At 41.9% G+C, this 144,179-nt stretch overlaps 1 protein-coding gene across 3 annotated transcripts; it reads left to right on the top strand.

Annotated features, from left to right (window-relative positions):
• Positions 1 to 23,479: 23,479 nt before the first annotated feature.
• On the top strand, positions 23,480 to 126,941 carry LOC124606620 (sialin-like). 3 transcript variants are annotated; one of them, XM_047138607.1, is made up of 11 exons: positions 23,480 to 23,559; positions 55,743 to 55,954; positions 61,840 to 62,073; positions 63,947 to 64,031; positions 72,386 to 72,600; positions 76,866 to 77,015; positions 91,457 to 91,589; positions 104,362 to 104,603; positions 109,692 to 109,812; positions 118,306 to 118,457; positions 126,577 to 126,941. In XM_047138607.1, the coding sequence occupies exons 1-10, from the start codon at positions 23,520 to 23,522 to the stop codon at positions 118,425 to 118,427; spliced, it is 1,554 nt and encodes a 517-aa protein (XP_046994563.1). In that variant the 5' UTR covers positions 23,480 to 23,519; the 3' UTR covers positions 118,428 to 118,457; positions 126,577 to 126,941. The 3 variants fall into 3 exon arrangements, with proteins under 3 accessions (XP_046994563.1, XP_046994562.1, XP_046994564.1); XM_047138606.1 differs by lacking the exon at positions 23,480 to 23,559 and adding an exon at positions 33,889 to 33,992; XM_047138608.1 differs by lacking the exon at positions 23,480 to 23,559 and adding an exon at positions 33,908 to 34,009.
• The last annotated feature ends 17,238 nt before the right edge of the window (positions 126,942 to 144,179 follow it).

The raw sequence follows: 144,179 nt of genomic DNA, 5'->3' as shown, positions 1-144,179 counted from the left end.
TCCGTGAATATGATGTTTACCACTTTCCTCATGATACTGAAGTAGAAATGCGCCTATCCACAAGAAAGATACACCAGAGACATTAAAGAGATATTTTGACGTGTCGCGGTGACGTGAAATTTCAGAAATTGCTAAGGCATCTTTATTGCATCAAAGCCCTCCAGGCAGTTCTTTGACCAACGCCAGGGTGCATTCCTCTTAAATAAGCTTAATATTGCATTACTGTTTAAAAGATGATCAAGCCCAAAAGTCGAAAAAATAAACATAATCCTAAGAATGCCTGCAGCTGTTTTCAAGCTCTTGGACCAAGAAAATTCTTTATTGTCGTAATTGCAGGATCCAGGGTTGCTTCTGTAGAGGAAGTCACATGATCCAGATATTTGATTTCTCTCTCCCAAACATTGGTTTCCGGAGATTTTGAATAACTCCTCCACTTGAAAATTCTGTAATGTCCTCTCTAATAAATCAGTATGTTTTTCACATGTTGGGATAGTTGTTTTTAAGTCATCGACATGTAAGGTTAATTCATCCAATAGGTGAGGCCTTAATATGGTGTCTAATGCAGTGATAAAGATACTTGATCTCACATTCACTCCAAAATGTAACGCAAAATCATAGCTTCTTGCTGCAAATACGAATGCTGCATATTTTTCTAGATTCTTCTGAGAGAAGCAGCTGCCAGTACAAATCTCTCAGATCAGTCATCGCAAGGAACTTACCACCATGTAATATTTGTAGCTGATCATCTAGATTTTTCACTCTAGTATGAACCATAGCAATGGTTTGATTACTAGCCCATGCGTCTAGTACAAAGTGACATTAACTCTGTGTTTAGCCACGGCTAATACTGGGTTGCAATAAGCTGACAGTGATGGTTCTATAATCTACAATCTTTGGTAACCACTGCTCATTTTGTCCATTTGATAGAGTATGAGTTTTAGCGTTAAACTTTGTGTGGAAGTTCTTCCATGTGATATAGATAAGCATGTATGATAAATGGCTTTTTCTTAACAAATCTTTTAGTTCAGCATTCTGCTGGGATTTAATAGTTGATGATTCTGCCTTCTTGTCGTTTTTGTGATCCTTGTTATTCTTCAGTAAACTACAGTGAGCAGGTTGGTTACCTATTTTGTCTTAATATACCTAAATTTGGAGCCTTGGAAGTATTTACCATCTTTGGCTCTTGTTTTTAGAAAATCTACAGCAATTTTTTCATCACTATTATTCAAATAGAAGGAATAGCTCTGCTTTTGTGTCATTCACCCCCAAAAAATCAACGCCAAAATAATTTGACTATCCATTTAAAACTAGCAGACAGTGGCTACATTTCCTACGACCAGCTAACCCAAGTCTGCACATGTAGCGGCTTGATACCGACCACTACAATTATCCTACAGTTTTGTACTGGATGTGTGAGCACCTTCATAAATTTATTAATCTTACTAAATAAACTCGATGTCCTCACATTCACAGTGACCCCTGTGTAAGTATGTTGCAAACTGCATTTCTGTGGGCCACATACTTCGATGATAAAGTCAAGAATTGTTCCACAGAGACTAACCAAGAGAGCCCGGAAACATTGCCACCTCGTCTGAACGAGACAGCAGCGCAAGACGGCCTTGCGGCACCTGGCGACAAGCGGGGAAGGGTACACTCTTGTACACTCTTGACTACGTGGCTGACCGATGACCAAAGTCAACAGCAGGACAGAGCTGCAAGACCTAACCAGATATGGTAATGGAAGAGCACTGTGAACGTGACCAGTGGCTCCGAAAGTTCGGGAAGCAGACACACGAGCCATATGAATAGGGGCTCGTCAGAACCCAAGGGCAGTAGGGCACCACAGACACCAGTAAACACCATCTCCAAGTCGCAGGACGCCGGAAACCGAACATTATTTTCCACTAGCCTCGGTGTCAGTCGTCGCTATCAAGATGTCTTCTTAGAGCTGCAAATGGACCATTAATAAGTAGTGTTAGAGAAACCACGTGGATGAAAGCTACATGAGAGAAAAATCAACAAGCCTCATAGTTCTTTCCAGACCACTAGAGGCGCTATGGGTCAAACGATGCTGGAATTGACTAATGAGAGCTGTGCAATGGCAGTTGTTGTTATTCTATCGTCTTGCTGTGTGCTGAAGTCTACGGTTACAATTGTCTTTGTATTTGATTCATATTTACGTGCTACTGATCTTCATTATAAACAGATTATTTACTTTTAATTTGATGAAGTTCATCCTGGAGTTGAAGAGATTTCTTGCTTAAAAATGTCCACAGTTAATCCTAAGGTAAGACATTTAATTTTCAGTAAACAATCTCGTAGCCTACAAATGAAACGTATTCTCTTCTGTCGTTAATTAAGCTGTGTGGTTTCCATTTGTTTATTTAAATAATTTTGATATGTCAGTAGTAGTTTTATTTAATGAAGAATTTTATGTTTTTTTAGAATATTCAACAAAACAAATTGACGTTGAAACACTCCTGTAAATACTCCAGCTGTTCATCTGGACATCACATGGGTTCAACGTAGAAAGTTAGCAACAAGCATTTCCACAGGTTTCCAAAACAACATCAAGCGTTACTTCTGAAGTGGAAATGTGTAAACTGTCACGTGATGTGAAAAGTGCTACTTATTTTGTTTGTGAAGATCATTCTTTCGAAGAAGATTGTATTAATAAAACTAGATATAGGCTAAACAGGGGTGTGTTTCCAAAACATGTGGCAGGTGTTCCTTGCGAAATTGCTAATATCAGTGTTGAATCAGGTGAAACAGTTGTTAATAATGAATTAGGCCTACCGAGCACTAGTGGTGCTATGGCAAGTGTTTATTAAATTTTTATTGCGTGGTTGAGAAATAAAAAGTAATCTTTGTTTTCATTTCACTGCTTTATCCACCTTTCCTGTTTTTGCTGCTTATTATTGATATCTTATTTTTTGTGTTGAAGCATTTACAATCATAAGGTCATAAGATCTATGAACGTTTTTTTTAAGAAATTAATGGATAGTAGTGCAAGTTTTCTGGCAATTACTCAGAAACATAGTTGTAACAGATTTTAGAATTCTTCATTAATTAACACTGTGATAAAGATTTTTTAATTAAACCTCTTTAACTGATGATTATTCTCTTAATAACAAGTTTTTTCTCTCCATTGACCCTGCATCTTGTAAGACGCCAAAGTATGACATTATTCAGGAATATTTGTAGTCCAATTTAGCTGCCACAGTTTTTATTTAGCTTGTGACAGTTACTTAGGCTACAAGCTTTTCTCGACTTACCATTTGTTTGAAGTGTTGCGTCTAGTTCTTATGACGCACAAAACGTACTGCAGTTTTTGTATGTTGATAGAAATCAATATAAGTGTATCAGTTTACAAGTCTATTTTTGACGTTTGCGTCTGTCTGCTCCTATGATGTTTTCTTGAGCAGCGACTGTCAGATGCAAACGTCAAAAATAGACTTGTAAACTGACACACTTATATTGATTTCTATCAACATATAAAAGCTGCAGTACGTTTTGTGCGTCATAAGAACTAGACGCAACAATTGAAACTGACAGTAAGTCGAGACAAGCTTGTAGTGTAAATAACTGAAGCTAAATAAAATTCGTAGCAGCTACATTGGACTACAAATATTCCTGAATAATAGGTTTGTCACTGCTGTATTGAAGTGTGCTATAGCTGTGTTTAAATTATTTTATTATGATGCTAGCCAAAATAATTACATAGCATGCTCAGAATACTGAGATAAGAAAAATAAAAGCAAAAAATTAATAAAAATATCTACAACTTACATAAACTAGAAGGGATGCAACCCGAAATGTTATCCTTTTTTAGTTCATGTCTATACCACTAGAGGCGCTGATATCGGTCTCTGTTTCCCTCTTTTAACATGGGAGCTGCACTTCTCTTTTCTTGCTGTTTGTAAGATAAACCTTCTGAAGCTGTACAATAGAGGGGACTTCTAGAGATTTCTACCCTGTTTCCTGACTGTATTCTGTACTCTGTACCACTTATAGCTGGGACCTCACTGTATCAGAAGCCAGACAGTGAGTAAGTTAACGCATGAAGTAGTTCATCCACTACAGAAGGCCAGTGGACAAAATGTAAAACGCCGCTGATTCAGTACAGTGACCTGCGACTAGTGCAAACAGTCGATATCCTAGTTATAGTGAAGCCACGAAATTACAGCCTAGGAAGCTGGATGGTTACAGGGAACAGCTCTCAGAATTTCTGGACAACTGTGACAGCACCTGTGAGTTAGCTGAGCCAAAGACCAAACGAAGTATTTCTTAAGTACTTTATAGGACAAATGGGGGTTTGCCCACGGCAAACTACTCATAAGAGATCATACTGAGACTTGGTCAGCGGTACTTCAAAATTACGAGAACAATCGGATCCTCGATTACTATGTGTGTAATACAAGTGCGGTTCAGCGGGGCTCCGATGTGGGTACGTTACAATTTCGTTTCCATGAAACTATGAAGAGGATATTTACGGCTGATGGAGTTTCCGGTAGCACACTGGTACACTGGGCAGAGCTGCAGTTATTCAGGGATTGTTCGATGACAGGATAAAAATGGTAATGCGTGCTCAAGGGGAGCGGCTAACTCTGTCAGTGGCAGTGGATCTAGTGTTCACTGAAGAATGTGCTATTGCATCAAATCGAGAAAAATACATTCCCAAAACATGCCCGCCAAATAACAGCACGTGACTGTAGACAAAGTGTTCAAGAAAAAAAGTTAACCAATCGCAGACAACACAACCACACCCAGAACGTATTACATTATCTGTTACCGAGATCGGTGCTCGCCAGTTCAGAGGGAATGGGCCACCATCCGAGTTTCCGCTTCCAGTCAGATGTATGCAATGCAATCTAACAGGGCACACACCCCGTGTACACGAGCAAAATCAGTCACCGCACCGGGCATTACGCAAGAGATTTCAACGAGAGGCGGTGGGCTAACATCCGTAGGAAAAGCCCATCGCGAAACAAACCGCACGTTTAGTGCAGCAGTCCCAGTATTGTGTACCAGGGATAATTCACACAGTAGACTCTGCGGGAAAGAACAACTGTGTGTCATACAATTGAAAAGTGCTAACATCAGCTGGACGTATGTGAATTTATTAACAGATAGCGAGGCCCATTTGAGTTTGATTAAAGCCATCGCCTTAAGGGGAAAAGATGTGGACATAAGGAAGGCAGTAACAATCAGGAGTGTAGCCAGTGAAGATATCCGTACTGAGGAACAGGTTAAGTTGCACTTGCACATAAGATGGGCGTTGAATACGATCAGGAATACCAAATTGTAAATGACAACATCGAGTTACCATTTGTTGGATTATTAGTGTTGTGGCTGTCCCCTCCTGTAATGTTTTGTGGTTCCTAGCTGGATGAGGAGAGGACGGAATGGTAGGTGGGTGGCCGGTTTCCTCTCACTACAACACAAAATGCACACGTGGTTGAAATACACTTTATTACAGGAACCAACTGAACACTTAACTTCAATAATTTCCAATCTGAACAATATATACAATGACTAACGGTCCCTCACAGCTAGCTAAGGTGTGAGGCGACGACTATCACTGTGGAATATTAAGGCATAGTGCAACGTACGGACGTGCAATGCCAACTGAGTCCCGATGCTGCGTATTGAGGAACTGAGATTGAGAGATGGAGCGATTGAGATAGCTCGGTCAGCGGCGGTGGCCTATAATCACGCTGCCCAGGGGGCGTTATCGGCGCGTAGCCTGGAGGCGTGTCTCGATCTTCTCTTGTCATAGACGCGCCTAGTTCAGCGTCTACTATACAGTGTTTTCAGGTGCCAACCGGTGTGCTGGCGAAGGCGTAGGCCAGCACAATAAGGACGGGACTTCTTGAGGAAACGTAAGGTAGTACTCGATCACGCACACTGGAGAATTAAGTTGCAAGACGAATGGATAAAGCTGAAAGAAGCAGTAGAAGGGGTAAGGATATCAAAACTGGCCAGGACTACAAACACTACCGCTGTTACCAGGCGAGCGAGTTACGCATTTGTAGTCAAACACAGAAGCATAAGGGACATGGTGCAAATAGACAGAGGCAGGGAAAGCAAACAGCCTGGGGCACAATAACAGCGTCGCTAGCCGCCACGGGCAACACGAGCCAAGGGTTAGGTAAGAAGATGCTTATGGCGCCGTTATATGATCCGTCTCCTTATACGTCATCACCAGTCGTCCACAGCGAATCACTGAGAGAACGGTCACTAGAGAACACATGTCCGGGCAATGGTGACAAACCCGAAACAACGAATCCAACCAAGGGCGCTCGCCAGCACGTAAGCGTAAAGGAGAAATTGTAATTGGTCTCCAGAAGGAACGTTTCGTGAAAGTTCACATAACCCGAGTGAGAGAAACAGAAATTCTGGTCTCCAGGCAAGAAGTCCCTCCGGACGTGTATATCCTGGAAGCACTAGGCACTATGCGGGAGGGAACCTGCATCACTAGTATGCGCAACACTAGGGATGAAGAGAGTCACTTAGAGACCCTGGAAGTACTCGCAGCCCCTAGTAGCTTCAAAGTTCGAGAAATAGCAACCAAACCGGAGGTAGTGGCAAAGTCGAGAAGCAGTTACCCCCAGGAAAAAATGCGAACCAATCATTTGAATAGTGAGGAAGGGCAGGCTCTCGAGAGAATATGCACTGAATATAGTGATGTATTTCACTTACCTAGTAAAGTGTTAACGCAGACCACATTAGTGAAGCATCATATACCTCTGATACCGGAGGCAGAAGGCATGATTATAAACCAATGGCCTTATCGGATATCGCAAGCTCAGCAAGAAGCCGTAGAGGACGAAATACAGGGAATTCTAGCAGATGGGATAATATTCCATACTAACAGTTCCTGGAAGTTCCCCTTCCTAATGTTGCCAAAGAAACTAGACGCCAATGTTGAGAGAAGTGGCGGATAATAGCTGATTATAGAAAGCTCAACGGTATTTTACTCAACATAGCGTTTCCAGTCCCACGAATCGATGAGGTCCTAGACACCCTGGGTGAAGTGTTTCTCAACGCCAGATTTAGCAAACGGATATTACCAATTATTAATAGATGGGAAATCTGGAAAAGACCACCTTCAGTATGCCCAAAGGACATTACGAATATAACAAGATGGTCATGGGACTAAAAACCGCACCTTCGACATTTCAGCGATTGATGGATGATAAGGGAGTCGAGTATTTATATATCTAGACGACGTAGCTGTAGTAGGCGCATCGTTAGATGAACACAAAGCCCGTTTGGAAGAGGTATTCTAGTGTCTGAGACAAGTCAATTTGAAACTACACGTCCGTAAGTGCGAATTCCTGAGGAAGGAGGTCACCTTCTTGGGCCATGTACTAGCGGCTTTTGGACAGAAACCTGTCCCTGCTAAAATAGAGACCATCAAACATTACCCTCAACCAAAGAATACAACGCAGTGGAAGGTTTTTATCGGCCTCGTCGGATATTATCTTTGCTTCATAAGAAACTTCAGTAAAATAGCAAAGCCACTGCACAATTTATTGAAGAAAGGACTCCCTTATGACTGTGGATTGCACCAGGAGGAAGCCTTCCAATAGCTAAAGGACAAATTGATCTCCCTGACCTGATTTCGAACCAGAATTTACAGTTACGATGGACGCTAGTAGTTTTGCGCTCGGGACACGTCTCGCCCAAGGACCAATGGGGAAGGATTTACCAATAGCGCTTATATCACGAACACTAAATAAGGTTGAGCAGAATTGTAGTACAGTAGAGCGAGAAATGCTCGCAATTGTATGAGCTGTAAAATACAATAGGCCGAAAATATTCAGCAGAAAATTCAAAATAGTGACTGACCACAAGCTGAGCAATATATTGGATCCGTCGTCACGTCTAATGAAGATTCGGTTAAATTACAAAATTATATACAAAGAAGGAAGGCATACCCGAGTGGCAGATGCGTTATCCCACATTAGGAACGTGCGTGATGTAACAGAGGAATCAACACTCAGCTTGGGAGAGAGCGTAGTACATGACGCAGATGCCTTGGCCATGGAGGAGTAAGGCAAGACAGGTGTAACAGAGATAACGGGCGCGACAGATGACGCGGAGTCGCAAACACTTGATGAGAATGTAGAACGGCCATATGAGTCAAGAAGAGAAGCCAGCCATCCTCACTCAAATGCATGTGTCACCAATAAGCAGGGGGGGGGGGGGGGAGGGGCAAGGGACCAGTGCTCATGGCATGAATGAAAAATATAACACTTTTGGTAATAAAGTGCTTACCTTATTCGAACACTGTTTTCCCCCAAAACTTACCAAGGTTAGAGCAAAGTCTACAAAAAAGCCATGGATTACTCGAGGAATAGGGGTATCTTGTAAAACAAAAAGGAAACTGTATCTGTCAATCCGAGACAGTTCTGATATTGATGCTATAGCACATTACAAGAAATACTGCAAAATATTAAAGACCATAATACGGATGTCACAGCAAATATACCTTACAAGGAAAAGATAGTCATATCAGATAACAAAATAAAGACAATATGGGACATAGTGAAGGAGGAGACCGGTAGAACCAGACATGAAGAGGAACAAATAGCATTAAGAGTAAATGATACATTGGTGACAGATGTATATAGTGTTGCAGAACTTTTTAATAAACATTTTATAACTGTTACCGAAAAGATGAGGTTGTCAGGTTCGGTAGATGCTGCTATGGAATACCTCAGACCAGAAATTTCAAGCAACTTCCATAATATGAATTTGACCATCACTACCCCAACAGAAATAATGTCCATCATAAAATCTTTAAAATCAAAAACATCTAGTGGGTATGATGAAATATCAACAAAGATAATTAAATAATGTGATTCTGAGCTAAGTAACATATTAAGCTATCTGTGTAACCAGTCATTTATCAGTGGAATATTTCCTGAATGGCTGAAATATGCTGAAGTTAAGCCATTGTTTAAGATGGGAGATAAAGAAATAGCATCAAATTTCCGTCCAATTTCACTCTTGCCAGCATTCTCAAAAATATTCGAAAAAGTAATGTGCAGTCGGCTTTATAACCATCTTATCTCAAATAACATACTGTCAAAGTCACAGTTTGGATTTCTAAAAGGTTTCTTATATTGAGAAGGCTATCTACACTTACAGTGAAAATGTGACCTGTCAAAGGCATTTGACTGTGTAAATCACAATATCCTTTTAAGTAAAATAGAGTATTATAGTGTAACAGGAAATGCTGCAAAATGGTTCAAGCCTTATATCTCTGGCAGGAAACAAAGGGTGTTATTAGGAAAGAGACATGTATCAAACTATCAGGCATCATCCAACTGGGAACTAATTACATGTGGGGTCCCATAAGGTTCCAGTTTGAGGCCCTTACTTTTTCTTGTGAATATCAATGACCTTTCATCAGTAACATTACCAGATACCAAGTTCGTTTTGTTTGCCGATGATACAAACATTGCAATAAATAGCAAATCAAGCGTAGTCTTAGAAAGATCAGCTAATAAAATACATGTGGACATTAATCACTGGTTCCTAGCCAATTCTTTGTCACTAAACTTTGAAAAAACACACTACATGCAGTTCAGAACTTGTAAGGGGTGTCCCACGAGTATATGTCTAACATACGATGACAAGAAGATAGAAGAAGTGGACAGTGTTAAATTCTTGGGATTACAGCTTGATAATAAATTCAACTGGGAGGAGCACACCACAGAACTGCTGAAGCGTCTTAACAAATCTCTGTTTGCAATGCGAATTTTGTCAGACATAGGGGATATAAAAGTGATAAAGCTGGCATACTATGCTTACTTTCATTCCATAATGTCATATGGGATTATTTTTTGGGGTAATTCATCAAGCCAAGCTAAAGTTTTCTGGGCACAAAAACGTGCAGTAAGAGTTATATGTGATGTGAATTCAAGAACATCCTGCAGAAGCCTGTTTAGGGAATTAGGGATACTAACTACTGCTTCCCAATATATTTATTCCTTAATGAAATTTGTCATTAAAAATATATCACTTTTCCAAACCAACAGCTCAATTCATGGAATCAATACTACACTCCTGGAAATTGAAATAAGAACACCGTGAATTCATTGTCCCAGGAAGGGGAAACTTTATTGACACATTCCTGGGGTCAGATACATCACATGATCACACTGACAGAACCACAGGCACATAGACACAGGCAACAGAGCATGCACAATGTCGGCACTAGTACAGTGTATATCCACCTTCCGCAGCAATGCAGGCTGCTATTCTCCCATGGAGACGATCGTAGAGATGCTGGATGTAGTCCTGTGGAACGGCTTGCCATGCCATTTCCACCTGGCGCCTCAGTTGGACCAGCGTTCGTGCTGGACGTGCAGACCGCGTGAGACGACGCTTCATCCAGTCCCAAACATGCTCAATGGGGGACAGATCCGGAGATCTTGCTGGCCAGGGAAGTTGACTTACACCTTCTAGAGCACGTTGGGTGGCACGGGATACATGCGGACGTGCATTGTCCTGTTGGAACAGCAAGTTCCCTTGCCGGTCTAGGAATGGTAGAACGATGGGTTCGATGACGGTTTGGATGTACCGTGCACTATTCAGTGTCCCCTCGACGATCACCAGTGGTGTACGGCCAGTGTAGGAGATCGCTCCCCACACCATGATGCCGGGTGTTGGCCCTGTGTGCCTCGGTCGTATGCAGTCCTGATTGTGGCGCTCACCTGCACGGCGCCAAACACGCATACGACCATCATTGGCACCAAGGCAGAAGCGACTCTCATCGCTGAAGACGACACGTCTCCATCCGTCCCTCCATTCACGCCTGTCGCTACACCACTGGAGGCGGGCTGCACGATGTTGGGGCGTGAGCGGAAGACGGCCTAACGGTGTGCGGGACCGTAGCCCAGCTTCATGGAGGCGGTTGCGAATGGTCCTCGCCGATACCCCAGGAGCAACAGTGTCCCTAATTTGCTGGGAAGTGGCGGTGCGGTCCCCTACGGCACTGCGTAGGATCCTACGGTCTTGGCGTGCATCCGTGCGTCGCTGCGGTCCGGTCCCAGGTCGACGGGCACGTGCACCTTCCGCCGACCACTGGCGACAACATCGATGTACTGTGGAGGCCTCACGCCCCACGTGTTGAGCAATTCGGCGGTACGTCCACCCAGCCTCCCGCAAGCCCACTATACGCCCTCGCTCATAGTCCGTCAACTGCACATACGGTTCACGTCCACGCTGTCGCGGCATGCTACCAGTGTTAAAGACTGCGATGGAGCTCCGTATGCCACGGCAAACTGGCTGACACTGACGGCGGCGGTGCACAAATGCTGTGCAGCTAGCGCCATTCGACGGCCAACACCGCGGTTCCTGGTGTGTCCGCTGTGCCGTGCGTGTGATCATTGCTTGTACAGCCCTCTCGCAGTGTCCGGAGCAAGTATGGTGGGTCTGACACACCGGTGTCAATGTGTTCTTTTTTCCATTTCCAGGAGTGTAGAAATAAGAATAATCTTCACAAGGATTTAAAGTCACTTAGTCTTGTACAAAAAGGTGTGCATTATTCAGGAACACACATTTTCAATAACTTGCCAGCAGTCATAAAAAGCTTAACAACCAATGAAACTCAGTTTAAGAGAAGCCTAAAGCATTTATTGGTGGCCAACTCCTTCTACTCCATTGATGAATTTCTCAGTAAAACCAACTGATTTAACTTCTGCACAATTTCAGTGCAGTAATGTGTTCATTGTAAATGTGTTGTGTTTGTGTGTGTGTGTGTGTGTGTGTGTGTGTGTGTGTGTGTGTGTGTGTGTGTGTGTACACTCTAACTTCTGCACCATTTCAGTGCAGTAATGTGTTCATTGTAAATAAGTGTTATCATAGTTTAATACATATTTATTACCTTATAAATAAATAAAAAACTTTTTTATTTTAAATTCAGTGCATTAATATTTGTAAAATGACTTTCATATAGTGTTCATTAAAAAATGACGATCATTCCACTTGGGACATGTGGAATGGTACATTAGCTTATTTGTTTTAGTTGTAAATATTTGTCATGTATTGTTGTTTTTCTGACATGTTCCACATCCTGGAGGACCTCCTCACTACGGATCAATTGGAATCAAAGTAAATCTAATCTAACCTAAAAACATACGAACAAGTGAAGCAGTACTCCACTTGGTTTGAGATGAAACTCGATATTGAAAAGTTCACTAAGACATGCCAGAGCTGCCAGAAGAATAAAATCACGCAAGCAAACACAAACCGACCTCTAGAGTTGACGCCTTCCATGGAATTCATATCTGAACGCTGTGATACTGACATTGTCGGTTCCTTAACACAGTCAGACACAGGGCAGATACATATTAACATTCCAAGACTCATTAACTAAATTAATCATAGACAAACCAAATGAACGGCAAGATGCGGATTAGGTGGCAAGGAAGCTAGTAGAAGACGTTATCCTAAAATTGGGAATTCCGACATCCTTAATTAAGCGATGTGGGTAGCAAATGGGTAGCAATTCCATCAGCGAAACACTGAAATGTGTGTGAAAAAATCTAAAGTCTCATAAGGTACAAATAATTAGCCATCAACCACTGGCGAATGCCCCACTGGAACGCACGCATCGGACGCTAACCAAAACGCTAAGGCATTGCATTAACAACGAACAAACAAATTGGGACGAATGGGTACTACATGTCACATTCGCGTACCGTACCACGCCACAAGTACGACGGGTACATGCCATTAGAACTTTTATTTGGGAGAAAGTATAACATATCAGCCCTGATGCAAAAGAAACTTGCGAATGTAATCTATAATTATGACTACTACTCAACCAAAGAACGCCAGAGGATGCAGATACTGTATTAAGAGGTAAGGGCAGCTACTCAAGAGCAGAAAGAACGAAGTAAGGCACATTATAATAAAACGCAGAACCCTAAGACTTTCCGGAAAAATGATAGTTTGCTATTATTTAATGAGAGTGAGGGAAGGGGTTCCTGAAAGAAATTCGACAGCCAGTGGAGAGGAGCATACACTGTCATTGACGCAAAAGGGACCTAATGTAGTGATTAGGATAAAGAGGCAGAAATGTATGAAAGTCCATGTAAACTGACTGAAAGAATTCCTCTGTTTGCAGACGGCGGAATGCAGGCAGTGTTGACAATGATAGTTGTCGGAATCACGATGATGGGCCATATATCGCACCAATGGATGCCACCACAGGAAATACAAGTGCAGCGTTTCCAGTCAACCTGAGGAGTTTATTACGGCAACCAAGCTACAGTTAGCTGGCGAATAGTAAGTTACTTTAACTTGAGGGAACTGTATGATAAGTTTGAGAATACGCAACAAGTAGCGACAAGGGCGATAGCACATTGCAAAGACGAGATTAAACCAAATGAAATTGAATACTGCTGAGTGTGAGCACACAAAAAAGGCCGTGAAAGGGCAAGAGGGAAAAATAGCTAAGGGACTGACAGGGAACTGGCCAGACACAAACTGGAACATTCGAAAAGAGGGATCCTAAATTTTATTGGGAAACGAGTAAGATATTATTCGGTACTCGCGATGAAGAACACGCATCGTTAATCAGAGCCAAAATAGATGCTCTAGAGGATCAACAACGGGAACTTTCGAGGATATCTAAGGAACGGATAACAATTTTAAGAGCATCATTAATGGAGTTCAATCAGACGAAAGATGCAGTAACAAAGAATGATCAAATCATAGCAGGCTATATCCGGAAATTAAGAGTTCACTTTGAAGAGTTTGAGAATAGCACTAGAAGAAAATACAGCTGGCGAGGATATTGATAACGATCACGGAACAAATAGTGCAGTTGATCGCGATGTTTAACAAACTGGAAAGGGAATGTTCCTTGTTAATTACCACCATTGCAAACACACAGACAGGTCTATTGGAACCACCATTTATCAGTCCGGTACAGGTGGTGAAATATTTAGACTCAATTAAAGACGAATTAAAGTGTAAAAAGTTTCCAATTGAAACTACCGAGGACCAAGCATATCAGTTATTACGTATAATAGACCTAGACGTATTCTTAGCCGGCAATACTTTATGTGTTAAATGTACCCTTAGTTTATAATAATGAGTATACTCTGTACAGAATATGGCTATTACCCGCAGAATTTGACAAAACGAAGCATTTGTTTACCTGCATCGCACCAGAGAAAGAGTCCCTGATGCGCAGCTCTCTCGTCACCAATTGTCCTATACAAGCGTAAACGCGAAACATCAGATATATAGACAAAATTTCATGCTCATGCCTACGTACGACCATGAGAGACGTGAAGCACGGATATTTCAGCCGGTACGAGAAATACCCCAAAATTACAATCTAAAATACACTCCTGGAAATGGAAAAAACAACACATTGACACCGGTGTGTCAGACCCACCATACTTGCTCCGGACACTGCGAGAGGGCTGTACAAGCAATGATCACACGCACGGCACAGCGGACACACCAGGAACCGCGGTGTTGGGCGTCGAATGGCGCTAGCTGCGCAGCATTTGTGCACCGCCGCCGTCAGTGTCAGCCAGTTTGCCGTGGCATACGGAGCTCCATCGCAGTCTTTAACACTGGTAGCATGCCGCGACAGCGTGGACGTGAACCGTATGTGCAGTTGACGGACTATGAGCGAGGCCGTATAGTGGGCATGCGGGAGGCCGGGTGGACGTACCGCCGAATTGCTCAACACGTGGGGCGTGAGGTCTCCACAGTACATCGATGTTGTCGCCAGTGGTCGGCGGAAGGTGCACGTGCCCGTCGACCTGGGACCGGACCGCAGCGACGCGCGGATGCACGCCAAGACCGTAGGATCCTACGCAGTGCCGTAGGGGACCGCACCGCCACTTCCCAGCAAATTAGGGACACTGTTGCTCCTGGGGTATCGGCGAGGACCATTCGCAACCGCCTCCATGAAGCTGGGCTACGGTCCCGCACACCGTTAGGCCGTCTTCCGCTCACGCCCCAACATCGTGCAGCCCGCCTCCAGTGGTGTAGCGACAGGCGTGAATGGAGGGACGGATGGAGACGTGTCGTCTTCAGCGATGAGAGTCGCTTCTGCCTTGGTGCCAATGATGGTCGTATGCGTGTTTGGCGCCGTGCAGGTGAGCGCCACAATCAGGACTGCATACGACCGAGGCACACAGGGCCAACACCCGGCATCATGGTGTGGGGAGCGATCTCCTACACTGGCCGTACACCACTGGTGATCGTCGAGGGGACACTGAATAGTGCACGGTACATCCAAACCGTCATCGAACCCATCGTTCTACCATTCCTAGACCGGCAAGGGAACTTGCTGTTCCAACAGGACAATGCACGTCCGCATGTACTCCGTGCCACCCAACGTGCTCTAGAAGGTGTAAGTCAACTACCCTGGCCAGCAAGATCTCCGGATCTGTCCCCCATTGAGCATGTTTGGGACTGGATGAAGCGTCGTCTCACGCGGTCTGCACGTCCAGCACGAACGCTGGTCCAACTGAGGCGCCAGGTGGAAATGGCATGGCAAGCCGTTCCACAGGACTACATCCAGCATCTCTACGATCGTCTCCATGGGAGAATAGCAGCCTGCATTGCTGCGAAAGGTGGATATACACTGTACTAGTGCCGACATTGTGCATGCTCTGTTGCCTGTGTCTATGTGCCTGTGGTTCTGTCAGTGTGATCATGTGATGTATCTGACCCCAGGAATGTGTCAATAAAGTTTCCCCTTCCTGGGACAATGAATTCACGGTGTTCTTATTTCAATTTCCAGGAGTGTATATAGCACTAAACGAAAGTATCTGGACGCAGATAGATACGGGGCAACGGTTGGTTATTCGTTGTCCCAAAGGACGAAGGCTTAATGGTATGTGCAGCGTCTCACCTCCTGCTGATCTCATTCTAAGCGGACAGGAAAACTGAAATTTATAAGTAAATGTGAGGAGTATGGGGCACAAATCATTCTACAGTCCAGTCATGTAATCCGTAGTAATATCAGTAAGAAGAATATTGTACCTACTTTAGATATTGATTGTTGCGTAATAGAGGATGAAAAGAGGAAAGTTTCAGAGATACCTGTAATTCTGTCGCTCTAGCATGTCGTACAGCATTTAGACTATTTAAAAGCCGCAGGACACAAAATTGAGGATCTACAAAACGAAATCGAGTACCAACAAAGCACTACTCTCCGAGGATGGTCGATGAGTGATTATTCCATGTGGAGATACTTAGGATCTGTAATGTTACTAGTAAGTCTAGCTTGCTGTTTATTTATATATACCAAAACCCGTAGAAGGTGCGCTAAACGTGTGTGTGAGATTAGTGGGAAATGCTGTGCAACAATGTGTGTGACTAATAATGTCGTAACTAGAAGCACATCCAGGGAGCTGGCCAGATATATTTCCACCCATCACTCCAAAATGGCCGGCCGAAGTGGCCGTGCGGTTAACGGCGCTGCAGTCTGGAACCGCAAGACCGCTACGGTCGCAGGTTCGAATCCTGCCTCGGGCATGGATGTTTGTGATGTCCTTAGGTTAGTTAGGTTTAACTAGTTCTAAGTTCTAGGGGACTAATAACCTCAGCAGTTGAGTCCCATAGTGCTCAGAGCCATTTTGAACTCCAAAATGAGTAATGAGGCGGAAGAGAAAGAAAGGGCTGTAGACTTTCTCCCTTTCCAGACAAAGTAGCGTGTAGAGAGTGGAGTCAGTCACCGCGGTTCCCAAGAACGACAGGAACAGAGACACAAATGATAGAGTCCCCAACACTACGTACAGACAAAAGATAATACCTTTTTCTTGCTATAAGGATGACGATAATGATGATATTTGGTTTGTGGTGTGATCAACTGAGTGGTTACCAGTACCCGTACAAATTCCCAATCTTTGCACTGTCCAATCTCGCCACTTTCCCGATTGATGATGAAATGATGAAGGTAATACAAATACCCAGTCCCCAGGCCGAGAAAATCCCCGATCCGGCTTGGTATTGAACCCGGAATCCCGTGACCCAGAGGCAGTAACGCTAGCCACTAGCCCACGAGCCGTAGACAACGATAAAGAGAAAAGCTAGTAATGATTATGACTAGGCTTAATGTAACTGCATACGAATAGTCGAAAAATAACAGCAGCAGTAAAACAGACTCCCAGATATTAGTGAAATGTGATAATTGTAAAAGTGTAAGTGATTAATAAAACACGAAAGTAAACGGTGAGCGAAATGGAACTCACCGAATGATGATGTAAGATAATACATACTTTAAACAGTATCACAATAAATGTAATAAATGCATATCTATTCAGTGACAAAACAAATTTTCAAATGGTGAGCAAAATAATGTACCGCATATGACAAGTAGTGATGAGAAAAGTGCAATAAATGTACATACTTAGTACACCTATGTAATAAATGAATAGAATTCTGAGCAAACTCAAAATATGAATATCGAGTGTCAACGTCATTTAAAAAGTGCCCATGTAAACAATTCTGTATATTGTTATACCGCTAGATGAATCTACCATACCGGTAGAGTTATATAATGTATTCCAATGTACATGTTATATATGTAAACAATAAAACGCAGTTGATATCCGTTTGACCTATGGCAGCGCCATCTAGCTGGCTTTCCCCTTCAAGCTAGACAAGTTTCGTTCTTTGTAGTTTTCTCGTTTGACGCTTATTTCGTGAGATATTTGGCCCGGTCACGATCAATGGACCACCCTGTATATATATGAAGATGGCCCGAAAGAACAGATATATATAGTTAAGGCTCACCGACCATTTGACCATCTTCTTCTGTGCGGATGCACAAACAGTGCCCGAACTCTTACGGGAATCGGAAAAAAGCCGCGAGTAATGAGTATAATGGACATGGGCACTATGAATATAGTGTGGGACAATAGGTTGGGAATGTGGGTCTCACGGGAGGCATGCCAGAGATAAGTCCCTGCAGTGGCACTGTGCTCTGTGTCCTCGGTGGCTCAGATGGATAGAGCGTCTGCCACGTAAGCAGGATATCCTGGATTCGAGTCCCGGTCAAGTCGCACATTTGCAACTGTCCCAGTTGGCTTATATCAACGCATGTATGCAGCTAGGAGTATTCATTCCATTGTAATTTCAATAAAACCTATGTTGTTGAACCGATGGTTCCAGTGGCATGAACAATAGGAACAGAAATGTTATTACCTCTGAGAGCAGAGCTTATAAAATTTCCCCGGGGGAAAGGAGGTGTTGCAAACCGCACTTCCGGGGGCCATATGCTTAAATGAAAAAGTTTGGAATTGTTCCACCGAGGCCGGCCAAGGGAGCCTGGAAACATTGCCACAATGTTTGAAAGAGACAGCAAAGCAAGGCGGCCTCGCATCATCTGGTGACAAACAGGGGAGAGTACAATCTTGACTACGTGACTGGGTGAATGCCAAAACCGGCAGCGGGACAGAGCCGCAAGACATGACCAGATATGGTAGTGGAAGAGCACTGCGTATGTGACCAGTGACACTGAAAGTTCGGGAAGCAGGTTGGTTCAAATGGCTCTGAGCACTATGGGACTTAACTGGCGAGGTCATCAGTCCCCTAGAACTTAGAACTACTTAAACCTAACTAACCTAAGGACATCACACACATCCATACCCGAGGCAGGATTCGAACCTGCGACCGTAGCGGTCGCGCGGTTCCAGACTGTAGCGCCTAGAACCGCTCGGCCACTCCGGCCGGCTCGGGAAGCAGGCACACAAGCCATATAAATAGAGGGTCGTCAGGACCCAAGAGGGGAGGAGGGGTGGGGGCAGGGCGACCACCAGTAGATACTGCGTCCACGCCGCAGGGTGCCGGAAGCCGAACTTCGTTATTTTCGACTACTCTCTGTGCCAGCCGTTGCTACCGAGATGTCTTCTTAAAAGTGAGATGGGCCATTAATGAGTAGCTGGGTCAAGAGTTAGTGTGAGAGGAGTCTTCTGAAGCTATACAATAGGGGGGACTTCTAGAGATTTCTACCTTAATCCCTTAATCGGCCTCACCAAGTTCCGTACTCTGTACCACTTACAGCTTGCAGGACAGCAGTAGTTGGAAGTCTACAGGCAGTTCACGCTACCTTTCACTCAGGAAATAGTCTACTGAGGCAAGTCCCCTGTTACCATAGCTACGTGTCCTTCACACTCTCTCTTGGGATACAAGTAACAACTGTAGTCGGAACTTTTTCCACAATAGCATTAATAGTGGTCTGAACTATATGTTTACATTCTTTATGGCGTTTATAGTGGTCAGTACCTACTTCATCTCTAATGTCCATGTCCTCATTATATCTCAACAGGTTCATTCTTTGCCCCTATTTCATTCCACGACTGTCACTGCAGGGTGAAATGCGACTGGATCTAGTTTGATAAATTGGTCATAGTTGAATGGGAGTCTTCAGTCACCTCAGTAATATTTACTGTTGGATTTTGCGTTCGCCAACTCATGTCACCAGCACAGTTTTGTACTGGAAAATTTTCTGGTGAGTATCATTTATTTTTAATTGATGGTGGCCTCCAGTGCAGGGATTACACTGATTATTATTGTTGTGGTATTGTCGTTGACCTACTCCATTACTAAAATACCTTGGGTGGTATCTATTATTGGTTCTTCTTCTTTCATTAGAATTCAGCAGACCTCAGTTCACAGGCTCAGCATCATCAGCGGAGGGGCCGCTGGCTGTGTCGCAAAGTGAATGTGACAGTCTTTTCATCTGTTGTGACTGTAGAAATGTGTGTGTGCTGGAGTGGGCAGACCCAAGCCACCATTATTATTATTTTTATTACTAACCTTAGAATCTTTATGTATTAAATCAACAGAATCTGGTATCGACATCAAGTGTTCTGGCTTTGTCTCTGGAATGTGGACAAACGGTTTCTCTTGTGTGCAGGCGGAACTCCGTTTTTAGTATTCACGACATGTGTCTATGCAGAATAGGTTCTCCCAATATCTAGTCTTATTTAAATACTATTCCAAATATTTTTGAAGGGTACCTTGCTTACTGTGCAACGGCTTTAGGCTAAACACTTCCTTGCGGAGTCTTCCCTGTATGCAATTTGACCAATACTTTGACAGCAAATATTTCTCCAACTGTTCGTATCTTCGACAGTTTTCAGCCATTTCAGCTGGCCAAATGGGAGCATCCCCTTGAACAAAACCTGTAATGAAATGTATTTTTTGTTTATCTGACAAAGATACAGGCAACACTTCCTTAAAAGATTTTATGAACACAACAGAATGTCGTATGTAAACATCTGAACTGTCAGTGTTTTAATAAAATTTCTTCTAACAAAACGAATTACTAAGAAGATGCTGCCCCTACCCCATACAACATATGGTTAGGTGGCAGACCGGCATGACCTATTTCATCTCTACACATTCTGTCATTTTGCGCAAGACTATTATAGTCACCACTTTCCCTAGTAGTAGAAGGTGGCGTATTATCTAATATTTGTTTGACAGTGGACAGTTCTTGCTGCATACTACTAATCTACAATGCCATACAGACTTACTCAAAGCAAATTTGATTTAATTCTTTTTTAACTGACTCTTCTGAAGTGCTTCTCTGAGATAACACTTCAGTAAAAGACAGCAATCTTTTCAGTGTAACTGCATAATTATTACACATTATCAACAAAACTTAAAAATGACCAAATTTCGAATTAAATGGGCCCTGACTGATTAACCCATGACAGTTATGATATGCACAAGTAAAGGAAAATAAGTAATGTTGTCCTTACTTTATACGTTGCATCATAATGGAGATCATTAACATTTATTCTCAAAGTCGGCCGGAGTGGCCGAGTGGTTCTAGACGCTACAGTCTGGAACCGCGCGACCGCTACGGTCGCAGGTTCGAATCCTGCTTCGGGCATGGGTGTGTGTGATGTCCTTAGGTTAGTCAGGTTTAAGTAGTTCTAAGTTCGAGGGGACTGATGACCTCAGAAGTTAAGTCCCATAGTGCTCAGAGCCATTTGAATCATTTACTCCCAAAGATTTTCTTTCAGTTATTTTTCGTCAATTTTCTGTAATTCGCTCTGTTGACATTTTGTTCTTCAGTATCTCTTATTTTTCTTCACCTTCAAACAGTTTTGTGTCAGTAGAGTGGATGAATCAGAAAAAAGCAGTATCTAGTAATGCAATGCTAATAAAATTTTATACGCAGAATATTTGTAAAACCATGCTATAAGATTTTTGTGATTTAAAATTTAAATAAGAAGGTAAAATGTTGCCGACGGAAGGACAAATCATGTTCCCAGCAAGAACGGAAAATGTTTAGTTACAAAATTTAGAGAGAAAACATGGAGTCTTTCTTTACTCATACTAGTTTAGCTATAGGCCCAGGTGTCGTTGTCGAAAATTAGCAAATTTGGTGACACAAGACCGTGTTATTGGTAATTGTAATTGCAGAAAAGCAATATCCATAATAGTAATTATTATTACAGTCGGACTTCTTTAAAAACATAAACGGGACGTTCGACTTGCAAATGTTGAAATATGAAAACGATAGCGCGTTCATTGTGTGCGATCATTGCATCACCAGATTGATTACATCCAACTGATATAAAAGATTAAAAAGATATATAGAATATTTCATCTTGCAGGAACCATAAGATAATACACTCAACTAGAAAAATGAAGTTGTAAGTGACTTAAAAATATTATTATTTCGCAACAAAATTCCTTGTACAACAGTTGATAAAACCCTCTAGCAGCGAGTTTAGGAGAAGGAAGATTGACTATCAGTTCTCTTATTTCTGAACAACCGAAGATTGAAAATTTCGTAGATAATTATGAGATAGAAATAAAATTCATACTTTGAGATATAATCTTATCGTTAGTATCGTTCAAATACAGTGATCTGTTACACTAGTCCCTTGAAGTGTGGAGACAATGTTTGTTAATGAAGGGCCTACACGGACGCGCCATACGACGTCACTTTGCTCACTTCACTCATGGATCGGAACAGTCAACATACAATATTAGTAATCACGTGAACACTTCTAAAGGAACATGAAGTAGTTTTTGTTAAACTAATCGTCTCGTTATAGACTGACAACGGCTTCTTGAAACAGTTCAGTAAAGAGAACATTGGAGAAATTTTAAGGGCTCTGATGACAAGTCTTTACCCAGTAAAGAAGGGAAGCTGAAAGGTGGAAGGAATGTACATAATGGCTATACAAAGGAAACAAACTTGAGGACAATATTAAGTGAAGGTGAGAAATAGGAGATGCAGATGAGGTGGGACGTAAGATACTGCGAGATGGGCACCGAAATACTAAGTCCAAAAAAGGCACTTGGTTTGCATGATACATGAGACAAGCTATTACCCACAGACTTCAAGAAGAATGTAATAATCTCAGTTCCAATAACTACACGTGCTTTTGGGAGTAAGTATTATCGAACAAACAGTTTAAATCATGGTCGTAAAATAGGAGTACTTGCACGAATTATTTGCAGAAGATTGGAAAACCTGGTAAAAGCTGACCTCGGGGAAATTTCGTTTTGGGCTCCAGAGAAATATAGGAACATGTGAGGCAATACTAACCATACAGTTTATCTTACCAGATTGTAAATGAACGTTTATAGAATTTGTAGATATAGAGAAACTTTTTGAAATGTTTACTGAAAATCAGTCTTTGAAATTCAAAGGTAGCAGTGAAGAAAGCTTTGATATTTGCACTGGCTAATGACGAAAACATTGTGAAAGATCGCTTTCCTGCCCTCTGTGGGATACTACAAACATTTAGGCCCGTGATGTTTAGTGAGAGATTCGCCCTGTACTGTGTCATTGTGTGAACGGAGATATTTGCGCATGCATTTGTTGCAACTCACGCTGTGATATTTGTAGGCTGCATCAGACAAAACATGAAATACTATAGCTTATTTTTCCTTCAGCTGATGTTTTGCTAGAACGCAGTTACCGAGTTTGTCATTAAATAATAATGGAATCCTTACCAACTTCATAAACGCTCAAGTTCGGCAGTACCTTTTTCTAACAGATAACTTGTTGCTGTCCTGTATAAAGCTTCATTTAGATTTGTGCCTTTTATTATTGATTAATTCCATTTCTGTCGAGATGAAATCTTAAACCCGCAAGTAGAGGCTCTTGGATCGACATGTGCACTCCTTCCTTGCAACAAGCAAACAACCTACTATATTATGTTGCCTCGTGCTTAGTTTTGCCATGGAAAGAACGCAGGATCTTCGGCCTAGCCACGAAGCAAGTGTCAGATGAAAATGACGCAAAGTGAGTTACATGGGTCCTGGCAGCGATAAGGGAATCAAGTGATAACTTGAGCGTCTCAGCTCATGATGAAACACATAGCACAATGTGGAAACACACCTCTCGCGCTTCCCCACCGCCCCTCTCCCAATTTGCGACTGCAGTCTACAAAACTTATATAACGAGTCGACACATAAGAGGTGCAGTCAGGGGCAGGGCAGGAGACGAAGAGGTACTCAGCTGGCCAGTGGTTTACTTGAGGAACGCAATGTCGACAGATGTAACGAAGCGGCCAAAGGACAGCAAAAGTGAGCCATTGTTTACATTATGGTTAGATCATACATTTTTGTATCATTCTTTCTTCGTTTTGACTATTGAAACACTCCGTTTTAGATTGATACTCGGTCTCAGGATTTCTGATTTCTTATCAATCCAAACCTTTTTCACGGGAATATTGCAATATTTCTTGCATTTTTCTCGTCATGTAAAGACAGTTTTCTTTCTAAGTTTCACTTTGAATTTCTGCTACACTACCCGTGTTTCAAAAGCTAAGCGATTTCTTATAATGTACTTACTCAATCCTTCATTCATCCATAAATCATTTACACAATGATCTCTGGCGAGTCATCTTAATGAAAAAGGGAACAATTTCTAGAAATAACAATATATGCTTGCAATAATATTATCTTACGAAAGGAATACTTTCGCGCTCTTCGTTTTCATCATATCACTCTTCACTGCCCCCACGCTACACCAATTGCAAACACACACACACCCACCCATTCACCCACCCATCCACACACACACACACACACACACACACACAAAACTTTAGATTGGTTTTACGGTTTCGACGATACTTTTACATCCGCCATTCTACCGAATTCTTCATGCTGAACCACATGAAAAAGCTCAAGAAAATGGAGAGAAGTTAGAATTTTCTATCAAAGATCCTGGGCAAGAGATAATATCAGTAATCAAACTGTCACATTTTACTGTAGAATGACAATTGTTTATTATTAAATGATGGTTATTCTTACCATTTCCTATTCTCGTTGTCTAAATAATCCTTGACTTAACGATGGAGGGCGATCTGTCGGCCAGACTGGATGTGGTTTTTAAACGATTTTCCACATCCCACTAGGTGAATATGAGACTGGTACGCACGTCCTGCCTCAGATACACGCTATACAAACACTTAGAACACTTTCTCACACTTGCACACAGAATTTACTCTAGACACAGACGGGCAGATAGATGGGGTAACTGATTCAGTCTTGGGGGAGGGGGTTAACAGGAGACTAATGACCTTATGTACTTAGTGTCCTTGAACTCATAATCAGCAGTCAGAAAACCCAAATGTTTCGAAACAGTTTTACAAGGTGCTCTGTTGCTACTTTTAGCAATTATTCTAATACCTTTATTCTCTTACTAGAAGACTATGTCCATGTTTTGCTTGCCAAAATATGGTTCCACAGCAAGAGACAGATTGCATGTAGGAATACTGCATACTCATAATTACGCTTTCTGTAATATTCGTTGCTTGTAAACCTTCCTTAATTTCTTTTAGCCAGTTAATCTGATATTTGAACTGATGATACAGGCTTCTGGTGAATCATTTGATATTCGTTCTATAAGTATGTCCACACTATGAGACCGAATGAAACCCCGCTCTAGTTACTTTGTTAAGTTCACACGACTGGTTTTGGACTTTATATTACGCCATTATGATATGCACCTGAACCTGAGAAATATTATTACAAAATATGATGCGCGTATAGATATTTTTGTTTTTTATGATGGGAAATGAGAGACAGCGCTTCTGTATGATCGGTGCAAGTGCAGAAATAATATACAACTTACCATTCTACTGTCCAAACATACACTGCGCGTAAGGACCACGAAGATAAGATACGGGAAGTTCGGACCCCTACGGAAGCATATAAATATTCTTTTTTTCCTCTCTCTCTGCGAGTAGGACAGGAAAGGAAATGACACATTGTGGTACAGAGTACCCTCCGCCACGCACCATACGGTGGCTTGCGGTGTATCTTTGTAGATGTAGATGTAGAACTTACGTTATGTTGCAAAAGAAGCAACGCCAAATGGTAAAAACGGTGGAAGTCAAGTGGATTTAAAGAAGTTTCGCGCCCAGTAAAGTCATGAGAAAATTTAACTATGTTTACCTTAAAATGATTTTCTGATATGTTTCAAAATTATAATGCACTTTTTCACATAAAATACTCAAATAAACGATAAAACAAAAAGAGTTTCTCTCCCAATGACCTCATGAGAAAATGGGCATGTCATAATTATAGAAACGTACTAACCAAAAAACTGGTAACATGTTTTACCTTAAAAGTGCTATATTCAGACGCGTTTCAGAATTACAATTGCATATTTCTAAAAATAAAAGCGGAAATTGATTATTTCGAATTAATGAAAGTGTAGAATATTTGCAATGGATGAAGTGTCCAAGTCGAGTGTGAAGATACGACCCATAAAGTAAAATTAAAACCACCGGGAACAGTTGAGGGCTCTCGCAAAGATTCACAAGTACGACACACCCATTTCTCTCACGACGTCATTGGGCGCGACTATACGAGAGTTGGAACTTTAATAGTGGCAACTGTTTATTTACAGCTCGTACAAAACAGATACGTGTTTCAAAGTTTTACTGGCCTTCAAAGTAATCACCAGCTTTGTGTATAACCCGTTGCCAGCTTTGTGGAAGTCTTAGGATACTCTTAGCAGTACCAGTTGGGTTGACAGTTCAAGCGGCGCGGTCTATTGCCCGACGAATTTGTAGCGTTTCTGAAGCGAATCACGTGAAGTGTTTCCTTCAATTTAGAAATCGAGTTGAACTCACGAGGGCTTAAGTCAGGGGAGTGCAGTAGGTGGTATAGCACAGCAGCCCCATCGGTCAAACAAATCAGTAACAGCTTGCACTGAACGTGCTTGAGCATTGTCCTGCAAAATGGTGGTCAAGTCCTGCAGAAAGTGTCATCACTTCTGTCTCTGTGCTGTTCATTTTTGTAACACAACCTACGACCAGCTTAGATGTTCAAAATGTTCAAATGTGTGTGAAATCTTATGGGACTTAACTGCTAAGGTCATCAGTCCCTAAGCTTACACACTACTTAACCTAAATTATCCTAAGGTCAAACACACACACCCATGCCCGAGGGAGGACTCGAACCTCCGCCGGGACCAGCCGCACAGTCCGTGACTGCAGCGCCTAAGACCGCTCGGCTAATCCCGAGCGGTGACCACCTTAGAGACAGAAGAGATGACACTTTCTGCAGGACCTGATCACCATTTTGCAGGACCATGCTCAAGCTGTTACTGATTTGTTTCACCGATGGGGCTGCTAAGTGCTACACTACCTACTACACTCCTCTGACTTAAGTCCTCTTAAGTTCAACTCGGTTTCTAAACTGAAGGAAACACTTCACGGCATTCGCTTCAGAACTGCTACAAATTCGTCGGGCAGTAGACCGCGCCGCTCAAACTGTCAACACAACTGGCACTGCTAAGTGTATCCTACGACTTCCACACAATGCTGGTGACTACTTTGAAGGTCAGTAAAACTTTGAAACACGTATCTATTTTGTACGAGCCGTAAGTAAATAGTTGTCACTATTAAAGTTCCAACCCTCGAATTTTGTGGTTTTTATCATTTGAAATTGCTTCTTTACAGCATAATGTACATTGTATATTATTTCTGCAATTGTATTGTAAATAAATCAGAACTGTCGCTCATCTTCTATTACAAAAAACAAAGATATTTACATGCCCATCATATTATGTATTAACATGTCGCAGTTCCCGGTACAACTGATAATGGCCTAATACAGAGGCCGAAACCGGTCGTGTGAACTTAATGAAGTTCCAGAAAAAAGCAACTAGAATGGCGTTTCATTAGTATTAACAACAGTTGCAGTATCAACAGTGTCAACTAGACGTGAAGTAACAGTACTATGACACTTATCTATGCGATGTAGTGTCATCAGCCCTCCTCTTCATTCAAATTCTATTGGTGTGTGTGGAGTCATATATTTTACTAATAGTTTTACGATCTTTCATTTCAATTTCTTCAAATTTAGCGTAATTCTAATGCAGTACTCGTCTTTATTGTTTTTGTGGATAAAGAACTCCCAGCAAAGTCACAATTTTGATATGATTGGTGCTACTTCTGTGATACATTATTTGTTTTGAAACGATTTATTAGTTTTAATCATTCTTTCTAACCTGGTTCACTGTCCATTTGTTAGCGGTATGGTGTCACCAAAGCATTTGTCCCAGGACGTCTGTAAAATAGTTCCCTATTCCACGTTTACTTTAAGTTTTCTGCAGTATGGACAGTATATACTGTCAGTTCCCATTGGATATCTACAGCTTTGCCTTAGTGGCTAATATCGGTTGTTTTTCTACGTCAGGCAGTGTATTTCACAACGAACATCTGGATGAACGTACCTTTAATGTCTTTTTACCTATTATTCATCTTTGCTGTACTCATATATATGTATGTTTCTAAAGAGTCAGAGATTTCAACTCAGCCGGCCGCTGTGAGCGAGCGGTTCTAGGCGCTTCAGTCCGGAACCACGCTGCTGCTACGGTCGCAGGTTCGAATCCTGCCTCGTGCAAGGATGAGTGTGGTGTCCTTAGGTTAGTTAGGTTTAGGTAGTTCTAAGTCTGGGGGACTGATGACCTCAGATGTTTGGTAGTGTATTTGTAAGATTGGCCGATTATTTCTGTAGTATTCAGTGGCCTTTATAGAAACATGCTGTCTTTACCACAGCTGAGAACTTACCGAATGCTTTCTGTTAGTATCGCACAGGTCTCGTTCGTGCTGGGTCTCTAATGTCTCCTTTGCTCAACAGAAACGTGTTCAAAAGTATCCGAGCGACCAGAATTTTGCGTAAATAGGCGCCATGAAGGGAAAAAACTCCAAAAGATATGGTACGTTGACAATTCGTATGAACGTGTTTTGTCTTCAGTCTTGCTTCCATTGTCAACAGCAACGTCAGAACTGCCTCTCTGGTGCCTGTTTCTTTTCTTTCTTGTTTTGTGAGTCATCAGTCTTCTGACCGGTTTGATGCGGCCCGCCACGAATTCCTCTCCTGTGCTAACCTCTTCATCTCAGAATGGCACTTGCAGCCTACGTTCTCAATTATCTGCTGGATGTATTCTAATCTCTGTCTTTCTCTAAAGTTTATGCCTTCTGCAGCTCCCTCTAGTACCATGGCAGTCATTCTCTGGTGTCTTAGCAAATGTTCTATCATCCTGTCCCTTCTCTTTGTCAGTGTTTTCCAAGTATTCATTTCCTCTCTGATTCTGCGCAGAACCTCTTCATTCCTTATCTTATCAGTCCACCTAATTTTCATCATTCGTCTGTAGCACCACATCTCAAATATTTCGATTTTCTTCTGTTCCGGTTTTTCCACAATCCATGTTTCACCATCATACGATGCTGTGCTCCAAACGTACATTCTCAGAAATTTCTTCCTCATATAAAGGCCAATCTTTGGTACTAGTATACTTCTCTTGGCGAGGAATAACCTTTTGGTAGTGCTAGTCTGCTTTTGACGTCCCCCTCGCTCCATCCGTCGTCGGTTGTTTTCTTGCCTAGGTAGTAGAATTTCTTAACTTCATCTACTTTGTGACCATTAATCCGGATGTTAAGTTTCTCGTTGTTCTCATTTCTGATACTTCTCATTACTTTCGTCTTTCTTCGATCTACTCTCACTCCATATTCTGTACTCATTAGATTGTAAATTCCGTTCACCACTTCCTGTAATTATTCTTCACTTTCACTCAAGATAGAGATGTCGCCATTGATATCCTTTCATATAGAATTTTAATTCCACTCCTGAACATTTCTTTTATTTCCATCACTGCTTCTTCGATATGCAGATTGAACAATAGGGGCGAAAGACTTCATCTCTGTCTTACACCCTTTTCAATCCGAACTTTCGTTCTTGGTCGTCCACTCATATTATTCCCTCTTGGTTCTTGTACATACTTTATATCACTCGTCTCCTATTTTACCCAGAATTTCGAACATCTTGCACCATTTTAGAATGTCGAATGTTTTTTGCATGTCGACAGATCCTATGAACATGTCTTGATTTTTTTGAGCGCTGCTTCCATTATCAACCACAGCGTCAGCATTGACTCTCTGGTGTCCTAACCTTGCCTAAAGCCAAACTGATCGTCATCTAAAACATCCTGAATTTTCTTTTCCATTCTTCTGTACATTGTTCTTTAAGCAACTTGGATCCATGGCCTGTTAAGCTGATTGTGCGATAATTTTCGCGCTTGTCAGCTCCTGCAGTCTTCGGAATTTTGCGGATGATATGTTTCCTAAAGTCAGATGGTATGTCGCCAGACTCATACATTCTACACACCAACGATAACAGTCGTTTTTATGTCACTTCGCCCAATGCTTTTAGGGATTCTGTTTGAATATTATCTATCCCTTCTGCCTTATTCGATCTTAAAAGTCTTCCAAAGCTCTCTTAAATTCTGATTCTAATACTGAATCCCGTATCTCTTCTAAATCGACTCCTGTTTCTTCTTCTATCAAATCAGGCAAATCTTCCCCGTCATAGAGGGCTTCAGTGTACTCTCTCTACCTATCCGCTCTCTCCTCTACATTTAACAGAGGAATTAGTCCTCCACTTTTAATGTTACCACTCTTGCTTTTAATTTCACGGAAGGTTGCTTTGAATTTCTTTCCGACAGTCATTTCTATTTCGATTTCTTCACGTTTTTCATGCGGCCATTTCGTCTAAGCTTCCCTGCGGTTCCTGTTTACTTCACACCTCAGCGGCTTCTATTTCTGTATTCTTGACTTTCCCTGAGCATTTTCCTTCTTTAATTGATCAGCTGAAGTTTTTCTTCTGTTACCCGTGGTTTCTCCGCAGCTACCATCTTTGTACCTATTCTTTTATTTCCAACTTCTATGATTGTCCTTTTTAGAGATGTCTATTCCTCTTCAATTGTTTCTTATTGCTGTTTCTGTAACCTTAGAGAACTTCAAGCGTATCTTGTCCTTATTTAGTACTTCCGTATCCCACTTCTCTGCGTAGTGATTCTTTCTGACTAATCCTACTCTTCATAACTACTGAATCGTGACCTGAGTCTATTTCTGCTCCTGCGTACGCCTTACAATCCAGTATCTGATGTCGGAATCTCTGTCTGACCATGATGTAATCTAACTGAAATCTTCCCGTATCACCCGGCCTTTTCCGAGTATACCTCCTCATCTTGTGATTCTTGAACAGAGTATTTGCTATTTTTAGCTGAAGTTTATTGCAGAACTCAATTATTCTACGTCCTGTCTCATTCCTTGTCCCAAGCCCATATTTTCCTGTAACCTTTTCTTCTACTCCTTCCCCTGCAATTGCATTCCAGTCCCCCATGGTTTCCATCTACCTTTACGTACTGAATTACCCTTTCAGTATCCTCAAATACTTTCTTGATATTCACATTTCGACGTCGGCATGCATACCTGAATTATCGTTATCGTTGTCAGTGTTGGTTTGCTGTCGATTCTGATAAGAACAACCATATCTCTGAACTGCTCATAGTAACACGCTCTCTGCTCTACCTTCGTATTCATAACGAATCCCAGTCCCGTTATACCATTTTCAGCTGTTGTTGATATTACCCTACACTCATCTGACGAGAAATCCTTGTCTTCTTTCCATTTCACTGGTGCTTTTACCTTTCATATGGTATATGAATATGTATATGTATGTGTATATAATCACGTCGGAAATTTTTTCACATGAATCACGTAAGTACAAAAGACGGAACTGTCACTGCACTGTCCTTTTATAACTTGTGTACTCGACACTATCGCCATCTGTATATGTTCATATCGCTATCCCGCGGCTTTTGTCACCTCAGCGGATATTATTGTTATCAGCAGCATTGTTGCATGAGACATGAAGTATATTGTGCTAATTGTGGTATAGTTTTCGCACTTATCTGACTTTACTGTCTTCGGAATTGCGTAGGTTATATTTTTTTCAGAAAGTCTAATTGTACGTATCCAATTTCATAGATTCTACAAACCAATTTCAATAGTTGTTTGGTTGCCACTTTTCTTATTGGTTTCATAAATTTCGAAGGAATGTTAAGTGCCACTTCTGCCTTATTTGTTTGTAAGTCTTCTTTCCTTCAATTTCTAAACGAGAGAAATTTGTTAACATCGAATATAAATTTTAGGAGTGTAGCCGTGTACGGAAGTGAGACATTGAAGACAGACAGTTCTGACAAAAAGAGAGCAGAAGCATTTGAAAAGTGGTGCTAAAGGAAAATGCTGTATATAAGAATGGTAGATCGTGTTATTAAAGACAATGTACTGAATGTAATACACAAAAAATAATTTTGTGCCACAACTTGAAGAATAGGAAATGTGCGGAGATGGGCGGGAGAGGTACAAAGTATGGAGGGAAAATTGGTCACGAATACAGTAAACAGGTTCAAAAGGATGCAAGTTGCATTAGCTATGCAGAGACAAAGAGGCTTTCGTAAGATAAACTAGTGCGGAGAGATGCATCTGTCTTCGGACTGAAGACAACAACAGCAACAACAACAACCTGCAATCTTCAGAAAGATGACCTCTCAGACGATTTATCGAAACAGCAGTACATCGGTATTCCAAAAAACAAAGCTTTCTCTGGTGAAGTGCTACTTAGATAAATTGTCCTAGCGGCGCAAGCTCCAGCTGTCCGGCCAACGAACTGCCGCTGTGTTAATGCAAGGTCGAAATAATTACCGGTGCGCTGTAACTGCTAGCCGTTCGCAGCACCGCCACGCAGACAAACACGTCTTTGGTGAACTGCAAATGGAGCTGTTTGCCATATGTTCACATGTAAACTCTGCTGGGTTTCGGCGACGTAGCGATAGCGAATTTAAGCAACATGAGACGTATGAGAACACTGAAGGTAATTTTCTGCCTAATTAGTAATTGTATCAGTTTTGAAAATGATGACCCTACCATTATGGGAATGTGATTTACTATTTTTAATTAATTCTCCAAAGATTACGTCTAATTTAAGTCTTTTCGTTATCCAGATGTAAAGCTATAAATCTGAAGCTCGGATGCTAAATATGAAAATATGTAGGAATCTTAATGTAAAATGAGAAGGTAAACTTTGTGAAGATATAGAACATCTGAATGCATTGGACTAGTAAGCTTCTGGTGTTCTAAGTCCCAAATCTTGGCACAAGCAAACCTTACGAACCGGGTCACTTCGTTCGTTCCATGTATTTCTAATCGTATATTCCAACGGGACAGTAATTTACAATACATTGTGAAGCATCTTCCAGGCTTCGTAAAGTGTATCATTTTCCGCTGATTCACTTACCTGCCACTTTTTTTGTATAGCCTATAGCAAAGAGAAAGAACCAGATATACCCATTTACAAAGTTAGTAGTAAACGTTTTGAGCATGTTTCGCCAAATAAGTACACAGCATGATTCCGTGATGAAGTCACAAACCTTCAGGGATGGTGGTTAAGGGTAAGTGTACCAAGAAGTCCAGTAAACATGAGCTCTAAAATGCATACCGTAAGAAATGTGAGCACCTGACCACTAGAAGAGCTGTGTTTCGCAGCAACGAAGATGAACAAACGCTCGTAGATCTTAAGATATGCATTTTGGAGCCCATGATTACTGGACATTTTTTCTTATTTTTATCCACACTACCATTTAGTATTGCGTAATCGGAAGGGTACTTAGATGTCTTGGAAGTATTCTGGGAAAGTAAGTTGCTCTTTAAAGGAAATCGAATAGAAGACATCTGCGTAATGTTCCAATACTTGAAGTCATTCTCAAACAGTCATGAAAATTGACATCGAAGCAGAGGCGCTCCACGAAGATTGTAGAATGTCAGTGTAACCCATACGAATGTAAGAAAATGTGGCACTGAATGGGAATCTTTGGAAGAAAACGATCTAGTTCTCGCGAAAACATGTTGGATAAATTTAGAGAACAACTGTTCGAAGAAGACTGTGCGCCCATTAGGCTGCCACCATCGCATATCTAGTGTAGGAATCACGAGACAAGATAAGGCATTTAGGGTGCATAGAGAGGAGTATAGAGAATTGTTCTTCCCTTGTTCAAAATGTAAATGGTGTAGGACAAAAAGCAACAATACTGATATTAAGCACCCTCCCCCATGAGCTGTACAGTGGTTTGCAGAGTATACATGTACGTGTAGTCGGTATATATATTGTTCGTGTAAACCTACAACTTCGTCCCGTATTTCGCTTCTTTTGCGAACGAAAACAGGAACCTGCGAGCAGCGTTTGTGTCCAGATCACGTTCCTCTCTTCTGACGCGTGTGCCGCCCGACGAGAGAGATGTTTGCGCTGTGTTCAGTACGTATTCACCTTTAACTGAACGGGAGATTCATATGTTCTAACAAGGAGTCGAAGTAAAATAATGTAACGGGGCTGTTTGGCGACACACGGTAGCGACAGGCGACTCGGAGGCTTCTTGAGTATCTCAGCATCTGTTGAAATACACGTCTCCTCTTTACCCTTCGCCACTCTTCGTGTTTTATTTTCGAAGCGCCGAAGAGTATAAAAAGAGATACGCTAGCGCCGAGCCGTACAGACGGTGGCAGCAGCGCTTCTTGCGAAAGATGCGTTCAGCAGACGAGCGATTTATTTCAGGAACAGAATGACAACAGCTGTGGCGACGGCGGCGCAGGATGGAGCGGGTGAGCCATTGGTTAGGGTGTGTTTACATCACTGATCTCTTCTTATCTCTTTCTTTTTTCCTCACTCGTTTCTACGTTTAAACAGCTCGTTTAAATTTGTTACCGGGCCTAACTGTTGTTACTTTCTTAACGTGGCACAATTTTTTCATTACCATGGTGTGTTATTTCTTTTCTTCTGACCATTTTATTCCCAATTGTCACTTTACGATTACATGACATTTACTTAGTATTATTTCAAGAGCACATGACATAGTTTGTTGTCTTTGCTGATTATTTGTTTGTAAATCAGCAGTAATCGGTTGGTATTGCCTTCTTGTAATTGATAATGCTAAGTGCTATTAAATTTTCATGATTCTCAGTACTGGTGTCCACAGACAGTATACAATATTGTGACATCGCTTACTTTCATTAGAATTTAATTATTAATCCGAAGTCGAAACATCTAACACAGCCAGCTGATGTATGCAGACTGTCGCCAGTTTCAGTTGATTTGCAAGGACAGATAACTCTAAGTTGCTACTTGATTGATTTATCGTTCTGTCGTTTCTGTCGTGTGTTTACTGAAACTGAACCAGCAGCATCGTGCACATCTCACTGTATAATTAACAATGAGGCGTTTTAACGTTATTCTTAGTATTCATGGAATAAACACTGCTCTTCGTTTTGAGTGGGTCATTATTCTCTAATTTCAGTAACATAATATATGTGCCAGATAGTGGTGCTAGAATTTCTAGGATCTTGAACAGTTTTCCATGCGACTTTGGTAAAGCAATTCAGTAGTGTTTCCAATAGATCTTATTGTGGCGAAGAACATTGTTCATGAAAGCGAGATTTTTTTGGATATTGCGTCGTAGGTAGCATTAGATCGAAAATAAGCAAAGTAAACAAACCTTCTTGCTAGAGGGTCCGCCACTATCGTATTCAAAAGAGAACTTTGATCGCTGCGCTGAGGCGAGAGGTGTGGCTGCGAAAATCCTATGTCCGTCGTAAAGGATTGGCAGGCTATATCCTTGAGCTTCGTGTCTATGGAAAGAGAACTGACACGTAATGAAGGTGATCGCTGATTCTTCTTGGGGTCATGAGAGTCACACTCGAATCCTGTAATGGACCAGGAGTATCCCTTCACTCATTTCGAAATAACAAAAAAAGAAAGAGAAAATACAATGAGCAATGCTCAAAACAAAATGAGTGTAGACAACCCATTCGGTTACAACTATCATAATTGCTTCCTGAGGTATCCAGTTATCCCATACCTTCACAGGAACAGACGTGTTAATTATTAGTTTTGGCAGTGTTGGTTGTAGAGGGTAGCCAGTTGCCCCTCCTATCGGGGACCCCTTCCCATCCCCTCCGTCACGGGACAAAATTAGTATACCTCTTCTGCCTGCATCTACTGTTATCCCGTGTGAAAGTATGAGAATTGTTGCTAAATATTAGCTGTGATGGAATATAGATACCAGCCCAGTATTCCCCCAAATAGATGTGGGAAACTGCCAAGAAACATATCCAGGCTTGCCAATACAATGGCCAGCACTTGGGTCCACTCCACTCCGTCTACAGGCCACAAGTGGCCCATCGGGACCATCCGACCGTCGTGTCATCCTCAGAGGGAGGGTCACCATTTTTAATCTGCTGTGCGGATATTATCTGAGGTCAGGGTACCATGCCCAACCTCACGACGTCTGAACGCGGTTGCACCATGGTTTCGCCACATATTGGAGACACTCACCACAGCACTCCTCAAACACTTGACAAGGCATGCAGTTTCCAAAATGCTATTGCGGAGCCTCTAGGCCATTACAATCTGTCCTCAGTCAACCTCAGATACATCGTTCGCCTTCCCTATTATACACATAGACAACACGCTGATACTATGTGCACCATGTGTGTCTCTGACTAGTAGTCGTTCCTCGCCTGGACGGGTTTATATCGGTAGTAGATCAGTGATCATAATGTTCTGGCTGATCAATGCACGTCGCCATTTTATATTGTTACAGATAAGCATTGAACAACTGGCTCCAATGAAATTACAACAAATTGTCGCAGACTTAATTATCTTACTGATTTTATAAAGTGTCTCTAACACGCATTTATCAGATACATTTATGTATTCCTTGGATGAAGAACATGCTGTTATCTATAAACTATATGGATACTGTTAACACAGATTCCAACAAGGACAATGTTAGTGTTACATTAAATATGGGAAACATGCTTTTCCTCAATCCAGGACATTTTCTCCACAACACTATCAAAAATAGAATTAGGAATAACGTTATTCTGAAGGACTTACGAAAAACAGCAATGTATAAGACGGATGTAAGCCATTCCCTATAACCGATATTTCTCATTTAAGTGAAATTAATGTGTTAATGGTAAGCAAAAGGATACTGAAATTGGAAGGATAATACGTAAAGAATACAAACTAAAGTACAACGAACCACTCCAAGTTGCAAATTTAACTTTTTTTGCTCACGCAATGACTAGTTTTCGGGCCAAGGGTCATTTTCAACTCATCGTAACATAGTCAAAAATAGTATTTCCGAAGATATGAAAACCATTTCGAAAATGTGCACCGAACAGCTACAGCGCTATAACTGTTCGTTGCACATTTTTTGACACGGGTTTCACATCCCCTGAAATACCATTTTTGAAGATGTTACGATGGTTTAAAAATCGGTCTCAGCCCGAAAACTAGTCACCGAGTGACCAAAAAAAGTTAGATTTGCAACTTTAGACTAGTTTTTCGTTGTACTGATTAACAGAAGTTGCTGAGCCACAGCTACTTCAGCGTGCTGGAAGTTCGTAAAAACTAAAGTATTTGGCGAAAACAATTGAGATGGATGAATATAATCTGCTGTTGGAAGAGGATGCACAGCGAAGACTTACAAATCACTTTAACCACAGTATACGGAAAAAACAAGATATGTGTGGGAGGGATAGACGATACCAGTGTTTGCTGTAAATACCATCGGCGTACTCACAGCAAATAATGGATCCAGAGGTAGTAAGGGATAGACAAAGAAATTCTGTTTATAAACATTCATTCCGTTTGCATCACCTTAAAAGAATCGTTACATTGTACCTAATTTTAGTAGTCTTGACACTGCGCATCTATCAATCAACAGAAAACCCATTTCCAGAGTTTATTTCTGACGTAATAAGTACAATTAACGATCATTTGTTTGCTAAAGTCTGCTAGAACAGCGGGGCGGGAGCGGAGAGAGGAGGGAAGTTTAATTTGTAGGAAACAGAGGGTGAAATTAAAATTCCCAAATGATCTCAGCTAGAAGAAATGTTGTACAGGAAATGTACAGGTGTTACCTCCAGTCATTCAGTGTTGTATGGATTTCAGGCATAACATTATTACTTTGGTACCTAGCAGCAGCAGCACTCCGTCTTCAGGCCACAAGTGGCCCAACGGGACCATTCGACCGCCGTGTCTTCCTCAGCTGAGGATGCAGATAGGAGGGGCGTGTGGTCAGCACAGCACTCTCCCGGTCGTTATGATGGCTTTCTTTGACAGGAGCCGCTAGTATTCGGTCGAGTAGCTCCTCAATTGGCATCACGAGGCTGAGTGCACCCCGAAAAATGGCAACAACGCGTGGCGGCCCAGATGGTCACCCAACGAAGTGCTGGCCACGCCCAACAGCGCTTAACTTCTGTGCCCTGACGGGAACTGGTGTACCCACTGCGCCAAGGCCATTGCCACATTGGTACATATGTCGAACTATTTTTATCACTACGCGTATCTTAACCTGTAAATTACAACAGTAGTCACAATGAGCTAGCTACATGTGTTTTGTGATGTTATATAAGATTCTGTACTTATTTTGAAAAATAAGAGACAATTTTTGGTTCCTTTAAAACATGGTACAAAATGGAGTATTGCTGTTGACAAGTCCATTTTAGCTCGTAAGTTATGTCAGTAGCACCAGTAAGCGATTCAGGTGTGTTTTGTACTGTTATAGAAGAAACACCACGTATTTTGATAAATAAATGGTTCAAATGGCTCTGAGCACTATGGGACTTAACATCTGTGGTCATCAGTCCCCTAGAACTTAGAACTACTTAAACCTAACTAACCTAAGGACATCACACACATCCATGCCCGAGGCAGGATTCGAACCTGCGACCGAAGCAGTCGCGCTGTTCCGGACTGAGCGCCTAGAACCGCTAGACCACCGCGGCCGGCTTTTGATAAATAAGAGTGACAATTTGACGTTTCTGTAAGAAGTGATACAGAGATGGAAATACTTTTATGAAAAAGTACACATTTATCTGTAAGTTAGATTGGTAATACCCAATAAGCGAGCTACATGTGTTTTGTGCTGGTATAGAAGAAATATTTGATAAACAGTACAGAAATTTTAAGTGCTATTTTATTTTGATACAAAGACCAAATTTTTTTTATCAAAATGAGAGATCGACTTCTCCTCTGTGTGGAAGCTTGTCAATCGTCGTCTTTGACATAAGCAGACTGCACAGCCACCATAAGAGTCTAAACAAAGCTTACCTCTCAAAAGCACATAACTTTTAGTATCGCTTGTTGTGCTTAAATATCAGCTGTTACTGCGTAGCCTTCTTACTATATTATTTTAGGCAACAATTTTGTTTGTACAATTGTAAAACTATTTTGGTGAGGAAACATTTAAATTGGGGGGGGGGGGGGGAGTCCATTGTTTCTTGCACCACGTTTGGTACAAAGATCAAACGTATATTATGCCTTGCACATAGTGCGGTAGAAAGATCGAACTTTGTTCCTTGCCTCGTGGGAGGCACACTTCATAAAGTTGTGCATGGTCTACTGACAAAGCTTTTTCACTTTTCTGTTAGACAATGGCTCCGGGATATCTACTGATTGGATGTCTTATTCTGATGGATGGCAAGTTCTGAACTGTGGTTGGAGGTGAGTTAAAGATGTGTATTTTGGCTTAGAAGATCGCTGACTAACTAAGGGAAGAAGATGAAAAATGTTGAAAAGTGGGATTTATAGTAGAATATTGAAAGTCTGTTTCGTTTTAATGGCTGGAATAATACTGGGCTGTGGTTGGAGAACAGCAAAAGATGTGTATCTCGGCTTAAATAGGTCTAGGGGCTCGGCTTAAGATGGAATTTAAAAATAACACGAAGTGTGGTGTATATGAATTTGCTGTTTCGTTTTAAAATCTGGTAAAATACTGAGATGAGATTGGCAGTTTCGTTTTATTCGCTGATAAAATAGTGGGTTGTGGATGGAGGACAGGGATGAGGGAAATGGACATCATGCGTTTAAGGTCAAAGATCATTGAGCTGCCCCAGCATGTAATCAACCTTCAAGTTCATTTTTGCCATAATGAATTCTAGGACAATGATTATGTCCAAAGTCGAACTGTATCCGGAAAGTAGGTAGCTATCCTACTTAAGTACTGACCAACATAATCCTTCTGTACAACATAACAACAACAGTGTAATAAGTTGATATGAAAGTTTTTTATAATATTTTCAGAGACACAGTGTTATGGCATGGTTCAATCACGATACTATTCCACATACGATAATTCAGACATCAAAGTAATACACTATAAGTAAAAGATCATCACACCTGATAACAAAATAAAACAGTATGGGATACAGTATGGAAGGAGATGGTTTGAATCAGGCATGTAGAGGAGCAGATGGCATGAAGTGTGATACATTGATAAGAGCATTGCAAAACTGTTTTCAAGCATTTTGCAACTGCTACTGATAAGATGGATTTCTCAGGTTCAGTAAATGCTGCCATGGAATATTTCAGACTAGACATGACAAATAACTACAGTAATATAAATATGACCTTCACGAGAATAGTAGAACTAATGTCCATCATAAAAATCTTTAAAATCGAGAAATTCTAGTGGTTACGATAAAATATCGACAGAGTCAACTAAATAGTGTGCTTCTGGGTTCAGCAACATATTAAATTATCTGCGTAACCAGTCATTTATCAGTGGAATCTTTCTTAAACGTTAGAAATGGAAAATATAATCGTCTTTTTTAAATATATGCCATAGAAAATATATTGTCAAAATCCCAGTTAGGATTTCTTAAAGTTACCAATATTGGCAAGACTACCAACATATACAGGGAGAATATATAAACTACAGGCTAGTGTTACATTTTGCGATCTGCCAGAGGCATCTGACTGTGTAAATCACAATATCGTTTTCATTAAACAAGAATGTTAGACTGTAACAGGAAATTCTATGGAATGATTGAATTCCTATATCTTTGACAGGAAACAAAGGGTGTCAGTAGGAAAGAGGTATCCTTCCACCTGCTTCCTGACACACACTATCTTCCAACTCATACCTGCTCTCTCTTCCATCTGCTTTCTCAGACCCTCTTCATTTTTCACCTGCTGACTGCCCCTCTCCAGTTTCTACATGCATCTTACAGCTCTTGCTCCTCTTCATTCTTTCTGTCCATCTTCACCTCACAACGATCTGCTCATATTCTGTTTCCTACTTGACCACCTCCTCACCTTTCACTCTACCCATCATCTCCTCCCCCACTCTCTGTGCATCTCCTCCTGCTCCTGCTACTCTGTCTGTCTCTGCTACTCATCTTCTCTGCCCATTTCTCCTCCTCCTTTGTCTACTGCTTCCTTCTCTGTCTCTCTGACCACCTTATCCTCCCACCACTATCGTCCCATCTCTTTCTCCCTATTTTCCCTATCTCTCCATCTTCTCCATCTCTTTGTATATCTCCTGTGTCTTCTCTCTACAACCACATCTTCCTCTCTGACCATCTTATCCACTGAGCAAGGTGGCTCAGTGGTTAGCACACTGCATTCGCATTCAGGAGGACGACAGTTAAATCCCAAATACGGCCATCCTGATTTAGGTTTTCCTTGATATTCCTAAATCGCCTCAGGCAAATGGCTGACTTCCTTCCCCATCCTTCCCTAATCCGATAAGACTGATGACCCCACTGTTTAGTCTCCTCACCCAAATCATCCTCAATCCTATCTTCTCCTCTCCCTCTCTCTGTCCATTGCCTCCTCCCCATCTCCGTTTTACACCTTCCCATTACATTCCACACCTTCCCTCTTGCTCCTTCATCTTCCCCTCAACCCATTACTTTCTCTGCCAATCCCCTCCTCCTTCATCTCTCCCTGTTCATTACCTCCTCCACCTGTGTGCCCAACTTCCTTTCTATTCTCTCTATTTGTCTATTTCCTCCTGTGGATCTCTCCCTATTATCTTCCTCTCTCCCTATCCATCTCCTCCTCACTATCCATCTCCTCATCCCCTTTTTTCTATCCCTCCCCTCTTCCCAATTTATGTCCATTCCCTACAGTCCCCTCACTCCCTATCCAGATCCTTCCTACCCCCTTCACCCTGTCCATTCCCTCCTGTATCTGCGCCAATGTTCCCTCAGCCATGCAAGTGTAGCCAGTGTGAAACAATTCAATAAAGCTGGCTAATACTACTGCCACAACATGCCTTTTTTGTCGTGTAGCCTATCCAACAGAGGCTTGAAAAATCGTTTTTTGCCCTTGACATGTTGTCTGCTATGCAAATCAAGTTGATAAAGCAATCTGCTACTAGACCAATGCTATATGCCTGTCTTACAGGGTAGCTTAAAACAGTTCGTCATCCCTGGCGTGTAGGCTACCTACAAAACTGGTTGATAAAACAGACCAACATTATTCCCATACATGTATCTGTGATGGACAGCCTGTACTGCTGGGACAGGAAAAGCACAGTTTTGCCTACAACTGCACTCCTATTGGAGAAAGTAGATTACAAACCCCACAGTGCTGATACTCATAAAATTTCCCATGGCTTTGACTGTATATATTTCTTTTCGAATACAATGTGCACATCTCTTGTTTCATCTCCTCCCTCCTCCCCTTCTCTGACCATCAGTTCTTCACCTCCTTGTCAGTCCACCTATTCTGTCCTTCCTTTCAGTCTATATCCCAGCATGAGTGTCTCTTTTTTCCAATGATGTGTAGGCTGCCATTAAGGCTGATAAAGCAGGGTCATGCTAATCCAACACAACATGCATGTTGTGACAGGCAGCCTACACTTTGGATGCTGGAAAACCGTTTCTTTCTCCTGACCAGTAGGTTGCCCTGCAAAGCAGGTCGATAAGGCAGGTCGATACTATTCCCAAACACACTTGATGCACACTGCAGCTATACAACAGGGGCTTAAAAACAAGCATGTCTGGATCCCCATAAATATTAGAGCTGGGGTGTTATAAACCCGCCATGTTGGTTCTTTCAGGGTAAGGAGTTTGTGTGTCAGATTTTGTGCACCTCCTGCCCAGGGATCCAGGCAAAGTTTTACGCATACATACGTAGTACTAGCACCTTCTTCACAACTTCACATGTGTATGTGTATGTCACATATAATACGCACTTGCTGTGGTTCATCTCCTCCTCACTTCTCTCTGCTCATCAGATCTTTGCATCCCTATCTGTCAATTTCCCCCTCCACTTGTGAATAACTCAGCTCCACTTGTGTGATGGTGCTCGAACCCAGCCATCCTCATGTCCCAAGCTCCAGCAACTGAAAGAAATCGATATTGGGACGCAATGCATACAGAACAGATGGTTTTTAAGGATACATTTATTCGTGGTAGTACCAACTTATACAGACTACAATAGTAAGTGCACTATTCCTAGGTAACATGATGTATAAATTTCTGGATGAAATCACTGTTACATGCCACCTACAGCTGGACATGTGATAAACAGGATGTCATAAAATTGAAGCCACATACCTCCCTGCGTTACCCCTGTGCTTTATTGTGATGGCGAACTTCAGTTGTGAGGTGATCTGCATTCTATGAGATGGTGCCAGGATGTTGTATGGAATTAGGGGTATGTGAGGTATGTATACTTATCACTGGCACACCTACCTGTTAAGATAGTTGTTTCAGTCTCATTAAGTAACATCTTTGCCATGCACAGTTGTGTTCGACTGCACAGGTTTGGTGCATTCACGTTTCATAGTAACATAATCCATGTTCCAGTTTTCAGCATCAAATAGTGTGACATTGTGCGAGGTGATGTCAGTGACTACTGGGATTCCAACATGAATAATACCGAATTGTCATCATCGACCATGATGTTGACAGACATGCAAAGGTTACATCAGCAACTAGCATTCCCATGATTTCACTATGGATCATGGATATCATGTCGTTTCTGAGTGCAAGGACGTCCTTCGCATGCAACCAATCCTCTTTCAGATAATTGGAAAGTGTATCGGAATACACCATGATAAGAGCTCAGTAGGTGTTGATATAACATTACATAGCTCAGATGACAGTATTATCCTTCCCTAAGGTAGCTAGGTAGACGCCCCTCACCAAATGCTAGCAGGTGTGAAGATGTGTGCAGAGTTGTCTCATTAGTTCATTCCCATGCTTTTCTATAATGATAGTGTGAGCACATGTGTCGACATTGGTGTGTATTTTAAGCAGACAAACATCACATCTGCAGGTCTTCCCTGGCAGTCACAGGCAAGGTCTGGTGGAAGTCCACATATTTTAGTACCACTGTGCCACCCATGACAGTATTGTTACTATGGATGTCTTGCAGCTTTCTGTTGAGTGTCATGCCTGGCTATTTGTGTGCCACAGTGCACTCATCCCAGACTATTAACGAACACACATGTAGCACTTGAGTCTGCCCACAGGACTTGCTTATATTGTACAATGGAGTGTCATGGTGTGACATATTTAATGGTATACATAACGTGTAATGTGTTGTCATTCTTCCATTCAGGAATGTAACGCCAATAGCAGAGCTAGCGACGTGTCCTTACAATCATACTTCCACTGGTAGTATAGTTACTAGTAAGTTTTTTGCTGTAGCACGGGATGTGTCTAGAAGGAACAGACCACCACGTTTAATCCTATGCACCCCATTAGCTCGTTGCCGCTCGTTGGTCACCATTCAGAAGAGGTCTACGTGAATCTACATAGACTTAGTAGGTAGTCAACATCGTAACTTATTTTGCGACTGACCTCCGTGAGAGTGTGGTGCACTTGCTAGCTTTTAGGCTCCATCAAACCAATATCTACTAATCGTTTGTCGCACAAGCCTATACATAGATTCTCTACACCAGTTAATGCATGGTTCAACACATAGTCACTCAATTGTACAACCGTTGTCAGAGATTCATAGTGGCACATTGGAGGCAACTTTAACCTATTGAGTATAGACTGGGACGTCTATGGATTCATTGCAAGGGGGACAGACAGGAAGTCTCGTGAAGTGCTTGTGAACACTTATCAAAAAACTGTCTTGAGCATCTAGTTCAGCAGTCCATACACAGTGGAAATATCTTAGACCTTGTAGCTACAAACAAGCCATACCTTATCAACAGCTTCATAATAGAGATGGCAATTAGTGATCATGATGTCATTACAGCAACTAAGGGTAATAAAGTTAATAAATCAGTCAACAAGGCTAGAAGGATGTTCCTGATAGAGTGAGGATAAGCATTTCTTAGGATCTCAGACTATGAACTGACATCATTTGGTTCCATTAAGAGGACATTGTATGTCCTATACCGCCAATGTTAAATTGTCGAATTTTGTGACCCATTATGCTGGAAACTTTTTAAGACACCAACTTACAATTTCCCATAATTATTGAACGCACCTTTCTAGATACACTGAACTAGAATTGTTACTAAAATTGTATTGCGGGGCATGTTATCCTTTCTTTTCCAAACACTCAATTTTTTGACAGAATTCTGTAAATAAATGAACATAAAACAAAACAACTCAGGATATATTAATTATTCTAGTTCTGTATGTGTTCAATCTCACACTTGGCATGCTGTGAAAATATCATGTCTCTACCATCAGTAATTATCTAGAAAACAGGTTATTTATTGCAAAAATGTAGTTCAGAGATATTGAGGTTTAAAACATTTTTATTACAAATTCTTATACAGACTTACATTTCTGCGTCTTTTATGCACTAGAATTGCCCTGGCCCATAGTCCACGTCTTCTTCAGTGTCACAACAGCCCATTTCTTGCCTCTTCCTTTGTTTTCTTACTTCTTTTGTCATTTGCTGAGCAGCTAACTCTACTTCACGTACATGACGCTCATGCAGTTCCTGCAGTCCTTTAGCTGTGTTCTGTCCAAATCTTACCCCTAACTTCTCCATAACCTTAAGTATTTCATAGTTTCCACTATTAAAAGTTATTACAGCATCAGACACTGTTAACTTTAGTCATAATGCCAACAAATACATTTTTAGGCACACGGTACCACACAACATTTTTGAAGCACTCATTCACATTCTGGGTCTGCCCATGTAAACGCTTCTTTAGTCGCTCAGGTTTTGCCAGATCTCTGTAAATAGGTTTGATTACCTCCATTACTGCCAAAGGAAGAGAATTTTCGTGAGTAAATTCATGCAGGGTGAAAGGAAACTCAGCTTGCCTATATTGACACCCAGTGTTTGGTGGAGGTGGACATAAAGTATGACATTTTCGTCAGTTGATATTCGCTGAAAGAAAGTGCTCCACACGCCTCTTTTCATCTTCTCTAAACTGTCACAGTTATCTCTAATGGCCTTCCCATAATATTCCAGTAATTCATCAATTACCTTGTCCATTAGTTTTCCAGCACGTTTTATTGTCTTGCCAGCAGACAATTTTGTGTTACCTAGTTTGGTTTTTAGGTTATGCAGACGTGTTCCTGTCCTTTTCTTGAGATGTCCTACACACTCAAGTTTTTGTATAGGAACATCATGTGGCTTACTGTTTTGTACTGCAATGAAAGCCTTGCTCTCTCCATCATATAAGTATTTCACGTATCTGACATCCCTGTCCTTCTGCAAACGCTGGTAAATGTTAACTGTTCCTTTTACCTACATTCCTCCACTTGTGCCATCATAATTTTTATACACTGCTGCTTATGAAGTAATCTGTTGTTCTGGTTCACTGTACAACCTTGGCAGCACTAACTGAGAACTTCAAAATCCAAAACTTTTCCAGTGTCAGTACTTATTGCAGGTGTTAAAACCATATTTAGAACTAAACCCACGCTTTTGCCAGTATCCATCCACTGCAATGCTGATGTCTGTGTCACCCTCATTTTGTTCAATAGCTTCTGATGTAGCACCAGCCATTGAGTCTTCAGTTACAGAATTTACAGAGTGCCCAATGACTGTTGCACATTTCGTATACCTAGGAGGTGGTTTTGGCAAATTCAACGAGCCCTTGCACCTTTACCAATGCATCTAAGGCCATAGAACGGTCTGACATTAGTTTCATACAGTTCTTTACCTGAACACTTTGATGAAGTATGAAATGCTTTTTCGTTTTTGCGCTTCTGAAATTTAATAACTAATTTAGATGCAGCACCTATTCTGACTCCAACATCCAAATAAAGTTTAACTTCACCACCACAAAGACAGCAAGAGACAGTTTCAGAAAGAACTGGTGCAAGGATTTGCAGATAAATAATGACATTGTCCATAATATCATTACTTTTACCACTGTCACCCATTTCTAAAGTTACCTTCCTTTTCGATGAACCTGGGGAGTATGGTCACTTCAGAAACATTATTGTGGTTTCCTTGACTGCTATCAAAAGTGTTTTCAAGTACTTAAGAAGAAAATGCAGGTCCTACATATCTGTTACCCGCACATTTGCGTTTCTTGAAGTTACTTTAACGCTTAGTCATTTTATTTACGTATAAAAAGCAACAGAAGTTAGCTTACTACAAAACTAGCCGATAATTACACAACTTTCAACGAAAACTAGTATGAGAAACAAAGGACTGATTTGTTTATTCGTAATGCCAACTTCTGAGACACAGCAGTGGGCACAAAACAAAGCAGTTCACAGCCTTCTAGACTCTGTAGTTCCCAAGCTATGACTGCTCAAATGTGGCAGTATATTCGTAGCTGCAAAATTTGACAGTCACTTGTCAACATTCAAAATATTATTTGGAGGTCTCACAATTGTCTGATTGTAATGTATTATATACCAAAATGTCCAGGAAAGTCCAAAGTACATTATGGAGTACAAAACAGAAAATGTAAAATTTCAGTGAATTTCACATACACTGTCCCCTTAAGATGAACATGAAGGAATTATGGAAAAGTTGACATAGATTGTAAATCGTGGTCTGAAGAACTTTGTGCCCCAATTGGATTAAGGACAGAAAAAGCCACCATGGTTTAACTACCAAGTTCGGAAAATGCTGAGGAAGCAAGGCTGTTGCTCATGCAAACGACAACAGGCAAAGGGTTGTAAAAATACTTGCGTCTGTGAGAAGATCTACATGCGAAGCATAAAACAACTACCACTGTCATATCTAGCAAAAGACATGGCTGAGAACCCGAGAGAATTCTGCTTCTACGTAAAATAGGTATGTTACATTCAGTCACTCGTTGACTGGTCTGGTTTGGCAGTTGAAGATATCAAAACGAAAGCCCATGTTTCAAATTCTACATTTAAGAAATCGTTCATGCAGGAGAATCGTACAAACATAGTGTCCTATGACCATCGAACAGACATAGTAATAACCATCCCTGGTGGAAAGAAACAACTGATAGAGCTGAATACCCATAAGCCGTCAGGTCCGAATGGAATCCCAATTCGGTTTTAAAAAGAGTACTCTACGGCATTAGCCACTTACTTAGCTTGCATATAACGCGAATCTCTCACCCATTGCAAACTCCCAAGCGCAGGTGACCCCTATACATAAGAAATGTAAGAAAAACAGACCAGCAGAATCTACAGACCAATATCCCTAACATCGGTTTGCAGCGCTATCGTTGAACATATTCTCATTTCGAATATAACAAATTTTCTTGAGACCGAAAAGCTTATGTTCACGAATCAGCTAGGTTTTAGAAGGCATCAATCGTCTGAAAGTGAGCTGCCCTTTGCTCACATGATATACTGCGAACAGTTGATGAAAGGCAACAGGCAGATACCATATTTCTAGATTTCCGAAAAGCACTTGACATGGTGCCCCACAGCAGACTGTTTACGAAGGTACGTACATATGTAATAGGTTCTCAGATGTGGCTGGAAGACATCTTAAGTAACAGAACCCAGTACGTTGTCCTCGACGGCGAGTGTTCATCAGCGACAAGAGTTTTCAGGAGTGTCCCAGCGAAGTGTGACAGGACTGTTATTATTTTCTGTATGCAAAAATAATCTAGCAGACAGGGTGGGCAGCAATCTTTGACTTTTTGCTGATGACGCTCTGGTGTAGGGTAAGGTGAGGAAACAGAGAGACTATAGAAGAACACAAGATGACTTAGACAAAATTTCTAGTTGGTGTGATGAACGAGAGCTAACTTTAAATGTAGAAAGATGTAAGCGGATGTGGATGAGTAGGAACAAACCAGTAATGGTTCAAATGGCTCTGAGCACTATGCGACTTAATTTCTGAGGTCATCAGTCGCCTAGAACTTAGAACTAATTAAACCTAACTAACCTAAGGACATCACACACATCCATGCCCGAGGCAGGATTCGAACCTGCAACCGTAATGGCCGCTCGGTTCCAGACTGCAGCGCCTAGAACCTTACGGCCACTCCGGCCGGCCAAACCAGTAATGTTTGGATACATAATTAGCAGTGTTCTGCTTAACACAACCACGAGATGGAATTATGGATGTATCGAAAGTTCGTTCGTGGGTGCGACAGTTTAATGAAGGCAGTACATTGTGTGACAACAAACTGAAACAACCTCAGGCTCGCACAAGCCAGTCTGATGACATGATCGAGAAAGTGGCGAGAATTGTTTTGGGGGATCGCCGAATGACTGTTGAACAGATCGCCTCCAGAGTTGGCATTTCTGTGGGTTCTGTGCACACAATCCTGCATAACGACCTGAAAATGCGAAAAGTGTCATCCAGGTGGGTGCCACGAATGCTGACGGACGACCACACGGCTGCCCGTGTGGCATGTTGCCAAGCAATGTCGACGCGCAACGACAGCATGAATGGGACTTTCTTTTCGTCGGTTGTGACAATGGATGAGACGTGGATGCCATTTTTCAATCCAGAAACAAATCGCCAGTCAGGTCAATGGAAGCACACAGATTCACCGCCACCAAAAAAATTTCGGGTAACCGCCAGTGCTGGAAAAATGATGGTTCTGGGACAGTGAGGGCGTAATCCTTACCCATTGCGTTCCAAAGGGCACTACGGTAACAGGTGCATCCTACGAAAATGTTTTGAAGAACAAATTCCTTCCTGCACTGCAACAAAAACGTCCGGGAAGGGCTGCGCGTGTACTGTTTCACCAAGACAATGCACCCGCACATCGAGCTAACGTTACGCAACAGTTTCCTCGTGATAACAACTTTGAAGTGATTCCTCATGCTCCCTACTCACCTGACCTGGCTCCTTGTGACTTTTGGCTTTTTCCAACAATGAAAGACACTCTCCGTGGCCGCACATTCACCAGCCGTGCTGCTATTGCCTCAGCGATTTTCCAGTGGTCAAAACAGACTCCTAAAGAAGCCTCCGCCGCTGCCATGGAATAATGGCGTCAGCGTTGTGAAAAATGTGTACGTCCGCAGGGCGATTACGTCGAGAAGTAACGCCAGTTTCATCGATTTCGGGTGAGTAGTTATTTAGAAAAAAAATCGGAGGCCTTAGAACTTGAATGCACCTCGTATTTTCGAGTGGGACACGATCGAATATGACTAGTTGTGGTTCAAGGTTCCCTCCGCCACACACAGTACGGTGGCTTGCGGAGTGTGAATGTAGATGTTTATCCACATATATCCTTCCTTCTTCTGCAAGTGCGTCTTTAAGATGTACTTAGTTCTCGAAATGCAAACGTCTTGGCTACTGGGGTATATACTGGAGACGTTCAACTTTTGCTTTTGTATCAATCAGAAATTGTTGCAATAATTGGCAAAAGCTCAATAGACTGTTAGGAACGTCGCTGCGATTCATAAAGTGGTACGCACTGAATTCGATTGCGGTCGCCCTCTTTCGCCTGCTCGCACCAGACAACGGGTCAACATGCATGGAGCCGGAATAGTAGCCATCGTCTTCATGGGGGAAAATGAGTGGCTATTGCAGACCGTCATAAAATCAGTGCAGTGCAGATACGCGTGTAACACCCGTGTTGCTTCAGCGTAGAGTGATATCCCAGGCATTAGTGCCATCTGTGGATATGACCACTGCAATCTCAGGCGACTGGGACGGATTCAAACTGCGTTCGTGCTCCACTGTCGCTCGTTTATCGGATCATATAACTAATTTGCACTCATCACTCGGCATACTTTCTAAGACAGATTATATTGTGCAATTAGTTTGTTGTGTGTATGTAGCATTTTTGTATTGTAATAATGATCTCGCAATGTGTCCTGGAATTGTTCTCCCATCATCTGTCTGCTTCGAGGACTGGGTTACCTAGGACATACTGTGACGCATTGTCTTGAAGTGGCAACATGGATCCTACCCAGTGATATATCTGCCCAGGGCTCTTAAAACTTGTGCCCACTGTGATACTGTTGTATCAAATGACATTTTCTGGAATGCTGCATTAAATTTTCATGCCATAATAAATGTTTTGCCTGTAGCATTCCCCCTTGTGTCAGCGCAAGTAGTTGAGTTTGTAGTGAGTCAGGTTGTGGCAACTTTAACCTGACCATTCCTATAATACATGCCAGGTGATTCGGCAGGAAATTATTTTGCCCCACAATATGAACATGATGCTAACGTTTCACCCGCACAAACGACTATCTGCCTATGTCTCACGAGGTATGTAATAATAGAACAGCATGGAGAGGTGTGGATGTACCTCTGGCGTGTCTCACAGCGTAACGGTGTCTCATGTGTTCGTGAGTGGGAGACGTACTGTCACAGCTACGACAACGTGATCATTGGCACACTTAAATGCTCTGCCTATTCCTGCAGTTTCTCCTTGTCCTCTGAACTTTCCTGCACACATAACATCTTTCTGAGTTCTGCGCAGGGGCGCACTTGGCCTATTGGCATGTGCTCCAATCTTGGTATGTCGCACTCATGTAAGTCATGTGTGGTGCAGTTGAGAATTTGTGAAGGGGGTTCAGCTCTGGTATGGGGGCATGTCAGTGCTGTCATGCCATATCATGTACTATGTCATCATTGCTACACACATAATGGATGCAGAATTTGTATATAAGTATAATGGGGATAGAAACATGTAGGTTGTTGTTGTTGTAGTCTTCAGTCCTGAGACTGGTTTGATGCAGCTCTACATGCTACTCTATCCTGTGCAAGCTTCTTCATCTCCTAGTACCTACTGCAACCTACATCCTTCTGAATCTGTTTAGTGTATTCATCTGTTGGCCTCTCTCTACGATTTTTACCCTCCACGCTGCCCTCCAATACTAAATTGGTGATCCCTTAATGCCTCAGAACATGTTCTACCAACCGATCCCTTCTTCTAGTCAAGTTGTGCCACAAAATTCTCTTCTCCCCAATCCTATTTAATACCTCCTCATTAGTTATATGATCTACCCATCTAATCTTCAGCATTCTTCTGTAGCACCACATTTCGAAAGCTTTTATTCTCTTCTTGTCCAAACTAGTTATTGTCCATGTTTCACTTCCATACATGGGTACACTCCATATAAATACTTTCAGAAACGACTTCCTGACACTTAAATCAATACTCGATGTTAACAAATTTCTCTTCTTCAGAAGCGTTTTCCTTGCCATTGCCAGTTTCATTTTATATCCTCCCTACTTCGACCATCATCACTTATTTTAGCCGGCCGAAGTGGCCGAGCGGTTAAAGGCGCTACAGTCTGGAACCGCACGACCGCTACGGTCGCAGGTTCGAATCCTGCCTCGGGCATGGATGTGTGTGATGTCCTTAGGTTAGGTTTAAGTAGTTCTAAGTTCTAGGGGACTTATGACCACAGAAGTTGAGTCCCATAGTGCTCAGAGCCATTTGAACCATTTGAACCATCAGTTATTTTGCTCCCCAAATAGCAAAACTCCTTTACTAGTGTCTCATTTCCTAATCTAATTCCCTCAGCATCACCCGACTTAATTCCACTACATTCCATTATCCTCGTTTTACTTTTGTTGATGTTCATCTTATATCCTCCTTTCATGACATAGTCCATTCTGTTCAACTGCTCTTCCAAGTCCTTTGCTGTTTCTGACAGAATTACGATGTCATCAGCGAACCTCAAAGTTTTTATTTCTTCTCCATGGCTTTTAATACCTACTCCGAATTTTTTGTTTTGTTTCCTTCACTGCTTGCTCAATATACAGACTGAATAACATCGGGGATAGGCTACAACCCTGTCTCACTCCCTTCCCAACCACTGCTTCCCCTTCATGCTCTTCGACTCTTCTAACTGCCATCTGGTTTCTATACAAATTTTAAATAGACTTTCGCTCCCTGTATTTTACCCCTGCCACCTTCAGAATTTGAAAGAGAGTATTCCAGTCAACACTTTCAAAAGCTTTCTCTAAGTCTACAAACGCTAGAAACGTAGGTTTGCCTTTCCTTACTCTAGCTTCTAAGATAAGTCGTAGGGTCAGTATTGCCTCACGTGTTCCAATATTTCTACGGAATCCAAACCGATCTTCCTCGAGGTCAGCTTCTGCCTGTTTTTCCATTCGTCTGTAAAGAATTCGCGTTAGTATTTTGCAGCTGTGACTTATTTACCATGTAGGTATAGCACATTTAATGACTACAGTGGTACAGAGCTATGCTAAGAGCCCTCCTCTTTTCCTTCTCCCCTTCCTTCCCCCATGTTACCATTCTATCCCCTCTTCTCTCTGTCCATCCAGTCCTGCCTCCTCTCTCTGTGCATCGCATATTGCCCCCTGTCTCCCTATTGATTCCTTCCTGCCCCTCTCTCAGTACATCTCCTCCGCTCCATCTCAAATTTCCACAGCCACACCCATCTGCATGTGTGGCCACTGCAAAACAGGTCAATAAAGCCGATCAATACTAATGCCAGGCAGCCCAGAAGTCAGAGGCATGAGAACAGTTTTTATTGCTCCTGAAATGAAGGCTTTTCTGCAGAGCAGTTCCATAAGGTAGGCTGATACTGCAATAGTACAACATTCCTGTTGTGCAGGGCAGTCTATACATCAGGAGCTGGCAAAACATTTCTTGCCATTGATGTATTGGCCACCATTCGGAACAGGTTGTTAAAACAGGCCAACACTCCTCCCACAAAACACGCCTATTGTACACGGTGTCCTTTATTGTAGAGGCTGAAGAAAACGTATTTATCAGTATCTCTGCTCTTGTTGTAGCTAGGGCGTTGCAAACTGCACATTGCTGGTGAGCTGTGTGGCTCGATCAGTGATATTCTCGCCGCCAGTATGGGTCATCTTCCCAGTGGTGTGCGCAAAGCGCGCTGTGGCGCCACCTACTGGGCCAATCGGGGAGCGAGGGATAAGCTCTAGCAAGTAACGAGGATTTTGCTTTGGGACGCCTAGCGGTAACGTCGTCTGGGAAGTCTGGCAGACAGTACAGGCCCTGTGCAAGGCAGCAGTAAGAGCACATCTAAAAGGGGCTGTTTACCCAGGTGACGGCGCAACAGCAAATATCGCCGGCGTGGAAGCAGTCATGTTTCTGGAAAGCCATTGGTGTATTTCACTTCCTGCATGTCTCCTTGCACCGAGATCTGCGGCTGCTGGCTTCGTTGAATAAGCAAGAGGGTAAGGGCCTTGCTTGTGCTGTTAATTGTGGCCGGAATCGACTACTGGATTGAGTGCTGTTGACTTCATTTTCTTGGCCGGCCATTGCTACTCCTACTGAGTTTGTCCTCAGATACGTTAATTGCAACTTGCTTAGTACACAAGGTTCTAGTGAGAGCTGTATATGATGTGATGATTAACATTTACTAGGGACTGGAGTGCTGGTACATTCTGTTTGTAGATTGCTATTGCCAGTGTTAACCGCCACTGAAAACAGTTTGGCTGGTCCTTGTCTAAGTGCACCCTGGTTACTGTATTTATATCACACGACGGAGTTAAGGCGCCCAATTGCTATAGATATATACATGGATAAAATTTTCCCTGGATATATTTTGCTGCAAATTGCTATAACATTACTGTTATGTTTCTATCTGAAGTGATAGTGTGCCTGAGAGACACGTGTCTAATTCTAAATGAGTAGTTTCATAAATTCTTGCAAGTTACTGAGAGGCCAATTGTTATTGTGTGTTTAAATAGTTTGAAACTGATTCTATTAATGAAAGTGCAAGAATTCCGTCAATGACGGTATGTGGATGTGGTAATTAATTCTGATTGAATCAAAATTTTCTTAACTTCTAAGGTCATCAGTCCCCTAGAACTTAGAACTACTTAAACCTAACTAACCTAAGGACATCACACACATCCATGCCCGAGGCAGGATTCGAACCTGCGACCGTAGTGGTCGCGCGGTTCCAGGCTGTAGCGCCTAGAACCACTCGGCCACGCCGGCCGGCTTTTAAGTGGGCTGTCCGCAGCTCGTGGTCGTGCGGTAGCGTTCTCGTTTCCCGCGCCCGGGTTCGCGGGTTCGGTTCCCGGCGGGGTCAGGGATTTTCTCTGCCTCGTGATGACTGGGTGTTGTGTGCTGTCCTTAGGGTAGTTAGGTTTAAGTAGTTCTAAGTTCTAGGGGACTGATAACTATATATGTTAAGTCCCATAGTGCTCAGAGCCATTTGAACCATTTTTAAGTGTGGCTATTTGTTGTAAGTCGCCTTGTGTTTTGCGTCGGGGGGGGGGGGGGGGGGGGGGGGGAGAGAGCGATCTGCACTCTACTTACTTGCATTTGATTTCGTTTTATCGTTTTATCGGGACTTTTGCTGTAGCGGGTGAGAGATCCCGCGATCCTGGGTTATGTAACATTGGTGTAACATTAACGTGGATTGGGTAGGGCAATACGCATGAATTATTGGTGTCCTTAATGTACAAACTGGCGATAGTGATAATGCTTTCTTTAATGGTTTTTTCGATTATTTTTAAGGTTAGCGTTAGTACCGTAATTATGAGTGGTTTTGCGTAGACAACCGTTGATATGTTGTCTCAACAAGATACTTATAACATTTTTGGAACGCTACGGAACAGCTGGTGGCTCAGTACAGGCTGTTGGAGGTAAACATATTTACTGAATTAGCCGGTGACTGGTGAAGCAGCTGATGGAACTTATACCAGTCTTGACAAAACTGCTTGCGTGCTGTTCGTTTTAATTATAGGCTCTTTTGAGCTGTACTTATACATTTTTGAGCGACTTTTTTAAAGCTTCTACAGATAAAAGTCCTTGTCATGATCTCTGCCTGAAAGGTGATACATCATGGCGCAGGTTTCTCAGCGAAAAAGTCACAGCAGAATCTCTTTCACCTAATCACAGCTTCTGGTGTTTACCGCTATACAAAAGGGAGGCTTGGTGAATGGGCAGTAATATGGATAAGTGGAGCAGATAATCTGGTCTTGTCGTTTTTTAAAGACGACTTCATGTCCGAAGAACTTTATTTCTATATTTTTTATTTTTAGAAATTTTTGGACATCGTGTGTTTTTAAAGTGCATGTTTATGATTAACACAGGCAACCGGATGATGGGAGCTTGTCTCCAGAAACACGTTGCCGAGAATTACGTTTCTAACCTTAGTGATTATATCCTAAAGTAATTATTGTCAGTGATTTCAGTTCTGCAGATGGCTATACGAAAGCCAAAGCGATGACAGAAGGTTGAAGGTACGCTGCAGAACCGTTCCTCACTTCAGTCAAATGAGACGATTCTAAAATCCGTACGGTATGTGCCGTAGGCTTCTGGAAGACGCGCTACACGATGCTGCTGCTGAACACTCTCGGCCTGGCCATCTGCAACACGACGCGCGTCAACATTTCCGTAGCCATCGTCGACATGGTCAACGGGACGGCGCTGCGGGAGAGAGTGGCCGTCGACGGTGGCGCCGTCTTCCACGACCCGGACGCCTGTCCAGGAGAGCAGGTGCTCGAGGGCCCCAGCGGAGGCAAAGTGAGTCAACGCTCTTTTGGCCAAACGAGGACAGCAACGGACACTAATATTCATTGTTTTGCACTTAATTTGTGTACAATGTTTTCTCTTTGAAATGTACCGTCTCTTCTGTCGTCTCGGGGCTTCCGAAGCGTCTGGCAGTTCTTTGTGTGGCCGCGTCCAGAGTACACGCATTCTTAGCATCAGGCTGTGCGCGAGGTAATCACGCGACGTATTGCTCCGTAGAAGTCTTCCGAGATGTTTATTTGTAGGCTCTGGTCACTTCTGCTCACTGCTACACATATACCAGGTGTAGAGGCATGAAACCGGAATTGCCCTTATAGATGGTGCTAGCCGTCAGTGTGGGGCTCGTGAGACCGCGTCTGCAGGCCATCTGCTTCCTGCAACGGCTGACGTTCAATGTCAACACACAGTAACCCAAGCTCCATATACTCACATCTGTTTCAAACTCGTAAACATGTCAAGTTTTGTGCCTATGAACTACGAGTTGCGGACGGCATTGGTTTTCTGTTATCATTTGAAGAAAACTGCTGCAGAACCGCATCGAATGCTTGTCGAAGCTTTCGGCGAACATGCTCTTGGAAAAACAGTGTTTCGAGTGGTTCAAAAAATTGAAAAATGGTGATTTTGTCGTGAGAAAGACGAGCCCAGGAAACCACAGAAAAAAGTTCGAAGACAACGAATCGCAGGCCTTATTGGATGAAGATGACACCCAAATTCAACAGGAAGCCGTTTCTCTTCGGTTGAAAGCTGTGGGAAAGGTGGAGAAAGTGGAAAAGTGGGATCCGCATGAACTGAATGAAAGACAGCAAGGAAATCGAAAGACCACTTGTGAAATACTGCTCGCCAAATACAAAGGAAAGTCGTTTCTCCTTCGAATAGTGACAGGTGACGAAAAATGGATATATTTTGAGAATCATCAGCGTCGTAAATCATGGATGAATCCAGACAAACCATCGACATTTGCTGTAAGACCAATTCGCTTTGGAAAGAGGACATCTACCAATCAACAGTCTTACTTCATTACTGTACATACAACGAAACTCAGAGCCGACGATGAAACTGTGTTGCTGGAACTATTGCTGTTGTTGAAGACGGTAGCATATGTGGAGCCACGGCTAGTGATAGGAACGGGCAAAATACTCTGTGTTTGGTGGGATCAGAAGGGTGTCATCTCTTACGAACTGCTAAAACGTGGTGAAACCGTCAACACTGATTGCTACCAACAGTAAATGATCAATTTACATCGAGCATTCCGTGAAAAACCACCGGAATATGGAAAAAGGCAACAGTCATGTCGCTCCATGATAACGTCCCATCACACACAGCAAAACGGAGCAGGGAAACGATCGAGGCGTTCAGCTCGGAAATGCTAGGGCACGCGGCTTATTCTCCACACTAGGCTTCATCCGATTATCATCTGTTTGCTTCACTGGAACACTCTCTCTCTGAGCAAAGTTTTAATTCGTATTAAAATGTACGAAAATGGATCGCTGACTGGTTCAGTTCAAAAGAAGAACTGTTTTTTTTGCTGTGGCATTCGCAGCCTGCCGGAGAGGTGGGAGAAATTTATAAATAGCAGTGGAGATTATTTTGAATAAAATATTGTTTATCACTTTCAGAATACAGACGTGTAATTATTGCAACGAAATTGCGGTTTCAAACTGCTACACATGGTACTCTCACACTGCAGCTCTGCTCAAGCGCATTGGCAGGTGTCTGCGACCGCACTGGTGCCTTGTCTCGCGTAGCGCTCTCTCTGCAGCATTCAAAAATGGCAACTCGGAGCGTCCAGTAGAAGTCAGGAGCGGCACAGTTTGTAGATCTTTGCACATTTCTCGATTACCATTTCGTACATATTTATTAGTTTCGGCAGTTTGACTTGAAGTAAAAAAGTTGTTTGATGATATTGCTTGTGCAATTTATTTACTAACTGGAAGGGTTGTGTAATCTTAAAATGGAAAAGCTGGAAGAAAGAGACATTTCCCCTGTGCCACGTGGAGTTAGATTTACAAATAACTCCAAGAAGACGCACTTTGACAGCAGGAAGAATGCGGTTGAAGAAAGCACAGGAAATCCATAATCGACAATGTCTATAAATATTTAAAAATCTTGCAGATCACACTAGTGAAGTGTTTGCACCTACATACTCACTCCTTAGGAGAAACTTGCAGAAGTAGACATAATGAACAGCGATGATATCAAGAAATGTAGTGATATGTTACCGAAAAAGCGACCACTGTAAGAAAAAACCTCACTAATGTACGGGCTATTTTTGCTGCAAATTATGGCGTTGGTTTAAGAACTGTTCAAGGAGTGTGTCGTGAGGAAAAACGACCAACATCCGTTTCTCCCACGAAAATACATTAAACACCACCGTTCTTTAACTAAACTGAGCGACTTTGATAAAATCGTTATCAGGCAGGAAGTTTAGGAATTTTACGACATGGTGAGTACACAACATTAGACAAATTGAGAACAATTTAATTAAAGAAATAAATTTTTCAAGTTCTGATAGATCTGTGGGACACTCATTAAACGATTTAAGATTTAAATACAACCTTCCTTCAAAATGATGATAGTCAATTTCTACTTGAATGCAACGACGTAGTGACCTCCAGAATTAAATTTTTGTGAAGGTTAATTCGCTGCTTACTTCAGGTGACATGCGACCTATATTCTATTTGGATGAAACTTGGTTACTCAGAATGATTTACTGAAGTACATCTGGCAGAATTCTAGCCAAAGCAGGGCACTTAAGGTACCTGTTGGGCGAGGCTGATTGTTGTGCATGTCGGGTGAATGTAGACTGCTTTCATTAAAGAGAGTAAATTAGTTTGCAGATGTAGCAAAACAAACACGTCAGATGATTATCAGTCAGAAATGAACGCATCTAAGTTTCAAAATTGTTATAAGACCGTTTTTTAAAATTTATCCGTAGTCATGAAGCTGCAGACACAAGAGCTGAGATACTGGAGAAGGTTAGTTTAAACTAAGAAGAATCGTTACGAGATGGATGTACTGACAAGTGAAAGGGGCTACCGCCTTATCATTACCAGTACAACACTATTGAGCTCATTTCCGCCCAGGTCCATAGAGAAGTAACAGCGGAAAACAACGTGTTCATAACCGCAGATGAGCACTTCACGAGGCCTTCAAAAACGTTACAATCGAACAATGGCACAAATCTGTTCAGCATGCAGAAAATATACCGAAGGAAGATTTGGAGAAAGAAGATAGCAGCAGGAAAGAAGAACATGAATAAGAATAATACGATGGGTAGGATGAGTCAACCGAAGGCAGTTGAGACGGGACATCTGAGACATTTTAAACTTTTCTCTCAATTTACTGATCAGTCATAAGTTCAACAATTGGTAAGTGATAATTTAATAAAATAACTAATTGTAAACAAATCGTTTTTTTAGTGTTTTGTATCCATTCGCAACCAGATCCCATTTATGTCAGATTGGATTCCGTAGGGAACTGGTGTCCTGAGTGACTGCACAATGATTTGGAAAACAAGATAGGCAATTTAGAGGGATTTGCTTACCCAACAATGTTAGCTACAACATAAATTACGAAACAACGATCTTTCGTTTTTGTAGTGGTGATGTACCACTCCATACGCAGTCTGAATTGTTGCTAGATCAAAAAATGCTTCAAATGGCTCTGAGCACTATGGGACTTAACATCTGAGGTTATCAGCCTCCTAGAACTTACAACTACTTAAACCTAACTGAGGACATCACACATATCCATGCACGAGGCAGGATTCGAACCTGCGTAGATGTAGATGCGACCGTCGCAGTCGTGCTGTTCCAGACTGAAGCGCCTAGAGCCGCTCGGCCACAACGGCCGGCTATTGCTAGATCATCGAAAGGTTTTCGGTCAAGGTTACCGTCCTGAGACATTTGTCCTTCAAGGCTACAGGTCGAGGTCCTCCTGAGGCAAGGTGTCTATAGTTTTCTGCACGTCAGTCACTTATCTTGCTCACTTTTCTTAATGATCTGTCACAATATGTTGTCCAGATAGTGTAATTAATGACATAATTTTCATCGCCATTGTTAAAGACATGTCACTGTGTCACCATTATTAATTACCTATTACTTTTATCGTCATCATTTCATATCAATTATAACGATTTATTACCCAGAAATAATTATTTTCCCCCACCAATCCAACTATCAGCTGACTCATCATTTGTATTCTGTATGCCATTGTGACAGGATGAGCATGTGATCTGCTTACCTACACATCTGATATATGCCTCAGCCTTTTGGGAAACTTCGTATTTGCAATTTACAGCAGAGTATTGTGCCCAGTCATATTTCTGAAAACGCCCCGTCGTGTAGTTTTCCTTCATCTCTATTTACAGTTTTGTTACAATTTTCCAAAAAATGCACACTTTTCGAGATCATAAATATGCAACTTTAAATGTTTAACAAAACCACAGCGCGTTATTTACGCAAGTTACACTCTTAAACAACTCATAGCGACTACGGTCTTGGAAATTAGTACTTAACGTCGGTTGGATGTGTATTAAGCTATTACTTTTTTTTAGTCTTATGCCTGGTTTGATGCGGCTCGCTTCAAATTCCTCTCCTGTGCCACCCTGTTCAGCTCAGAGTAGCACTTTCAACCTACGTCCTCAATTGTTTGCTCGATGAATTCCAATATTTGTCTTTCTCTACAGTTTTTACCCCCTACAGCTGCCTCTTGTACCATGAAAGCTCTTCTCTGATGACTTAACCGATTTCTACCATTTATTCCATTCTTCTTGTCAGTGCTTTCCATATACTCCTTTCCTCTCCGATTCTGCACAGAACTTCCTCATTCCTTACCTTATCAGTCCACCTATTTTTCAACATTCGTCCGTAGCACCAGGTCTCAAATGCTTCGATTATCTTCTTTTCCAGTTTCCCCCCATTTCGAGTTTCACTACCATACTATGATGCCCTCCAAACGTACATTCGCAGAAATTTCTTCCTGAAATTAAGTCCTATGTTGGCCAAGAATGCGCTTTTTGCCAGTGCTAGTCTACTTTCGATGTCCTCCTTACTCCGTCCGTCATGGGCTATTTTACTGTCTAGTTAGTAGAATTATTTAACTTCATCTACTTCGTTACCATCAATCCTGATGTTAAGTTCCTCGCCGAACTCATTTCTGCCACTTCTCATTACTTTTGTTTTTCTTCGATTTAATCTCAATCCATATTCTGTACTCAGTAGACTGCTCATTCCATTCTGCAGATCTTGTAATTCTTCAATTTCACTGAGAATAGCAATGTCATCAGCGAATCTTTTCACTGATATACTTTCACCTTGAATTTTAATTGCACTCCTGAACCTTTCTTCTATTTCCCTCATTGCTTCTTCGATGTATAGATTGGATAGTAGGGGCGAAAGACTACATCCCTATCTTGTACCCCTTTTAATCTGAGCACTTCGTTCTTGATCTTCCTCTCTTATTATTCGCTCTTGGCTCTTGTGCATGTTGTATGTTACCCGCCTCTCCCTGTAGCTTATCCCAGTTTTCCTCAAAATTTCGAACATCTAGCACCATTTGATATTGTCAAACGCTTTTTCCAGATCGACAAATCTTATGAAAGTGCCTTGATTTTTCTGTAATCTCGCTTGCATTATCAAACGCAATGGTGCCCTTTGCTAACGCCAAACTGATCGTCACCTAACACGTTCTCAGCTTCCCTTTACATTCTTTGTGCATTATTCTTGTCAGCAACTTTGAACTGTTAAGCTGATTGTGCGGCAGTGCTTGCACTTGCGGGCTCTTGGAATCTTGGGTATTGTGCAGATGATGTTTTCCGATAGTAGCGTTCTCATTTCTGGTACTAAATAAACAGGTCAAATCTCGTATCCTAATTGCAGGATGGGGAATTCATCTGGGACACGCAGATGCAAGGAGAGATCCTGGCCGGCTTCTACTACGGATACACGCTCGGTCACATTCCAGGCGGTGTGCTCGCTGACCGTTTCGGTGGTAAAGTCGTCTTGCTATTCAGCGTTCTTGTCTCATCTCTGCTGGCGATTCTGACACCACTGTCTGCTTGGGCTGGCTACTACGCGCTGTTTATTAACAGATTCTGCCAGGGACTCACTCAGGTACTTTTACTTCTTCCATCTTCATAGTAAATTATTTGATGAATGCTTAATGTGCTAATAACGTCACTGATTAGTGTATTGAAATAATTTATTGGTATGCACTGGTGCACAATTTCATAACTGAACTAACATAAACATGTCGTCAGACAAATATCACCATGATATAACTTCCAATTAAACCTAAAATTACATCTTCTAATGTTAGCGATGAAACAAAAAACAGCTTGCATCTTCTGAGAATAATCTAGCGTCTAGACAGAACATTCTTAGGTAAAGGCACCAAATTATAGGGGCACTAGAAGTGTTCAATATATTTCCCAGACATCGTGTGTCACACTTTTGCAATCACGAACTGCAGAACGCCGACTCCTGTAACACACACTTTTTCAGTTGTCAAGGTATTTTTAATCATCAATACGCCGAGACAAAGACAGATCACATTAAAAACTACAATACATATTCTGCATTCAATTGCCTTACAATTCTGGCGCAACACACAAGCCCTTCCGGAAGACATGCTAGAGTTATCCGTTGTATTTATCTCACAAATAGTAAAGACCTGTGGCTTTAGGTCACCGTGCGTTCTACATGTCCTTGTATTCTCGAGCATAAGTGCATAAAATGTTTGAGTCCAACAGATATCCATTCAATGAAAGCTGTATCTCATTTTACTGGCCTTACTACTGACGGCCGTACCTCGTTAAATACACTCCCAAAATATAGACAATATTTTTCCAATCGTTTATCGAGTACGCTTCACGAGTAACTGGATCACCAGGGATTGGAGAAGCTTGAAGTAAAAGATGTGATGCAACAATGCACGTATCAATATGGAATATAACTTATTCAGTATGAGAAGTCGTACTTGTATGATTAAGCTTTGGGAGAGTTTTGTCATGACCCCTTGCACTGTGCTGCGGTGTGTGCCCCCTTTTTCTTTTTAACTGAGGAACGATCCTCGGCTGTTTTTATTTCCAGTCCAACGCACAATGCAGTAACGGTTATTGGTGGTATAGATTACACCCTTCGATTTTGTTCCTTAGCTCCCTTACCCATACATTTAAATTTTTTCTATTGCTGCGACTGTAGCTATACATTACGTTCTGTCAGTCCCCTCCATACACTTTACCACTAGTTTGGTGCAACAGAGGCACTCCTCAGTTTCAGTCTTTCTTGATATATTAAAAAAGGTCAGAATTGCAGAGAAAGCGGAATATATTTAATTTGATGACAATTTTTATTTCAGTTTGGTAAATGTTTTTTTCGGCGATCAAAAGTAATGAAAAAAATATTCTCATCTTCAGATCACCGAAGTTGAGCAACGTAGGCCGCGGTCAGTACTTGGGTGATTAACCGCCTGGGTACGGCACCTGTTGCTGCTTACTTACTTTTACATCGTGGCAAAAGGAACTTGGGATGGTGGCGTAAAGTCCCTGATAAACCATCTATGCTTCAATGTCTTAGATTAAAATCCAAACTTTTCTACAGCGTCTCGTGAAATGAGGGCTTGTGGCACTGTTGATAGTGAGACCTGCGTCGGACGGGGATGTTAATCTCGATGACCCCTTTGGTGCTATTCGACAGGAGTAAACCACTAGCACTTCTATCATCATCATAAAAAACATGACACCACACTACACACACATATTACACTCACCCACTCTTACCAGTACACTTAAACACAAAACCCTCACAATTTTAGAATGATAGAATTTAAACTTTCAAATTAGGCAGCTGAATCTGCCACTGGGAACCTCCCAGCCAGAAAATTCATACAGCGTAACTTACAGCTTAATTGCTCAACTGAAACTGAACTTATTTATTTTTATGCGTCTCTAGGATCAAACATAAAGAAAGTCTTTTTTATTTCAAGGGTGGCACAATACCAGCTATACAGACGACTGTTTGTACGTGGGCACCTGACCACGAAAGGAGTCTGTTTTCCCTTATTTTCCTAGGTAAGCATCAACAAATTTTGTTTTAACTTCCTTTCAGTAAATAGTAGACCATGTTAAGGTATGGGTCATTTATGGTGTACGTTCTCGTTAGGACTGTCGGATACTTGACACATGTTTTTTCTCGCATGGTATCTAACGAAGAGTGAAATTCGAGAAGACTTCACATAGCAATGGCTATTTCATCAATCTCTTAAAGATTTTCACAGAAATGAAGAAATCATGAAACGTAGTAATATTTGATGAACATTAACTCTACATAATCAGATAGTTCCAATTTTGACAGACAACTGTTCGATAAGTATGTTTTATCTTTGACAAGGATTACCTCTGCCGATCGCGTGTAAACTTCTATCTCGGCCCTTTTTCATGGTATTCTCGTCGATCTCCGACATCCAACTCGTCAGTCGAAGCCAGGGGTGCCTCTGAAAACGTCCAGTGCAGCTCCGGACCAAACGTCAGGAACATGACAACCACCATACAACCTGGGACATTGACTGTCAACATTCAGAGGATGTTATCCAGCTCGTTCACGTGTTTTGTTGTTGTGGTCTCCAGTCCGAAGACTGGTTTGATGCAGTTTGTAGTGTTGGCAGTTAGCCAACACTACGCGCACTAATTGAGAGAGGAGGCCGAAATGCACGCGTTAAACTCACGCAGGCTGGCGTGAGGTCTGAAACAGGATACGGAATGAATGCTATAAACTGTTGATGGCGCCTTGCTAGGTCGTAGCCATTGACTTAGCTGAAGGCTATTCTAACTGTCTTCAAGCGAGGCTTCGTCAGTGTTGTATCGCTAGCTAAGTCGTCCGTACAACTGGGGCGAGTGCTAGTCAGTCTCTCGAGACCTGCCGTGTGGTGGCGCTCGATCTGCTATCACTGACAGTGGCGACACGCTGGTCCGAAATGTACTAATGGACCGCGGCCGATTTAAAGCTACCACCTAGCATATGTGGTGTCTGGCGGTGACACCACATTCCTCCCCCGCAAATCGGCGAACGGTTGTGTTATAAGGCTTCCGCCCGCCGTGGGGAGGACCCCATGTTGACGTATGCGAGGAAGTGGGGAGCCTAACAACAGGCGAGGCTGTGCCACCCGCACCCGGCCATTCGGTCCGAGGGGAGCTAGGAAACGCCTGAAAACCTAGTCCAGGGTGCACGCCAACATGCGGTGTATGCGCCCGTAAAGAGACAGGAGGGGCCGAAGGGTCGACCTCCATCGCGTCGGGGTACCCGACGCGCGAAGACGCCATGTAGTCCGGAGCGGTCAAGAGTTCCATGGCGGAGGACATCTGGTCACGGGAAGCGATCGGCGGCGCGTGACCCAGGGAGGTGTCCGGCGGTTGCAGCGACGCGTCCACTGCGGGCGGCGCCGGCGGGAGAAAAGGCGGCGGCGGCGGCGGCGGCGCGTCGCCATGGGGCAAAATGGAAGGCAGCGTCGCTAACACCTGGGGATGAGGCGAGCCAGTAGATGGGTCCCCAGGGCGCTGACCGGACGGCACCGTCGCTGAAAGCAGACGGGGAGCGGCAGAACCCGTGCGACGACAGAGGCGCAGCTGATTGAGATGCCGACGCACCTCACCAGAGGCCCCCAAAACCAAATACATCGCACGGCCGAGGCAGCGAAGAATGCGCCCTGCGAGCCAACGCCGTGAACCTCGATAGTTGCGATAGAATACAACGTCGCCTGGAGCAAAAGCAGGAGTCTGCCGCTGCACAGGAACCTGATGCGGCGGATGCAGCAAAGACATCAATGTTCGATGATGACGACCGTGGAGCAACTCAGCCGGCGAGCGACCATATCGGGGCTGAGAGCGATACGAAGACAAAAAGAGCAACAACGCGTCCTCCCGAGAATGCGACTCTTTCAACTTCAACATCTGTGACTTGAAAGTCCGGACCAATCGTTCAGCGGCACCGTTTGACTGAGGCGAAAACGGCGCGGACGTCAGATGTTGAATACCATTTGCCTTGCAGAATGACTGAAATTCTGCGGACATGAATTGTGGGCCATTGTCGGAAACAATAGTCTGTGGAAGACCTTCAATGCTAAAGATAGCAGACAACGCTTGGATGGTGGCAGATGACGTCGTGGAAGACAGCCGAACAACAAAAGGAAAATTACTGAAAGAATCGACCACAACCAACCATCGAGCATTCCAGAATGGACCAGCAAAATCGATGTGCAAGCCAAGGGATGTGGCTTTCGTCCATGCAAAGAATTTCCGCGGCGGTGCGGATTGTTGTTCGGCACACGCCATGCAAGAAGAACACATATTCGTAATCGCAGCATCGATTCCGAACCAAGTACAGTGCTGACGAGCAAGTTGTTTCGTTCGCACTATACCCCAATGTCCTTGGTGAAGAAGCCGTAAGACAGAGGACTGTAACGAACGTGGGACCACGACTCTGGACTGATCATTATCAGAACGCAACAACAAAACACCACGTCGTATAAAAAGTCTCTCCTTGTGAGCAAAAAATCGGCGAACCAACGGATCCTCGATCCTTGACTTCGACAAGGGTCATTGCGTAGCAACAAAACGCAAAACTGTAGCAAGGACAGGGTCAGCAGCTGTGGCTGTAGCTACACGACAAAAATCAACCGGAAACGATTCGATCACGTCATCGGTTTCCGTATCAATGAACATGCAAGCAAGTTCAGAAGAATCGAATGCTCTATCCTCAGCAACAGGCAAACGGGACAACGCATCGGCGTTTCCGTGCGTAGCAGTGGACCGATACAAGATATCGTAGCGGTACTGCGAGAGGAAAATAGACCAGCGAACAAATTTCTGCGCTGTACGCGGAGGTACAGGCTTGTTCGGATGAAAAAACGACGTCAAAGGTTTGTGGTCTGTGATGATGGTAAAGTGACGACCATACAAGAAATCATGAAACTTAGTAACACCAAATACGAGAGCCAAAGCTTCTTTCTCGATCTGTGAATAATTTCTTTGCGCAGATGAGAGCAATTTGGACGCAAAGGCAATAGGGCGATCATGCGATCCATCTTTGTGCGCAAGGACAGCACCGATCCCGACGAAATCCGATGCATCTACCATTAACAAAAGGGGTTTCTGGGGATCGAATGGCGTAAGGCAAGTATTTGAAAGCAACTCCGATTTCAACTGGCGAAAGGCGCGTTCGCATTTCATCGTCCAGACGAACGGAACACCTTTACGGCGTAAGCGATGAAGCGGAGCTGAAATGGAAGAGGCATGGGGAATATACCGATGGTAGTAATTTATTTTTCCCAGCACACTCTGTAGCTGCTTCAAATTCTGCGGCGAAGGCAAGTCCTGTATGGCACGGAGGTGCTCGGGACTGGGGTGTATGCCTTGGGCAATGATTACATGTCCCAGATATGGTAAGTCACGAGCAAAAACCACACATTTGTCCTTCCGCAAGCGAAGACCATTTTGTCGCAATACCTGAAATAATGTTCTGAGATTGGCTAAATGTTCTTCTTCCGTCTTTCCGGAGATCACAATATCGTCCAGATAGTTTGCTGCCGTAGGGACCGACGCACAAACAGTTTGTAAATATTGCTGAAACAATGCAGGGGCGGATGCACACCCAAATGGCAGTCTTTTGAATCGATACAAACCAAGATGTGTGTTAACCACCAAGACACGCTGGGATTCGTCGTCCACTGGTATTTGCAAGTACGCATCTGCTAGGTCCAACTTCGAAAAGTATTTACCCGGGCACAGTTTATCAAAAAGATCTTCCGGGTGGGGTAAAGGAAAAGTTGCAATCACGAGTTGTGGATTCACTGTTGTCTTGAAGTCCACACAAAGTCTCAATTTTCCGGAAGGTTTTGGCAAAATTACTAAGGGTGAGGCCCAGAGAGAAGCCTGCACACGTTCAATTACACCTTGTGATTCTAAATCATGTAATGTTCTTGCGACCTCATCACGCAATGCGTGGGAAACATTGCGCGCTCTGAAAAATTTCGGTTGCGCGTTTACTTTCAGTTCCAAATGTGCTTCATAGTTCTTAGCGCAACCAAGGCCCGGTTCAAAAATGTCTGCAAATTCTTCACATAGCCGAGAAACACTGGCTGAAGGCACAGTCTGGTTCACCGATAGGACCTGATTGACTATAGACAAGTTAAACAACTGAAATAAATCTAAACCAAACAAGTTCACTGCAGAAGAAGAACGAAGAACGTAAAATGACACAAGTTTTGTTTGTCCCTTGTATGTTGCAAGAAGGGTGCACTGTCCTAACACAGGGATATTCTGACCTGAATAACTATGTAACATAACCTTTGTGGCACGCAACGGAGGTTTGACCAGTTGTTTGTACGTGTCGTGATTGAGCAATGAAACTGCAGCTCCGGTATCGAGCTGGAATGGTATCACGTGGCCATGAAAGTCCAAGTCTACAAAAAGTTTGTTGTCCTGCTGACGACAAGAGCGACTTTCTCGTGCAATTTGAACTGATACTGGTACAGAAGCACTCGCGACTTGACGGGATTTCCGGCGACGTCAATGCACACTATTGGTGGGACGAACACAGTCACTGTTAGAGAAAGTGGCACTGGACGGAGTGGAATTAACTACATGAATATCCATGGACGAAGGTTCACGAGCCTGAGTGGCCTTGGTTCGATTCCGGCGCGAAGCAAAGGGCCTGGAATGGTCATGAGTGCCCTTTCGGAGCTTTTTCTGGCAAACACTTTGAACATGTCCTTTCTTATTACAGAAAAAGCAAATAGCTTGGCGTGACAGGCAATTGTCACGCGAATGTCTAGTGGCACAACGCGGACATGATTTTAGAACTGCATTTGCATGCTGGCGCGGCACACCAGGTTTAGAGCATGGCGGCAGCTGCGCGGACGGGCGCGAGGGCTGTTTATCGTTCCGTGCAGCGCGCCCGACGGGCCGGTTAATGTGACACACGGCTGGCGAAGTTGCAAATGATTCCTGAGCAAAGTCAAGTGTGTCTTGCCTATCCAATATGTCTATCACTTGTTGAAGGGAGGGATTAACTAGTTTCAAAATCTGTTCCCGTATACGAGCATCAGAAATGTTCTGTGCTATTGCATCACGTACCATTGTATCTGTATAAGGGAGTCCACATTCACACTCAAAAGCACAATCCCGAGTAAGGCCTTGCAATGTTGCAACCCACTCCCTATTAGTCTGACCGGCCGTACGTTTTGTACGAAAGAACGTATACCTTTTTGCAACTACATTGACTGTTTCTTTGAAATATGCATCTAATGCCGACAAAATTTCTTCGTAGGACAGAGTTGCTACGTTGCGCCAGGGAAACAATTTCACTATCACACGGTAGGTGGACACACCGACACAGGCGAAAAGAAAAGGGTGCCGCTCGTTACCTTGAATTCTGTAGGCGGCGAGATGGAATCCAAATTGGCGTGACCACTCCGACCAGCTTTCCATCGCCCCATCAAATTGCCGAAATGGGGGTGCAACAGCATGTTGTTGCTGCAGTAGCGGTGGAGCGGCGGCTGCCGCATTGTTTTGCATTGCACGTTGACCCTGGACGAGCTGTCCGAGAGCATCCAATAAGGCCTGCGTCTGCTGATTCTGCAAGCGATAAAATTCGGACAGTACATCTGGAGAGTGTGGCGAAGCCATGACACAAGTAAATCAAGTAAGTATAAAGAAGAAGACCGTTTTAATCGTCGTCGCCAAATTTATAGTGTTGGCAGTTAGCCAACACTACGCACACTAATTGAGAGAGGAGACCGAAATGCACACGTTAAGCTCACGCAGGCTGGTGTGAGGTCTGAAACAGGATACGGAATGAATGCTATAAACTGTTGATGGCGCCTTGCTAGGTCGTAGCCATTGACTTAGCTGAAGGCTATTCTAACTATCTTCAAGCGAGGCTTCGTCAGTGTTGTATCGCTAGCTAAGTCGTCCGTACAACTGGGGCGAGTGCTAGTCAGTCTCTCGAGACCTGTCGTGTGATGGCGCTCGGTCTGCTATCACTGACAGTGGCGACACGAGGGTCCGACATGTACTAATGGACCGCGGCCAATTTAAAGCTACCACCTAGCAAGTGTGGTGTCTGGCGGTGACACCACACAGTTCTCAACGTTAAACTGTCTGGTACAAGCCACTTCACCACTGCATACAGCACCCTATATCTATCTGAACATACTTGTTGTAGACAATCCTTGGTCTTCTTCAACAATGTTTCCTTCCCCGATCACCACACACACACGTATTTCCCTCTATTAACAAATTAACAAGACTACACTCCAATTACTTTCAGAAAAGACTTCAGAATCCTGAAATTTATATGGTAAAATATTACCAGTCTGCATTTTGTGTCCATTCCCTTCTGCCTTCATCAGCCTTTTCTTTTCTTTTCTTTATTCTCAAATGTCGAAATTCATCTGCAACTTTCAGTGTCTCATTTCCCACAGCATCACCTAGTTTAGTTCGTCTATACTCTATTATTACTCTTTTATATTTGTTGATGTTCTACCCTCTTTTGATAGAGCGTTAATGCCTTTCCACAGATGTGCCAAGTCCTTAGCTGTCTCCAAGAGATTTATAGTGTCATCAGTAAAACTTTTTTATTTCTTCTCCCTCAACTTTAATCCGTTTTCTAAATTCCTCCTCAGTTCGTTTTATTGCTTGCTTAATATGTGTACTGAATAGCGCTGGGGATAAACAAAAAAACTCTCACTTTCTTCCCGTCCATTTCATTTCGTCCACTTTTAAGCTGTAGTGTGGTTTCTGTAGAAGCTGTAGATACATACCCGTATTATCGTAGGAATTTTAAAGAATGTATTCGAGTCAAGGTTGTCAAAAGCTTTAACTAAATCTATTATTGCTATTAATGTATGGTGACTTCTTTTTCAGTCTAACTCCTAAGATAGGCCACAGGGTAAGAGCTGCCTCGAGTGTTCTTACATTTCTCCGGTACCCAAATTGATCTTAACCCAAGCCGTCTTCTAGTAATCGCTCCATTCTTCTGTACATATTTAACGTTAGTACTTTGCAACCATGACTTATTAAACTGATAGTTCGGTAATACGAAAATCTTATCTTCCATCTCAACAATATCCACTTCATCCTCCCTTTCCATAACATGGCTTTAAGTTTGATTTTTACAGTTCTTCTTCACACAGGTGGTCGGACACAGTCTGAAAAGCTTGTAAGGGTGTTGTAGGTTTGGCTGTGCTGAGACGTAAGTGTTCAGAAAAAAAAACTGGACACATTGTGCCCTTTCCGAATCAATTAGCATTGAAGTTAGCCAGTTAGGCCGTTGCGTGAGCAGATAAAAGCAGCTCGCCAGAGACGGTGTCACCAAACGTGTTCCTCATTTGGTTTCCTAAAACCGAACAAGACAGCGATACAGAAACTGGACATAGGATGATGGAAAAGAACGAACTGGAGCCAAAGGCTAAGCAGTCTCTTGTATTAGCATCCACCTATGAGAAGAACCGACGTTAAGTGTGCTCGAATTTGCGCGCGCAGTGACCTGATTGGCTAACTTCAATGCTAATTAACTAGGAAACGGAGCAACGTATCCATTCTAAACAATTATTTCTCAGCGCAACCTGTCCTACAACACCCTTACAAGCTTTTGAAAATGTTTCTGATCCCCCCTGCATATTATTCCCACCTTTCAACCTCCATTTCTTTGATTTGTGCAGTGACCTGATTGGCTAATTTCAATGCTAATTAACTAGGAAACGGAGCAACGTATCCATTCTAAACAATTATTTCTCAGCACAACCTATCCTACAACACCCTTACAAGCTTTTGAAAATGTTTCTGATACCCCCTGCATATTACTCCCACCTTTCAACCTCCATTTCTTTGATTTGTGCTGGTTTTCGATGTGAACTCTTTATATTTATATAGCTGCTGCTCTTTTCCCACAACTGTTTCTTTTGTTTACTTTAAGCGGCATCCAGTTTCTACAGCCTTCTCTTTCATTTTGCACTTCCCGTCAGTTTCTTTCTTTAACATCTATATTCCCTTTTGGTTTCTCCGTTTGTTACATTGTTGCATTTTCTCCTCTCGTCAGTTCTATATATCTGTTCCCTGACATGTTTGCATTAGCAGCAGACCTTGTGGAAGGATATCACTTGTATGATGATGCTCTCAATTTTGTGGCTGATTTATCAACATGCACCACTTTTCTTCCATATGGAGATACAAGATGTGGTTTATCGCTATTATAAGTGTGTCGACTTGAATATAAGTCACATAATCCGAGGCATAAATTTTAGTTTATAAGGAAGTTTATTGCTTTTTTTTACTCACTATGTTATTTTAATTTCTCACAGCAACTTGCTTTAACAAGTTAGTCTGACAGATGATACCCTTGGCTTAATGAGATTTCGCTTTGCTGACAGGGATGTTTATTGGAAACTTGGTGTCCATGGCGGTGACGGGCGCCCTTTGCGAGACTGTGATTGGCTGGCCGCTTTCCTTTTACGTTTTTGGAGGCGTTGGGATTCTATGGAGTGTGTCTTGGTTCCTGCAGGCTGCAGATTCGCCGGCACAGCACCCGTACATCGACCCAGTCGAACGCAGCTACATCGAAGCTACGATAAAATCAGCTGCCAAGGTAACATAAGCGCACACACCTACCACAGCTCTCCATTGCTTCAAACAGGTGAATTTATAGTTGACTCCGCAGCTTCCCTGCTGAGAACCTGGTGTGGAGGGTCCTCTTCAGTGATGGCTGATAGTAGTGAGAAGTATCAAGCCGATAGGTGAGCAAGGAGTAGCCGTACAGTAGTTAACTGACTCACACACATGCCATAACTTAGTTGCACTGTTTTTCCCAGCTCTGATAGGGCATGCTTATTTACTGGCAGATGTGGCCAATGGAAAAACTGGTAGAAGCCAATCTTGGGGAATATCAGTTTGAATTCCTTAGAAATGTTGGAACAGATGAGACAATACTGACCCTACGACTTATCTTAGAAGATAGAGTAAGGACAGGTAAACCTACGTTTCTAGCATTTGTAGACTTAGAGAAAGCTTTTGACAGTGTTCACTGGAATACTCTTTCAAATTCTTAAGGTGGCACGGGTAAAATACACGGAGAGAAAGGCTACTTACAAAAAAATAGTTCAAATGGCTCTAAGCACTATGGGACTTAATATCTAAGGTCATCAGTCCCCTAGACTTAGAAATACGTAAACCTAACTAACCTAAGGACATCACACACATCCATGCCCGAGACAGGATTCGAACCTGCGACCGTAGCAGCCGTGTGGTTCCGGTCTGAAGCGCTTAGAACCACTTGATCACAGCGGCCGGCGGATATTCACAGTTTATACAGAAACCAGATGGCAGTTATAAGAGTCTAGGGGTATGCAAGAGAAGCAGTGGTTGGGAGGGGAGTGAGACAGGGTTGTAGCGTATGCCCGTTGTTATTCAATCTGTATATTGAGCAAGCAGTAAAAGAAATAAAAGAAATCCGGAGTAGGATTTAAAATCCATGGATAAGAAATAAAAACGTTGAGGTTCGCCGATCATATTGTAATTCTGTCAGAGACAGCAAAGGACCTAGAGGAGCAACTGAACGGAAAGGACAGTGTCTTGAAAGGAGGATATAAGATGAACATCAACAAAAGCAAAACGAGGATAGTGGAATGTAGTCGAATAAAATCGGGTGATGTTGAGGGAACTATACTATGAAATGAGAGACTTAAAGTAGTAAATGAGTTTTGCTATTTGGGAGTAAAATAACTGATGATGTTCGAAGTAGAGAGGATATAAAATGTAGACTGGCAATGGCAAGGAAAGCGTTTGTGAAGAAGAGAAATTTGTTAACATCGAGTATAGATTGAAATGTCAGGAAGTCGTTTCTGAAAGTATTTGTGTGGATTATAGCCATGTATGCAAGTGAAACATGGACGATAAATAATTTAGACAAGAAAACAATAGAAGCTTTCGAAATGTAGTGCTACAGAAGAATGCTGAAGATTATATGGGTAGGTCACATGACTAATGAGGTATTGAATGGAATTGGGGAGAAGAGAAATTTGTGGCACAACTTGTCTAGAAGAAGGGATCGGTTGGTAGGACATGTTCTGAAGCATCAAGGGATCACCAATTTAGTATTGGAGGCCAGCGTGGAGAGTAAAATTCGTAGAGGGAGACCAAGAGATGAATACACTAAGCAAATTCAGAAGGATGTAGGTTGCAATGGTTAGTGGGAGATGAAGAAGCTTGCACAGGATAGAATAGCATGGAGAGCTGCATCAAACCAGTCTCTGGACTGAAGACCACAACAACAACAACTCCCTACCCGAATGTGAAATGTAAAGTGAGACCAAATAATTAAGAACTGCATTTCCATATTTATTGCATGGAGGTAATGAAAGAATATGAAGTTCATAGCGAAGCCAGATATTTGTCCATACAGTAAAAAGAGTACTAGATAATGTGGCCGTGGTTTTAGTGAAGATTATTGTAATGTGCTTGCATATTATTGTTTTCGTGATGAGTCTGCAGAACCCCTGGTGCAGTGATACTGAGGCCTCATAGCACCCAAGTTGGACATCTTCCTGCAGCAAGTATTAACTTGCTAATTATCCACTGGCGACGTCGCCGTACATCTGGGTTGTAGCTATTCACTCACTGTAAATTAAGGTGAGATGTTACATCTCTTTGCTGATTACTGAATTAGTAAATGATTAGCAAGACATCAGACTTCCAATCATTTAAATATATATTAGATGTTACCAAATTTCCCTTGCTCATAAATGCTTTTCTTGCTATTCTCAATCTATTTTTATGTCCTCTTTACTTCGGATGTCATCAGTTGTTTTGTACCCAAAATACCAAAACGTACCTACTACTTTTAGTGTCTGATTTCCTAATCTAACTCCCACAGGATCGCCCGATTTAATTCGATTACATTCCCTTACCTGTGTTTTACTTTTGTTGTTGTTTATGTTATAATGTCTTTTCAAGACACTGCTTACTCCATTGAAATGCTCTTCCAAGTCCTTTGTCCCTATGAAAGAATTACAATGTCAACAGCAAACCTCAAAAGCTTTTTTTTTTCTTTTTCGCCATGAACTTTAAATTTCCCTCTGGTTTCCTTTATAGCCTGTTCAGTGTTCAGATTGAGTAGCGTGAGGGATAGGCTCTCTCCCCTGAGCCTCACTCCGTTCACGACTACTGCCCTGCGACTCTTATAACTGTAGTGTGGTTTATGTACAAGTCGTAAATAACCTTTCGGTCACTGTATTTCGTCCGTGCTACCTTTAAAATTTCAAAGTGTGTAGTCCAGGCAATACCATCAAAAGCTTTCTCAAAGTCTACGAATACCATGAATGAAGGTTTGACTTTCTTCTAAGATCAGACGTAGGAGCAGTATTGCCTCGCATGTTTTTCATATACAAGTTTTGATACTGATGGTAGCCTTTGTTTATGTGTACTAGCTGATCCAAACTTCATGTCCCATATGACAAACGTGGTCAACCAGAACTCCACCAACAGCTTTTGGAGGTGGTAGTGTGACCTAAAGCAAGAAAAGAAAAGTCCAGTAACCATGGACTTATTAATAGCCCAGGGTTATTAGTTGCTAAGAAGTTAAGTGTGTTTTAACGACAGTTTACTATTGGCGTGGGCTCATAAAGTAAATGTATAAGATACAAGACGCTGACTCTGAAATTATACAGGGTGTTACAAAAAGGTACGGCCAAACTTTCAGGAAACATTCCTCACAGACAAATAAAGAAAATATGTTATGTGGACATGTGTCCGGAAACGCTTAATTTCGATGTTAGAGCTCATTTTAGTTTCGTCAGTATGTACTGTGCTTCCTCAATTCACCGCCATGATTTCATACGGGATACTCTACCTGTGCTGCTAGAACATGTGCCTTTACAAGTACGACACATGTGGTTCATGCACGATGGAGCTCCTGTACATTTCAGTCGAAGTGTTCGTACGCTTCTCAACAACAGATTCGGTGACCGATGGATTGGTAGAGGCGGACCAATTCCATGGCCTCCACGCTCTCCTGACCTCAACCCTCTTGACTTTCATTTATGGGGGCATTTGAAAGCTCTTGTCTACGCAACCCCGGTACCAAATGTAGAGACTCTTCGTGCTCTTATTGTGGACAGCTGCGATACAATACGCCATTCTCCAGGGCTGCATCAGCGCATCAGGGTTTCCATGCGACGGAGGGTGGATGCATGTATCCTCGCTAACGGAGGACATTTTGAACCTTTCCTGTAACAAAGTGTTTGAAGTCACGCTGGTACGTTCTGTTGCTGTGTGTTTCCATTCCATGATTAATGTGATTTGAAGAGAAGTAATAAAATGAGCTCTAACATGGAATGTAAGCGTTTCTGGACACATGTCCACATAACATATTTTCTTTCTTTGTGTGTGAGGTGTATTTCCTGAAAGTCTGGCCGTACCTTTTTGTAACACCATGTATATCTGTTGAACAATCTCATAAAACTTCTTACCGCAACTAGAAATCTTTTGAACATCGTTGAATCTTAACAGTAAGTGTTGTAACAAAATGAAACGCCTGCAGCCGTCCTCAAGATCTCACTTATTGTGTAGCTACCAGTTTCGGCGCTTCAGTGCGCCATCTTCAGGATGATGCAGAAGGGGCTATCACGATCCATATCTACGAGGCATCAGTGGCCAACGTAACTGGTTTACGCAGACGATCTGTAACTTTAATGTCGTCTCTCCAACCATCAAGTGGAGAGACGACGTCACAGTTACAGGTAGTCTGCGTAATTGTATTAATAAACCAAACATATCTTTGCGTACATTGTTGAACCTACATAGAAAAAAAGTCATTGTTTACATTGACTCAAATACTTTTCGTCTTTCATGTTACAGAAGAATCTTCCCGTGCCATGGAAGAGCATTATAAAAACGCCAGCTATTTGGGCTCTCGTTGCTATCATGATCACCTTCGACTGGAGCTTCTATTTGCTGGTCACGCTGCCGCTATACCTCGGCCAAGTCTTGCATTATGATATCCGAAGCGTGAGTGTCTACTAGTACTTTCTCCAAAACTCTAAAAGTATCCTTTAGTAATACAGATTCAGTGCTGCATTGTTTCACATTCTCAAAAGGAAATTACTGCAAGTTTCTTGAACAAACCTGTCGATCTCAGAACTCGAGCATTGATTGCCGGAAGTGTGAATTAATTGATCAGTTGCAATCTGGCTAATATAAAATGTGGTGAAGAGTTGTTGTGAAGCAAAGAAGATCATAGGAAATGAAGAGAGATAATAGCTTCGTAGGTCAACGTAGATTATAAAATAATATTTATTGTTATTTATAGCCTTTATTATCGTCAGTTTGCTACATACACTAATGGCCTTAAAATTGCTACACCAAGACGAAATGCAGATGATAACGGGTATTCATTGGACAAATATATTATATTAGAACTGACATGTGATTATATTTTCACGCAATTTGGGTGCATAGATCCTGAAAAATCAGTACCCAGAACAACCACTTCTGCCCATAATAACGGCCTTGATACGCCAGGGCATTGAGTAAAACAGAGCTTGGGTGGTGTGTACAGGTACAGCTGCCCACGCAGCTTCAACATGATACCACAGTTCATCAAGAGTAGTGACTGGCGTATTGTGACGAGGCAGTTGCTCGGCCAACATTGACCAGACGTTTTCAATTGGTGAGAAATCTGGAGAATTTGCTGGCCAAGGCAGCAGTCGAACATTTTCTGTATCCAGAAAGGCCCGTACAGGACCTACAACATGCGGTCGTGTATTATCCTGCTGAAATGTAGGGTTTCGCAGGGATCGAATGAGAGGTAGAGCCACGGGTCGTAACACATTTGAAATGTAACGTCCACTGTTCAAAGTGCTGTAAAAGCGAACAAGAGGTGACCGTGACGTTTAACCAATGGCACCCCATACAATCACGCCGGGCGATACGCCAGTATGGCGATGACGAATACACGCTTCCAATGTGCGTTCACCGCGATGTCGCCAAACACGGATGCGACCATCATGATGCTGTAAATAGAACTTGGATTCATCCGAAAAAATGACGTTTTGCGATTCGTGCACCCAGGTTAGTCGTTGAGTACACCATCGCAGGCTCTCCTGTCTGTGATGCAGCGTCAAGGGCAGCCGCAGCCATAGTCTCCGAGCTGATAGTCCATGCTGCCGCAAACGTCGTCGAACTGTTCGTGCAAACGGTTGTTGTCTTGCAAACGTCCCCATCTGTTGACTCAGGGATTGAGTCGTGGCTGCACGATCCGATAGGCTACAATCCGACCTTTATCAAAGTCGGAAACGTGAAGGTACGCATTTCTCCTCCTTACACGAGGCATCACAACAGTGTTTCACCAGGCAACGCCGGTCAACTGCTGTTTGTGTATGAGAAATCGGTTGGAAACTTTCCTCATGTCAGCACGTTGTGGGTGTCGCCACCGGCGCCAACCTTGTGTGAATGCTCTGAAAAGCTAATCATTTGCATATCACAGCATCTTCTTCCTGTCGGTTAAATTTCGCGTCTTTAGCACGTCATCTTCGTGGTGTAGCAATTTTAATGGCCAGTAGTGTATGTTAAATGTTGCCTAATCAAATTGTCTTACAGCAGATCGTATATTTTTACAAAATCTGACATTTAATACGAGTAATTGCTGCACTGGAAATAAATGACACGGATTCAACAAGACAAGACGTTAACAGATCTCTGTGAGGTATATGGCAACAGATATCTATGCAAAGACCATCAATTTCTGTAAATTTCGGGACGACGTTCTTTTGGAGCAGAGATGGTGTCTGACACTTTCAAGCTGTGTTTCATCGGTTTAGATCACGCAAATTTAATGGTAAACACATCAACATTCACAGTCATGCTCCTCAAACCACTGTATCACGAGACTCGCCCAGTGGTACGAAAACTTATCCTGCTCGAAGATGTCGTCAACGTGGGGAAGACATTTAGTGTGAAAGGATATAAGTAGTCCTTACTAGTGGTTACATAGTCCACGGTTGTCGTGGTGCCGCATAGAAGCCCTGCTGATCGTTCCCCATAGCACAGTTTTGTCCCCACAGGTCTGCGACCGTGGGGCGGCAAATTTTTCAATCAGCTGATCGCCTGGATGATGGTGTATCCGCAAACGACCACAGACCTGGTCTAAAAAGAAATCTAATTCATATGACTAGTAGACAAGTTTCCTTAGCTCCATTGTCTGATCTCGATGACACTATGCCAAGTTCAACTGTAACTGATGACGCCTTTCTGTCAACATGCGAACTTGTAGGGGTCACCTGCTGCGGACCCCATGCTCAGCAACTTGCAATGAACACGTGTGCTTGCACCACCGTTATTCTTTGTCGAGGGATCTACCACAGATCGCCCCCTATCCTGCTTTACAGAGGTGGGAAGCCTCCGGCCTCCGCGACCTGGAATAGACGTCCAGCACATTGTTGCCTACTCGTGTTTTCACCGGTCTTCAACCACTCTCATACATACTCACAACAGCAGCATGCAAATAGCCACCTACCTTCGCCATTTACGAGATGCAGTTTCCCAATATAACGTGCCCTTTGTCAAACTTCCTTACGTCAGTGGATTTCCACAATTCGTCCTGCAAAGTCGCTAGAGTGATTCACCATTCGCATCGCTCCACTTATATATTTTCCTTACCGCGTCACGTGCCCGCAAATCCTGCGCCATTCAGTCTCGCAGTACGAAGCGGGCATAATGTTTTGGTTCATTAGTATATATCAATAAAAGGCTACATCCTGGCCATTTACGAGGTTGTGGAAGACTATTCGTGACAGCGCGGAAGCTCTGTAACAAGTAAGTCTGGAAAGCCCGCACGCAGAATCACGGTTTGAGGGGTGGAGGGACGGCGGTAACTTGGTGCTCGGTTCCTATTTGAACTAGGAACAAACCGTAAAAAAAAGTTTTTTGTTAAGCCCGGACCAGCGCCCACTTGCAAAACCATTCGAAGTTCTGTCTTCCATAGCTATGTTACAGTATATTAACGAAGATTTGAACGACGAATCGTAACTGACCCAGACAAATTGTGCAAATCGATTAATTCCTTTCACAAAAGATATTAATTGGTTGAAACTAATGTTCAGCTGATGGTATCGTTTGTATGTGCACCGATCGGATTTTATCTGCAAAACATGCAAAAAACAAATTCTTCTTGCAGATTTTTGAAGTGCACGACGTCTATACTTCTAACGTACATTTTTATCCAGTAATCTTTACCCGTTGTCGAGATATGATGGTATATAGCAGAGCTGCATGTAGCACATAAAATTCGTTCTTACATGAATGGAACACATGGTAACGGTTTAAAGTGAATCAAATAAACAAAAAATGCATCCTTACGATAAAACTGAAAAATATCTTTCAAAATTAAATTAAATGTGCGTATGGCATTTCATTCTAGTTTTTTTAGTTGACGTCACTTCGCCGACCCTCGCGTCGACGATGACGAAATGATGGTGAGTTCAACGCGTATACCCAGTCCCGAGCGGAGGAAATCCCGACAAAACCTGGAATCGAACTCGGGGTTCCGTGATCGAGAGATGGTAACACTAACCACGAGACCACGAGCTGCTGTCAGCTTTCAAAAATCTAGCTTCATTCAAATTCTACACGCAAAAAACACATATTTTGTGAGTTTTTTATTGCACACGGCACCTCTATGTTTCAAACTCGTGCGAATCGGTTCAAATATTGTAAGAACGTAGACAGATACATGTAATTAATGATTGCCCGGTTGTTTTGTGAAAGCTTCCTCCTTTGCCCCGATACAAGCAACATGATTCGGAATACAATAAAAAAATCCTATACCAGATCAGCCGTGGTCCGAGTTTACAAAAATCTAGGTCGGTTGCCAACCTATGGTGCTCTAAAGTCAGAATTATCGTAGAGTAAAACTTGGGAAGCAAGATGAAAACCGTTCCTATCAAAGCACAAAAAAGGCGAATATGTCCTGGACATAGACATCTAAAAGAAGGCAAGTGATTTTTTGACTGCTCTGGTGACGTTTAAATCAAAATATCTTTTTACAAGTTAACCTCACTTTTCCAGTGCAGTGAACTCTCTTAGCTGCAAGGTGTTGCACACATGGATCTTACAATTCATGTGGCCAAAATTCATGGGAAACAATAACATCATGTGGCTGAACAGCATACATGTAATACGCAAAAAAATGTTTTCTGGGGTTGTTATATGTTTGGGGGTGGATTTGTTCTTAGGGGAGGGGGGAGGATGTCTGGGAGGGGGTGTGTGGAGGGGTTGATTCGTTCCCAGAGGGGACCATTTTTTCTCCAGACCAACCTCCTATCACATGTATGGTGAGTGTCGTAAGAACAAATAGACACCAATTCATGTGCTCTAGAGAGTGGAATGCCTCTACAACAGGATATATCCGGGAGTGCGGGTGCATTTATAACAGCAAATAACACAGATTGGGGATACCTGATCCTTAACTTTAATGTTACTTTGTGTTATATTGCACATGGCATTTGGCAAATGCCGTGTTGGATGACATGATGGCATAACTGTCGGATGGTGAGTCCTGTTCCCCGCCCAGCCTGAATATCGACTTAGAGAAAAAGTCAGACATAACTCAAGCGTCAGAGCACAGGTGCAGGGACCTCCGCTGCCTCTCGTGCATCATGTTGGCCCGTCCATGGACCGAGAGTACTTGTACGTCTACATCTAGTACTAGTAAGTACCGTGAACCCACACTTTTCCCTCAATTCTTCTTTATTATCCGATTTCCTCAACGTGCGCCATTGGTAGAAGAGTGATCTTGCCTGTGTTTACACTTTTAGATTTGGATAGCTCCCTGGATAGTTCTTCGTATGGACATGACGACTTTCGCAATGCTCTAGACTTTGCCTCTGGCCAACAGCTCACTTCGTAAACCCCATCGTCATCGACCACCTCTTTTTTCCACCGGGTTCCGTGTCACAACCAGTGTGAGTGATAATAAACGTTTGTTTGCTGATGATACTGTGGTATATAGGAAGGTCTCGAAGATCAGTGATCGTACGAGGATACAAGATAACATAGATAAAACTTGTAGTGGGTGTCATGAATGGCAGCTAGCTCTAAATATTGAGAAACGAAAATTAATGCAGATGAGTGGGAAAAACAAACCCATAATGTTCGAGTACGGCATTACAACTGCGCTACTCAACAAGTCACGTCGATTAAATACCTAGGTGTAACGTTGCAAAACAACATTATATGAATGAGGATGTAAGAACTATAATAGGGAAGGCGCATGGTAGATTTCTGTTTATTGGGAGAATTTTAGGAAAGCGTGGTTCATCTGTAAAGGGGAAGGCGTATAGGATGGTGGTGCGACCTATGCTAAGTACTTCTCAAGGCACCGAATCAATTCAGAGGCGGGCTGCTAGATTTGTTACAGGTAGATCAAACAACACCGAATTATTACGGAGATGCCTCGGGGACTCAAAGGAGAATCACTGGAGGGAAGACGACATTCTTTTTGAAGAGCACTATTGAGGAAATTTAGAGAACCGGCACTTGAGGCTGACTGCAGAACGATTCTCCTGCCGCCAACGTACATTTAGCGCAAGGGTTACAAACATAGGATCAGAGATATTGAGGCTCACGTGGAGGTTGACGTTTTCCGTCGCTCTATTTGGGGGTACAACAAGAAAGGAAATGACTTCTATTCATACAAGGGACCCTCCGCCAAACAACATACGTTGGCTTTGGGATGATGTATGTAGGTGTAGATACGAAAGTGCTGACGAGGACTTTGTGATTTTGCAGCTATTCACTGTGAAGCGCGGATCCTTGGTTTCTCAGGTTGTGGCGGTAGCAAGCAGTATTTCCGTTGACATTGATTGAAAGAGCTGTCGGACGTCCTCGTGAGAGATATCGTGCCAAATTCTGACCAATTAGTGCATTACAGCGTCAAAATCCCACGGTGGTTGGAGGGTCCTGCTCACAATACTCCAAATGTTCTCAATTGGGGAGAGATCCGGCGACCTTGCTGCCCAATGTAGGGTTTGGCAAGCGCGAAGACAAGCAATAGAAACAAGCGATGGGATACCAACCTGACTGTCGCCCGCCATACAGCACGACAACCAGGAATGACTGCCTTCGCTTGCCATCTACTGCAGTCTTACAGTACAGCTGTACGTCGACTATATTCTACGCCCTGTTTTGGTAAGCCATCCTGGGCTTATATTTCTGGAAGTTAATGCCCGCGCACGCACATTGAGAGTCTCTACTGCTTGTCTTCATGTTTGCCAAACTCTATCTTGGCCAACAAGTTCTTCGGATGTCTCCCCAAATGAGAACGTCTGGAGCGTTATTGGCAGGACACTCCAACCATTTCTGGATTTTGGCGATCTAACTCGCCAATTGGACAGGATTTAGTGCAATATCCCTCAGAACGATATCCAACAACTCTGTCAACAGCAGATTTGTATAAGGGCCAGAGTTGGTCCGACATGTTATGAACTTGCTCAATTTCTCGTATCTGAATAAATTATGCAATTTTTCTGAATTCGTAATCATTTGTTGGTCTGTCTTCGTGGGGTCCCTGCTTTTCTTTATTAGAGCGTATGTCTAACTCCAAATAGAGAGAAGTTAATACAAAGCTTTTAGTCATGCACCCAGCCCCTAAAAATGACTAGGTACACTAAGTAACAGCATCAGTGCAAGCTATGTTTTACAATATTATCCATGTCAACTTCTTTCATGGTAGTAGTCGACGCTGTGTTCAATCAAAATCATCATCCGGCTTATCAGGCACCCAATCATCCGGTTGTCCGATGAGGCGGTATGCAGTTCTTAGCGATCCGCCACCCTCATCGTTCACAGACGCACAGCAACAGAAGCGCTTTCTTTCGCCTTACGCGTACCGGAAAGCGAGCGGATGCTCGTACAAAAATTACCTCCACGTCATCGTCTAAGAGTTCCGGAAATGTTAGTGCAGTTAGTTGTGTAAAGATCGCTGCCGAAGGTACGAAATCACCTATTTCTCAAGCCGCAAACTGGTACGTCTAGCAAGTGTCTGCCTTGGTCGGCAGCAACGACGACAGCCGTCGCACTGTCGTAACGATGCCAATAGATCAACAGAGGGGCAGCAGAAGCTGATGCTGCAAATGGAAACTAATGGAGTAATAGCAGAATTCCAGTTGGACATGGGAGTGGCCTGTCTTTCTGATGAATGCAGAGACATACCGGTGCATCGGCTCGCCACGGCTGCTGTATGTACACCCTGTACTGACCTCACGTCACAGCCCAAACTAAGTATAAATTTTTGCTCGATAACCTACCCCGTTAGTAGTAGACATTTTTGGAATACACACTTCTGTAGTTTTTGGTTTCCATATTAAAGACTAAGTGAATCTGGACACGACCGAGGTTCCATTCAAAGACCTTGGTACTTTAATTGCCCAGAATATGCAATTGTTTTAACCTGCATAAGGTTTCAAGCCAATGTATCTTTAAAGCATTCGGCAGTGCGTAAGTTTTGTAGAGCTCATCCAGTGGATCTCGTCATGCACGATCAACTTAAAGCACCGATTTGTGGATTACAGTGCATAGGAGTAATATCCCCAGTATAGTCTAACTCAAGTCTAATGCGCTTGGAAGTAGAAAAGAAGACAAAACTATCAATTAGAATATGCTGTAATTCTTAAATCTACCATTAATGCTGAACCTGACGTTGATATGTATCCTTTTACTTGGCCAGTCATTATCTTTCTAAAATAGATCCCACTGATGCCTATAATGAAGCAGCTGTAGATGACAGGAAGAAACAGCTTTTAGTGATTAATACGCCGTTCGGTGTGTGTTGTTATAACCGATTATCATTTTTGGGCTCGCATTCTTCCCGTGGAATTTCAGAGATACCTTGAGCAACTCATCCAAGGTATCCCCAATTGTATAACTATTTATATTACAGAAGCTTTCGAAATGTGGTGCTACAGAATAATGCTGAAGATTAGATGGGTAGATCACATAACTAATGAGGAGGTATTGAATAGAATTGAGGAGAAGAGGAGTTCGTGACACAACTTGACAAGAAGAAGGGACCGGTTGGTGGGACATGCTCTGAGGCATCAAGGGATCACAAATTTAGCATTGGAGGGCAGTGTGGAGGGTAAAAATCATAGAGGGAGACCAAGAGATCAATACACTAAGCAGATTCAGAAGGACGTAGGTTGCAGTAAGTACTGGGAGATGAAGAAGCTTGCACAGGATAGAGTAGCGTAGAGAGCTGCGTCAAACCAGTCTCAGGACTGAAGACCACAACAACAACAACATTTATATTACTAGCTAATTACCGAATCCACGTAGGAACAGCACCTGCAAGATCTGCAGATCTTGTCTGAGCGGTTTCAAGCTCATTGTATGGGTTATCAGCTCGACAAGAGTAGTTTCTTTGAGCCAAGCATAAAGTACCTAGGCTTATATTAAAAATGACGGACTTACGCTCACACAGTATCATGTGAATGCAATCAGTTACTTACCAGCTCCCAAGAACTTCAAAGAACTGCAGTCATTCTTGGACAAAGTTTATCATTACGCAAAATCCATTTCCATCGTGTCCCAAATCTGCTACTCGCTTAATCGGTTATGTAAAAATGGAGTTAAATTCCTATGGTCAGAGACATGGCAGAAAGCTTTCTTGCAACATACGAGTAAAAAGTGGAGTCACTCGGTCCCTTGTTTAGTAACGCCCAAGCCAGGCAAACGCTTAACGCTGGCCACCAATGGCTCACGTTTCAGCAGTGGTGCACTATTATGCGACAATGTGCTGGCGACGCAGAACAATCCATTTAGTTTGCGTCAAAAACGTTATATATGGCACGGTGAAATTACTTGCAAATGAAGAAAGTCATTGGCCTTCTACACAGCGTCAAGAAGTTTCATGCATATCTCTAGTGTGCAAAGCCTAATATGCTAATCACAAGCCCCTCGTTTTGCTACTTGATCCTCTCCTAAACTTCCCGATTATGCAGCACAGAGACTGCAGCGATGGGTGTCATTCCTTAGAAACTGTTACGAGATACGTTATAGGTCCACAATGTAGTCTTCAAACGCAGGCACATATTCCCACGTGACCTGTGACGCAGCCACCAAGCGCCATGTTTTGCCGAACGTTACAGTCACCGACGCTGCACCGACGAATTCCTAACTACGGCGTGCGAAGAAGCAATGGAAACAAGCCGGGGTCCGTTAGTCTGTGCAGGGTAAGGTGGTCGATGTGCGGGGATCAATTTTCATCCGAAGCGCTGGTCAAGTTCTTTAATTTGTTCGTAAGTGGATGTCAACATTGCTTGCCCACTTTCGGCCGGTTGGAGACACACTGCCATGACAGAATCGAGGCGCACGTCCCTGCAACCTTTCTCACACGGCCACATTATGAGGCGCGCATTCCAATTCACAGGGTGCTTTGTCTATTGTGCTGCGGCGTTAGCTGGACCACCTGCCTAATACCACAAACCTAGAATGACGTTCATCTTTTTGATATGGCATCGGCTTAAAATCGCTGATGATGTCTTATTATTAGCCATGGACTATCCGAAATGCCACGTGGCAATTCCACCTTGTTCTGCTCTACGTACTGAACACCTTTGACACCGCACATTGCGGAACATGTAGAATGAAGGCAATGGCATGGAATTTCCCGCTCGTGGTTTGCGGTTTCGTACTGGCATCCACATGTGCCTTTCCGTCTTATGTCACACGTAATTTCGCGTATCCTTTCTGTCATATTATCGGCAGCTGTTGATTTTGCAGTCTACACAGTAGTATCCACCGACACTAAAGTTGATTCTGTCTTCGTCTGCGACTCCTCACTAACGCTTTCTACGTCATCTCGAATTTCGGTCGAACATAAAAATTCCGATCTCAGTCGTTGAAATTGGTGTTCGTTTTTCTCTTGTATTTTTAAAATACGAGCAGCGAATTTCTTTATTGCTGCTTTTGTCGTTCTCTTGTGAGACGTCGTCTCAGCAACAACATGTTTCGCTTTCGTCGTCGCTTTGATGGCAAAAGCTTCGACTTGTTATTTAACTTTTTTGACAGTTTGTTGTGTAACTTCACGCAACGTAACCTGTCTGTTTGGACAGTGCCATTGTCTGTTCTCAATTGTTTGTGCCCTGTAACGAGTGTTTGAAGCGTGATTTGCGCTTTTTTAGCTTCAGTTCGCATTTGATCTAATTGGCCTTGAATATTATCACGCGTTTTTTGTATTTCGTTTTTAGTTTCTTTCAGCCCCAGTTTTAATTCTTTTTGTCCTTGTGTTATGCGCCCTTCTAAACGCTTTTCTGATTCCTGAGATTGTTATAATAAACGCTGCAACATTCCAGATATGTTGGCCTTTTCATCTACATCATTTTCGCCTATTGCCATCTGATGTAACTGTTTCCCGTCTCGTTTCTTGTGAACCGTTTCCTTCACTTCCGAAGATAGTGTAGGAACACTAACACTCGTTCTTTCATTCAATTGCAAACCTGCCTGATTCAGTATGATTACGTTTGGTGCAATATGCTGTAATTCATTATCTACAGACTCAGTGTCTGATTCATTAGCAACGCCATTCTCACGTCCATTGTATGGACAATACTGAACATTATGTGTTGCATTTTCGGTCTCGTTCAGCATTCCTACGTGTTCTGTCTCTTGTTGTTCACGCTGATCTACCTGTTGCGTACCGAACTCGATCCTATCAATATCATCCATTGCTTCTCTTTGTCTTAATCTATTATTTTCTGTCTTTTTGAGCGTTCCACACAGCGTTGCTGGTCGCGAATTTTCCGAACCTGACTCCGCGTTAACATCTTATCATGAGACTTGATTCTACCCCAAAATATCATCCACGGTCCTATATTCAATAATCGAACCTGTTTCCTCGTCCTTTATATAGTCTTTTGGTTACAGGAGTTGAGTCAGAACTCAGCACAACCCAATTCAACGACGTGTTGCGCCAGCATATAAAAAATACATGAATACAATTCTGTCTACACTTACTACACATTGAGTCACATTTACAATTGCATTTTTTTTGTCACTTTGCATCAGCTTATTGTTTGGGAGGATTATGTGCTTTGTACCTATCAAAAGCAAAACCTCAATCTATCAGAATGCTGTAATTTCGAATCCTGGTAGGATAGCAATTTGTGATTGCGCGCAAATTGGAGAAAACATCTGAACTCTCTTCTCACACCCAGGGAATTAAACAGACATTCTATATAACTATGAACTTGGCCCGGTAAGGGCAATTATAAATGGTGCTGTCACATAAGTAGAATGCATAAATTAATAAAAGTGAAAGTTTGGGATCTACTCTAGAAGGACAAAACAGCTACTCCCTTTTTCATTCCACATATAATTTATCAACTGTGCTTTCAAGGGTCAAGTGATACACAAAAATCATGTTCAATTACTTCCAACACTCAGTAACAAAATATTTAACTCTTGGACACATTGAATTGGCGATTATTAATTCATTATCTCTACATACGAAAATCTTTATCACAGGCAAGAATGATTAAAAATCTTACTGAGCTAATTTACGTCTACGATGGTGTAGCTGGTCAGTGCACTGAGTTGGTGGAGAACAATTTTACTTTTTAAACCAATGAAAACCTCTCATGTACTCAATGTGAGGGTTGGTTAGTATCCTAGCTTTTGATATTCAATGGTCAAAGCATACGCAAGTTGGAGTGAGCAATATCTCGGCTCAACATTTACTGTGGTTTAATGCGCGATGGTACTTTACCAAGCAACAGTGTTGTCTCCGTGCTGGATCTGAAACGCTAATTCCCTACTCTGGCCTTGACTGAATTTACTCAGTCTCAACTTTCCTGTGTTCCGTAGAACGTTAATTTTTCCCTAGTCAAAATAATGGCTATTGCACACTCGCGATGTGCACAAATTCTTTGCCCCCAAAAATTCCCGCAGGAATAACTAACTACCTCTTTGTTATCTGTCACCACGATATGTGAAGCATATCGCCCACTCTTTGCAAAAGCAAAGCTCTCAACGCCCTCGCTATTTTCCACACACTTGTGTGGTCCCCCGCAAGACAAGAGATATTCTAGAATTTTTAGTTCTCAAAATTCTTTTATATAATGGGGATCTACCTACCGTGTCGCGTCTGCATCACCCAGTATGGCTTCAGCCAATCGCCATCTCGTTAGAGGTGAATTTTATTTTTCTTGCCGGGTCGCCACCTAGCCCTGTTAAAGCTGTCCAGCCACTCACCCTCGGTCCCAGCCGTATTTAAGTTAAAAGGAATAATGTATTGTTCTGGCCTTATACATTTCTGCGCTGAAGCTCTCCGTTCTCTTGTTAAGTGGGGTTTTCCAATGCCATTAACCACACGCTCGGTTCACCTCCAAATTGTGTTTCACTTTAACTTACTTATGCATGCCACTGTTCTTACAATGGTAGATATTGTTTTCTTAGTTTTCGGTACATGAGATTACTATAATTGCTTTTTGTTGATATAATTTAATTATTATTTTCCGAGGATGTCATACTGTATCGTACTGTTATTATGGATCAAGCTCATGTAAAGTCCAAAAAATCTGGACGCCTTACAACCTTGTTTTGTATTCTCATTAGTTGCACTACTAGCGCCGCTCTTACATGACTGGCACGAAATTTGAATTGATATCATCCTTCAGATGTTAAAACACGCCTGCCAACTTTTGTTTAAGTCGTACAACTCCTTGCTGGTGTTGTGATTTTTTATCTGTGAGTGTATATTTTTAATTACTTTCTTTTATGTGATGAATAATTTTGGCCTAAGCGAGAAATTACCCCAGAATGGTATCCTGTAGGACATGGATGAATGAATATATGCAAATTATGTTACTATAGCAGTTCCCCCATCCCCAAAGTTTGCAGTTATTCTTATATTAATATGAGCTGAACGTAAATGTTTTAGCAGATTTACTGCATGGTTTTGCCTAGTTAAGTTTTTAGCAGTATGTGCACTCACGAAATTATTTCTGTCTTGTTTATAACTTTTGTAGATAAACTAGGTTCATAGCAGGTACAAAACTGAATGATCTTCGTTTTTCTCAGATTTATAGCTAGCCAAGTCGTGTGAAACCAATTAATTTACTACTGTTTCCTATTTTCTCTGTCATTGCTTTCTAATCGGCTTCACAAACAATTCTTTTATAGTTTACAACAGGACAAATTTTTCTTCATGATTCAAATTAAATGGTAGCTCATTAACACAAAGCAAGGAAAGCAATGGACGTATGATGGAACCATGCATAACGCAAGTGCTGAAACATGTATCCCAAAAAAACTGCTTTCGCTAGTAGAATATTATGACTGACACAACTAAATATCTTTGATTAGTCACAGAAGACCACACTGGGGATAATTTATCATTTAACAATTTCGTTATACGCTTAGTGGAAGTCTAAATAGAGCACCTCTTTTGAGATCCAAACTGAGATCAATCAAGTGTCCCATTACTACAAAGGCCCCACCCTCGAGGACATTATCTTCTCAAAAATTTTGAAAATCGATTTAAAAGGTTGGATTGGCAGGTAGTTATAAATGTGGAGTCATCTTTCTTATAAGGAGGCCTAATAAATGCATAATTATTTTAATATGTCTGGGAAAATACCTGGAATTAATATTAACAAATTGAAGGGCTACGTATTATTAGCATCTTACTGGAGGTATCATCACCTTTTAACAGTCATGATTATCTTCCTTATTTTGGGGGGGGGGGGGGGAGGGGGGATGTGTGGCAAATTCTCACTTCACTAAATTTCTTAGATGTTGATTTTGCTTGCGCTTCTGAAATTCTTGAATCGATTGTCTCACCTGCTTGCATATCTTACTGGCGAGACCAGCTGATTAGCAGGCTTATGCCCCTGAGGAAATGTCTTTGTTCCGACGGTTGCGGGGCGAATTTTCATGAAGGTAGAAAAATAGTCTCGGTAATTACTTATTTCATTTAAAGTAGCAAGTGGCAGTTACTATTACACTATTTATTCACAACTGAGTTGTCAGCAGTTTAAAACTTGAAAGGGTCATCACTGGACGGCAGTACACCTCTTAAACAATGTCTCCCACACTTTGTTACTGATAGTGCAATGTCGAATCATGTTGTAAGCTACGGTACTGGTGTTGTGATAAACTATGTGACGTTTTTGAACAAATGGTGACTGATTTCGTAATGATTCGAACTGCACAATGTGAATGGAAAACGAGAACTAGGTATTTCTCCTGATGTATATAAGAAAAACCAGTGTACAGCACCACACACAAGCGTAAACGCTTCTACCATACGGTCACCGTATATAAAACATTTACTTCTGTCTGAGGATCAATGCTTCTGACCAAAAGAAAATTATACAAGGCGTAAAATAGTTTTCTCTGGATATACGGTTATAAATGGTTTCATATGTGCCTTTTTTTAAATTTTTGTTTTAAAGAATGGAATCATATCAGCTGTTCCCCACATGACTGGTGCAGCTGGAAGTGTGGCGTTTGTGTGGTTTACCAACTTCCTGCTCCGAAAGGAATTTGTATCCAAGATCTGGACCTTCCGCATAATAAATGCGCTAGGTAAGTACTGTGTGCAAAAATTTCAAATTTTCATAAACAGCATACCTCTATAATCTATTTATTGCTATATTCAGAGATGTGTAATAGTATGGACAAGATATCAGCATTAATGTTTTGCTTCATAATTTTAAGTTATCCTGAATGAAATAGTGTACAGCAACACTCATTTATGAGCGACCGAACAGCTACCCTCTTTCGTTCCGAAAACGGGGTATCGCAGGCGTTGGAGAGCCCTTTGGACCCTTGACCATTCAGACACACATCACGAGAAATAAGCTGAAGGTACATGTATACAACTACATGTACTCGGCAAGATACTTTATGCTGCGTGTCGGAGGGTAGGTTGTCCGCTTCCGTCACGTCTTCTATCGTCACAAATGATATGGCGGAAGCACGATTAATGATAAACCTCTGTACGAGCTCCGCTCGAATTTTATCTTTATCGTCTTTGCGCGAGATCTACTTAGGAGAAATCAGTATATTGCTTGTCTGCTAGGAACGCACACTCTCGAAATTTTACTAGTCAAGCACAGCGTTATGTATGACGTCGCTCTTGTAGTGTCTGCCAATAGAGTTGTAAGAGCACCTCTGTGGCGCTTTTCCGCTTTCTAAGCTACCTGTACCAGTACACGCTGCTCTTCATTGGATGTTTCGTCTATCAGTACTATCAGACTGACATTCAATAAAGTATAGGTCAAACGGGCTGTAAGTATATTGTCATATCGCTGGCGTGGTTGTGGAGTATCTTTGCGAGCGGCTGCATTTGCAGAGTCGACCACGGGGGAGGGAGCTGCTATGTTGTGTTGTGGAAAGTTCTGCATGGGAAAGGCATTATTATCGAGGTTCAAGTGTGGCCAGTAAGTACTATTATTGTGAAGTAATGAGATATGGAAGTGGATTCACTGGAAAGTGCGTAAAGAAGTAATTAAAAATGAGCAATGCCGCCAATAACAAATTTGTGTATCCGCCCGTTTGCGTGTCGTACAATGTCAATCATCCACGTCGTGTTTGGCCTCCCAGAATGAAACTTATGTGAACCAGTAAAATAATTTACAGCAAAGGAGAGCAATCAAGTGCCAGTGGCTCAGTGTCCCGTAGCGAGCGTGAGAACATGCTTTCCGGTCATCGCGTTTCCGCACCAGCAATAATCAGCGGCGTCGCGACGGTTGCGCGCACGCACGTACGAGTGAGAACTGCGAACTGTAAATTAACTTTTACGAACAGTGATATGTTATTACAAGTGTCAAGAAGGACTGGTACCAGATATCTGTGTGTACGTGACGAGCGTAAGAACTTTCGTTCGACCATTCGGCATCCGCATCCTCAACAATCACCCGCGTCGTGTCGGTTGCGCGTACGCTAGTCCAAGTGATAATTGTGGAAAGACAAAGGTCATCATTGCCTGTTGAATTGCCCCCTCTGTTTATTGATTGTATAGCCACTGAATTGCTATTTATTTATTTAATGGGATAATAATAGTTATTACAAGGTGGCAATTTTATTTAAGCATTGATTTTACTCTTTCGAGTGTTGCGAGCCAGCGATAGTGCAATGCTGCTTGTTTTGGAGAATACACGTTTTATAAGAATTATTTGGTCCAGGAAACACTTTTGCGATCACGGTCGCGATTTAGACGGTATTCGCGTAATTGTACTGATTAAAAGTTATCGTTTCCGAAAGACGCAGGTTCGATTAAAGCTGTGTGCACTTTTGCGCGTAAAATGAAAATATTCATAACACGTCGCGTAACAAAAAGAAACATGCGAATCACAACCGTGATCAAACGAAGAAAATATATGATAACATAAATGTTCTTCGCTGTTATTCAGGACAGGCTCAGATTAGACCTTGCAATTTTTAGTTATAGGAAATCACAAAGCGTTACACCTTCGAGATATTTGTTTTGAATAAATTGTATTTACCTTCTCTCTCTCTCTCTCCTTTTTACAGCCGTTATACCTTCACATCGATTAAGGAACATTTCCTTCTCTACCGACCAGTACGAGAACAAAATTCAGACTCAACAAAATGTCTTACATCGAATTATTACATGCTTAACCCTTAACAATCATATATAGTTTCGTAGTACAAACAATTCTAATGTCTTCCGTGCACTAGAAAGTCTTTGATACACTGAGCACAAAAATGAAAATAATAAAATTACAATTACATTTTTAATATCATGAATACTTCTTTAAATCATGAAAATAAGGTTTGACATCGTCGTAATATTAATTTTCATCGTTGAAGCGCTAACTGTGTGTACGTGACGAGCGTAAGAACTTTCGTTCGACCATTCGGCATCCACATCCTCAACAATCACCCGCGTCGTGTCGTTTGCGCGTACGCTCGTCCAAGTGATAATTGTGGAAAGATAAAGGTCATCATTGCCTGTGTATACATCACCGAAGGTTCAGCCGAAGTAAGACTGCGAAATACGTGTCATAGCGTGAAGTACAATAGTGACAGACATTAACATCGTCAAGAATATTGTACAGTAATAAGGGAATGATAATTATGACCACTCATCAAATCTGCAAAAATGTTAACTGGCATCACCACTTGTGACTTAGTGAGTAAACAGTGCAACCTGCGATTTTCTTATCGTCTCAGAATATAATTGTTCAGACCAGACGTAGGGCAGTGTTGTGTTTAGCGTTGAGTGGTTCCCCTAAACCCGCTTGCATATTTATATACATAATTTCAGGCAAGCCATCAGCAGTGTGGAGCAGCTGGAGTATCGGATACGTGGCGTGGACATGGCGCATGGTCAATGTGAGAGCAGTTTAAAGGTCTCCCGCAAGTTGTACACCCGGGCGTGTTACAGGACTTTTGTACGCTAGCTCCTTCAAGGGACGATTTCACTTCCTGTGCATTCTTCCAGACAGTCAAGCCATGTGAGCTGCCGGGCGTTCTGCCGAGCTGTTGCTTCCATTTTCTGCACAGTTTTTCGACGACCATCCCAGTCGTCTTGTTTCATGTTGCGAGTTTTGCTTTTATGTGTACTCACCGTCTGGACTCCAACCAGAACCACAGGAAACACAGTATTAATCAATGGTGCCAAGAAAACCTGAGGGATCAAATCGTGCCTTGCATCTAGATTTCCTACGATTAGTTTTAAATGGTCGTTCCGCTAAATGAAATTTAAAAAAATATTGTACTTTGTCACTTCTTAAGTATTTTACGTGATGGGAGACTGTAGGCATTTTATTTAGTTATATCACAGCTGATCAACAGCACGTACAAATTTTACAAAATGCATTGCACTGTGCTGTTTGTGGTAGCCGTATTTATTCTGCTACTGGTTTAAGACCGAAATCGGTAGCAGAATAAATATCATTATCAGAGACAGCACAGTGCAATGCATTTTGTAAGATCAGTTATATCACTTTCCTGTGTGAAGCACAAAACAGTTTTACGTATAACTACGATCTCATGAAATTTTTCCCAAGTCTGAATACTATTAAAAGCTTCCACACTATAGTTCCGTACATTTAAATATGAAAGTTACTGACTTTTGTGTCTAACAGATACACTCCAAGTCAAATTTCGAATAACCTCGGCTTTTGGGATTCCTTTGAAATTACGAAATGAGTAATCGCTGTGCCACCTGTAGAACAATTATCGGACTTCTTTAATATGATTTTAAAAAGATGCAATTCCGTTTTGCAGATAAATTTGACTCACTAATTGTCGGTGAAGGCGGAAGGAAATTTCTCCCACAATAGCTTCAATTATGACATTGCTGAAGACCACTTTTACTAATTTTATGAAAATGGGATGTGAGTCAGGATATCTAAATAATGTACACGACTCTAAGTAATACTTTTCTTTGAAATTATATTTTCAACTTGAATACACTTAGATGAATCAATAAAGAGAAATAAGAGTAACAATCACAACAGGAATCGCTAGAGGAGGAGTAAACGATTTTACATTGTTTCAGCATATTTATGCTTTTACAAAAGAAACAATTCAAGCACATTATGACGTTTTCTGCTTCGTGTCTCTGGTTAACTTGTAGTTCTTCTCTCTGGTACTTGATTATCTTAGGCACCTTGTCCATTTATTAATTACAAGATAAGTAATGAGGAGGTTCTCCGTAGAATCGGCGGGGAAAGGAACAAATGGAAACACTGACAAGAAGAAGGGACAGGATGATAGGACATCTGATAAGACTTCATAAAACACCGAGCAATACCTTCCGTGCTACTCGAAGAACCTCTAGAGGGTAAACACTATTCAGGAAGACAGAGATTTGGATCCGGTAAATAAATGAAGACGTAAGTTGCATTTGTTACTCTGAAATGAAAAGGTTGTCACAGGAGAGGAAGTCGTGGCGGGACGCATCAATCAGAAGACTGGAGACCAAGAGAAAAACGTAAATCTAGAAAAGGGACGCCACAATACACTTTCTCCCAATTATTTAAGGGATGTAACTGTTTCTAGTGATGGTTCGACAAATGTTTGATCAAACAATAATGGGTCTTTTCGTCTGTTTACACATAATGCTTTACATCTGTTTGCGCTGTGTTGTTGAACTGTTGCTTGGTTTGAATGATTTCTGCTATGATTCACTAAGTGCTAGGAAATCTGGCAGCAATGGTTATCTGCTAAAATGCTGACACCTCCTACTTGCAGGCATGGGTTTTTGTCGTAGTATATGAGCGTTACTGGATTAATTACTCACTAGAAAATAAGGGAGCATAAGATAGCAGGTTCAAAAAACATAATAAGAAGACACATGAGGAAATCAAACAGTTTGTTTAAAACCGATGAGAATTACGTGGAAAGTATATCACTGACAAAACTATACAGGAAAGGCGTGGGCTCACATGATTCTTGCGAACCTCCTACACAAAACTTAATCACCCATTCAGAATAAGGTCTGCCCCTCTGGCAGATAAGAGAACAATAATCATTGTTTCTGACACCAGAGCGCTAATGACTTGAAGGACACACTTAAATGCACTCTGAGATTAATAATAAGGACAGAAGGATAAGGAAAACTTTGGAAAGAGCAAGATGTCTTTGCAAGGATGAGAACTGTGAAGAACTGAGCACTCAACCTGTGTTTTTACCTAGCACGGTGGCGACTGATCGGCACCCGGCGTTGTAGCAGCGTCGGCGGTGGTGTATTATGAATAACATCGAGGTGCGGACGCCTCGGCATTGACTCAAGGAGGCTCTTGATATGTTGTTGGGGTATAACAATCCACAGTGCTCCCACACATTGCCAAAGTCGATCTGGTAAGGCAGTGTGTTGTGTATCCTTAGCCAGTAGTTCCACATTCATCGACCAGACGTTTTCGACAGGCGAGAGATCGAGAGAACAGGAAAGTTAAGGGAGCAGTGCAATGTGATGGGCGACGATGAACTCTTGAACATTGAGGGCCACGTGTGGTCGAACACAACCCTGTTGCAATGTGGCTGTCGGCAAGGTATGAGAGAACAACAGGCTCCAAAACTTCAGAGATGTAACGCTGCAATGCGTACGAGGGGTTGCGGGAATGGAGTCCAATACCACCCCAAACCATAAAACGGGTGCAGGACCAGTAGGGTGATACATAAGACAATAGTTCAACAGTCTCTCACCGCGGTGTCTGCAGACTCTAATCCGACCATCGTCGTGGGCAGACAGCATCGGGATTCGTCGATAAAGACAATGTCAATCCATTCGGGTTATCCATGTTCGTCGTTCATCACCGTGGCCGGCTCAAACTCCTGTAGCGTTGACTCAGTGGTAAATGTAACAATGGACACTTGCACTTCCACTCTGCTGCAAATGACGTCGAATGATACGTGCGACCACTGCTTGTTGCTCAACATACGGAATTTGTTCGTGATGTAGCAAGCGATCCATCACTTCCATGTGCACAATATACCTTTCGTCACGTGTAGTGGTTCAAATGGCTCTGAGCACTATGGGACTTAACATCTGAGGACATCAGTCCCCTAAAACTTAGAACTACTTAAACCTAAATAACCTAAGGATATCCATGCCCGAAGCAGGATTCGAACCTGCGACTGTAGCGGTCGCACGGTTCCAGACTGTAGCGCCTAGAACCGTTCGGCCACAGAGGCCGGCCGTGTAGTGGTGCAACGAGGTGTGTGCAATAGGTCCCGTCGTCGATCCGTCGTTCCCTCCTGCATCCAGCGATTACAGATCCGCACACAGTCGCTTGGTTCCGTCCGACACGGATCACCGATTTCTCTGAAGGATAGTCCGCAGTCCATATAGGCAACTACTCTTCCTCGGTCGAACTACGAAAGACGCTCGCTGTCTTCTACGAGGCGCACTGAAGCTGCTTACGAAAACAACAGCACGAAAGAACAATTACACACGGCCATCTGTTCCCCGTTTTATATAGGGCTCTCAGGTGCGAAGTGCTAATCATGTGTATCTCCCGTCGCCGCAAACGCATGCTGCGAATTTCACGCGACTTGGATGCTCCCTTCAGGGAGTTGCATTTTGGGTGACCAGGGTGTTCATTTTGACTGAAAACACTGAAGTATCCTGAAAACTATACACATTGGACGATGCGATATTGTGACAATACTACCTACAGACATGTCGAAATCGCGGTGTAGTTCCCGGGCGCTCATCTGTGAGTTGTGGCGCACACCTATTTCATTAGCTTCTCCTGTAACACGTTTGCTTCGTTTCCTTCTGATGGTCTGTACTCTGCCATCACAGACAAAGGCGTTCATAACCTCGTAAAAGAACGAACGAGAGAGAGCTTTCTCTCGAAGACGCTCGGCATATAAAGCAACAGCAGCCTCAATATTTCTCATACATTCTCCATAAACCAGGATCATTTCAATTAGGGCCATTGAGTAGTATGTCGAAAATTACGATTGTGTACCCATTTCTACTCCTCCGATTACAGCGCCATTTGTGGCGAACCGAATAAAATGCTTCAGACAAAAAGTATGTAGATTTTGCCGTAGAATCGTAATGTGCAATGAAAAACGGGGGTTCCCATTGGAGGTTGTATGTAAAGTTGCCCCCGCCACCCACACACGGGGTGGGGTGCCGTGTCGAGTGTGTTATCACTGGATGTCCCCCTCTGACACAAACAAATTGTAACTATAACTATGGTTCATTACTACATCTATATGATTTTTCTGCAATTCACACTTAGACGCCTGGCAGAGTTTTATTAAGATGATCATTTCTTCCTATGTAGGTTGGCGACTGTAAAATATTTTGACATTCATAGAAGAAAGTTAATGATTGGAATTTCGTATAAGATCTCGCCACAACGAGAAACGCCTTTCTTTTAATAGTTGCCACCCTCAACTTGCTTATCACACCTTTGACATTCTTTCCCCTGATTCGCCATAATACTAAACGAGCTGCCTGTCTTTGAGCTTTTTCGATGTCTCACCACAATCTACCTGGCAATAATACCATAACGCAAAGCAGTACTCTAGCAGAGTACGGACCAGCACAGTGTAGGCAGTCTTTTTATTAGTTCTGTAGCATCTTCTAAATGTTGTGCCAATAAAACGCAGTCTCTGGTTTGCCTTCCTTATAACATCGCCTATGTGATCGTTCAGTTTAAGGTGTTCGCATTGTAGTTCCGAAGTATTTAGTTGAACTGACAGCCTTTAAATTTGTGTGATTTATCGTATAACCTAAATTTAACTAATTTCTTTTCTTACTCATATGGATGACTTCAGACATTTCCGTATTTAGAGGCAACTGTTACTTTTCACATCACACAGATACTTTGTGTAAATCATTTTGCAATTGGTTTTGTTCTTCTGATGACTTACATAGACTGTAAATGCCAGCATCATCTGCAGACAATCTAAGTGGGCTGGTCAGATTGTCTCTTAAATCGGGCCTATAACACCTCCCTCGCGACGCCAGACGTCACTTCAATTTTACTCGATGACTTTGCATCAGTTACTGCATACTATGATCTTTCAGACAGGAGATTAAGATTCTAGTTACACATCTCCACAGAAACTTAATTTAATTAGAAGTCTTTGTGTGAAACGGTGTCAAAAGCCTTCTGGAAATATGGAAGTATGGAATCAATTTCAGAACTCCTGTCGATAGCACTCATTACTGCAATGAGAATAAAAAAATTGGTTCTACACCTACATGACTACTCTGCAATTCACATTTAAGTGCTTGGCAGAGGGTTCATCGATCCACAATCATACTATCTCTCTACCATTCCACTCCCGAACAGCGCGCGGGAGAAACGAACACCTAAACCTTTCTGTTCGAGCTCTGATTTCTCTTATTTTATTTTGATGATCATTCCTACCTATGTAGGTTGGGCTCAACAAAATATTTTCGCATTCGGAAGAGAAAGTTGGTGACTGAAATTTCGTATATAGATCTCGCCGCGACGAAAAACGTCTTTGCTGTAATGACTTCGATCCCAATTCGCGTATCATATCTGCCACACTCTCTCCCCTATTACGTGATAATACAAAACGAGCTGCCCTTTTTTGCACCCTTTCGATGTCCTCCGTCAATCCCACCCGGTAAGGATCCCACACCGCGCAGCAATATTCTAACACAGGACGAACGAGTGTCGTGTAAGCTGTCTCTTTAGTGGACTTGTTGCATAAGTGTCCTGCCAATGAAACGCAACCTTTGGCTCGCCTTCCTCACAATATTATCTATGTGGTCTTTCCAACTGAAGTTGTTCGTAATTCTAACACCCAGGTACTTAGTTAAATTGACAGCCTTGAGAATTGTACTATTTATCGAGTAATGAAATTCCAACGGATTTCTTTTGGAACTCATGTGGATCACCTCACACTTTTCGTTATTTAGCGTCAACTGCCACCTGCCACACCATACAGCAATCTTTTCTAAATCGCTTTGCAACTGATACTGGTCTTCGGTTGACCTTACTAGATGGTAAATTACAGCATCATCTGCGAACAACCTAAGAGAACTGCTCAGATTGTCACCCAGGTCATTTATATAGATCAGGAACAGCAGAGGTCCCAGGACGCTTCCCTGGGGAACACCTGATATCACTTCAGTTTTACTCGATGATTTGCCGTCTATTACTACGAACTGCGACCTTCCTGACAGAAAATCACGAATCCAGTCGCACAACTGAGACGATACCCCATGGCCCGCAGCTTTATTAGAAGTCGCTTGTGAGGAACGGTGTTAAAAGCTTTCCGGAAATCTAGAAATACGGAATGAACTTGAGATCCCCTGTCGATAGCGGCGAATAAAGAGCTAGCTGAGTTGCACAAGAACGATGTTTTCTGAAACCATGCTGATTACGTATCAATAGATCGTTCCCTTCGAGGTGATTCATAATGTTTGAATACAGTATATGCTCCAAAACCCTACTGCAAACCGACGTCAATGATATAGGTCTGTAGTTCGATGGATTACTCCTACTACCCTTCTTAAACACTGGTGCGACCTGCGCAATTTTCCAATCTGTAGGTACAGATCTATGGTGAGCGAGCGGTTGTATATGATTGCTAAGTAGGGAGCTATTGTATCAGCGTAATCTGAAAGGAACCTAATTGGTATTCAATCTGGACCTGAAGACTTGCCCGTATCAAGCGATTTGAGTTGCTTCGCAACCCCTAAGGTATCTACTTCTAAGAAACTCATGCTAGCAGCTGTTCGTATTTCAAATTCTGGAATATTCCATTCGTCTTCCCTGGTGAAGGAATTTCGGAAAACTGCGTTCAATAACTCCGCTTTAGCGGCACAGTCGTCGGTAACAGTACCATCGGCACTGCGCAGCGAAGGTATTGACTGCGTCTTGCCGCTTGTGTACTTTACATACGACCAGAATTTCTTCGGATTTTCAATCAAATTTCGAGACAATGTTTAGTTGTGGAACCATTAAAGGCATCTCGCATTGAAGTCCGTGCCAAATTTCGCGCGTCTGTAAATTTTAGCCAATCTTCGGGATTTCGCGTTTCTCTGAACTTCGCATGCTTTTTCCGTTGCCTCTGCAACAGCGTTCGGACCTGTTTTGTGTACCACGGGGGATCAGTTCCATCTCTTACCAATTTATGAGGTATGAATCTCTCAATTTCTGTTGCTACTACATCTCTGAATTTGAGCCACATCTCGTCTACATTTGCATAGTTCGGAAGGAATGGAGATTGTCTCTTAGGAAGGCTTCTAGTGACACTTTATCCGCTTTTTTAAATAAAATTATTTTGCGTTTGTTTCTGGTGGATTTGGAAGAAACGGTATTGAGCCTAGCTACAACGACCTTGTGATCACTAATCCCTGTATCAGTCATGATGCTCTCTATCAGCTCTGGATTGTTTGTGGCTAAGAGGTCAAGTGTGTTTTCGCAACCATTTACAATTCGCGTGGATTCGTGGCCTAACTGCTCGAAATAATTTTCGGAGAGTAATAGTTTTTGAATCCATTCTAATTGTCAGTCAACAGACCGTTTCCTTCAATCTCGCTCATAATGTTCGAACACAGCCTGTATTCCATAATCCTAACGTAAATACACGTCAGTGATAAGGGTCTGTAATTCATCGAATTACTCCCACTTCCTTCCTTGAGTATAGTGTGACCTATGCAACTTTCCAGTCTTTGGATGCGTATCTTTTGCCGAGCGAGCGCTTGTATATGATTCCTAAGTGAGAGGCTTCTATATAAGCATCTTCTGAAAAGAACCTAATTTTTATATTATCGTAACTGAAAGGATTACTTTATTAAGTGATTTAAGCTGCTTCGCTACCCTTGGTCTTCTTTTGGTGAAGGAATTTCGGGAATCTTAGTTTAATAATTCCTCTTTAGCAATTGCTTATATTACTACTGGAAAGGCGCAGTGAAGGTATTGATTGCATCTTTCCTATGAAGTACTTCAATATGACAAGAATTTCTTTGGTTTCGAGTCAGATTTGGAAAAGAAGTTTCGTTTTGGAGCCTACTAAAAGCATCCCGCATTGAAGTCCGCTCTAAGTTTCGAGCTTCCGTAGAACATCGCCAATCTTAGAAATTTTGTGTTCTTTTAAATTTGGAATTCTTTATTCGTTGCTTTTGCAACAGTATTCTGATCTGTTTTGTGTACCATAGGGGATGAGTACCAACTTTCATTAATTTACTCGTTATAAATGTATCAATTGTCACTGACACTATTTCCTTCAATGTAAGCCATATCTGGTCTACATTTATGTAGTTAGTTGGGGAGCAGTGGAGACTCTCTTTTAGGAAAGCGTCAAGCGAATTTTATCTCCTTATTTAAGTACACCTACACTGCCGGAAAAAATTAGTACACCTTCAAAGACAACTTCGATTTTGATCCGATGACGGCGTATGCCACCTGGCGGATATTAGATGTACTGAGAATGGTTTTAACGTCGTCCAACAACAGATGGGGCATAGATACCAGAGTGCCATTCATGTCTAGCCTGTAACAGGGGATGATCACAACCAGAAGGCTCAAGGCTCAGTGTGGTGCAAACGTGTGACGCAAGCAGGCAACCATGCCGCAGAGACGCACTGAGTGAGTTTGAAAGAGATCATATTGTGGCCTTCCTAGTGAGGGGATGGTCATTTTGGAGAACTGCCACACAAGTTGGACGTCAGTTGTGCAGCGATGGTGGAATCAGTGGTTAGGTGAATATTATGACACCTGTAGACGAATTTCTGGACGTCCTCGCAACGTAGACGCTAGCCTCGATCATCATATTGTAAGGGCAGCAGTGGCAGACTGCACAGGAACCACAGCACAAATAAGAGGGATTGTAATACCAGACTTGTCAACATGAACTGTTGCGAATCGTTTATTACAGGGACTACAGACACGCATAACTCCAGCCCATCTTCCACCCTTCCCACAGCATCGACGCGTCCACCTCGAGTGGTACCATCAGAAGGTCACTTGGAAGATGGAATGGTCTTCAGCGATGAAAGCAAATTCTGTCTGCAGGCGAATGATGGCCGTTTACGCGTACGACACGCTGCATTGTAGAGTTTATTCGTCCAAGAGAAACTGGCCCCATCCCAGGCATTATGATCTGGGGTGCAATAAGCTACAAGTCTCGTTCACCTTTGATGTTCCTCTGTGGTACATAGAGAATGTTGTTAGACCCATCCTTTTGTCTTTCTTGCAACAGGAATGTGATGTGTTTTCCAATAGGATAATGCCGCCCACACACTGCCCGTAAAACTCAGTGTGCTCTCCGAGACGTGGAGCAACTTCCCTGGCCAGCATCTTCTCCACACTTGTCTCCAATCGGGCACGTGTGGGATATGATGGAATGGGAACTGACTCGTGACTGGTTAACCAACAATTGTTACAGAAACACGTAAATAGGTCGAACAGTCGTGGCATAAGGTATCCCGGGACAGTATTCGCCTTCTGTCGATCGACTGGACGCCAGAGTCACCGCCTGCATTGCCGCCCATGTAGGCTACACCACGCATTAATATGGGTGTTTCAGTGTCGGGCGATGCATGGTACGTCTGCGATTGATATGTAATTATAATCATTTCCTGTACACTGTACATTGTTGCAACAATAAGTCTTGAGTGAACTGGAACCCTCTAAAATGGTGTACTTTTTCCAGCAGTGTATTTTGCGTTTACTTTTAGAGGCTGTGGACATTACGGGGTCAGTCCCGGTACAACGATCTTGTGGTCTTTAATCCCTGTATTCGTTATAATGATCCCTATTTGCTCAGGATTATTTGATGCTGAGGCACATTTACCTTTCCTGGTGTAGCACTTTTCAGTAATTTTGGCTTATAAGCTGATGAAGGGGTTCGACAGAGACGCTGCTTGTCGTGTGTGCAGGTACCCTGGTGCCCGCAGTGGCGCTGGTTGTGGTGGCGCTGGTGGGCTGTGACAGCGCAACCATCATCGCGATGCTGGCCATCAGCGGCTTCTGCACTGCCACCGACTGCACGGGCTCCTACCTCAACATGCAGATAATCGCGCCCAACTACGCGGGCACCATCGTCGGCATCGTCAACATGTTCGCAAACCTGACGGGCATCGCAGTCCCTTACGTCGTCGGTGCCTTCACCAACGACAACGTAAGTTGTCAATTCACCCACAGCTTGGAGAAACAGACGAAACTAAACACCGTCTGGTACCGTGCACTGCTGTCCAGCTTCGGAGGGAGGAAGGAAGCGCAGAGCTTAACGTTGCTCGGAGACCCTGTTCATTAGAAACGGAGCACGAACTCGGATTGAACAAGTGAGAATAACGAATCGGCCGTGTCCTTTTCAAACAATCCCATCCTCTGCCAGTAGGATCTGTTTCACTTCTAGTTTGCTGGATTCATTAGGAATGTTATAGCCATAGTAAGCCAATGCGATAATATACAATAGAATGGAAAAGAAAGCTGAGGATGTGTTTAGATTACGATCAGTTTGGCTTGAGGAAAGGCAAAGGCAATTCTGACGTTGCGCTTGATAATGGATGCCATGCTGAAGAAAAATAAAGACACAATCATAGGATCTGTCGGCCTGAAAGAGGCGTTCAACTAGGTCAAGTGACTCAAGATGTCCGAAATTCTGTGGAAAATACGGGTAAATTACAGGGAAAGACGAGTAATATACAGTACGTACAAGAGCCAATAAAAGTGGATTATCCACAACACCGTGCTCATATTAATAAAGTTTGTGAGATAGGCATGTACACTTTCGCTCCTACTGTTCAGTTTGTACATGGAAGAAGCAGTGACGGAAATAAAAGAAAGGTTCAAGAATGGAATTAAAATTCAACATGACACGACATCAATGATAAGATTCGCTGATAACATTACAGGATCTGCTGAATGGAATGAAAAGTCTAATGAGTGCAGAATAAGGACTGAGTGTAAATCGAAAAAAAGCGAAAGTAATGAGAAGCAGCAGAAATGACAACAGCGAGAAACTTATCATCAGGATCAGTGATCACGAAGTAGATGAAGTTAAGGAATTCTGCTGCCTAGGCACCACAATAACCCATGACGGACGGAGAGAGGGCCACACGTAAAGCAAACAAGCACTGGCAAGTATCAAACATAGGCCTTAACTTGAGGAAGTAATTTCTGAGATTACGTTTGGAGCGGAGTATTGTATGGTAGTGAATCGTGGACTGTGGGAAAACCGGTAACACGAGAATCAAAGATTTGAGATTCGGTGCTACAGAAGAATGTTGAAAATTAGGTGGACTGATAAGGTAAGCAATGAGGACGTTCTCCAAAGAACCGGCGAGGAAAGGAATATATGAAAAACCTTGACAAGAAAATGGGACAGGATGGTAGGTCATCTATTAAGACGTCAGTGAATAACTTCCATGATACTTAGAGGGAGCTGTAGAGGGTAAAACCTATAGAGAAAGACAAAGATTGGAGTATATCCAGCAAATCATTGAGGACGTAGGTTGCACTTGCTACTCTGAGATGAAAAGATGGGTGGAGTAGGAAAAAAAAGTCAACTTAATGCGTCTTGTATATTGGGTCCTTCACAATTAATAGCCAAATGTAACGTGAGGAAAACAATAATAGAAGAAAGAGGCCCTAGCATACGTGTGTAAACGAGCGGGGTGTCAGATAATCGCGAATGTTTGCGTAGTAGCTGCGACTGACTTCAGTATAGAATATTGTCCTAGTTAGTACAAACGTATTCGAAATGTAAATTTTTCGATTAAGTACCCGTCTAATTGGGCTCAAATTTCAGCAATGACATATCTAACAAGATTACTTCATATATGTTGAAAAGACTGTAAATTTCGCCGCTGAAATTCTTCAACCTTATCAACGGGGTGCTGCGCACTTTACTTTTGAGATGATCCCAGACAGTAAAATCCAGAGTATTGACATCAGCTGATGCGCTGTGTGTCGTCTTACATTAACAGCCAAATATGCCAATACCCCATCATACATCTATCACATTCTCCTACCATGGGCCGTTGCTGACATTCAAGACTAATTAGTTGTTGTTTTTGCGCTCTTCAGACCGAAGGCTTGTTTGATACAGCTCTCCTTGCTATTCTATTCTGTGCAAGTCTCTTCATCTCTGAATAACTACTGCAACCTACATCCTCCTGACTCTGCTTACTGTATTCATCTCATGGTGCCCTCTACCCTTTATACCTCTCTTCCCCACTACCCTCCAACACTAAATCGTTGATCCCTTGCTGTCTCAGGACGTGTCTTATCGACCGACCCCTTCTTGTAGTCAGGTTATGCCACAAATTTCTTGTCTCTCCAGTTCTATTCAGTACCTCCTGATTAGTTATGTGACCTACTCATCTAATGTTCTACATTTTTCTGTAGCACCACATTTAGAAAGCTTCTAATCTCCTTTTGTCTAAACTGTTTATCGTCCATGTTTCAATTCCATACATGCCTACACACCAGACAAACACTTGCAGAAAAGACTTCCTAACACTTGCATCTATATTCTACGTTAACAGATGTCTTTTCTTTAAATTCTTTTCTTGTCATTGTCAGTCTATATTTTATATCGTCTCTAGTTCGGCCATCATTAATTATTTTGCTGCTCAAATAGCAGAACTCATCTGCTGCTTTAAGTGTCTCGTTTCCTAATCTAATTCACTTAGCATCACTTGATTTAATTCGATTACATTCCATTAATCTTGTTTTGCTTTTGTTGATTTTCGTCTTATATCCTCCTTTCAAGACAATGTCCATTACGTTCAACTGCTCTTCCAACTCCTTTGCTGTCTCTGATAGACTTACAATGTCATAGGAAAACTTCAAAGTTTTTATTTCTTTTCCTACTCCAAAGTTTTCTTGGGTTCCTTTATTGTTGTTCAGTGTACAGATTGAATAATATCGGGATAGGCTACAACCGTGACTCACTCCCTTCTCAATCACTGCTTACCTTTCATGGCCCTCGAGTCTTATAAATGCCGTCTGCCTGGTTTCTGTATAAACTGTTAACAGCCCTTCGCTCCCCGTATTTTACCCCTTCTGCCTTCAGAATTTCAAAGAGAGTATTCTAGTCGACACTGTCAAAATTTTCTAGCTCTATCAACGCTATAAACGCAGGTGGCCTTTCCTTAACCTAATTAGATGGCAACTTAATTAGAAAGTTTACATTTCAAATTCGTTTGTATTACTTACCATAAAATTCATACTAAAGGCAGTGACGCTTCATCGCATTTGCTATTATCTCGTGAAAGGCTCGCTTTCAGGCCCGTGTTTACTGTAACATCTATGCTTGTATTGTTCTGTAGTTCCACCCATGTATATCTTCGACATTAACTACGGTACATCCTGTAAAGTAGGTGTCACCAGAGAAAACGAATTCAGTTCACTGCCTGTTAAAAAAAAGTAGAGCACGCGGAAGGAGCGGAGGAAATGAACTCCACCGACGGAGAGGATATGTGATAATATTTCAGTCACTACAAAATCGAGTCAAGTTATGTTGTTAGTGCACTAAACGAACAATCCTTGGATAAAGGTAACATGCTGTAGGAAGGTAAATATTTCATCATAAAAACAGATGAAACTAAAAATATTATTCAATCTGTATCTTCCAGGTAAAAAATAAACATGGAAATATTACAAAACACATGACTTCCCAACACTTTTATGAAAACACTTGACATAATCTTCTTTTAGTATAAAGCATCATATCGCAAATTTACTAAAGTAAAACAAATGGTACAGTACGATTAAATGAGAGTAATAAGTTCATAAGACATCATCACCTGCAGTATCATTGCCCACGTCAGTACTGAAAAAGGTTTCATAAAATCCTGCAGCACATATTCAACTATTTTCTTAACTTCTTCTACCTTTTTTTATTCACCAGACACTTTGTAATTGGCGTGATTTTTGGAGAGTGAATAAGTGATACACTAAACCATGAATTAACTGGTTGACACTTGGAAGTACCTTGTGTTGTGAATAGTACTGAAACTCCATCTATTTATATGGAGGAGGAGGGGAGGATATGTTTCTCTGTTAGGCAGCAACGGCACTGTCAATTGATTCCACGGCTAAATGTCTTAATAATCTTTTCGCCAGTTATCAAAATCCGAATCTGGGGGTTCGAACTCCGTCACTTGAAATTCAGGGAATTGTTGATTTTGTCTTCATATATGAAATATACACACTGAAATATTTCTAATGTTTTTTGTAAAGTGCAAAAGTGTGTGAAAATGAAAACTCACCTTGTCAAAGAGCCCACAATAAGCAAGACAAAATCGAATGACAGCGTGGTTGCCATTTCTCCTTGGACAATAAAGAAAGGTACGTAAACGTTTTTTTGGCTGTATTTGAACAACATGTTAGAAACTTCATCGACTTTTTTTTAATACAAGAAAATGCCATACGTCGATTGGAACAGAAAAACCACGAGACGCTGACTTTCGTTGTTTCTGCACTCCTTGCAGTCTATCTTTCGAGTCAATGCATCATACTAGCATGTGGACCCATACTAGCGTGTGGACCCAAGAAAAGTCTGTTAATTACATAATATTCCTGACTTATGATTTTCCTGCAATTACGATTGAGTTGTTCGCATCTTTCCTATTGTGAATTCTTCGTAATAGCCATCGTTATGTTGACGAAAGCTTGTTTACGGCAGTAGTAGTAGCATGTGGCACGTGGTGAAACAATTTCAGCTATCTGTTCGTCCCTCGCTGGAGGGTCGTTCGCTTTATTTAGCCTTCTTCTGCTGTTTTGCCCATGCTGTGACGTAAGACATAAATCTGCATTTATTTTTGTTCACAGCTACAACGAAAAAAACAATTAAAGGTGGCAGTATGTCATCATACAGAAAAGAAAGGGTGACCAGCCTAGAATGATTTATTATTAGTTCAGCATGTAAAATAAGGGAAATGCAACACTCACCTAGAGCATGTCAATGCGTGAAGTAAAGAAACACGTAACAGACAACAACATTCACATTAACTTTCGAGCTTTAGCTCTTTTTCTAGCAGAAGTACTCCTACTCACACACACATACGACACAGACAAAAGCACAGTGCCGTGGCCACAGCAAGACTGATTATTGATACCCAATTATTGCACTGACTATGAAATAATCACTAAACTAACAACAAGGAACTAAGGAGTAAAACCATTCTGAAGTTAACTGAAATCTCTGGACCTTGTGTCTAGTCGCTTAAAATATAACGCAAAAAACATTTGCCTACAGCCAACGCGCGCGGCTTGGAACACCGTCTTCTACCTGTCGGCTGCGGTGGCTACCGTGTCGTACGTCGTTTACGCTGTGTTCACTACCACCGAGGAGCAGCCCTGGAACGTGCCAGCCTCAGGTGAGTTGTACATTCATTACACAATGTTCTGGAATATTCTCTTAAAGTTCTAGACTGTAACTTGGAAATGGTTATATGGGAACGCAGGCTTTCTCGACAAATTTCGATGATAGTCTTCTCGGGTTATCAGCGTCATATCACGGCAAAGTTTCGACAGGTTTCCTACTCGTCATCTACAGGCGAAATGTCGGGTTCGTGTTCAGTTCATATCTTTATAGACGTTGGACTGAAGGCTCCTCTGTATCGTCTGCAACTGCTTGGTCAATCACGTGCCTCCGGAACTGGCGTCATGGACAAGGGGGGGGGGGGGGGGGTGAGAAGAGGAGGAGGGAGGGAATCGGGAATCGCTGGCGGTGGTGGGAGGGCGGGGATTTCCGACGTGTTGGAGGGTCATGCTGTCGCGTCCTGGTGACGCCTGTCTGTTCCATTAGCCGCTTTCAAATCAGAGCGCACTCAGCGTATTCTTGATAGCGCTACATCTCATGCAGAGCCCAGCTGGAAACTGCTATCCCGGTTGACATGATCATCATGGATCCCTGTCTCCACTGCCTCTTTGGTGATCGAGTCCCAGAACACGTTCACCCGGCGCAACATCTCTGTCTGTTCAACATCAAACATATGACCTTGTTGAGAGTGTGCTATGCCACTGCGGATTTGTCCATTTGGACGAAGCGAATGGCGGGGTAGCCGCGTTGTCTAGGCGTCATGTCTCGAACAGTGCGGCTCCCCCCGTCGGAGGTTGAGTCCTCCCTCGAACATGGGCGTGTGTGTTGTCCATAGTGTAAGCTAGTTTAAGTTACATTAAGTAGTGTATAGGCTTAGGGACGGATGACCTCTGCTGTTTACTCCCATAAGACCTTACCACAAAGTTCCAGTTTCCGAAGCGAACGCTTATCTCATGACGGCGCACGGCGTGACGTCAGGCCAATATACTGCTTGTCACATTCGCAACTGATGCTGTAGGCTCCAGGTATCCATAGTGCTATTTGCCTTTCATTGAGCCAGGCGTACTTTTTATTTTATCCGAAGAGCGGAAAATGGTTTTAATGTTGTTCTTCTCAAATATCCTGGCGATTTTGGTCGTGTGGGGCCCAGCATATGGAAGGAACGCTATACGTTTTATGTCTTCTTTCGGATGGCTTTTTTTTTTCCTTTTTCGGCTGGAGAGCTCCTCTTGTCTATGTACCCGAGTAGCCATTCTTGCGAATTTGCGTTGCGCTGGATGGTGGCAGCTATAGTCGGTTACGTACAGTTCTGCTTGTGTCTTTTTTCTATAGATAGAATGTCGCAGTGTGCGATCAGTTTTCTTCCTTATCAGGAATCAGGATATCGAGGAAAGGAAGCCATCCGTTTTCTTCTGCCTCCATGTTGAACTTTGCATTGTCGTGTATGCCATTAATGAGGTCAAGAATTTCCTGCAGGTTTTCTTCACCTTGTGGCCACACCAGGAATGTGTCGTCCACGTATCGGTAGAATGCCTTTGGTTTCAGACGCATGGTTTTGAGAGCCATTTCCTCGAAGTATTCCAGGTATAGGTTTGCGATGCCTGGCGCAAGGAGTGGGGATGGGGGTGGAGGGTTCCCATAGTAAACCTGTCTGACTGCTGGTGCAACTTTCCACCACACTAAAAGTAGGTGGTAGTGAGCGTATCGCGCAACAGTTCCACAGTGTCTTCGTCAAAGTGGCTCCCTAGAAAAGCCTAGCAGTCCTCTAGCAGTATCCATATGAAGAGAGAAGTGACTTCGAAACTGAGCACGAGATCACCCTTGACCAGATGTATCCTCTGAAGCAACTTCATAAACTCAGTTGAACTCTTGACATATGTGCTGTGACCCACGAGAATAGCTAAACACTTGGCCCAGTTGCTATAAAGTAACTGGGCCAAATGTTTAGCTATTCAGCATGGTGAATTTATCGTTTCCACTACTGGATGTAGTGGAACTTCCTTTTTGCGTATCTGTGGAAGGCCATATAACCGTAGTGGTATCAGTGCTCTAGGATAAAACCTTTTGACCGTATCCTTGTCCATTCCTGAGTTGTTTAGGAGTGATCTGGACTTCCTAGTCATAGATGGTATAGGATCCTTTCCTACTGGCTTGTAAGCTGGGTCTTGTAATAGCATGTCAACTGTCTTCTCGAAGGTCACATATCGCTCTGTGTTATGCCGAGAAGACGCTAGTTTTCGGCATGTTTGCCTTGTAAAGGGCCCTGCAGGTCTCTCTTCTCACTTCTTCGGCGGTATCAGAGAGCAGCCCCAGAATGGCTAGCTCGATGCTGCTGATGATCTCCCGTTTGCTTAATGTGTTTGGAACCTGTGCCAAATTTATTCCTTTTGACAGCCCGGATGTTGTCGCCTCGTAAAGCTGCTTTCCAGTCAAACTGATGATGGTCCTCGAGTCCTTGGTGTTGATTTTCTGTGTACTTCCGGAAGTCAAGGCAACTTGTTACTTTGTTTCAAAATAGCTTTGCGCTTGCGGAGTTCACAGGATGCGAAGGTTTTTCTATCCACCCACTCCCACGTACAGGACGAGAGTGGATAACAGTCGTTGGTGGAACGCGAGTAGAGTACGTCCAATTTTGTCAAGTTCAAGTCTCGCGATGCGAATGTGCTCCCATACCAGGGCCAAACTAGCACACTGTAAAATCCGTTAGTCCTTGTCGTGTGGGTAGCGTGCCGCAGGTGAGCAAACCGCGGCATAATGTCGTTGTCCCGACAATGCTGTACGAAAGCCAGTCTGTTAAGCACATTTGCTTTCTTAATTCGAAGTTTCTGCAGCATCTAGAAGATACGGTGGATCTCCTCCCCGTAGATGTCTGCTACATGCGAATGCAAGCTTTCACGGTGAATAAAGTTTTCAGTTGACTCGAGGATTTTGTAATTTTCTTTTTTAGACGCAAACAGGCTTTGGTAGGAAATAATGTAATTGATAAATTACCTATACATGTACTAATTTATTACATGCCATGAAAGAAAAGCACAGTCTGGCGCAAAGTGGTACATCTGAGCATCACAAATTACTTTTGTTCTCTTATCTTTAGATTTTATAATGCAGTACCTGCATTTCTCCCTAGTGTCACTGTCTTTCATGACATGTTTATCTGCTTTCACTAGCTGGACATCAGCTGGCAGACTAGAAAAGTGGGCACCGAACCGCTCTTTTTTCGGACAAATACATATGAATCAGTTGTGTTGTTAATCTAGACGAAAGGTCAGCTGTTTTCTCTTTTGCCGTTCTACCGGTATTTTATACAGGACGTATCAGTTGATAATATCCAAATCAACAACAAATAAAGTAATCCATGCTACAATTTTACAGATCGTCTGCTTATCATGTAACGTTCCCGTAGCATAGCGAACTTCACGGCTCCGCCCACTGTGTTGTTGTAATGGCATACTACTTCAGGACAAGATAGATTTATATTACAGCCGTCTTTAATTTTTATTTCAATAAATTTTACATATTTTGGGTCGTTGTAAGTAGACATCACACAGACTGCTTTTTTTTGTCCTACCTCTTCAAAGTAGTTATACCACACCGTACTGCAAACAGAAACTCTCGACGTTTGTAATCACCTTTTATCTATGCTAATATTTATGACAATCCTCTCCTCTCACACTTCCTCAACTGTAAAGAATTCAGTTTGTCAATCCTTTCATCTTCTATAATAAAAGAGTTATCGAATACAATGCTTCTGTCCGTGTAAAGCAAATGATTCACACAGCTCCAGCACTGTTCGCTTACACGTCTGGTAATTCTTGAAGTCTTATATTGGGTTGCTGGATTTACCGGTGTACACTGCAAAGCTTGAAAAGAAACTGCTTTTAGGATATGCAAGACACCAGGTTTTGTAACCCTTTTTATGGGCTTCGTATACTATCTAAAATGTGTGCCCCTTGAGTGTGTACAGTAATTCGTCCGTTGCCAGTATAGAAGATTGCTCATATTCTGCCAAACAGTTCTTGTTCAGTGACGCAATAAGTGGTCCAGTTTTACACATTTTATTACAATATGGATCAGTTTTTGGAGGAAAATTAACACTACTGCCATTGCAGTGCAGGTTCTGTACGTTTTATTGTACCTTGATAGTGTCATGATGATTGTAACTGAACTCACTTTCAGCATTGGGTCTGCACTACGGCAGTTATCAGTTACCAGTAAGTGAATGATTCAAGTTATTATGAGCATGACTATGAATTATGCAGTTTTACGTATACATATTGTTTGGAGCAGTATATAATTTTTTTGGCAAACGTATGTGCTCCATAATATTTTTGCAAAAAGGTTTCTCAAACAATTCATTATCTGACACAGTGAAATCCACTTTAGATTTTGGCTTCTTAGACAGAATCATACTGTTTTCGAAGAATGATTTATCATTATCACAATCACTATCAAAGCCACTAACATCTTGAGAGCTATGTTCAGCCTTTTCATCAGCATTCTCATCAACGAAAATTTGAGGATAGACAGTTGTAAGTCTACTGCCAATATTATTTGTTATTTGTAAAATTTGTGATCTGCCAGCTGCCGTTGACAATGTTGACCTGATACGTGGCATACATCTTCCAAATTTCTCTGAAGCTGTAGTATCGTCCTTTTCTAGATTATCAGCTTCAACTTCTGACTTCTCAAGTCTGCTAGTGAGGAAAGATAATCCAGGATCTCATTGTCTTTTAGTGTCTGGAAAATATACAAATTAACAATTTTCGGATTTTTTTTCTTTCCTTGCACTGTAGAAACTTACTTATTGTCAAATTTTGTGATTCTAGGTCAACTGGAAGGACCATATAGGATTTGGTGAATGCGTTTGCGAGTATCAAAGCATGTGACATAAATGGTAGTATCTTCTGATTGCTTTGACTTAGAAACTTAAATTTTTTACATTGTCAAGGGACCGTAGACTTCAGTATGTGAGATACATTTCATCTTCCTACCTCCACCCGTTTCTGAAATGAGTGTGTCGTTAACAGTCGGACAGAGAGTCAGGCAGTCTGAAAGACAGGTAGACGGACAACAAAGTGATATTATAAGGGTTCCATTTTTATCGACTGGAGTAAGGAACTGTAAAAATGATCCTTAAGTTAATAAGACGAAGACTTGCTTACTTCAAACATCTTTTGGAAAGTGTGAAACAATAAAAATTGGCATATGTCACGAAACAGTTAGGTCCAGCGTACACGTAAACACATCAAAAAAGTTTTGCATCATCTCGGTTCCGAGAGTTCCGGAACCTGTACAGAAAATTGAAATAGAGATAAACATTATTTCCGCCCTTTTTTCTGCTAACGAAAACCACACATTTCATGTTGTACCACCATACAGCGAGACCTTCAGAACTGGTGGTCCAGATTGCTGTACACACCGGTGCCTCTAATACCCATTAGCATGTAATCTTGCATTGATGCACGCCTATATTCATCGTGGCATACTGTCCAGAAATTCATCAAGGCACTGTTGGTCCTGATTGTCCCACTCCTCAATGGGGATTCGGCGTAGATCCCTAGTGGTTGGTGGGTCACGTCGTCCATAAACAGCCCTTTTCAGTCTATCCCAGGCAGTCTGAAAGACAGGTAGACAGGGTTCGTGTCGGGAGAACATGCAGCCACTCTAGTCGAGCGATGTCGCTATTCAGAAGGATGTCATTCAGAAGACGTGCACGATGGGGGCGCGAATTGTCCACACAGACGAATGCCTCGCCAATATGCTGCCGACATGGATGCACTATCCGTCAGAGGATGGCATTCACGTATCGTACAGCCTATCAGTGAAGAGAGCTTGATGCCAACCCTGAGCGGTCTATTCGGCATGTTGTTGGGCACATCTGTACCGCGCTGCATGGTGTCGTGGTTGCAAAAATGGACCTCGCCATGGACGTCGGGAGTGAAGCTGCGCATCATGTAGCCTATTGTACACAGTTTCAGTCGTAACACGGCGTCCTGTGGCTACACGAAAAAGACTATTCAACATGGTGGCGTTGCTGTTAGGGTTCCTCCGAGCTGTAATCTATAGGTAGCGGTCATCCACTGCAACAGTAGCCCTTGGGCGGCCTGAGTAAGGCAGTTCCTGTCTCTCTGTAATTTCTCCATGTCCGAACAACATCGCTTTGGTTCAGACGCCTGGCCACTTCCCTTGCTGACAGTCCTTGGCACAAAGTAACAGTGCGGACGCTATCGAACCGTGGTATTGACCGCCTAGGCATGGCTGAACTACAGACAACACGAGCCGCGTACCTCCTTCATGGTGGAATGACTGGAACTGATCGGCTGTCGGACCCCCTCCGTCTTATAGGCGCTGCTCATGCTTGGTTGTTTAAATCTTTGGGCTGGTTTAGTGACATCTCCGAAGAGCAAAGGGACTGTGTCTGTGGTACAATATACGCAGTTAACGTCTATCTTCAGGAGTTCTGGGAACCGGGATCATGCAAAACTATTTTTGATGTGTGTATACGCGCCAGTCAATATGATCAGTCACGGCCTTCTCTATTGTTAGTATAAAGTTGTCCCGAATTTTTCTCAGGTCCAGTACAGTCGTCCTCACATGGGAGCACCACCCGAAAGTCGAATAACATTACGTCCCAGGACTCAAATCGATGCTCAGAGTTAGTGGGACAATTTATGACCCATAACCCACGAAAGAGCTGAATCGCTTTAGCACAACCTCTAAGAAAGTACCGTTCAAAAACACAGTAACCTAATTGAAAAGCAGTCATCCGGTAATGTGACGAGTATGTTATGCCTTTTCAGTGATTTAAGATCAATAATAACAATAACTCTCAATCTCCAAGTCATAATTTACGTGATATGTGCAATCGCCTGAACCCATTAAAAAATAAAGTGTGCACTCACCGTTACATGCAGGCACGTAGCACTATGGTTGTGAACACAGGCCAGCGACGCCTACATCTGCAGGTCTACTCTGCAAGTCACACTTACGTGCTTGCTAGAGACTATGCGAGAGGGTAAAAGGAGGAAATGTTTTTTTTTTTTTCGGTCGTTCCCGACTACATTCGGGAAAGGCAGTATTTCCTGGAGGAAGACTCATGAATCGGATAATTTGTTGGTGGGAACAAGTACAGTCAATCTCTGAATTTGTGCATTTTCCTGATTGGAATGTTCTCTGCAGGCAGTGAGGTCGCAAGCCAATCCTCGTGACCTGATTCTCACGCCAGCGCTGAAAAGTATCCTGTTTTGAATTTAGCTTGTAATTTCTGGATTTCCTTGTCCGTTTCATGCTAATTTATTATCAAAAAATTAGCTGAAATTTTTGGAAACATACATAGAAAATTATAAACTACCTTCTAAAATGGTCCTTTGCCTTGGATCCTCATCTGAATTGACACCAAATAAATTGGGACAGTGGACTCTCTATTACGTGATAGCCGAGGAGAGAAATAGGGCATTAAACACATTATATTCCCCCCTGTCAGCAGCGGAAACACACAGTGCCCATCCTATGTGGTTATTTGCCGATTTGAGGTACAGGAGACCTCAAAGCATAATAACCCTTCTATCTACGGCCGATGTCCAGGTCGTCAAATTACTATTGAACTTTCTTGCTTCAGACAGTATGGAAATATTACAGTACATGACTCAGTCAAACAACGATATAAACGCACTGTGTTGACCTGTACATGAATGTGGAGTGCAAAATTGAGAGGTGCGATCTCCGTGTAAGAGAGAGATACTGTGTGTGTATGGTTGGGTTGGGACTATATACATGGAAATTCGTGTGGTCGTGGGATGAAAATTTACGAATATATATTCTAATCAATAATAAGCTGTGTGACTGTCAAATCAAAGTCGAATAAGAAGTGGACAATACAGTTTTCACAAATTTTTATACCTTATCTGTGGAAGCAAAATGTTGCACAGTGCTTCCACAACATTTAATAGTTGTTGAACGCATGAAAGTAGCTGACCACGGACTTATGTGTCATTAATGAGCTTCTTGAAAGCGTGATTACCACTCACGCACTCTTAGAATCCACAAAACCATTAAGCACCCTAATTTAACCAAAGATATTCTTGCCTCAATACAAATGTATCGGGTCACTGATGCCTTTGTCCTACTACTACACTATATGGGAAAGATGACGGAAATGTTTCAATTTGCGAATGACACTTTGTCTCTTAATCTCAGAAACAGCATAAAGCCTTTAAAATCGTCAGGACTATACCTTGTATCACTTCGTATTGGTCACGAATTTAAGTAACTCTGCCACACTAATAGTTTGATGCCATGTTTGGTTAATTAACTACGTTATTTTACTTATCAATGTCATACAATTAATTCCTACTTTTCCATTCTCACTACGTTACCATTATTAATGATTTTTCTGTAAGTTAATGTTCATATGATATCAACACCACACTGTACATCACTTCCACAAATTGTACTTTATTATAAATACATTATCAGGGTCAGCGATAGATACGTACTGAAATTTAAAAAACGTATACATTATACTTTCTTTTATCTCTCTTCGTTTCAGAAAGAGCACAGAAAGCAAACGTCAATGAGGGCATCGAGAACACAGCATTTGACGAAGGTGTAACGCAAATAGCGGACAGACAAACGACGCAAAAAGGTCACTGGAAAGCCATCGTACCTTAGGCTGCGTTAACCGGTCACTGAAACTCTACGGTACGTATATACACATTAATTCTAATTATAGCTTCTTAACCTAAGCACATCATTTGTATATACTATGTGATCAAAAGTATCCGGACACCCCCAGAAACATACTATTTGATAATAGGTGCATTGTGCTGCCACCTATTGCCCGGTACTCCATATCAGCGACACCAGTAATCATTAGACATCGTGAGAGAGCAGAATGGGGCGCTTCGCGGAACTCACGGACTTCGATCGTTGTCAGGTAATTGGGTGTCCCTTGTGTCACACGTCTGTACGCGAGATTTCCACACTTCTAAACATTCCTAGGTCCATTGTTCCCGATGTAGTAGTGAAGTGGAAACGTGAAGGGACATGCACAGCACAAAAGCGTACAGACCGACCTCTTCTGTTGACTGACAGAGACCGCGGACATTTGAAGAGGGTCGTAATGTGTAATAGGCAGACATCTATCCACACCATCACACAGGAATTCCAAACTTTTTTATTTATTTTATTTACACGTCAAGTTCCGTAGGACCAAATTGAAGAGTAAATCTTGGGAAAGTGGACTCTCCATTACGTGATAGCCGAGGAGAGAAATAGGGCATTAACCACATTATATTCCCCTGTCAGCAGCGGAAACACACAGTGCCCATGACAGTATTAAGTCTCTGAACAAGATCCTGAACGTGGGCTTTCCACAACAGCTTACTATCTATCTGAACACCTAGAAATTTGAACTATTCAGTTTCACTAATCATATGCCCATTCTGTGAAATGAAACTTGTCAGTACATGAACTTACAACATAAAAGTAACAACAGATAAAAATAAATGTTTATGAACCCGAAAAAAGTCAGTCCATAAGTTTAAGTAAACGCAATCAACAATACAATAAGAAACAGCTTACTTTTTCAAGGAACTCCTCGACAGAATAGAAGGAGGGACCCATGAGGAAACTCTTCAGTATCGATTTGAAAGCGCGTGGATTATTATTAAGATTTTTGAATTCGAGTGGTAGCTTATTGGCAATGGATGCAGCAGCATACTGCACACCTTTTTGCACAAGAGTGAAGGAAGTCCGATCCAAATGCAGGTTTGATTTCTGACTAGTATTAACCGAGTGAAAGCTGCTTATTCTTGGGGAGAAGCTAATATTGTTAACAAGAAATGACAGTAAGAAATATATATATTGAGAGGCCAATGACACCCAGACTCGTGAACAGGAGTCGACAAGAGGTTCGTGAACTTACACCACTTATTGCCCGAACCACCGTTTCTGAGCCAAAAATATCCTTTTAGAATGGGAAGAGTTACCGCAAAATGTAATACGATACGGCATAAGCGAATGAAAATAAGCAAAGTAGACTAATTTTCGTGTCCAACTATCACTCACTTCTGATACCGTTCGAATAGTAAAAATGACAGTATTAAGTGTCTGAACAAGATCCTGAACGTGGGCTTTCCACAACAGCTTACTATCTATCTGCACACCTAGAAATTTGAACTATTCAGTTTCACTAATCATATGCCCATTCTGTGAAATTAAAACGTCAGATTTTGTTGAACTGTGTGTTAGAAAGTGTAAAAACTAAGTCTTACTGTGATTTAGCGTTAGTTTATTTTCTACAAGCCATGAACTTATGTCACTTACTGCACTATTTGAAACTGAGCCAATGTTTCACACAACATCCTTTACTACCAAGATAGTGTCATCAGCAAACAGATATATTTTAGAGTTACCCATAATACTAGAGGGAATATCATTTGTATAAATAAGGAACAGGAGCGGCCCCGACACTGATCCCTGGGGCACCCCCCCACTTGACTGTACCCCACTCAAACCCCACATCACAGCCGTTATCGACATTGTGAATAATGACCTGTTTCTGCCTGTTGCTGAAGTAAAAGGTGAACCAATTGTAAGCTACTCCCCATATTCCGTAATGGTCCAACTTCTGGAGAAATATTTCGTAATCAACGCAATCAAATGCCTTGGTTAAATCAAAAAATATGCCAAGCGTTTGAAAACTTTGGTTTAGCCCATCCAATACCTCACAGAGAAAAGGGGATATAGTATTTTCAGTTGTTAAACGACTTATAAAGCCGAACTGTACATTTGATAGCAAATCGTGTGATATAAAATGATCAATTATCCTTACATACACAGCCTTTTCAATAACTTTTGCAAACACTTATGGCATAGAAATAGGTCTAAAATTACCTAAATTATCCCTTTCTCCCTTTTTATAAAGCGGCTTTACTACTGAGTGCTTTAATCGTTCAGGGAACTGACCATTCCTAAAGGAAAAATTACAAATATGGCTAAATACAGGGCTAACATGTGCAGCACAGTACTTTAATATTCTACTAGACACTTCATCATAACCATGAGAGTCCTTAGTCTTCAGTGATTTAATTATTGCCCCAATCTCCCTCTTGTCTGTGTCGCAGAGGAGTTTTTCAGACATAAACCTCAGAAAGGCATTTGCCAAGAAATTTGTACAATTTCCTGTAGAAACTAAATTTTTATTTAATTCACCAGCAATGCTCAGTAAATGGTTGTTAAATACTGTACATATATCTGATTTATCAGTAACAGAAATATTTTTACTGCGAACTGACTTTATATCGTCGACCTTGTGCTGCTGACCAGACACTTCCTTCAAAACTGACCATATGGTTTTCATTTTAACCTGTGAATTAGTTATTCTATTTTCACACCACATACTCTTTGCCTTCCTAATAACATTTTAAGCACCTTACGATACTGTTTGTAATGGGCTACTGTAGCTTGATTGTGACTACTTCTAACATTTTGATATAATTCCCACTTTGTTCTACAAGATTTACTTATCCGACTAGTCAGCCACCCGGGCTGCCTATTACTGCTAGAACCCCGTTTAGAACGTTCTAATGGAAAGCAACTGTCAAAGAGCATGAGAAATGTGTTAAGGAAAGCATTGTATTAATCATCTATGTTATCGGCACTATAAACATCCTGCCACTCTTGTTCCTTGACAAGGTTTAAAAAACTCTCTATTGTTGTTGGATTAACTTTCCTACATAGTTTGTAATTAAATGAAACACTGGTTTGAGTACAAAAGCCTTTTAGTGTTAAAATTTTTGTATCATGGTCTGAAAGGCCATTAACACTCTTACTAACAGAATGCCCATCTAGTAATGAAGAATGAGTAAAAATATTGTCTATGACTGTGCTACTGTTCCCCTGCACCCTAGTTGTAAAAAACACAGTCTGCCTCAGAGCATATGAATTTAGGAGATCTACCAACATACTTCTTCTCACACCATCATATAGAAAATTAATATTGAAGTCACCACACAAAACTAATTTCTGGCACTTCCTACAAAGTGAATCAAGAACCCTCTCTAGCTTGAGTAGAAATGCTCTTAAGTTGGAGTTAGAGGACCTATAAACAACAACAATTAGAAGTTTGGCTAGACTAAATTCTACTGCCCATTCACAACACGTCTATGGACTCAAATGGAATACTGTTTTTTATGTGCATAGCCACTCCCCCACCCCACAAGGAACTCCTTGAGAAACAGCCAGCTAATCTGTATCCTGGTAAAGGAAGCCTCTGAATTGTCAAATTATTTAAGTAGTGCTCTGATATACCAATAATTTCAGAGTCAACATCTATAAGCAGTTCACTAACTTTATCACTAATACCTCTTATATTTTGATGAAATATGCTAATTCCTTCTCTACTTGGAAACATTACATCCTCGAAAGGTGAGCCCTTAGTTAGAGGGACTTCGTTTAAGCAGGTACACCTATCAACTGACATCAGTCTAAAAAGGGTGCAGCTCCAACACTAACCACTACAGGAATTTTTGCATGAGTGACCCCACCACCACCACCACCACCACCCACTACACTGTCACCTATAAGCTTAGCCAGCCTCCCCTTCCCAAACCTACCGAGGTGCACGCCATGCCTAGTGAAACCTGATCTACTGATAGACCCAACTGGCACCACTGAGATGTGACCCGTGCCTCTGCCCTCTGCCCAGCCCCATTCTAACATGCCTGACAGCCGCATTAGAGTGAGGCCAATCATGACGCAGGAACAGTTGCACGAAATGCACATTAGCGCCACCAGTTTGAGTAGCTATCTTCACCAGGTCACTACCTACATCATATTCCCCGCGCCTATCAAGACTGTTCCCTGCTACACCCACTATCACTACCTGGTCGTGAAATTCCTACATAACTCCCCTATGCTGTCAGTCACTCGAGCCAACCCTGCCCTAGGCTTCACAATGCTGGTGACATGGTACTCACTCCCCAACACTTCCTGCAACTGCTGGACCACACCTCTACCTTGAGAACTACCTAGCAGCAGAACCTTCTTTTTTCTGTTAGATTGTGCAACTAACCTAGGCCTCCTAATTGTTGAGGACTGCTGCATGTTCCCTACATCTACAGCTACACGAGACTCCTCTCCACTGAACTCTGACAGCTGGTCAAATCTATTGCATATACGCAAAGTAAAACTGTCTGAATACCACCTCTTCCTAGCTGCCTTCTTGCCAACTGCCAGTTCCCGTTCCCCACCACCCTTCACGCTCCTCAACCTATGTAGTTCCACCTTTGCGCGTTGTAACTGCACCTGAAGGGCACAGATCTTACGCTCCTCATCCGCTATCGACTTGTTTCTACTACAGATTCTGCATTCCCAGGAGAGGAACTCACTAAAATGACCACTGGCTTCCCCACTGCATTTCCCCCAATGAATATACTTTGAACAAATCCCACACCCTAACCTGCTACTCACAAATCTGCTACAGAGCCCCCACTTCACACTCTTGGTAAAATTTTACAGTTAATGAGAAAACTATACGTTACCGAAGTTCAGCTACACCAATAGAACTATTTGTAGAACTAACAATAATGGTCTCGAAATTCTCTACGTACTAAGAAAGCAACTACTTGCATTAATACTACTACACCACAGCTAATACCAATACCAATACAAAACTTCACAAAATTATTAGCTAAAACCAAAAAATTTAACCTGCCACTGGAACACTAAACGAAGTTAAAACACTGAATGAAAGTTTTACTGAAGTAATTCACTAGAAACAATAATAAACGTCAGTTGAATACTAAAGCACGAAATTTATTAAACGACTTCAACGCACAGAAAACTCTAAAAAACACAGCGAGCGAACGTTTTCAAAAGTTTATTAAATCCTTATTTCGCCACAAACGGCAAGAAAGACCGCTGAAAACTATTAAATTTAATAACTATATAACAGTGCGCAAATAAGTTTGTCAGTACTTAACTTTATAAACGCTACAGCTGCAGTGCACGCCGCAAAATGTAAACACACTACTGCATCAGGATACACTGCATGTACTACGAAAGTTAGGCGGAAGGTGAGAAAATGGATTTCGTGGTCGAGCGGCTGCTCATAAGTCACACATCACACCGGTAAATGCCAAACTACGCCTCGCTTGGTGTAAGGAGCGAAAACATTGGACGATTGAAAAGTGGAAAAATGATGTATGGAGTGACGAATCACGGTACACTATGTGGCTATGCGATAGCAGGTTTTGGGTATGGCGACTGCCCGGTGAACGTCATCTGCCAGCGTGTGTAGTGCCAACAGTAAAACTCGGAGGCGGTGGTGTTATAGTGTGGTCGTGTTTTTAATGGAGGGCGCTTGCACCCCTTGTTGTTTTGCTTGACATTATCACAACACAGACCTACACTGATGTTTTAAGCACATTCTTGCTTCCCACTATTGAAGAGCAATTCGGGGATGGCGATTGCATCTTTCAACATGATCGAGCACCTGTTTATAATGCACGGTCTGTGGCGGTTACACGACAACAACATCCCTGTAATGGGCTGGCCTGCACAGAGTTCTGCTCTGAATCATATAAACACTTTTGGCATGTTTTGGAACGCCGACTTCGTGCCAGGCCTTATCGACCGGCATCGATACCTCTCCTCAGTGCAGCAGCAGCACTCCGTTAAGAATGGGCTGCCATTCCCTAAGACACCTTCCGGTACCTGATTGAACGTATGCCTGTGAGAGTGGAAGCTGTCATCAAGGCTAAGGGTGGGCCAACACCATACTGAATTCCAGCATTACCGATGCCACGAGCTTGTAAGTCAGTTTCAGCCAGGTGTCCGGATACTTTTGATGGCATAGTGTATGCCGTTCCCTAAATACCTATTCCCAGACCAGTTTGACAACATTTTTCTACACGAATGACTTTTCATTTGGCGCCCCTCTTTTTCCTTGTACACTTCCACCCGTGTCAGTTTTCGGTAATAATTGTAATACGAGACATTTGGCAGTTGAACACCCCTAGTGCCCCTCTCAGCACGGCATCCAATTGGCCGCTGCTAATTGTGACACGTCTTGTAGAGAAATCTTCTAGTTGTGGCACATCTGGCGCCTCTTATAGCTGTGGGTGTTAAACAGGACCTGCCTAATCTTGTCTTTCGTGCTGCAAACTGATCTAGTGGGATTTCTACTTCTGCTAATCTGTACCAAAGACAAGTTCAGCCACGTTACTCGCAAACAGCTGCACCCATTTGTACCTTAGCTTCGGTATTAATAACTGACGGTGCATGTTTTGTATCTCTACGTTTCGTCACCACCGCTCTTGCCGCGGTTCCTGAATCTTGTCACAGATGACACCACATGACTAACGACCAGTTTAAACTTCACGTATTTCAGTGTGTACCAGTCTAGTGGTTCTCATCGTGGCGTTTGAACTAAAAGGACGCAGTGAGTGGGAATCGAGTTGGGGGGGGGGGGGGGGGATGGGGGGAGGAGAGGGTGAGGAGCCGTGTGTTCAGCGTTTACTTTAGTTTCTAACAGACAAAATGGTACGTGAATTTAATTTCCTAAATACTGGTACAATAATACGTATCCAATATCATAGACTAAGCCGATATTTAGATTTCCCGTTAGTTTATGAATGAGGTCAGATCAAGGAAAGACACATAAATACGAAAACAGTTTTAGAAACAAATTTGTAAGGATTAATATTCCATCATCCATAAGCTGTTACGTGAGCAAACATTCTGTATGAAAGTCAGTAGCGGTCTCGAAGTGAATGATCTCAAACTCATTGTTCTGACTAGGGATTCCTCTAACCGGCTCGGCACGGACTACCCATGTGGCATTTGTTATGGTATCTGTGACTTACCTTCTAATTATTCAGCTGATTATAATACCTCTTTAATGATTTTTACAATGAATATTAGAAAAGTATGTTCATCACATGAAATATACGATTTTCTTTTAAAAATTAATTTTGAAAAATGTCAGTGATTAGTCAAAACATTTTTTTAACATTAGAATATTTAGCTACTTTATATAAAGTTGTTAAGTGTAAGGACCATCCCATGTTTTCACCAATGCTTACAGCAGCACTTTCAACACAATATGACCTGTGTAAATGATAAACTTTGAGTGCGCCGGTCATCTCTCCAAGGAAGAAAGGGAGCGTTGAGATGAAAAAGTTGAGAACCACTGGTCTGATCTACCGCTTAGTTTTTCACTCGTCGTATGAGGTAGGCTTAAACCGCGCTAACATGGCGTCGTTCTACACCTATGTCTATACTCCACAAGTGACCTGAGTGGTATAGCTATCGTTTCTCCCATTTCTTGTGCTGCTAATGAATGATGCTTTAACTGATCAAAAGTACAATGGCACCTTTTAGTGGAGATTAATATGGGTTGTGTTCACCTTTCGTCTTTATGACAGCTTGAACTGAACAGTGTGTCTGTGGAGGAAAGGTAGCCCATTCTTCTTCAGAATGCGAAACCAGAGAAGATAGTGATGTTGGGCAATGGAGCCAAAACGACATTCCAGCCTTTCCCAAAGGTGTTCCCTTAGTTTCAGGGTAGGACTACGGCCAGGCTAGTTATTTCAAGAAAGCTATTGCACACAAACGGTGAAAACAAGGAAAACTTCCCAAATGTATAATCAGTCTAGGCATCGACGTCTCACAGGCAAATACGCCTTACAATTTTTAACTTTTCGACCACTGTCAAGTTGTTTTTAAGGGCTTCGACGGCCCTAACAAGGCGTATGTTTCTCCACTGAATATCTAAACCGCACATACGCTCATCTGGCAATTTTCTTTGTTGCAGCACCAATGTGGTCGACGCAGCTATGCTACATCGTCGTTGTTGCAGACAACACGAACTCTGTGGTCGTCAATAATGGAAAGAAAATGCGTACAACAGCCGGTATACCGAGGGTCCCTTTCTGAGCACCATGCAATCACCTTGGCCAGGACAGCTGCAATTAGTATCAAGGCGAGCCATAACAACTATTCTCGTCCTCAACAAGGAACGAACAGCGTGGATGGAAAGATTCTGCAAACAACTTTCTTCATTAGTTGTCTGCAGAATTATGATCTGAGCATCACGAAGAACACGAGTTCATTCATTGTATTCACAAATTTAAATCTAAGTTCATTCTGAAATACATGACTTCTACATCATCAAAAGAATTGCTGTCTCAATTTTTTAGTTTCTGCCTTATTAAAATATGTCGCTATTCTTCGCTGCAGTCATTCTTCACTAAGAGTAGTAGTAATATAGATTTTTCCATTGCAAAGAGGCGACTTAAACTTAACAAGAAGCTGGCAATACTGGATATCCACTAACTGATTGTTGTGCGTTTACCATCTCTCGTACACAGAATTTTGGTTAAGTGCACCACAAGGTCCATGCATCCTAAGTTTCGCAGCATATTCGTATAATTTACTATATGTTCGAATATCTGGAATCTCTGCACATACGACTTTATCAATATCAAAAATGTCAACTATTTAATCGATTTCACATAAAGTGATTAAAATATGGGCACGTGGCAACCTTCTTTTTGAAATTCAGTTGTGTAAATTACTTTACCAAAAACATGTTTTGTTCTTTTAATTTAGCCTTGAATACCAGCACAATAATATATGGATCGAGATTTGCAGATTCATGTGATGTACGTTGTTAATAATTTCAGACCAGTTAGGATTTCAAACCGTTGTAACAAATAATGAATGATTCCTGAAATGTTGAGTAATGGACATCGTGTCTCAATAATTGCGATAAAATTTCCTGGGAGGCCATTAAATGAAGAAGACACTCGTAAAATAACTCTTCTTAAAGTATTTTCCAGCATCGTTTGGGTTTAGTGGTAAATTTTGTCACGTAAGTTAGTATGGATTTCTGAACTTAGAACAGACCTGCCTTATGAAATAGAGCATTTTATTTTCAGTACGTAGATACATAACAACAACCCACTGCAAAAATTATTTTTGTGAATGACGTAAAAGGCTGAAACTATCTCTATTTGAAAGTCGATGGCGTGCATTGCAACATTGTAACTTTATTTCTAGGCTGTCTTGCAGTGGTCTTATTTGGTGTATTATGGAACAAATCTGCATGCCACCCGGGATCTACGTTAGGAAATAACAATGTATATGGTAATGAGTCCAGTGAGGAATCTAAAACCGAGATGTTTTTGATTGTGTCAGTGTTTCTAAAAAGATTGCACCGTTTTCCTCTCTCGCCATCAACTGCGGTAAAAATAGTGGTCACATCTGTTTGAATTGCATCATTGTAACGGCAGAGATCTAAATTTTTATTATCAGCACCAATTATACAGTTTCTTTTTTTCCATTTTCCACTCTTGCACAATAATCTTTCATCGCAGTTAACCAACACACAAAAAATTAGTGCTCCCTAATTCAGTAGCAGTTTCATACATTACATTATCACTATAGCACAACACAACTGATCTGATCTGATAGTTCATCAGTCTATAGCAGACACACTGTCATTGTCATAAAAATAATAGTTGTGTATAGCATAGTAAACAATCATACATAGAAGTCGTTGGACCTGACCTATAATAAAAAACGTAGTGATCTTAAAGTGATACGTTCCACATATAACTGTGTCTGAAATTTTGGGCTCAGAACTGATCACAGCAAATGCTGCACTGTAGCGATGAATATCATTGCAATAAGTCTTTGATTTCTCTTGAATGCCTGGATCATTTGAAGTGCGTCCTTGATAAAGTGTGCTGAAAAATAAATTTTGTGTTAACGCCAGCAATTTAACTTTTCCCTTAAGGGAATACAATGTGAAAGCCATTGCATTACGTACAGTAACCTCTGATGTGAAATATTTTGCATTACAAAATCTGCACTGTAAATTCATTAGACAGAAGCTGCAACTGTCAAATTTGTATGGAATAACCTTCAGTGCACATTTAAATGCATCGTTCATAAAACAGGTGCATTGTCATTATGAATGACCACATTCCTATGATTTTCGCTACGTAGAAATTGTTTCTGTCTAGCTCTGAGTCCTTGACACTTTCAATCCGACCCGTTAGTTCTCCTTCTAGGCATAGCCTAAAACAAATATAGTGTCCGCCCTCTTTTAGGCCCCTTTCACACGGAGGCCGTGCATCCAGCTGCAGAGAGCTGAAGCGATTCGAGTTACATTGTACCTTATGCGTCTTTTCACACGAGAGACTCAGAGCTTCGACTTCGTCTCACTGAGCCACAGTGTAGCTTCTCAAGTGAATCGCCTGCTCGCTTTACACAGACCCTTAAGGGAGTTTTCACACGGGATACAGTGATGCGCTCGTCGCCGTCCGTGCCCAGTTTCGGGACACAGTGTTGACTCAGCGGCTCTATTGTTTCTGACCATTGACCAGAGAAGATCACTAGTAAAGGTCTGGGTGAGTGTATAAAATCATGGAGAAAACAGCGTGTTAGACGAAGAGAGTTTCATTGCTGAAGCGCAACGTAGGCCAGTGCTGTGGGTCTGTTCCACACCTGATTATTCAAACAAAGTTAAGGCCGAAGCTTGGAATGAGATCTGTAGGATGTATAACAAGGATTTTGACACCTAGCCACCACAGGAGAAAAAACCATAGGTAACTGTAAATATTTTTATTAATCTGTAATTAGGTATTTTCTGTACAAACATACGAAACTGATACATTGTATTGTAGTTCGTTTTGTGCTACGTGACAACACATCACAGTTATCTTCCTCAACGTCTACATAACGCTTATATTCGAGAATATTGCCATTCGAATTCTCCAGTACTGCTGACGAAGTAGTCTGCAAAATTATTGCGAATATTTTTCACTGCAATCGATCTACCGTTAGTAACTGAGCCGCATTCTGTATCTTTAAAACCATCACAGTCAAACTATCTTCAAATTTTATTCCTCTCTGTGCGGAAAGAAGTGTAAAGCACGGTGCAATACTTTATAATGTCTTCTGCAAAGTGGAAACTCGAGGGAGACATTCAATGGTCCCTCCCTCCCCCCCCCTCCCCACCCCACCCCCCCTCTTTTAATCCAACCAACCAACATTCAATGGTCGGTGTAAAATTCGCCTCTTATTCGACAATATTCCAAATGCTCATTCAATAAGACGTTTTGCTCTAGACAGATGGTAATTAAAGAAACTGTTTTTCACGAAGACAGAGACCTTCCAGCGAAAGGACGCTTAACATTAATGGACAATCGGAATGCTTCATCCGCAACAAAAACAAATGGCATATCTGGCTTTGTGATCACTGGCAATGGGCGTGGGCTAGCTAAATCAAATGTTTATTTATAATTTTGTTTCTGAAAGTCGAGTTCATGAAGAGTGAAGAATCAGAACTTTTTCCGTATCCTACAACGTCAACTGCAGTAAAGCAATAGTTATGATCGCAAACAGCTAGAAGTACGATCGAAAAACAATGCTTGTAATTATAAAACATTGAGCCACTCTCTTGTGGAAGAATAATCGTCACATGCTTTCCAGCTATTATGCCATCGCAGTTCGGGAAATCTGTTACTTTGAAAAATCCGTCTGTTAGGCATTGGAATAGTCATTTGTCTCATGTGATGCCATAACTTCTTGCATACATCCTATATTATTCCACACAAGGTTGAAATTCCAAATGTAACGCAAATCAGTAAGAAATGCACCAGATGCTAAGTAACTGTAAGAAGAATAGTTTTACATAAATATAACAATGACAAATATACTTTTAGGGAACGGTAAACAAAAGAAGTGGAAGAACCTGAGGTTATCATATGTGAAGGACAATAAAAGGTCTCGAGAAGTAAAGAAAGAGTGGTTCAGCAAGAACTGACAAAACTAAATATATTTATTCTGACCTCCTGTCATTTTTGCCACCTGTTATTCAACACAAGATGTAAGTAAACAAAATATATGCTTCTAGAATGAAATTTTCACTCTACAGTGGAGTGTGCGCTGATATGAAACTTCCTGGCGGATTAAAACTGTGGGCCGGACTGAGTCTCGAACTCGGGACCTTTGCCTTTCGCGGGCAAGTGCTCTGCCATCTTTTTTTTCTTTATTTTCTTTTTTTGCTATTTTTTATATATTTTTTCTTTTTTTTCTTTTTAAAGCCCCTTAAGAAAATGGAACTAAAAAAAACTAAGTGCCACCGCCACTTTTCATCCTATAACAAAAAAATCTGGTCCGCTTCAGGCGTTGGCTCCTGACTAAACCTACCCCAGAGAGCTGCCTATATACCAGGGGAAATATGGGAATTCAAGGTTAGGGCTATCCTTACAAACAAAACAAAATCTTCCTTTTTCTGAATTTTTTTTTGTTTATTTTTGTTGTGTAATTGATCAGAGGCCTTCTGCACTCCGCTGCAAATATGTTGAGTCATGTCTTCTCGAAACTGATGTGTTCCGTTCAATTGTTCAGAAATGTTCATTGGTTCAAACAGGAAACCTTCTTCGATCTTGGCTTAACACATTCCAGCTGCGAAGCGGGTCTTGGAAAGCACTCCCAAGGAAGTTCGAAAAAATCTTGTGTGGAAACCAACCGAGCTACCCAAGCACGACTCACGCCCCGTCCTCACAGCTTTAATTCCGCCAGCAATATATGCTACTCGTGTATTATATTATTCTGTATAATTGAACACATTAAAATTGCTTTATTTTTTAATGCTGTCACATACATAATTCTTTCCAGGACATTCTACAACTTTTGTGAAGAAGACGATACATTTAGAAACGACGAAGCTGAGGAAGATAGCGATGAATATCGGGCTAGTACTAGTGAATGAGAACGGATCCCTTCAAAAAGAAGAAGAATTACAAAGCAAGGTCCAAAATCCGATATAGACAAATTGTGTAATGTTTTATACTGAATCACTGAAAATAGAGAAGAGAAGAGGACAACATCGTCTGATGAGGATAAACTTTGTTTTATTATCTTTGGTAATGAAATTGGCAGCTATTCCAGAACACGGCAAGCTTCAGGCAAAATGTGAAATAATGCTAGTGATTTCTAAATATAAGCTACAGACTTTTACGACTATGCTTCAGCCAGGTTAGGCAAACTTTGCAGCACATATGGCACAACAATGTTATTTTCTCCCAATTGCTTTTTATCCAAGCCAGCAGTTTTCCTCAAATGCCTTTGAAATAAGTCACCCAATTCGCCCGTATCGATTCTCAATCAAGATAAATAGCACTTACAAACAGCATTCCTCTCAACCCACTACAGGAATCGAAAAATAATCTCATAATTCGTCAATTCTGAGCCTTTGAAGAAACATCTTACTTCGTTAACACATGCAGTACTTCCTTTGTCGTACAGTTCTGAAAAACTTCCATGACATTAGATTCTATTATGTTGATTGAAATATTTTTATCTATGACAAATAACTTATTAAAATTTTAATAAAATGTTCCATGTAGTTTCCGTTCATCGAATGATGTTAATGACATATGATGTAAATTGAAAAATTTCTCAGTATCTGCTCTAAGTGTCCTGTAAAGGCAATGCAAAACTTGCTTAATCGAGAACTAGTTATTGGGTGGCACCACTCTCTATTTTGCGTTTCTTTATAACAACTGCAGCAGCAGCAACAAATATTTCGTCTTCAGGAAACATTTTGTTACTGACTGGTTGTAGAAACAACACGTCAACAGGCAGCAGTTCTTTTTATGTGCGACGTGACAGCTGCAGTGGGTGGGACTTCGGCTCTGTGCGCCGACCGGCGGCGATTAAGTGCGGCTCACTGCATCCAGATGCACGGCCTCCCGTGTGAAAGGCACCTAGAGTACTACTGTGCGGTGTGGGATACTTACCAGGTATGATTTGACGGAGTACATCGAGAGAGTTCAAAAAGGGCAGCACATTCTGTATTATCGCGAAATAGGGGCAGAGTGTCACTGAAATGATACGAAATTGGGGTGGACATCATTAAAACAAAGGCGTTTTTCGTTGCGCCAGAATCTTCTCACAAAATTTCAATCACCAATTTTCTCCAACCTACATAGGGAGAAATGGTCATCATAATAAAATAATGGGAAACAGAGCTCGCACGGAAAGATATGAGTGTTCGGTTTTTCCTCGCGCTGTACGTGATTGAGAATGATAGAGAATTATTCTGAAGGTATTTCGGTGAACAATCTGCCAGGCACTTGAATGTGATTTGCAGAGTATCGATGTCGATGTAGATAATAAGGGAAGTCGGAAACTGTAGTATTTCAGAATGAAGAAATTAATAATTAGGAACTTACTTCAAACTTTCTATTAATGGCAACAGCGAAGTTACTCTTTTGAAGAGTACGAAAAATAACGACGTCAATATACATAGTTATTTACAGATATCTTTACTGCGATATTCTGATTTCCATTGTAGACAACATTACCGACCTAGAATTGTCACATTGTAAAGGTTTCTTTTTATGTTACTGCGTAGTCAATGACCACAAAGCAAAATTAGAGCAATAACAGCCCTCGGTCGTATAAAAGTCTTTTGACCTAGGTATCGGCACTACTGTGAGTGCATTCATCAGAAGTAAAACACTCAAACTGGCCTATAGCATAAGTACAAAATTACAGGAAAAAATTTTTTTTAAGTGGAAGTACTGACTAACTGTACAAGAAAGAAACAGTATTTACATGTCACGAATAAAATAATTATCTAGCGATAAAGCACAAAATTTTTTGAAATGAAATACATGGAAGGCAAGCTTCTACGGGCTGGTCGTATATGTCTAGCTCAGATACCATCAGACTGAGGCGCCGGCGTTAGCAATTGCGGGCAGGTGGATATTACACAGAGAGTGCCACCTAGTACCCGCAAATATAAACAAGCTACTTAACATTCAAATTATAGACAGATGATTATTATGGTGAACATTATTTAGTACAAGAAGTAAAAGGCAGTATTTTATCTGACAGCAGCAGACATGGTAACATTTTGTCTACATAAGAGTTTAGAAGTACAGTTTAAAGGATAAAAACGCCATTATAGAATTACAAATGGAGCTGAATAACCCAGCGAGTAGCAAACAGTATAAAATGGAATGCAGCCGATATAAACCATTTAATAAACAAAAAATTGCGAGTTGACTTGGATACAGTGGCGGATACAGAAAAACCTCAAGGAGGGGGCGCCAGAATGCGGCTGAGGATTGTCTTGAAGAAGAAACCGCACGACAGTTATGTATTGTTGGCTGCATATCTTCAGGTGAAATTTCTCACCAGGTCCTCGTACTTGGCGGGAGACACTATTGTTCTAGGTATCTTTATGTGCTCCCTGTGTGCTCGGAACTAAAAAGAACCACGTAACGCGATCGACGAGCATACTAGAGACACTGCCCAACACACCCGTGCGAACCTCATCGGACTTTTACTGTGGTTTCCATTTCACGACCGATAGTTCCTTACTGTCCGAATAACCCTCGTATAATATAAGGGCGAGTTTCCAATGATGACGTCATCTGGCAATTTATGTCAGTGTAACTTTTATAGTCGATTCCGTTCCTTTCTACTGCGTTCAATAGAGGGCCTATATAGTAATAATGCGTTTTTAGGAATCTTCTCGAAAGTCACTATCGGAGATATATCCATCAATAGTTTCCCGTACCTAACTCGTGTTACAAGTTAGGTATGGAAAACTATTGTTACGTTATTAGTAAAAATATTGTTACGAGTCTCGTAACAATATTTTTACTGATAAATTACTATGAATTACTATTATTAATACTTCACAATCAACTGATCACTCTCACTCTTGACTCATTTTGACACTTGCACTTACTACAACTAGGACCTTTTACTTATTCATTCTCCAATCTCAATATTTCTGCTCCTGAATGTAAACTAGCTTCCTATTCGGCGAATGGCCCATATTTATAGCGATACGTATCGAAGGTACTCTGTACAAGGAAACAGTATAATATTCGCGACTTTTCTCGAACAAATGCCAAACAGAATAACGTATCGAGATCACTAGAATGGCCGCAACTTTTCTCATAGGTATGTGTTAGCTAATTATGTGCCAGACAGAAACGTATAAAATACGATGACGCGGACGCGCGTGCTACGTGCGAAAGTACAACTATCGATAACTCGATTCAGTTGAGTCGGCTGAAGAAAGCAACGAACGAATAGCGTGCCGGCTGAATGGCGGAGTCGGCACAGGTGGCAATGAGGGCGGTCCCGCAAGGACCACTGCTTGGATACAAAAATGTATTTTGGTAAATGCACGAGGGAGCACGAAATCAACTATCAAGAAACGGCCTTGTACCGTTGAAGAAGCTTTTATTACGTAATTGTAGCTGATCACTAAGAATGAGGCCATCTTTTGGAGAAAGACGTTTGCAATTTCTAATTCTTCGAGAACATCTAATCTACGCCCTTTCTTCTCTCTGTGCAAAATGTTGATATCGTGAACAGTATTAGGCGCGTGACCTGTAATCAGAAGGTGGTCGGCAAAAGACGAATTTTGGGTGCTAGTGCCATTTCTTCTGAAAAGATGTTCCTTGTATCTGATTGTAATGGCACGTCCTGTTTTTCCTATGTAGATAGAAGAGCAGGTGTCACAAAAAATCTTGTAGAGGTCAGAGTTTTCCAAAAAGGAACGGGTCGATTTTTAATTATAGATACAAAATTTTTCACACTATTATTGCTTGAAAAGGCGACATTACAGTTATATTTATTACGAAGAAGGTGTTGAATCTAATAGGATATGGACCCCAAGAAAAGAATAGAAAAAAAATTCTTTAGGCTGGATTCAGCGACAGGTGCCGAGTGTAGTAACTCTTTCAATAGTTTTCTTTTCAAAGATGTCATCCACTATGTAAGGCTCGTATTAATTGCTATCGTTTTGATTAAATTAATTTCTTCCTAGAAGTTTTCTTTCGAGAGTGGAATAGAAGTAGCTCTATGAGGATTAGATTTTCAGAGCATTCACACAAGGCTGGCGCCGGTGGCGACACCTACAACGTGCTGATATGAGGAAAGTTTCCAACCGATTTCTCATACACAAACAGCAGTTGACCGGCGTTGCCTGGTGAAACGTTGTTGTGATGCCTCGTGTAAGGAGGAGAAATGCGTACCATCACGTTTCTGACATTGATAAAGGTCGGATTGTAGCCTATCGCGATTGCCGTTTATCGTATCGCGACATTGCTGCTCGTGATGGTCGAGATTCAATGAGTGTTAGCAGAATATGGAATCGGTGGATTCAGGAGGGTAATACGGAACGCCGTGCTGGATCCCAATGCCCTCGTATCACTAGCAGTCGAGATAACAGGCATCTTATCCGCATGGCTGTAACGGATCGTGCAGCCACGTCTCGATCCCTGAGTCAACAGATGGGGACGTTTGCAAGACAACAACCATCTGCACGAGCAGTTCGACGACGTTTGCAGCAGCATGTTCGGAGGCCACGGCATCACAGACAGGAGCGCCTGCGATGGTCTACTCAACGACGAACCTGGGTGCACGAATGGCAAAACGTCATTTTTTTCGAATGAATCCAGGTTCTGTTTACAACATCATGATGGTCGCATCCGTGTTTGGCGACATCTCGATGAACGCACATTGGAAGCGTGTATTCGTCATTGCCATACTGGCGTATCCCTGGTGTGATGGTATGGGGTGCCATTGGTTACACGTTTTGGTCACCTCTTGTTCGCATTGACGGCACTTTGAACAGTGGACGTTATATTTCAGATGTGTTACGACCCGTGGCTCTACCCTTCATTCGATCCCTGCGAAACCCTGCGCAAAGTTGAACGAGAAGATGGCATCGTGTGGAGAAACCTTAATTGCTAATCCGTCACGCCGTTTCAGATGGGGTACCACTGATTAGCAGCAGTTGCTAGTAACGTGAAACTTTCCGAATTCTCTCGACGAGTTGCGATCAGTAATAGGGGGCTGGGGCTCTAAATAAAGGTGTGGACGAGCGATTCTCGGCGCTTCAGTCTGGAAACGCGCGACCGCTACGGTCGCAGGTTCGAATCCTGCCTCGGGTATGAATGCGTCTGATGTCCTTCGGTTAGTTAGGTTTAAGTAGTTCTAAGGTCTAGGGAACTGATGACCTCAGACGTTAAGTCCCATAGTGCTCAGAGCTATTTGAACCATTTGAACCATCTAAATAAAGAGAGAAGCCGTTAATTTATATCACGAATTTATAACACAAAGTAATAACTACTTGTACAGTGCATCATGGAGTGAACTATTTTATTTTTATACTTATCGAATTTATAACAGAAGAAAGAGTAGATACCTTTTCCACACAGGTGAGTGAGTAAAAAAGCTTTCATGAACTTGATGAACACTGAAAAGAAAAGGTCATGCAGTAAAGTAACTTAACAAAACACGGTATAGTCTCTTTTTGAATGAAACATTTGTTGGTATCTGCATTCTCTGAAGATTACCTAAATCAAACATTTGTTGGTTATGCATAGGCAGATGCTTATCGCTTATTTAGTTGGTTCTGTAATCCTTGTTCTAAGCTTTTATAGTAGATTTAGCTGTCAGCAACGAGTTAATAAGTGTAGATTCTGTCTTATTTCGAGTTAAAATGGGTGATCCCGTCTTACTCGGTTTCCGCTTCTGCATTTGGAAGCAGAAGTGTTAACACAATCTTTGCAAGACTGCAGTTTTCAAAAACTGTTTGTCCTTCAATAATTTTGACTGACGACAGTTGACTCTAAAAGACTTCAGGGAGTTCTGTTTGTAAGAGCTCCTTGTTTGTTTCATCAAAATAGCAGTGTAATTACCTCCATTAGTTCTGTAATGAGACAGAAATTGGTAACAAATACTGATACTTTTCTGAAAGGATTTGCAAATTTGGTTATCTGTCCTCTTTTCATAGCTAAGAACAACATTTGACTCAACAATCTTAATCTCTTGGAATAACGACTCTGATACTAGTAATCTATGTATCACTTCGATTACAGCAGTTTGATACAACTACTGACACCGCAGTCTAAAGTTATGATTATCTGTTTTTCCGTTATCAGTGGAAGTATTTAACAACTTTTCACATTCAGTTCCGAAGTAGATCTGATCTAAAGTAAGTAACGTTTTAAGGCCGAAAGGATATAATTTATCCATTTCTTAAAGGAGAGGGGTTTCATAAAGTTCTGACAAAGAATTATGACTAATGTGTGGCTTTGCGGCTGAAGTTGCTCCATTAAACTGTGCTTACTTTGGAAAAGAGCATTTGCGATGTTAAAAAAGCCAAGAACATATTTAATAAATTCGAGAAAAGCTTCTGCATAAACGTTGCACGTTAAGTCATCATCACTCAGGGTGTATACGCCCCGGGACATCGGGAAAAACCGAAGAATTTTTTCATCCCGGAGAAAACCAGGAAAAAGCCGGGAAGTTTTCATTGTTTTAGTTTTTGGTTAAATTTTTGTAATTTTGACTGGTAAGAACTGATACACTAACAAAGAAATTTCTATTAACCCGCTACTGCAGAATAATACTGCAGCAATAAAATTTAAACGAGGGAAAGAAAACCAAAATAAACTGAAGTTGCAAAGGAAATGAGCCATTTCCAACAACATAACACAATGGGCACACAAGCATCTGCCAGCATCAAATACTTCGTAACAACAAACTGCTTCCAATGACTGTGACGTCACAACGGTTTATATTAGGTTTGTTTGAGCAGTTGTCATCGGGCTCGTGCGCATGCGTAATTGAGTCGGGTATGACTTGAAGCACAGCTGTTGGCTGTGTCAGCAGTAGCAACTAGCAGCCAGATACTAGCAGGAAAAATTCTTCGGGCGAGCCCAAGTTGCCAGATTCACGCAAGCGCAGAGCAATCTAAGTTGCAGTGGAGATGGCATTAGTCTCCACGTGACCTGTGTTTAGATTTAAGAGATTTTGCTGTTTCTTCTTCGGTATCAATTCTCACTTCAAATGAAAATAAAACGGATTTCTGTGACCGAGAGCTAGCAAGTGATTTAAAATACATTCACATACTTATGGAAGGCTAAAATATGTTATTAGTTTTAGTCTCCTGGTTTTATTTTATTTCCAGGTTATGGCAGTCAAGCATTAATTGCCTTGAACCACACTTAAGTACTTTTTGTCGACTTGCTAAAGAAATTTGGCTCTTATTAATCTTTTCCTCAGAGATAGTCAATTTATTTGAAACGAAGTGTTTCATTCCACAGTATTGGCTAGTGTCAACAGTTTGCTGAATTACAAGCGCCCGTTTCTATCTCTGTATAGCGTTATGCCGTATAGCGTTATGCCGTAATCAACACCCAAGCAAAAGATAATACAGTTCTGATACTCCAAGAAAATTTGCAGCCCGAAAAGCTTAATATCAGGTTGGTTCCTACTTCTTAGTGAATCTGAACATACGAATGCGCACTTTCAACAGAATTACAGATTTTAGTCTGGTTTACGAAATTCCGATGTTCTTGGAGTACCCTTTGATGTTCTGTTTCGTTTACGACATAATATAAGACCTCTATAGGTACGATATATGTAGGTACACCCATGCAGGTTTCCTGTCACCGAAGCCGCGCAGGTGCAGTAACGCCGTTTTCTGGCGCAACTGCTGAAGCGAATTCTAACAGGTCGCCGGAAAATATTGCGAATGGTGGTTGAAAAGCCTTACTTTCAACGTAAATTTCATTTTAAGCAACATGAATTATGTTACGTCTGCGAGTATGCTTTGAATTTCTTAAAACACAGAGCGTTTGTTTCTCATTTACAGCTTAACACGCTGAGGGCCAACAACTTAGAAGAATTTCGAGCCCAGATGTTTACGTATCATTTAAAATTTTACTGGCACATATGTGTTATGTATATTAAAGTGTAACACGTGCAAAAATACCGGTATTATATGTGAAAGCTTAGCTTTTCCGCCGGCCGGGGTGGCCGAGCGGTTCTAGGCGCTACAGTCTGGAACCGCGCGACCGCTACAGTCGCAGGTTCGAATCCTGCCTCGGGCATGGATGTGTGTGATGTCCTTAGGTTAGTTAGGTTTAAGTAGTTCTAAGTTCTAGGGGACTGATGACCTCAGAAGTTAAGTCCCATAGTGCTCAAAGCCATTTGAACCATTTAGCTTTTCCTGTAGTTACACCATGTATATTAATTTAAACCATAACTTTTCCCATTTGTGTGTTCACGCTACTGTTGGTTGCTATTGGAGGACTACGTCACATTTCCTATGCTCTGAATATCTGTTGTCATAGGCTGGCGAGATCACGTGAAGTTGGCTATGATTGGCTTACTAAAACGCATCGCAATCTCGATTTCAATGCTTCAGAAACTAACGTGCTGTGTTTGGTGGAATTCAATATATACTTTCGTAATACGCAAATACGCAGCGTACATGCTGCTGCACATCATAGATCTTTCCAAAACACGTGTTTCTTTTTTTTTGTGGGAGCTGGCAGTAGCTTGAGCAGCGAAGATTTTTGTGAGGTAAGTGATTTGTGAAAGGTATAGTTTAATGTTAGTCAGGGCCATTCTTTAGTAGGGAATTTTGAAAGTCAGATTGCGTTGCGCTAACAAAATATTGTGTGTCAGGTTAAGCACAGTCTTGCAGAATTGTTCAAAGGGGACGTTTCATATGTCGACCCTTAGCCTAGGATACCTCACTGGAATCTTCTGATTTTTTCTTGTAGTTTGTGTATTTAGTGTAGATTTTGTTTATTGCTAGCGCGTAATTGTAGAGAGAATCTCCTTTGTAGTTGTACAGTAAAACAGTTGTGGCATGCATATAGATTTGCACCAAGTATTTCGCAGCTACGCTTGCGATTAACTAGATATTATTTTCAGTGCTATGTTAATGTGTTCTCCTATTTTTGCACTTCAAATTGTGCTTTTCTGTGTTATCGTGTGAAATATTGTGACAATTATGGCGTGTGAAAAACGTAACACTAGGCTCCAAACTAAACTGAGAAATAATAGTGACGACGAGCGTAGCTTATCAGCGCCGCAGAGTAATGAATTTACTAATGTTCAAAGTAGTAATTTGGTAATCGTGCATAGGGAAATGGAGCGGGCGTCAAACAATGGCGTGGACAGTGAAACAATTAGTGAAGAGGGAAGCAGTATCGATCGATCGGTCGGCAATAGCTCGCCTCAGGAAGCCGAAATGACACGACACGATCTCGCAAATACTGTAGATTCAGGTTTTGCGTCCTCACCGTTTTCTCAAATGAGTCAAGACACATTTTCCGCTTGTCAAAATGTGAATGTTGCCGGTGCAAATTCACTGCCGAAAAGCACTGAGGAACATGTTTCAGACACCAGTGCATTGTTATTACAGTTAATGCAACAAATGGGACAAAAGCTACAAAAGTTAGACACAACGCTTGAACAAAATCAGAAACAAGTGGGACAAAATCTTCTAAAGTTAGACACGGTGGAACAAAATCTTAAAAAGTTAGACTCATTGGAACAAACTCTTGAACAAACACGTGAAGATTTAACTACTGAGTTACATAACATTGAATCGAAATGTCAAAAAGTCTGTAATGACGTAAAAACTCAAATTTGTGAGCATTTTCAACCTATTTTTTCGCGGCATGAAAATGCATTACGGAATCACGAAGCAGCCATAAAAGAACTGCAAACTATTGTTCATGAAAATCATGAGACCTTGCAAGCTAAATTTGACTCAGTTGCATCTACCGATTCGGTTACGCAACTTGCAAAAACTCAGGAAAACTTAAAGGACACAGTAGATACTCTGAAACTTGGTTCAGAAAAACACACTGAGGAAATAAGTACACTATCGGATAAAGTAGCCGAACTTTCAGATCAGTTCACTAACTTATCTACAAAGGTAGATGATGATCTGAATGACACTACACCTGTAGCCTTCACTGACACAGAAGAGTATGAACAAATTAGGAAATTCAAACAAAATCAGAATCAAATTAATACGCAACACCAAAGAGAAATCCGGGAAGTACAAGATCAGCTGACACAGGTAATACAAGAATTACGTATTTCAGAGGACACTCGCGCTCCAACACGGGAAGAGGGACTTAGAAATACGGAAAAGCCGCAAAATAATAACACAGGGCATTTCGGAAGTTATGAAAGAAATTGGCAATGTGCACCGAATTTTGAGATGGAACGGCCGACACGACCTAACAATGACCGATATGCGTCTCGCCGACATGATGATTTTGACTATAAGCTGTTCATTACTACACGTAAATTCAAAACATTTAAGAATTCTGGCAACGACATTCATCCACAAGCATGGCTCCATCAATTCTCTCATTGTTTTCCTCCCAACTGGTCGTTGGAACACAGATTAGAATTTATGTGTGGCTACTTAGAGAATGAACCAGCTGTAAGAATGCGATCGGTAATTCACGATTGCCACAGTGAAGGAGAGTTTTACCATGCCTTCCTCTCAGCATATTGGTCTCAAGCTACACAAGACCGTGTAAAACATAGCATCATGATGATGAAACACTTTGAACAATCTGAATTTTCCAGTCTTGTCAAATATTTTGAAGACATGTTGCATAAGAATCAATATCTTTCAAACCCATACAGCCCCTCAGAACTCATCCGCATTTGCTTACTCAAATTGCCTGAACATTTACGACATATTATTTTAGCAGGACGTTGCAAAGATGACATTGAAGCATTTCAGGGTCTGTTACAAGAATTGGAAATTGACACTGACAATCGGGGAACGCGGAAACAGGAGCACAACAATTACAGGTCACATCTGTCACAATTCCACGATGAAAGAAATAATAACTGGACACGACAAGGCTATTCTCACAACACATATCGTGACCAAAACAGACACCACCCATATGACAACCATTGGCAGAGTAATAGTTACAGAGGAAGATCGCATTTCCGTAGTAATGAATATGACAGAGATAACCATAGAAACAGACAATATGGTAATCAGAACTATTATTATCAAGGGAGACAGAATAATTTCAGACGCAACAGTTCAGCGCGCAGTTACGATTCAGGGAGAAATTCTCCACCACATGACCGACACGAAAGAAACTGTGTAAACTACCGACAAAACGACAGACCTGAATTCCATCAGAACTGGCAAGCTTTAAACAGAGCTGGGCCCTCTCGGCAAGGCGAATTTGTGGAAGTTAGGCCTCCTAATCCCAGTAACGACGCGCGGCAACAAAGAGACAGACAATGACTCGCACCGCAGGCATACACGTGCGCCGGCTGGCTCCGAGAAAAATAACATTATATCTGGTACTGCTAATGAGATTTTAATGCAACATTTTGGTTTACTTGAAAATACATTCTGGGTTTAAAGTACTTTCTGTGAGATACCAGACGACACAGTGGTTAGTTTATGTGACAACTACACGGTTTTATCACGACGCTACTAATGAGTGAAAATTTACAATGTTGCTTCTGCAGTGTTTCTGCATTATATCTGCACAGTTTTCTGAATTCTTCTGGAAAGAAAAACATGTTTTATTAGTAACTTTTGTGGTATAGCTACAATGAGACTGCCTTTTCCGTAGCACAACAATACGTTACAGCACAGTACTTTCTTCATCACGCCAATAAGCATAATAACTACGATATCTATACGCAAAGCATTTCACTTTTGTTTATCATGAGGTAAGTACATTGACTTCTGCAGAACTTAGCTTTCGGAGGACGATAATTACGACACTTCCACAGAATTATCTTACAGCAAGACGCACATTTAGCGCTACAGGACACGCATTTGAGTGATTAATTTTGTACTTAAAACATTTATTTTTAAAGATATTTGAAGTACAATGATACAAAGGTTTTCAGTGATACATTTCATTTCATTGCTGTAATCTGTAACACCTGAGGGTATAATTACATTAATCCTCAGGGGGGTACACGCCTACTTTGTGTACCATGTGTGTGGCAACCACAAGGAACCCTAGCTAATATGGTATTTGCTTATACAACTTTACACATCGGTACCATTTCTCTAACACACAAATTACACAGCTATCTGATCATTTAACTGAGAGAGACAAACATTTATTTTACTACATCAGTGACACATGTTTACGCAATTACACAGTTGGATAACTTCACACTTATGAAACTGTATTTTGTCTGTAATTTGTAAACTGTTCATATTTTTTCAGAATCATTGTGATACTATGAGAGCTTTGAATGATGTATTTGGTATGAGATCATGATTTTTAAAGTACGTTTGAGGCAGCTGACACTTTTGACATGAGCAGAGAATTTTTTTAGGCTTAGAAATTATTGGAGGACGTTACGACGATTTTGAGATTTGACTGAAGTGTTATGATGTTATTATTACGACGACGATGTGTATTATGTTGTTGAGGAATGTTTATTATGCTACGTATTTCTCATGATGAAATATTGAAGAAGTGTCGATGAATACGTATATGTGTAATAAGGTAAGGAGTAATGAATAATGATTAGGGACTCTGACTT

This window comes from Schistocerca americana, chromosome 3 (genome assembly GCF_021461395.2).
Source record: "Schistocerca americana isolate TAMUIC-IGC-003095 chromosome 3, iqSchAmer2.1, whole genome shotgun sequence".
In the NCBI taxonomy this organism is placed as follows: Eukaryota; Metazoa; Arthropoda; class Insecta; order Orthoptera; family Acrididae; genus Schistocerca; species Schistocerca americana.
This window is presented reverse-complemented; position numbering and strand designations above follow the sequence as displayed.

Coding starts and splice junctions, on each gene's coding strand:
- LOC124606620 (XM_047138607.1), top strand. CDS start 23,520: ATGTCGACAGATGTAACGAAGCGGCCAAAGGACAGCAAAA. Junction 77,016..91,456: donor TGCATTATGATATCCGAAGC/GTGAGTGTCTAC, acceptor TTTGTTTTAAAG/AATGGAATCATATCAGCTGT. Junction 104,604..109,691: donor GTGCCTTCACCAACGACAAC/GTAAGTTGTCAA, acceptor ATTTGCCTACAG/CCAACGCGCGCGGCTTGGAA.